This window comes from Trachurus trachurus (genome assembly GCF_905171665.1).
Source record: "Trachurus trachurus genome assembly, chromosome: 5".
Taxonomy (NCBI): domain Eukaryota; kingdom Metazoa; phylum Chordata; class Actinopteri; order Carangiformes; family Carangidae; genus Trachurus; species Trachurus trachurus.
The window spans coordinates 20,836,722-20,980,900 of NC_139896.1; the positions used below are offsets into that span (position 1 = coordinate 20,836,722).

Here is a 144,179-nt window from a genome sequence, read left to right on the forward strand (position 1 = left end):
AATCTGCAGAGAATTTCATCACCTCAGTACACAAGTTAGCTGAACATTGCAACTATGGCGTCCTACGTGAGGAGATGATCCGAGATAGGATTGTGGTGATGCGAAACTGTCTGAAAGACTACAGCTCAATCCAAATCTGGATTTAGCTACAGCCATACTTCAAGTGAGGCAGCATGAGGAGGTGAAAAAGCAACAAGCCGTCCTGCGGTCAGCCAGTACACCGGGGAACTTGGATGCAGTGTCCCACAACAATAAGAGACCAGCTTATAGGAAGAAGTCTACTCAACGTGTGAGTCATTTTCAGTCACAGTCTACATCAACCAAGTCAAAACAGTGTGGGAAGTGTGGCAAAACCCCAAAACATTCATGGACTGAATGCCCAGCAAAAGATGTTGAATGTAGAAAATGTCAAAAGAAGGGACACTTTGCGGCTGTATGCAGATCAGCTCAAAAATTAGAATCCATTGAAGAGGATGAGGCGGCAGCTTACCTGGGAGCTGTTCACCATCCACAGTCGTCTACATGGACTGAAATACTTACCATAAATGGTGGTCAGCTGCGTTTTAAAGTGGACACTGGTGCGTCAGTGACTGCTATTCCAGAATCAGTGTACACAATGGACAGTAGGCTTGGTCGGTATTGCGGTAATACCGTATACTGCAGGTATTTAAAAATAGCAACGGTATCAGTTTCAATACCGTCATGAAAAAATGCAATGCACTTATACAGGAGATAAGGATTAAATATTAAATAAAAGTAATTTAATGTCTAAAATTGATTATATGTCCAGTAGCACTTATGTGTGGTTGAATTTCCAGTTAGTTTTATATGTTTTAGCCTACTTTTACACCTCCCCCCCCCACCCCCCCGTCAGACACGTTCCGTCATAGTCACGCTCACTCACACACACATCACACAGCCAGATCGCTCTGCACACAGTTTATTAACTTGATTAGTTTCAACAAGTTGGTCGGGTTTTACCGTTATGCCCGTTTATCACCAATAAACACAATAGATGAGGGTGAGTGACTGAGCTGCGGCGGGTGGGGTGGGCTGGGGGGTCCGCGGTGTGGGGAGGTGAGGGACTGTGACTGCAGCGGGGACTGTCATGTCTCTGCTCTGTGACACTATGAGACAGACCGCCGGTGAGCCTGTGGGACGGGTCCCTCTAATCGTTGAAAACAGCAGTGATACTTCTCCAAAACAGAGACATCAGGAACAACATCGGGAAAAGTCGCTCTTGACAAGAAGAAAAAAAAAAAAAGGGACCGGAAATACATCCATGGACCGGACCTGCCGTGCCGTGTAAAAAAAAAAAAAAAAAACTGACAGCGAGTGCGTGTCATGACTTCCTGTATCTGGCCCTTCAAAATAAAAGCCCTATAGCCTTTCATATACAGTTCAGTCATATTGATTTTGACTTAATTTTGACAAGACAGGGCTACAAATGTTTGTTTTTTTTCTGCGACCAATCGACCAATGAGATTTTGGTCTGCTAATGTTTAGCCCTAGTATTCAGTTTCTGAATGGTGAAGACACAAGCGAATGCCACTTACGTCATCATTTTTAATTAGTCACGGTAATACCGTATACCGTGGTAAAATGTGGAGGAAGTTTGGCGGTATCAAAATTTGGATACCGCCCAAGCCTAATGGACAGGTATGGCAGTCACACAGCTGCACGCAGGCCGCTGCTGGGCCCGGCCAACCAACCGCTGGATGTTAAAGGGCAAGTGCATGCTGTCATTCAGAGAGGGGATAGAAAGATTGAGGAGGAGGTGTTCATCGTGAAGGACCTGACCACACCTTTATTGGGCCTCCCTGCCATTCGCAGACTGCATATGATCCCCCAGCTTCACAGCATAGACAACGCAGAGGCACTATTCCGTTCAACCTACCCAGATGTTTTTAAAGGGCTAGGTAAACTAAAAGGGGAATATAAAATGAAACTGAAAGAAGATGCAGCCCCCTACGCCCTCTCTGCCCCCAGACGAGTAGCTATTCCCCTTCGCACCAAAGTCAAAGAGCAATTAGACCGCATGGAGAAGATGGGGGTCATAGCCCGTGTCGAGGAACCAACAGAATGGTGCGCAGGCATGGTCCCTATTGTGAAACCGTCAGGGAAAATACGGATCTGCGTGGACTTGACCCATCTGAACGAGAGCGTCATCAGAGAGAGACACATCTTACCGGCGGTGGATGAAACACTAGCCAAGCTGGAAGGTGCCAGAGTTTTCACAAAGCTGGACGCTACATCAGGCTTCTGGCAGGTACCTCTCCATAAAGACTCAATGCTGTTGACCACGTTCATCACACCAGAGGGCAGATACTACTTCAAACGCTTACCCTTTGGTATATCATCAGCCCCCGAACATTTCCAAAAGAGGATTTCTCAGCTGATTGATGGCATTGATGGGGTCTTGTGTCATGCTGATGATGTCCTGGTCACAGGGAAGGACCGAGCAGAGCACGACGACAAGCTGCACAGAGTCCTGCAAAAATTCAGTGAGGCTGGGCTCACCCTGAACGAAAAATGCCAGTTTGCCCTGACAGAGGTCCGTTTTCTGGGCCATGTCATAAACTGCCAAGGCATTAGAGCAGACCCAGATAAAATAAAAGCGATCCTTGACATGCCTGAGCCGTAGGATGTGGCCGATGTTCGACGCTTCATGGGCATGGTGAACTTTGATGGGAAATTCTCGCCACGCCTGCCCGACTTAACAAAGCCCATCCGTGACCTGTTGAAGACAGAGAACAGCTGGATATGGGGAGCACCTCAACAGAAAGCGTTCCTGGAAACAAAAAAAGAACTGGCGTCAGAGACAGTGTTAGCCCAGTACAGTCCAGAACATGAAACTATGGTTTCCGCTGATGCCTCTTCATATGGGCTGGGAGGTGTGTTGACACAAAAACAACAGGATGGTGAGTGGAAACCTGTTGTTTTCATTTCCAGAAGCCTGACTAAAGCCGAATCAAGATATGCACAAATAGAGAAGGAGGCTTTGGCTGTGACCTGGGCCTGCGAGCGCCTGGGAGGATACCTAAGTGGCCTGGACTTTACCATAAGAACTGATCACAAGCCACTCATAACACTCCTGAAGTCCAGACCACTGGATGACCTCCCGCCGAGGATCATCAGATTCAGACTCCGGCTGCTCAGGTTCAGTTTCAATATTATCCATGTCCCAGGTAAAAACCTGATAACAGCTGATGCTCTGTCCAGAGCGCCGCTTCCATCTACAGCCACAGAGGCAGAGCAAGACCTGGAAAAGGAGTGCAAAGCTTACCTGGACAGCATTGTAGAAAGCCTGCCAGCCACACCAACGAAGCTTGAACAGATTAAGACAGCACAAACCTCAGACAATGTATGCAAATGTCTCAGTCGTTACATTGCAAAAGGCTGGCCTGAACACAGACGAGATGTGCATGAGCTGCTGCTACCTTACTTGCCTGAAAGGTCAGTCCTGCATGATGGGGGAGGACTGCTTATGAAAGGTGAGAGGCTCATAATCCCTGAAAGCATGAGACCTGACATCCTGCACAAACTACACCAAGGACATCAGGGTGCTAACAAATGTCTTGCCAGAGCAAGTGAGTCAGTCTGGTGGCCAGGCATCACATCTGCAGTGAAGCAAATGGTTGAAAGATGTGGAGTCTGCGCATGTGAAACCCAGGCACCGGTGGAACCTCTGCTCACAACAGATCTGCCAAGCTGGCCGTGGCAGAGGGTCGCAGCAGACCTTTTCCAGTGGCAGAATGGACACTACTTAGTCATAATAGACTATTTCTCACACTACATCGAAGTGTGCAGCCTACAGGGAAACACCTCAGCAAAACAGACTATTACAAGGTTTAAAGCTGTATTTGCTAGGTTTGGTTGCCCAGAGGTGCTTGTCACAGATAACGGCCCACAATTCTCCTGTCACGAATTTGCACAGTTTGCTCGAGAGTACGACTTCACACACGTGACAAGCAGCCCCCGTTACCCACGCAGCAACGGGGAGGCAGAACGGGCCGTCAGAACAGTCAAGTCTCTATTAATGAAAGAAGGAGACTTCCACAAAGCCCTGTTGGCACATGGGAGCTCCCCAGCTCAACTTCTGATGGGGAGGAGAATTAGAACACCAGTCCCAGTGTCTCCGGAGCAACTTCAACCACAGTGGCCGGATCTGGAGAGATTCAAGGAAAAAGACACAGCAATGAAAGTGGAGAGGGGAAGTTTTGAAAGTCAGTTATATTTCATATTTGACAGACTTTGTTTAAGAGATTAATCATTATTTCCAAGAAAAGGAGGGATGTCATGTATTGGTTTGTGTTGATCACGTGTGAGCAGTGACGCACACGCGCACAGGAAGTGTTACGGAAGTGTTAGGGAAGCCATGCTGTTGTTCATGTACGGTCGGAACAATAAAGCGAATAAAAGAGACACTTTGAGTAATGATCCGGTGTGAACGCACCTTTAGTGCTGTGTTTAGGTCCAGTAGAATTACCTAGAAATGACTATACCGTGTTAAGGCTGGTTCCAGGATGCCATTCCGAAAGTTTACTTTCATGTTTCTGAATGGCCACCATTCCGAATCTGAAAAAAGGTGTGCCATTTCGAAAATTTGGTTTAATATGCATGGGATCGAATCCAGGAAGGGGTGCACATTCATAGTTTTTTTCTTGTATATTAGCCCACTGTACATCATTAGCTGGCCGGGGACACACCAGCCGGCTAATAGTTAATGTGTCGTTCACACAGAGCAGACGCGCCGCCGGCTCGCGCCCTGCAGCGATCGTTTCATCTGGTGTATTTTCCGCGAGCGATCGCGTCAAGCCGGGCAGGAAGTCAAACAAAGACACACGAGAGAATCTGGTCCCCGACCCTTCAAAATAAAACACCGCGATTGACGCCTTCGGAATGGCGGCCCCTCGGAAATTCGGAATGATGGACCTTCGGAAATTTTCGGAATAGCTGACCGTCGGAATCGCAGTCTTTCGGAATGGCGGTCGCCCCCCATCAAAGAATGTGGAACAGTGTCAGTGTGCAACGTGTCTGAAAATATGCTGCACTATGGAGTTGTGTATTGCAGAAGTAAGCGATCCGGTCGTTTTGGCTAACTTCCTGTCAGCAGATGGAGTTAGCAGTCCCCGCCCTCGTCCCTACGTCACCACATGCACTTGCATCCCTTGGCTGCACACACAGAGAGGACCGCCCCTTTATGCCGTTCTCTCTCCTCATTGGATAAAGGTTGTAGGATACAGGGAAAGTTTTCTCCTCGGCTTACAGCAGAGCAGAGTGACTGACAGACCCGTGTTTCGGACCAAACACTCTATGTAAGTGATTGCTGTTGGAAGATATAACTATTTAAGACTTATATTAACACAAACATTCCGCTTACTTCTGCTTTAAAGATGCACTTTGAACTTCTCTGACTGTTTTCTTCTCTGACTCCAGTTTAAATTCTATGAGCCATTTTTCACCACTCTTCACACTGTGTAGTATCTGTGTTTAGGGGACACTGTATAATGAGCTTGCATCTCAGAATAAGTTTGACTTGAAGCTTCCTTTTTCGGCTCCGAGCTACTGGAGCCTCGCGGGTGAAAGCAGTGCAGCTGCGCTGCATCCACATGCAGAACTCGGTTTGCAAAAGCCGAGTTATGATAAAAACTTACAGATCGTGAGCTGTCATGAGTTTTTGATCGTCATCTATTTCAGTTATGCTCGTCGTAGAGTCCCCAAATTTACACATAAAGGTGTGTTAAAGTGTCTATTTTCATAATAAAAAAAGGGCAAAAAACTTAAAATTACATTTTTGGCACTCAACGCATGGGGATGAAAAACGAGAAATTACGTGGTTGGCACTCAGTGAGTTAAAGTACCATCAAGGAGGGGAATATTGAAGTACTAACAAAAGGAGGTCTTAAAGTACCATAAAAATGTAAAAATACCATCAAGGGGGATCTTAAAGTACCATCAAAAGGGAAATATATAATACCATCAAAAGAAAATCTTAAGTACTACAAAAAGGGGAAGATTAAAATATCAGTGGGAAAAAAAATCACAGGCAGAATCCATCTTGTATCTATATGAAAATCTCAAGTGAAGCAAAGGGGTGTACAGAGTGGCAGGTGACCATCAAAGTACCATCAAAAGTGCAGAGGGGGGTGGGCTGGGGGTTAGAGGTAGGGGGTAAAGTCAATGTCCTCATTAAGGCCTGGAGGGGAGGTGGCCCTGAGAGTACAAATCCAAAACGTTTCCCTTTGGAGCAAACGTTTCAGTCTGTCACCACCTCTGTGGTTTTTGGGGATGACCTCAAGCACCATGATTCTGAGGTTGTCGATGCTTGTGTGTCCAGCTGACCTATAGTGTTCGGTCATGGGATAGTTTGAATTCCTGGTGCGAATGGCGTACTTGTGTTCCGCAAGTCTATCCTTCATTCTCCGCTTGGAGCGGCCAGTGTAGAAGGCCCCACACTCACATTCCAATCCGTAGACAACATAGGTGGAATTACAGTTTGCAAAATGTCTGCATTGGAACGTTTTGCCAGTTGATACATCAGAGAAAGTATTGGTTTTGTGAACGTTGGTACAGTGATTGCAGGAGCCGCATCTGAATGTGCCTGTGGGCTTAGGAAACCAGGTGGTGGGCTTAGTAGGCGGAAGGTAGCTACTCACCAGGCTGTCCTGGAGGGTGGGTGCTCTTTGAAAGGCGAAGGATGGTGGTTCAGGAAAGGCAGTGGCGAGGGTGGGGTCACTCAGCAGTATGTCCCAGTTTTTCTTAATTATGTGTTTGATGTCCAAAGCCATAGTGCTGTATTGTGTAGTGAAGAAAATACGAGGTGAAGGCTGTTGGCGAGGGGTTTTTGTAAGGAGGGATTTTCTGTCAATGGACTTGGCTCTTCAAATCGTTTGCGCATGTCTTTGGCCTGATTTTCAAAGTCTGTGTCATCGGTGCAAATCCTCCTGAGTCTCTGAAACTGGCCATAAGGTATATTTGATATTAGACTTTTTGGGTGGAAACTGTCTGCTTTGAGTATTGTGTTTCTGTCAGTGCTTTTTTTAAAAAGGGATGAGTGATTGGTGAACACAAACGGTATTCGAGACTCAAAAAGTTCCTATGGCTCGTTTCTAGACCACCTACGGAGCAAATATATTTGCTGCCGCTAGGGTGCGTCTAGATTTCTAGGCTAGTCTTGTCTCGCATCTGTGTTTCTCAGGTTCTCAAGAAGGAATTACAGCTGACCTTCTTGCCACATGAATATGCAGGTGATCACATTTTAACATCGTAGCATTTGGTGATTGTATTACTAGCGCTTTTATTAATAAAGAGTTTGTCAATCAAAGAGCACAGCATGAAGCCCCTCAGTCATCTTTTTCAAAAGAACACCTATAAAGTAGGGATGCTCCGATCAGCGTTTTTGGGGGCTGATCTGATCACCGATCACAAGAATCTTAAATCTGCCGATACCGATCACCGATCACAGAATGGATGGGAGAATAATGATAATAATAATCCTCAATGTCCTGTATTTGTGCACCACTTAAAGTGGTAAAACCAAGGGGGCAGTTGTCGGTCTGAGAAGTGAAGCTCACTTCCGCGTTCAAAAAACTGCAATCCCCTCGGCTGTCGCTGGGGGCTGGCTCCAGAAGGGAGCAACTCCAATTGAGCCCCATGTTAAAATAGCCGACTTTACAGCTTAAAAAAACATATTTACAGCCTGGTACATTTCATTTTTTTGGTCTCAACCGATAGTTTCTACCCCCGCACACACTCTGAGGGGGGTGAATTTTTTAAAAACTCTACCGTTTTACTATTATTAGGTTAAAACAGACTCCCCCAAACCAATGGGTGACGTCACGGGTGCTACGTCCATTATGGGGTCCGCCCGCTATTCAGACATCCCGCTATTCCGACATGTCTCTATTTAGACATCCCGCTATTACGACATCCCTCTATCTAGACATGCCGGTAGTCCGACACTTTTTGATACCGCTATTCCGACACGTCGTCTTTTTTTTTTTTTTTTTTTTTTACAGCTGCGATACCCAGGCACGTCTCTCTCTCTCTTTTCTTTTCAGCATGCCTATCACTGGTTTAATGGGGGAGTGATGTTCTTAATCTCAACAACTCAACTATCAAGTCACAAACAAAACTGACACACATGATAAACAAACAGAACTATGTTGCAGTTTGTTTGTCAAGTTAACCTGTCACCTTCAGCACCACGGACAGCGCGGCGGATGAGCCGCAGAGCTGCAGCTGTGAGCGTCTCTGGGCTCTGGGCTTATGGCCTGGGGCCTCATTTATCAAAACTGTAAGTAGTAAGTAGTGCTTAGGCCTACGGCGAAAAGACACCCAAAATATTTACACCTTTTTCAGATCTATCACTATCTCTACTGTGTGTGCACAACTCTCCGCAATTTCTCTTTGATAAATCAAACTGGTTCCAAGAATGGTGCGCAGTTGCGCACGTGAACACACCTCCGCCCCCAGAATGCCTAGACACAACCATATATGGTCAGCACGTGCATATTAATTAGCCATGTGCGCTCTGGAGCGGCAACAAAGTGACAACAAAGTGACAAGAAGACAACGGGCGAAGGGTGGGGGAAAGAAAGCGAGATACACGGCATCGGGCAATAAATCAGTCAGAAAAATGATCTTGCATTTTAATAAGCTACAATAAAAACAAAAACCTCCCAAATCTCAGCTGCCAGTGTGTTTTTAAACTTCGAGGGTTTGTTTTTTCTTCTCTAATAGGCCTATGTATTTGTGTATGAGAAACAGTGTCTCAGATGAAAAAATAAAATAAAATCAGAAGGACACGTCTGACTATAAGGTAATCAATCAATGTCGGAAAAGCGGAATGTTTGAAAAATAGTAAAGTGCCGCTACTCCGACAATGAAAAAAAAAATGTCCGAATAGTGGGACGCTTGAAAAATAATGTTAATGCCGCTATTCCGACAATTAGAAGTCAATGTCGAAATAGCGGCATGTCGGAATAGCAGCATGTAACCGTCCATTATTTTTACAGTCTATAGGTAAAACCATTTGTACTAAAATAAATAATAAATACAATCAAGATCTTTATTTACCACAATCAACTTTTTATTTGTGTAACCATTACATGCCCTGTCAAGAGCAATAGATGAAATAAAATAAAAATAAATAAAATGTACTTAATTTACTTGCCTTACTCTCCAAGTGAGGCAAAAAAGGCTTCAAAATCATTTTAAACAAAAAGAGGCATGTAGTTTACTGCCACTAGGGCAGATCTGTCCCACTTGCTTTCTCCCCCACTCCCGCTCCGCTCGAGCAGCCACGTCGCGGTCTGTCAGTTCGGAGTGGGGGCTCCACATGCACAGAGCGAAATGATAGCATCTGTCAACCCAAAAAACAGTCTCGGGTAAAAAAAAGAAAATAATATGCGATCGGCTTTTCTGGCACTTCAGCCCACCGATCAACCCATTAAGGGTCAATTATAACGGTTGGCAGCCGATCGATCGGAGCATCCCTACTATAAAGTCAGACTACACTCCTGAGTTAAAATAGCTAATGGTGTTTTCACTGTTGTATCTAATAAACATTTGACATTTTTACATTTTTAACATTACAGGCAGACAAGGTGATAGCCTCCGTGCTGCTCCCCATGCTGCTCTGAACTGTACCTTACACAGTGGAGAAGTGTTTGTTACCCAGCAACCTGTGGATTTTAAAGACCCTCATTGATGTCCAGCCTGTGAGACACACCTGAGACAGACAGGTGAGAGTTGTGAGGTTTACCGAACACCTGAACCTATCTTTTGAATCTTGTTTTTGTATTTGGTGTTTTTTCTCAGATCAACACTAACATGGAGAATTTCACGAGAGCAACATAATGGTGATGGAGAAGAATCAGCCTGCCTTTGCCATTATCGACAGCCTTGAAGAAGTTAAAGCAGAAGTAAGCGGAATATTTGTGTTAATATAAGTCTTAAATAGTTATATCTTCCGACAGCAATCACTTACATAGAGTGTTTGGTCCGAAACACGGGTCTGTCAGTCACTCTGCTCTGCTGTAAGCCGAGGAGAAAACTTCTTGTATACTTCCTTGTATCCTACAACCTTTATCCAATGAGAGAGAACGGCATGAAGGGCTGTGTGCAGCCAAGGGATGCGTGTGAATGTGGTGACGTAGGGACGAGGACAGGGTATCCGCAGGGTCTTGAAAAGTATTAAAAGGTGATAAATCAATTCTGGGAAAATTAATACCCTTAAAAAGTATTAAAAAGTCTTTTCACAACTTTATAAAGTCTTAAATTTTGAAGGTATTTTTTCTGAATTCGCTGTCCAAGAGTTTGAGTCCTAAAAAACATTGTAAAAGTGTGTGAATTTATTCATTTTATTAAAAACAAAAAAATAATTGTTTTTTTTTTTGGATAAACTTTGCCTTTGATTTATTGTCCTAGCCTATTTTGAATTCTGTTTTATTAGTTAAAAGTGTCACTGATGTAAATGGTTACAGCTTGAAGTGGCGGCGAGGTATTGAAAAAGTCTTAAAAAGGTATTAGAATTAACTTCAAGATTCCTGTATATACCCTGGAGGACCAATAGATCCATGACGAGGGCGGGGACTGCTAACTCCATCGGCTGACAAGAAGATAGCCAAAACAACCGGATCGCTTACTTCTGCTTTAACTTGGTGTTTCTTGTTTTTCCAATAAAAGGAAGGTTGGAAGAATATGTGTTTTTGTTGTTTCGTCATTTAGTAATTTATTACGATTTAGATTTTATTAATTACAATTTAGATTTAATTAAATGTAATATTTTTAAGTATAAGTAGTAGTAGCAGTATAAGTAAGTATATTTTGACCCAGAATTTAGGTTGTATTTTTCAACCCAATTTTTGGTAGCTTTCACCCAACAACATAATTGAATCTACCCATTTTTGAGTAAAAGCTTTAAAGCAGAAGTAAGCGGAATATTTGTGTAAATATAAGTCTTAAATAGTTATACTTCCGACGACAATCACTTACATAGAGTGTTTGATCCGAAACACGGGTCTGTCAGTCACTCTGCTCTGCTGTATGCCGAGGAGAAAACTTTCCTTGTATCCTACAAGCTTTATCCAATGAAGAGAGAGAACGGCATAAAGGGGCGGTCCTCTCTGTGTGCAGTCAAGGGATGCGCCTGAATGTGGTGACGTAGGGACGAGGACCAATAGATCCATGACGAGGGCGGGACTGCTAACTCCATCGGCTGACAAAAAGTTAGCCAAAACGACCGCTTACTTCTGCTTTAACTCAGTATGCTGGGTCAAATTTTTAACCCAAAATTCTGGGAATAACTAACCCAGTGTTGGCTCGGTCTGGGTTAGCAAATTAACCCAACTTGGGTTACTTAACCCAGAGGTATCACGTATCACGAGAGTGGGCAAAACCTTACCTATACTAAATTGTTTTTAGGGTCAATATAAGTAAATTAAAATATGATAGCCTTTTCATAGGAGCAGCTTTTTATATATATTTTTTTCGCATTTTGTTATTTTCCCCATAGGCAGATTGTCATTAACAGGGGTGGAAAGAGTACCAAAAAAATCTACTCAAGTAAAAGTACAGTTACCTTGATGAAATAAAGTAAAAGTAAAAGTACTGGTGTAAAAATCTACTCAAGTAAAAGTAAAAAGTAGTTCATTTAAAATTTACTCAGAGTAAAAGTTACTTAGTTACTTTTTTATTTTTTTATTTTTTTTTTGGGGGGGGGGGGTATAATGGCCAGAGATTGGCCTAACATTCTCCGTGCATGTCTCTGTGTTCCAAATTTGCCCCTTCTCCATCGATACACTGGTCTCCATCATCTTTTAGCTCCTGTGGCACCAACTTGATTCTGACCTTCTGACACTGCAGTTGTCCAGAGCCAATCAGATGGACAGTTACTGTTACTGGCACTAAGGTTGTCACGATCATGATCATGATACTAACATTTTCAACTCAATATCGATATTAAGGAAAATATTCGATACTCAATACCATTTTCAATACGGATAAAATCTCTCTCTCCCTCTTTCACTCACACACACCTGTTTTTTTTACTGTCTTTCCTGTCTGCTCTCAAGGAGGAGGAGGAGGGGGAGGGGGGGGGGGGTTTACTGTAGGTTCTCTCTCTCTTGCCTCTTTACTGTAACTGCTCTGAAGCAGTGGGCTGCTTGTCTGTTCCTTTGAGCATGGCCATGGATCTGACTGGGCTCCTACATTTAACTCAACGGACTGCCGGTCCGGCCTTCAGCCCCGGTGTGTCTGGCACGGTCACCATAAACGTAGCCGAATAGATGGACATGCCTGATAACGTTGTCTTTAATCATTAACGTCAGCTTTTAACCGCTAGCTGTGGCTAATGGCTAATATTAAGACGAGCCCTGTTATGCACAAACTCACGTAGCGGTGAGGGGGAAAGAGGTGTGTACCTGCTGCTGCTGTGTGCGTCTGTGAAGGGAGAGAGAGAGAGAGAGAGAGAGAGAGGCGGCAGCAGCGTAGCTACTTTTGACAACCCACACAGAGTTATATATTTTTTACTTTGTAACTTAAGCTATTTAAAATGTAACTAAGTACATTTCTTCCAACAATATGTACTCAAGTAAAAGTAAAAGTACTGATTTTAAAAATTACTCAAAAAAGTACAAGTACACAAAAAAGCTACTTAATTACAGTAACTTGAGTAAATGTAACTCGTTACTTTCCACCCCTGGTCATTAATTCCAAAAAGAACACAGACAGCCAATAACACATTAAAAGTCATTTAACACTCTTTTTGGACATCACACATAGTTTTTTCAGGGTCCTTCGAGCCGGAGCAAACACCCATGCTGGAAAATGGACCCATGAGCCGTTCAGCAACATGATGGGAGAGAGCAAGGAGAAAGGCCACAGTGGGAAGGAATACCTTTTTATTTATTTTTATTTAACCTTTATTTACCCAGGCAAGCAAATTAAGAACAAAATTCTTATTTTCAAGAGCAGCCTGAAAAGAGCTAGAAGCTCTTTAAGGGGAAGGGGGAGGGGAGTGCTAAAAAGTGAAAATAAGGTTATATAAATTACACTTAGAAAAATACAAAGCAACCTCCAAGATATCTACAGACTTTACTTTATGGCAGGCCACCCCAACAACCACAGGCCAGAGCAGCACCTGTATCACAGCCTCCTGAATCTGTCCTACTGAGGCTGGAAGTGGCACAACTAAGGCTGTCTTTACACTGCATATAGTTCAAGTGGCCCAATTCCGATTTTTTCCTCTCAAGTGGCTCAGATCGGATCTGTAACATGAACGTGTAAACGGGACAAATACGCATGGAATCGGATATTGTCAGATCTGAGATCAGGATATCTGCCAATACGTCTGCAGTTTAAACAGACAGATCGGACCTTTCCTGGCAATGCGTGTGCTACGTCATCAATGATAATATTAATTCAAGTGCCCACACGTTTCCCTGAACCTCTGTAGCCTGTGATTGACACGTGGGGCTGACCGGGACTACCTTGGCCAGTTGTCACAGGAATGATAGTGTTTCATTTTCATGGTGTCTGCGCGTCTGTTTTTGTCCATTCTAGGCAGATCGATACGAGGGCAAGCAAGGGAGTGTGAAAAAAGAGAGCACGCGAGACAAACACCAGATTTTGTTTGAGAAAGGCCCAAACTTGTAAAAGTGAGACTCTCTAACAAGGACAAAACCTTTGATACCTATGCCATCTTAGATGATGGATTGGAGTGCACAATGTTGTTACCTGGTACAGCAGAATATCTGGGCTTGGAGGGAGAGCCTGAGCGACTTGAGCTTCGTACAGTGAGGCAACAGACTGAGAAACCTGAAGGAAGAACCTTAGATTATCCGCTGCCTCAAGCTCTGAGAAAAAAATACTTAATTGACAGGGCTTTCACATCCACCACCTTTTGTTCACATTTTGTTGATCTGCATTCATCATTGTTCAGTTACCAAAATAAAGGATATCTATCTATCTATCTATCTATCTATCTATCTATCTATCTATCTATCTATCTATCTATCTATCTATCTATCTATCTATCTATCTATCTATCTATCTATCTATCTATCTATCTATCTATCTATCTATCCAATTTGCCTCTACACCAATTGAATAAGGTATTGGGAATAAATATAATTTGTAAAAAAGTATCCTTCATTAGAAAATACATTGCAATGATTTAGAAATGACAATCAGCTAATTGAAGCTTATTTACACCTATATTAGATGAATTACTTGAAACACTACTTCAGGGTTTATTACAAGTCTCTGTGGCCGGCCATTAGTTCACACCCAAAGGAGAGGATATGATGAAAGAAAGATGATTTCCAGGGAAGGCCCTTTTTTTTTTTTTTTGAACAGCAACAGTCTATTACTTTAAGAGGTGATAAATACTATAAAGCTGCCAGTCAGCAAGGTCTATCATATCAAAACTTAATCTAGGGGTGTATAGGAATAAAAAAAATCACAACTAGAATTTGCCCTCCCAGGTGATACCGATATGTGAAATTTTGAGTCTTGGCCCAAGGACTATATGACATTGCAAACAGGAAACTGCTAGGAAGTTTTAGCTGTTGATTATTAGTATTAGATTCCATGAATGTTTACCTTAAACACTGATTTACACAGCAGATGTCTTTTCAGATACCTTCTGAAGGTGTTGTCCCGTACACCATAAATGATCGGACTAATAGATCGTGGCAGAATCTGTACTACAATGTAGTACGCAAAGCGGAGGTCTGTTGAACTCTTAGGAAACCGTTGCTGCACAGCCCTTAATAACTGGGGGGCTACATATGTTGACATACAAAGCAGCAGCTGAATCCCATGTAGGAGGATTGTGTTTCTGGCTTTTGTAGCATCTTTGCTAGCTGTTTTAGCAGTGAAGAGAATTCTGAAATAAGTGTAAAAAATGATGACCCAAACCAAAACAAGATAGATAATATAGGTGATGTCCCTTTTCTTGATAATGAGGGGATTTGGGAAGACAGTTTGTCTGAGGCAGAAGACCCGGGAATGGAAAAAGTCCAGTGGTACTGTGGCCAAAGTGATGAAGAGATCAGGAAGAACAGACAACATGCTGGTCACCCAGATTAAACCAATCAGCTTTAAAGTCCTCTTGACAGTGCAGATCTGAACGTGGCGAAGGGGGGCACAAATGGCAATGTAGCACTCCACGGCCATGCAGGCCAGGTTCAGGGGAGTGTTTTCAGTGGCGAGTAGAGTCAGAAGGATGAATATGCAACAGATGGAAACATTGAGTTTGTAGATGGTGTAGCTGATTATGAACAAGGTGATGGACAACGTCACTTGTGTCATGTCATTGACGACCAGGTTAATAAAAAGGATATACCGCGGGTTGGTGTAGAAGATCTGGAGGAGGGGAAACAAAGAGAGGCAGTGGGTTAGAGGGTTATATAGAGTCATGTATGGTATAACCTTTAAAGGGATAATTAAACATTTTGGCAAATTCACCTTTTGCCATAATCCCTATAGTCAAAGGGGTGGGTTCATTACCTTTAATTATCTTTGCATGTTGTTTTGAGATCCACAGGGCAGAGACATGAGCTGCTCAGCTAACACAATGGTGGATGGTATAGGTCTCCTGACCCTCAAAACTCATTCAAACTATTCTATTTTTTTTTTTAGTTAGTCTATTTGATCATTCGGAAATCATTGCCCATCCCTGGGACGGGTGTGGAGTGGACGTGGTTTACACATCTTATTTGCATTTCAAGGTGTAGACACAGAAATGGCTCGTTCTCAGGGGAGCTCTGGAGAGCCACTTTTAGATTGCTGAGATTTAGAGCCACAGATTGATTGGGGGGCAATAATATGCTACAAATATAATGTGGTTGGACAACTCAGACCTATGTGAAATGCTTGGAAAACAGCAAACATATGGGACCTTTAAGCTACACACTCCATGTAACTGCAACTGCATGCAACGTAAACTGTTCACAAGACTTTCAGCTAGCATTCAAACAGCTTTGATTTATCACAGTATAGAACTCATAATTCTAGGCTCTCTCTGGCCTAGTGGCAGAGGAAAGGAGAATCCATGAGGTCATGGGTTCGATTCCTGCCTCAGTCATGCTTTGCATGTCACATAATTTCTTGAATTTCAACTATTCACCTATCATCGTACAGTCTTTGATTCATGATAGTTTAAAGCTTATTGTATGTCAGGTGCTCTGTGGCTGAAAGGTAATTCCGTCAGGTTACTAATCATGAAGTTATGAGTTTGATTCCTGTCTCATGCATGTCATTGTTGTACTTGCTGTCTTTGCCCAGTTCTTCTGGCTTCAGCAATGGCTTTCAGCATTCACATGCATTTTCCTTATGGAAATGCTTTTTCTAGTTTTATTTCAATCAATCAATCAATCAATCAATCAATCAATCAATCAATCAATCAATCAATCAATCAATCAATCAATCAATCAATCAATCAATCAATCAATCAATCAATCTATCTATCTATCTATCTCAGTATCACTGCCAACATGTGATTAAAAGAACATCAGACCTGGTGTTTGCAGAAGGTGTGAATGAGGCCTGCATTGATGTAGTTGATGGAAATCCCAAGAGCCACAACAATCACATTCTTGGTCACAGCCTTAGAGAAGGAGTCAGCTTCTCGGACAGCCACCGTTACATTAGAGAATGACTCATTCATTTCTTGAAAGGCCTGTTAAAGCAGAAGAGAAAGCACAATATACTGTAATAATCTTCAATCTTATCATGTTGCACAGCCTGCCTTACTGTCGATCCTCATTTCACTGCTAAAAGCACATTGTAGTGGCAGTGTTACTTACACCAAAAACATGACATACAGTCACATGATTGTATGTTATTAAAAAAGAAAAACATGAAATGCTAAGAGTTTATGACAGAAATTGTTTTCTTATTGTGATTCATACTAGTGTGTGTGTTCAGTGTTGGCAGCCTGTTGATGTTAAGTCTTTTCTTTTTTCTTTTTTTAACCCCACCACCACCACCCCAAATGTGGACCTTTTTTTCTCCTTTCTTTCTTTCTCATTAATTTTCTTTTTTTCAATTTTAAGAAAAAAAAGACACAATAATCAGGTGGCAGTAACATAGAACCCATCAACATCACAAACATAGGGGAGGACAGAATACAAACAAACAAAAAACAACAACAACAAATAAGAACATACATTTAACAGCATAAAATAATCAAAACATATAATCAGTAAGTACATACTACATATTTTTTATACACACACACCATACATTCATATCGTAACTCAATAAATAAAAGATTAAATAATTCACTCTACAGCAACCAAAAAACAACAGCAAGCACAAGCACAAAAACAAAAACATAAAAAACAGTACATTATATTGAATCTTTTTTTTTTCCCCCAAATGAGCTCGCCCTCTCTAAACCATGACATCCACAGCAGAGGAACGAAAGGCTCCGGAGCCACAGGTTGCCGACCTCTGGTCTATACAGATATTTTCATTTAGCTATAACATCTGTTGTCTAATCTCCAAGGAATTGTTTGGTAAAGAAAACTGATACTGAAGCCATAAAGAAAGTGAATTTCTAAAAAAGGGAGAGAGGTCAGGAAAAAAAGCACTTAAACGTACCACAGAGGCAGGACACAATTGCAAAAAAGGGTACACTTTTCCAATTAAGGGACCACATTGAGCACAAAATAATTTGGATGAAAACCATTCTTGATTATTATAGAATCGTTGTATGCATGCAGCTTTTAAATTCAAATCTAATGTTGAAAGGCTTTTTAATCCCAAGCCTCCGTTCTCCCGTACATTATACAGATAACTACGTTTCATTTTATAATTTTTGATGTTTTATACTGAGGTTGTATCACATGTAAATACTTCATGGTCATAAATAATCAAAATCCAATCTGTACGGTGAAAAGATTCTCCAGCATGACCACCTATAGAGTTAGCATGTTCTCTGTTCTCTTCTTCCGGTCTTTTCAGCTTTTGAGCAGTATTAAAGGAAAAACTTACATCTCTAATTATGAGGTTATATCCAGTCCACCAGAGCTACTGATGTGTGGTGATGGTGAGAAGTCAGTATCTAACTGTGTATTGGCCTGTTTACAGACGGTCCACCTCTGCACAAAAAAGTATATTTTACTTCCTTTTTTCACATTTAAACTGAGGTACTGTAAGCAGCCATTAATTTTAAATGGATTGGCATTGGCCTTTAAAACAGTTTACATTTTACTTGTACAGTTTCTACCTATTTCATCTAACACTGATGGAAGTGAAAATAATAAAGTGGTTCAACAGGAAACATTTGATTGAAAGTAGACATCACATACAGACTTGTGTCTGTTCAACATTCAGCTGTAGCATTTTGTTTTTAACTGTAAACATCCTGAGTGAGACCTGGTAACTCTAACTGATACAACAGAGTCAGTTCATCAGGAGGCTGAAGGAGTTATCTGATTAAAATGTGACTTTTATGAAACTCCATTTGTCATTTTTCATTCATGTATCTGCAGTGTTCAGGAGCTGGTACTTACCTTAGTGAATGTACCAAGATTGAGACACCAATCTAATTCCTCCAGTAAATGTCTGACTTTATGTAAGTTGATCTCACATCCCAGGTTTCAGGGGTGTGTGTTTGCTAACCTATTGTCTACATACAGCGTGTGTGATAGATGCATGTGAGCCTGTGTGTTGTCACCGCCTACTATTTTATGTGTGTCACTTTTGAATCAATAGACAGCCTTTTCCATCTTGAACATCTGTTGCTTTTTTAAAAAACTTTTCTCTTCTTTTCCTCTAGCATTTGTTTATATTTTTGATGTTCAAATATGACTCGTAAAGGGATAGTTAAAGGTTCATGAGGCAAGATTTGTGAAGAAATGCACTTGCGTTTTAAGTTTTTTACTGCTAATGGGCGATGAAGCGTTCAAAACCAAAAAGAATGAGCCCACTCGCGTATCTCTCCGTTGCCTTGAACAGGCTGTGTGCTGCATAATGCGCTGCAATTCTGGGTCCTAATTTCCCGCGCTGTCCGCGGATGTGATGTCAAATGACGCTGCATGCGCGTCCTCGACAGCTTCGGCTTTCCACCGCTTGCGACCAGCGGTCGGTGGATGTCTTGCAGCCTGAACAGTTACGTGAGCGAGCAGCGAGTAGAGAAATAACGTCACTTTCTTAAATTTTAATATTTTTTCATGCGAGAAAGTGACAGTTTAGATTCCCAATCTGTTGTCAGTTTATCCAAATAACGTCTGTAAATAGATTTGCTCCGACATTTTTCGGAGGAGTGCAGAGCCACACACGAGCGGCAGCAGCAGCGGCTCGTCACAGAGGCTGCAGCCAGGGAGCTGAGCTCACCGGCCGGGCAACCTCTGTCCTGAGTGTCCTCCTCCCAGGGAAGAAAACGAGCCAAGTAACTTCCCCACAGGTTTTTAGAGGTTTTCTGCCGGCTGGTTGAATTGTTTTTAGGAGATAAATTCTGGTCTCATTGATGATATCTAACAGTGGCAGTCGCATTAGTTCATTTGAATGAAAAGTGAAGCTTCAGGTGTGTGTGAGCAGCGCAGCCTTGGGGCTCTGTACGTACAAAAATCACCATATTTAGGCTACTTCAATAAATAAATAAATAGTTTTACAATGAGCCGATTGATTCATCCGTGGTCAGTTTATCCAAACAACGCCTGTAAGGAAATTCTCCGACGTGTTCGGAGGAGTGCAGAGCAGCTCAGCGGCACCAGCGGCTCACAGAGGCGGCGGCGGCGGCCGGTGTGCTGACCTGATGCCTGGGCGTGGTGAATGTGCTGTTCTAAAAATAGCTTGCACCAACAATTAAAGGTAACCAACCTACTCCTAAGACTATAGGTATTATGGCAATGGGCCAATTTACCAAAATGTTGAACTATCCCTTTAATATAATGTTCAAAGTGAATAATACTGGGCGTCGATTGGCGCAGGAGGTTAAGCAGGCGCCACATGTATAGAGGCTACAGTCCTCGCTGCAGGCAGCCCCGGTTCGAATCGGGCAGCACTTTCCTGCATGTCATTCCCCCTATCTCTGCCTCTTCATTTCCTGTCTCTCTCAACTATGCCATCTAATGAAGGTGTGAAAAGCCCTAAAATATACTTAAAAAAAGTAACCAATAAAACGTTTTTCCCTTAGTTAATTTAAGTTTATTTATCAACACCAAAGTGACTTATAATGAAGTTAAATGTAGGCAGCGATGATACACATTTATGAGTTTGGATTTACACAAATGTAATATGACATTGAACAGAGGAAACTGGACGTTTTGATGTTGTTTTGATTATTGGTATTCATTAAAGCAGATATCAGTGGAATGTTTTTGTTAATATAAGTCCTAAATAGTCCTATTTTCCGTCAGCAATCACTTACATGAAGTATTTCAGCCTAAACACGAGTCTCTCCGTCACTCTGCTCTGCTGTAACCCGAGGAGAAAATTTTCCTTGTGGGATACAAGTGTTATCCAATGAGGAGAGAGAACGGCATGAAGGGCTGTGTGTGCAGCCAAGGGATGCGCGTGAATGTGGTGACGTAGCACGAGGACCAATTGATGCCTGACAAGGGCGGGGGCTGCTAACTCATGGTGCGTTCAAAGAAACTCGTACTTTGTGTTTTTCCTTCCTGTGAAGTCATACCAGTTCGATCTGGTACGAGTTCACGGGTCGGAAGTTACGAGTGGCCGTTATAGGGAACTTTCACAGACAACAGGATGGTAAAAACACGAGCTACGGGTTACCTGGAACGCTACCAAGTCGTAGTTGTGACTTGAAGCTGTAACTTACGGTTTCAAAAGCCTGCCTTGAACGCAGCATTAGCCGAAACGGCCGTGAAGCTGATATCTGCTTTAAATTACTTGAACATTTACCTTGAACACACTGATTTACACAGCAAATAGCTTTTCAGATACCTTCTAAAAGTTTTGTCCCGTACGCCATAAATGATTGGACTTATAGATCGTGGCAGCATCTGTATAATAATATAAGTAGCAAAGAGGGAGTCTGTGTAATTCTTGGGGAACAAAAGCCGCAGAGCCTCTTTCAACTGGGGGTCCACATATGTCACCATACAAAGGAGCAGCTGAAACCCATGGAGGAGGATTGTGTTTCTAGCTTTTGTAGCATCTTTGCTAGCTGTCTTTGCAGTGAAGAGAATTCTGAAGTAAGTGTAAAAAATTACAACCCAAACTATAACCAGATAGACAATATAGGTGATGTCCCTCTTCTTGATAATGAGGGGATTTGGGAAGACAATTTGTCTGAGGCAGAAGACACGGTAATGGAAGAAGTCCAGTGGTACTGTGGCCAAGGTGATGAAGAGATCAGGAAGAACAGACAACATGCTGGTCACCCAGATTGAACCAATCAGCTTCAAGGTCCTCTTGACAGTGCAGATCTGCATGTGGCGAAGGGGAGCACAGATGGCAATGTAGCACTCCACAGCCATGCAGGCCAGGTTCAGGGGAGTGTTTTCAGTGGTGAACAGGGCCAGGAGGGTGAAGGTGCAACAGAGAGAAACACTGAGTTTGTAGATGGTGTAGCTGAGGACGAACAGCATGACAGACAGCGTCAGCTGGATCATGTCGTTGACCACCAGGTGAATAAAAAGGATATACCGTGGATTTGTGTAGAAGATCTGGGGGGGGGGGGGGGGGGGGGGGGGGGGGAATGGATGTGAGAAGACAAGTTTTAAAAACACCCTGAACTCATTAAAATTGTGATTTTGATACAAGGAAGTGTTGCAATGGTTCTACTTCAGGCCAAATACATTTGGGACAGATTAGTTCTAGGTTAATATAGAGCACAACTCCTTTATACTTTCAATATTAGCCCTTGACGATATTTGAAATACAAATGAAGTAAATAACATTCCTGAAGTCAAAACGCTGAGTGAAGAGGAATCAGTCAGTATCACTCATTCATCCTCTGTTCTCGTCTCTCTTATTGCTGATGTAGATTCACTGGTGCTGCTGGGTGGGAGCTGTCATCCTACTGATTAGCTCAGTTAACTCATTGTTACATGTCAAAGTGGTGTCAGACCTGGTGTTTGCAGAAGGTGTGGATTAGTCCTGCATTGATGTAGTTGATGGAGATGCTGAGAACCACAACAATCACATTCTTGGTCACAGCCTTAGTGAAGGAGTCACGATACTGTAAAACCACAGTCACATTGGCAGATGACGTGTTCATCTCTTGAAGGCTGAAAAGAAGAGAAATATCCCTCACATATAAGTAAAAAATTACAATGATCATTGACATATTTAAGATGATAATGATCTGATTTTTAGACGACCCTTCTTCTGCACTGGTTTGTGGAATTTGAAGTTTCACAGTAACAAACTTGATTCAGGATCTGGTGTTGTTCAGACTTCTCTACATCTTATTAAACTTCTAAGTGTAGCAAATGTAAGCACAATTTTAGTATGATTTTATTTAAAGAAAAGTTACATTTATTCAGAATGTTCAATTTGTGTGAGAGGACAAATTCAATATGCATCATGATTAATGAATTCAAGAAAAATACCTGTTCTTAAATATTTAAAGCAGGCATCTCCAAACTATTCCACAAAGGGCCGGTGTGGCTGCAGGTTTTTGTTCCAACCAGTCGATAGCACAAAGCTTGACCAGTCAACTGTCTGAGAATTATGATCATTGATTAAATGAGTCAGGTTGTGTGTGCTGCTGCTTGGTTGGGAAGAAAACCTACCTGGAAAAGTTTGGAGATGCCAAAGGCTTCAACTTTATACTATATTATACATCAATTGCCATTTGATACGTAGTTCCTTAAGAAATATACACTACACATGGTAACCAGCTCCTGTTCATTTCTCAGTCAACCCTGGTGAAATAAACTGCTTGGATTATCCAGCATAAACAGCAGTGGTAACATATCGTTGTGTCTTGAACAGTGACAGACAGACTGGGCCACAGACAGGACTGCTGCTTCATCATATTTTCTTTTCCCAGATAAATTGACGGAACCAGACACTGGTGACATGGCAGAGTTGCTAATCCTACATTAAGAACTTCAGACACATTTAAAGCTGCAAAATTAAGTGTGATAATGCAAAGAACAAACAATGCAACATTTTTAAATAGTTCTCAGTGTATTTTAACACACTTCTAACCATGTTCCAAACCTTCATAAAGGTGTCACAATAAGGCTAAGTCAGAAATTACAACATAAACAATAAACAACTCTGAAAAGATCAGTCACTTCAGTTTAACCTGAGTATTTTTTTTTTAAACTGTTGAACAAACTGGTCAAAACAAAGGTCAGCAAAAGAAAAGAACCAGGAAAAGGCCTGCATGAGTGTAGTGGTGCTGAAACTACAGCAAGATGCAACAAACCTTTTTGTTAGGTCCTGATGAAATATCGGTGGATCAGAGATCAGCTCAGAGCTGCTGTGTAGTGACAGCAGGTGCAACTAACCTCAGAGCATTTACACCACTGTGCAAATACTGCGGCACAAGCGATATTCAGACTTTATACTTGGAGTGGTGGCAAATGTTTCAGGAGTACAGTATGGGTAGAAGGAAGTTGTGTGTGTGTGTGTGTGTGTGTGTGTGTGTGTGTGTGTGTGTGTGTGTGTGTGTGTGTGTGTGTGTGTGTGTGTGTGTGTGTGTGTGTGTGTGTGTGTGTGTGTGTGTGTGTGTGTGTGTGTGTGTGTGTGTGCGTGCGTGCGTGCGTGCTCCTTTTTCTTTTTGAGAACAGTTGGGTCATTTCTTATTTCATCAGTTTCAAAACAAGTTTTTGGGGGTTGGAAAATAAATTATAGAAGGTCAGCAGGAAATGTGATCAAAGTGAACTATCCACAACAAAACAAGAAGATTATGACTTAAACAGAATCTTTATCAACTCATCAATTAAACTTTTTCTTCATGGAACATCATAAACGAATTCAGCCTCTGTGACTGATGTTTGACGGAACATATATTTTCCATCTCAACAGAGGAAGAGACGAGTTATTCAGATGTGACCTCACTCTGAACTCAGCATACGTAGCGGTTTTGGTTCTCACCATTGCGTTGTGTAGTTTAACACACAAGGCAGACTTTCACTGTTGGCAATCTCGCCGTTTATTTTTCACATGGACTGACCTGGCAGAGGAATCAACATTACAGTCAGTCCAGTTCTTCTTCCCACACACACACAAGGGGAACTGCCCATTGGTCCGACCTCCCATTGGTTCGACCTCCCGTTACTCCGACAAAATCAACCACAAGTCGGACCAATAAGAGGTCGAACCACTGGGTGGTCCCGTTAGTTCGAACTGTCATCGCTACTTTCTGACGGGAGCGTGCCTATGTTCCCACAGCCCTATGTTCCCTCAGCCCTATGTTCCCTCTGGACTCTCTCTACCTATCTGGACTCTACCTATCTGGCCTGTCTAGCCTCTACCTGGTCTTTTTACTAGACTTAACCAACTCCTTTCTTCATTGCCTAAACCCAACCAATGGTGGGACCAAAGGGCTGAGGTGACATGGGCCTAATTTTCAGTGACAACAAAAGTTAGAAATGAGGGAACATAGGGCTCAGGGAACATAGGGCTGTGGGAACATAGGAATGACCCCTTTCTGACAAGCTCTTCCATTGACACGAGCATGCAACTTTCTCTCTCTCTCTCTCTGTGTGAGAGAACTCAGAGCAAAATAACGAGAATTACTGAAAGAGAGAGAGCTCTCAGAAACACACAGAAACGCACATCACACACACGCGGCCCAGAAAGGAGCCAGATCATGTCAGATAAATGCTGATCAAGATGTGTAAACTGATAATCAAAGCCCCCCCCTCCCAGAGTACAGAGTAAAAGAAATACACTTTTTTTTTTTCTCCCCCCCTCCGCTCGAGTGTGGCTGAACCTGGTCGGCTTGAGCTCACTTCACGGGCGCGAGCCTGCTGCAGCCGCCGCTCCTGCTGACAGCAGACTGAGAGAAAAAAAAAGTAAATTTCGCTTTGGTTAGGTTTAGGCAATGAAGAAAGGAGTTGGTTAAGTTTAGTAAAAACACCAGGTAGAGGCTAGACAGGCTGGAAGCATAATGAGCGTTATATGTTATTAATATGAAGTGCTTGTTTTGCAATTAATTATGCACATGATCCGTTTGATCCCAGAAAGGAAAAAAGGATCAATGCGCAGCCTCCGTTTCCTTCCTGATTGCGTCCGTCTGTCTGTTCGGAGTGGGAGAGAGAGAGAGAGAGAACCCAATCCACCTGTCTGTATACCTGTCTGTAATGTAAGTTTCAAGGTTTATGGACACTAATGAGCGCGCAGCAGTGCGTAAAAGTTGTGCGTAATGACAGCTCCTCGTTGGTGAAACACAATAAACTGCACCTCTTCTTCCACGTGTGTCTTATTGACAGGTGGAGCCTATATGAATAATTATATAAATGCATAGTGAACGGTAAGAATGGAGAGTTGGACTAATGCTAACTAGTCCAGTTCGAACTAATGAGGACCTCCCATTAGTTCGAACTCTCATTACTCCGATTGTCGGACCAATGGGAGTTCGAACCAATGGGAGTTCGAACCAATGGGAGTTCGAACCAATGGGAGGTCGAACTAATGGGAAGTCGGACTAATGGGAGGTCGGACCAGTGCCATGGACCCACACACACACACATACACGGCTGAAAAATGTAGAATGAAAAGAAAGTGCAGGTTAGCTAACACATGTAGCCCTAGCCATTTTGTAAACAAAAATAAGAGAAAAACACCGTCAACTTTTTATGAAAAAGGATGTGCTCGACCGTTCAGGAGCTATATGCTTAAAAAAATACAACTTAAACCACCCGTTTTGTATTAAAATTAAAGAAATTAATATAAAACAATGGCGGAGCTCGTAGCTTGTGCACCTACCAGGGAGACAGCGAGGTCCGACTGCTGTTACCCCCCGGGGTGCACAACCCTAATCCACAGGGGTGCTGCATTTAATTACCATAGGACATACAAGTTTTTGTGTTGTGTGGTGAGTTTTTATGGAATCAACTCTGTTACACAACAGATACCTTTTCAGATACCTTCTAAAAGTTTTGTCCCGTATGCCATAAATGATTGGACTTATAGATCGTGGCAGCATCTGTACAATAACATAACTAGCAAAGAGAGAGTCACTGTAATTCTTGGGGAACCAAAGCCGCAGAGCCTCTTTCAACTGGGGGCCCACATATGTTGCCATACAAAGCAGCACCTGAAACCCATGGAGGAGGATTGTGTTTCTAGCTTTTTTAGCATCTTTGCTAGCTGTTTTAGCAGTGAAGAGAATTCTGAAGTAAGTGTAAAAAATTACAACCCAAACTATAACCAGATAGACAATATAGGTGATGTCCCTCTTCTTGATAATGAGGGGATTTGGGAAGACAATTTGTCTGAGGCAGAAGACCCGGGAATGGAAGAAGTCCAGTGGTTCTGTGGACAAGGTGATGAAGAGATCAGGAAGAACAGACAACATGCTGGTCACCCAGATTGAACCAATCAGCTTCAAGGTCCTCTTGACAGTGCAGATCTGCATGTGGCGAAGGGGGGCACAGATGGCAATGTAGCACTCCACAGCCATGCAGGCCAGGTTCAGGGGAGTGTTTTCAGTGGTGAACAGGGCCAGGAGGATGAAGGTGCAACAGAGAGAAACATTGAGTTTGTAGATGGTGTAGCTGAGGACGAACAGCATGACAGACAGCGTCAGCTGGATCATGTCGTTGACCACCAGGTGAATAAAAAGGATATACCGTGGATTTGTGTAGAAGATCTGGAAGGGGGGGGGTGGATGTGAGAAGACAGACAAGGTTTAAAAACACCCTGAACTCATTAAAATTGTGATTTTGATACAAGGAAGTGTTGCAATGGTTCTACTTCAGGCCTAATACATTTGGGACAGATTAGTTCTAGGTTAATATAGAGCACAATTCCTTTATACTTTCAATATTAGCAAAATACAACTTCTGGAGCAGCTGCCTCAACATTCACAACTGCGAAATCACTGTAAATACATTAATGTCCCCTTGACGATATTTGAAATACAAATGAAGTAAATAACACTCCTGAAGTCAAAACGCTGAGTGAAGAGGAATCAGTCAGTATCACTCATTCATCCTCTGTTCTCATCTCTCTTATTGCTGATGTAGATTCACTGGTGCTGCTGGGTGGGGGCTGTCGTCCTACTGATTAGCTCAGTTAACTCATTGTTACATGTCAAAGTGGTGTCAGACCTGGTGTTTGCAGAAGGTGTGGATTAGTCCTGCATTGATGTAGTTGATGGAGATGCTGAGAACCACAACAATCACATTCTTGGTCACAGCCTTAGTGAAGGAGTCACGATACTGTAAAACCACAGTCACATTGGCATATGACATGTTCATCTCTTGAAGGCTGAAAAAAAGAGAAATATCCCTCACTTATAAGTAAAAATTTACAATGATTATTGACATCTTTAAGATGATAATGATCTGATTTTTAGACGACCCTTCTTCTGCACTGGTTTGTGGAATTTGAAGTTTCACAGTAACAAACTTGATTCAGGATCTGGTGTTGTTCAGACTTCTCTACATCTTATTAAACTTCTAAGTGTAGCAAATGTAAGCACAATTTTAGTATGATTTTATTTAAAGCCCCTGTACAGACTTTTCATTTAGTGTTGATTTTGGCGGCCCCTGTGGACGAAAGCGGCGGAATGAAGACTGCATTTTCCACTGTCATGAAGACGTTTGTCTGGCCGGTGCGTGTAGATTTGTTTTGGAAATGTCGGCAAGAAGACGGGACTTGCTTTTTTTTTTTTAGCAGCGTAATGTATCTATTCGTATCGTTTTGTCAGTGGTCCCACCCGACCATGCCTTCCAGAGGTATAGAATTAGACTACTTAGAAATAGCGTATCTTCACACTGATGGGCTCATTTGCTGTTGTAGGTAACAGAGACACATCAGCAGAAACCAGAGACTTTTGCGTATCCAGTAAAAAGCTCCGTACAGGGGCTTTAAAGAAAAGTGACATTTATTCAGAATGTTCAATTTGTGTGAGAGGACAAATCCAATATGCAGCATGATTAATGAATTCAAGAAAAATACCTGTTCTTAAATATTTAAAGCAGGCATCTTCAAACTATTCCACAAAGGGCCAGTGTGGCTGCAGGTTTTTGTTCCAACCAGTCGAGAGCACAAAGCTTGACCAGTCAGCTGTCTGAGAATTATGATCAGTTGATTAAATGAGTCAGGTCGTGTGTGCTGCTGCTTGGTTGGGAAGAAAACCTACCTGGAAAAGTTCAGAGATGCCAAAGGCTTCAACTTTATACTAAATTAAACTTCAATTGCCATTTGATACGTAGTTCCTTAAGAAATATACACTACACATGGTAACCAGCTCCTGTTCATTTCTCATTCAACCCTGGTGAAATAAACTTCTTATCCAGCATAAACAGCAGTGGTAACATATCGTTGTGTCTTGAACAGTGACAGACAGACTGGGCCACATGACTGCTGCTTCATCATATTTTCTTTTCCCAGATAAATTGACGGAACCAGACACTGGTGACATGGCAGAGTTGCTAATCCTACATAAAGAACTTCAGACACATTTAAAGCTGCAAAATTAAGTGTGATAATGCAAAGAACAAACAATGCAACATTTTTAAATAGTTCTCAGTGTATTTTAACACACTTCTAACCATGTTCCAAACCTTCATAAAGGTGTCACAATAAGGCTAAGTCAGAAATTACAACATGATAAACAACTCTGAAAAGATCATCAGTCACTTCAGTTTAACCTGAGTATTTTTTTTTAAACTGTTGAACAAACTGGTCAAAACAAAGGCCAGCAAAAGAAAAGAACCAGGAAAAGGCCTGCATGAGTGTAGTGGTGCTGAAACTACAGCAAGATGCAACAAACCTTTTTGTTAGGTCCTGATGAAATATCGGTGGATCAGAGGTCAGCTCAGAGCTGCTGTGTAGTGACAGCAGGTGCAACTAACCTCAGAGCATTTACACCACTGTGCAAATACTGCGGCACAAGCGATATTCAGACTTTATACTTGGAGTGGTGGCAAATGTTTCAGGAGTACAGTATGGGTAGAAGGAAGTTGTGTGCGCGTGCGTGCGTGTGTGTGTGTTCCTTTTTCTTTTTGAGAACAGTTGGGTCATTTCTTGTTTCATCAGTTTCAAAACAAGTTTTTGGGGGTTGGAAAAGAAATTATAGAAGGTCAGCTGGATATATGATCAAAGTGAAATAACCACAACAAAACAAGAAGATCATGACTTAAAACAGAATCTTTATCAAATCATCAATTAAACCTTTTCTTTGTGGAACATCATAAACAAATTCAGCCTCTGTGACTGATCTTTGACCGAACATACGTATATTTTCCATCTCAACAGAGGAAGAGTTATTCAGATGTGACCTCACTGTGAACTCAGCCTACATAACAGATACCTTTTCAGATACCTTCTAAAAGTTTTGTCCCGTACGCCATATATGATTGGACTTATAGATCGTGGCAGCATCTGTACAATAACATAACTAGCAAAGAGGGAGTCAGTGTAATTCTTGGGGAACCAAAGCCGCAGAGCCTCTTTCAACTGGGGGCCCACATATGTTGCCATACAAAGGAGCAGCTGAAACCCATGGAGGAGGATTGTGTTTCTAGCTTTTTTAGCATCTTTGCTAGCTGTTTTAGCAGTGAAGAGAATTCTGAAGTAAGTGTAAAAAATTACAACCCAAACTATAACCAGATAGACAATATAGGTGATGTCCCTCTTCTTGATAATGAGGGGATTTGGGAAGACAATTTGTCTGAGGCAGAAGACCCGGGAATGGAAGAAGTCCAGTGGTTCTGTGGCCAAAGTGATGAAGAGATCAGGAAGAACAGACAACATGCTGGTCACCCAGATTGAACCAATCAGCTTCAAGGTCCTCTTGACAGTGCAGATCTGCATGTGGCGAAGGGGGGCACAGATGGCAATGTAGCACTCCACAGCCATGCAGGCCAGGTTCAGGGGAGTGTTTTCAGTGGTGAACAGGGCCAGGAGGGTAAAGGTGCAACAGAGAGAAACATTGAGTTTGTAGATGGTGTAGCTGAGGACGAACAGCATGACGGTCAGAGTCAGCTGGATCATGTCGTTGACGACCAGGTGAATAAAAAGGATATACCGTGGATTTGTGTAGAAGATCTGGAAGGGGGGGGGGGGGGGGGGGGGGGGGGGGGGGGGGTGAGAAGACAAGTTTTAAAAACACCCTGAACTCATTAAAATTGTGATTTTGATACAAGGAAGTGTTGCAATGGTTTACTTCAGGCCAAATACATTTGGGACAGGTTAGTTCTAGGTTAATATAGAGCACAATTCCTTTATACTTTCAATATTAGCAAAATACAACTTCTGGAGCAGCTGCCTCAACATTCACAACTGCGAAATCACTGTAAATACATTAATGTCCCCTTGACGATATTTGAAATACAAATGAAGTAAATAACATTCCTGAAGTCAAAACGCTGAGTGAAGAGGAATCAGTCAGTATCACTCATTCATCCTCTGTTCTCTTCTCTCTTATTGCTGATGTAGATTCACTGGTGCTGCTGGGTGGGGGCTGTCGTCCTACTGATTAGCTCAGTTAAAGCAGATATCAGCTTCACGGCCGTTTCGGCTAATGCTGCGTTCAAGGCAGGCTTTTGAAACCGTAAGTTACAGCTTCAAGTCACAACTACGACTTGGTAGCGTTCCAGGTAACCCGTAGCTCGTGTTTTTACCATCCTGTTGTCTGTGAAAGTTCCCTATAACGGCCACTCGTAACTTCCGACCCGTGAACTCGTACCAGATCGAACTGGTATGACTTCACAGGAAGGAAAAACACAAGTACGAGTTTCTTTGAACGCACCATGAGTTAGCAGCCCCCGCCCTTGTCAGGCATCAATTGGTCCTCGTGCTACGTCACCACATTCACGCGCATCCCTTGGCTGCACACACAGCCCTTCATGCCGTTCTCTCTCCTCATTGGATAACACTTGTATCCCACAAGGAAAATTTTCTCCTCGGGTTACAGCAGAGCAGAGTGACGGAGAGACTCGTGTTTAGGCTGAAATACTTCATGTAAGTGATTGCTGACGGAAAATAGGACTATTTAGGACATATATTAACAAAAACATTCCACTGATATCTGCTTTAACTCATTGTTACATGTCAAAGTGGTGTCAGACCTGGTGTTTGCAGAAGGTGTGGATTAGGCCTGCATTGATGTAGTTGATGGAGATGCTGAGAACCACAACAATCACATTCTTGGTCACAGCCTTAGTGAAGGAGTCACGATACTGTAAAACCACAGTCACATTGGCAGATGACATGTTCATCTCTTGAAGGCTGAAAAAAAGAGAAATATCCCTCACTTATAAGTAAAAATTTACAATGATCATTGACATCTTTAAGATGATAATGATCTGATTTTTAGACGACCCTTCTTCTGCACTGGTTTGTGGAATTTGAAGTTTCACAGTAACAAACTTGATTCAGGATCTGGTGTTGTTCAGACTTCTCTACATCTTATTAAACTTCTAAGTGTAGCAAATGTAAGCACAATTTTAGCAGGATTTTATTTAAAGAAAAGTGACATTTATTCAGAATGTTCAATCAGTCGAGAGCACAAAGCTTGACCAGTCAACTGTTTGAGAATTATGATCATTGATTAAATGAGTCAGGTCGTGTGTGCTGCTGCTTGGTTGGGAAGAAAACCTACCTGGAAAAGTTCGGAGATGCCTGATTTAAAGGCTTCAACTTTATACTCAATTATACTTCAATTGCCATTTGATACATAGTTCTTTAAGAAATATACACTACACATGGTAACCAGCTCCTGTTCATTTCTCAGTCAACCCTGGTGAAATAAACTTCTTATCCAGCATAAACAGCAGTGGTAACATATCGTTGTGTCTTGAACAGTGACAGACAGACTGGGCCACATGACTGCTGCTTCATCATATTTTCTTTTCCCAGATATATTGACAGAACCAGACACTGGTGACATGGCAGAGTTGCTAATCCTACATTAAGAACTTCAGACACATTTAAAGATGCAAAATTAAAGTGTGATAATGCAAAGAACAAACAATGCAACATTTTTAAATAGTTCTCAGTGTATTTGAACACATTTCTAACCACGGTCCAAACCTTTACAAAGGTGTCACAATAAGGCTAAGTCAGAATTACAACATGATAAACAACTCTGAAAAGATCATCAGTCACTTCAGTTTAACCTGAGTATTTTTTTTAAACTGTTGAACAAACTGGTCAAAACAAAAGTCAGCAAAAGAAAAGAACCAGGAAAAGGCCTGCATGAGTGTAGTGGTACTGAAACTATAGCAAGATGCAACAAACCTTTTTGTTAGGTCCTGATGAAATATCGGTGGATCAGAGGTCAGCTCAGAGCTGCTGTGTAGCGACAGCAGGTGCAACTAACCTCAGAGCATTTACACCACTGTGCAAATACTGCGGCACAAGCGATATTCAGACTTTATACTTGGAGTGGTGGCAAATGTTTCAGGAGTATGGGTAGAAGGAAGGTGTGTGTGCGTGCATGCGTGCGTGCGTGTGTGTTCCTTTTTCTTTTTGAGAACAGGTCATTGAAAGTCTTTGGGGGTTGGAAAATAAATTATAGAAGGTCAGCAGGAAATATGATTAAAGTAAAATATCCAAAACAAAACAAGAAGATTATGACTTAAATCAGAATCTTTATCAATTCATCAATTAAACCTTTTCTTTGTGGAACATCATAAACAAATTCAGCCTCTGTGACTGATGTTTGACCGTATATCTCAACAGAGGAACAGTTATTCGGATGTGACCTCACCGTGAACTCAGCATACATAACAGATAGCTTTTCAGATACCTTCTAAAAGTTTTGTCCCTTACGCCATATATGATAGGACTTATAGATCGTGGTAGAATCTGTACAATAACATAAGTAGCAAAGAGGGAGTCAGTGTAATTCTTTGGGAACCACAGTTGCAGAGCATGTTTCAGCAATGGTTCTGCATATGTCGCCATACAAAGCAGCACCTGAAACCCATGGAGGAGGATTGTGTTTCTAGCTTTTTTAGCATCTTTGCTAGCTGTCGTAGCAGTGAACAAAATTTTGAAGTAAGTGTAAAAGATAATAAACCAAACTATGACAAGATAGATAATATAGGTGATGTCCCTCTTCTTAATGATATGGGGATTACGAAAGGCTGTTTCCCTGAGGCAGAAGACCCGGGAATGGAAGAAGTCCAGTGGTTCTGTGGCCAAGGTGATGAAGAGATCAGGAAGAACAGACAACATGCTGGTCGCCCAGATTAAACCAATCAGCATCAAGGTCCTCTTGACAGTGCAGATCTGTACATGTCGAAGGGGGATGCAGATGGCAATGTAGCACTCCACGGCCATGCAGGCCAGGTTCAGGGGAGTGTTTTCAGTGGTGAACAGGGCCAGGAGGATGAAGGTGCAACAGACAGAGACACTGAGTTTGTAGACGGTGTAGCTGAGGATGAACAGCATGACGGTCAGAGTCACCTGGATCATGTCGTTGACCACCAGGTGGAAAAACAGTATATACCGAGGATTCATGTAGAAGATCTGTAATTAATAAAATATTTTACTACAATACATTGAAGGACTTTGACTGAGGACAGTTTTATCAGGATATATCTAATTGAAATATTCTTTTTTAGCATGTGCATATAATGAACGGAGTACCTGGTGTTTGCGAAAGGTGCAAATGAGGCCTGCATTGATGTAGTTAATGGAGATACTGAGAACCACAACAATCACATTCTTGGTCACAGCTTTAGAGAAGGAGTCTCGGTACTCTATAACCACGGTCACATTGGCAGATGAGACGTTCATCTCGTCAAGGCTGAAGAAGAAAATCTGATGGTAAATAATGAGAGAAAACAATGGCTTTTGTGCCTGAGTGTTAAGATAATTCATTAAATTGGATGTCCTCTGAATTAAACAGGGAAGTGTTAAAAATGTTAATTTTTGAATTATGTTTTGAATTATTCCTACACAATTTGAGAAAAAGCCTCAATGGTGAGTCAGATATACATTGTTTCAATGGGATTAGCAGTATTTATTTAGTATTTATCTTTAGTGTCCATTATAAATCATGTTCACATGAAAAAACTGTCTCAATTTTAGAAACTGCTGGAGTGAATTAAAACCATGCATTATTATTCAGACAATCAGAGAAGAATTATTTGATCAGGTCAACTCAACATTAAACATTCAGTGTCCTTAAAGTGAAAGAAATTATTCCTTTCAGTCATTTCTTAAGTGTCTGTTCAGTCAAGATCGTTTGTGTCTGAAGTTTTGCTTCATCCAACAGTCTCAGAGCAGAACTATGAGAATCAGAGTAAGGGATAAGAATTTCAATAACAAACTTTGCAAATGAAAGTGAAATAAATAAATACATTATACATGAGTGAAACATCTATGAACGGATGAAAGAGGATCAATTGTGCTCGAATATGGAACATGAATGGTGAGAAAGTCAAGCCATTATTGTTTCAATACTTCATTCATTTCTAATGTGACATGTTTGAAGCCACATGACAGCACAGAGCTTACCTGTGCTTACCTGTCAAAGTATTTACATCGCCACACCAGCAAGCAGCTTCAGGGAAGTATCAGACTTTATGTGGTTCGGTTAGAAATTGTCAAAGGATTTGTGAGTGCGCGCCCGCATGCATGTGTGTGTGCACCTGCAATATGAAAGTACGTGTAAGACTGCACAATATACAAAAAAATCCATCATATTCTGATTAAATTGGCTTTTGCATGTTTACTTTTAGTTTTCACTTAAACTATGAAATTAATGATGTGACTTGTGTTGGTCCCCACCACCCAACCCCACAGGTGGTATCTATCTATCTATCTATCTATCTATCTATCTATCTATCTATCTATCTATCTATCTATCTATCTATCTATCTATCTATCTATCTATCTATCTATCTATCTATCTATCTATCTATCTATCTATCTATCTATCTATCTATCTATCTATCTATCTATCTATCTAAAAAACTGTCAAACATATAAACTCAGAATCAGCTGTAAACACTTTAACAATTGTCTACCTTTTCACCAAAAGTCCCCATCCCAACCTCTGTATAAAAAAATATATAGTTTTAACTGGCAAAGGCCAGAGGTCAAAACTGTCAGGATTCATGGATGGATGCCAGTAACTTGTAGAGTTCTCCAGTGTCAAATTCTCCAGAATCAAACCTCAGGGAATTTGTTCATTCAGATTTTACATGTTTATGAAACATTATCATGGGTGGTGTTGTGTAATACTGATTGTGAACAAGGATTTCCTCAGTTCGGGCACCCTGGTGTTCACCTGGAAGAAAACAAGCCACTTAGAGGGTTCAAGGCCAACTTCCCTTTCAGTCTTGAACTGTCCCTGTCAAATTACGTAATAACGAAACATAAAGAAAAAAGCATTCCATCAGTTACTGTAATGTTCAGATTACAGGTCGACTGATACAGAGGTCATATCCAAATCTGATATTAGTTTATTACAGATACTATCAACATACTTATTCTCATGGACACGATGTGTCAGTAATGTCAAATATTCAGGACTTAAGGACAAACCTATTAACCCTTCATAGGTCAAAGGTTAAGGTCTGTATGGTACTTCCCCATAACTTAAGATTTTAAAAATCACTTTTCAAACTTCACACTGGTTCATATTTTCTGCCTCTGGATATACAGAATGAAGGGTATGACCATGAGATGGTGATTCTAGTCTGCTTCTCGTTTCTGGTCTTAATTCTGTTCAAAACAGAGCTGCACTGTACCTGATCACATCCAAACAAACTCTCACTTGATTTTGATTGTTTAGAAAGTTAAACTAATGGGTGGAAGGATGTATTATAAAGGGGAGTGGAAGGGTGAAGAGCTGTGTTTGTTGTATTGGGAGGAGGTAAAAAAGAAGTGTGAAGTAATCTGCACTCTGATGAATATTTCGTTTTGATGTCTCTGTTTCCTGTAACTTTTTTCCAACCAAGAAGCAGAAATTCATAGTTTTTCTGTTTAATGACTCAGTTACACTCTCTTCACTCTCCAAAGTTTTTCACCTGCCTGTGTTAACTTACTCTTGTCAAGACTTCTGTTGCACTTTCCACAGGAAGGACCTCTGGGACCTGCTGACATTTTCACTAACCCTCGGTGTATTGAGGAAGTGAGTCACACTACAGGATACAGAACAAGAAACCATCTCATCTGCCCTCATTAGGCCCAATGTTAAAGGTCACACACACACTCTTGGGTAGCTTGTTATGAACGTGCAGTACACACACATACACACGCAGCATCAAAGGGATTTATTAGACATGTCTTCTGAGAGAGTTTCTCATCGTTCTCATTAAATAATCTTCAGTTACACTGACTGTTTTAGCTGTGACATTTAAGATGAGCATTAAATCAAAATGTCTTTTTTTAGTAAATTAAAAACAAGTTGCCTCATTGTTAGTAGAGAACAGCTGATTAAGCAACAAGGTTGTTTGTAGAGAGACATACAGTATTCACTGTGGACTGTTAGTCCAGCAGGGCCATAGTCTTCCTCACCTCACTCACTTGCTCTTTGATGAACTTCAACTTTAAAACAAACAGGAACTTTGGAGCAAATCAGATCTTGTTGTGATGACAAAAAGTTTTCCTTGAAGTTGTTACATCATGTACAGTAACATCATCATCTGTTTGTCATTTTCAGCAGCTTCAATTTTCTGCTTTTATAATGAATCCATCAAACTCACTTGAATTTTCCATATTGTGCAAACCAACAATTACAGGACATGAGTAGTCGATTGATAAGGGATTTAATTAAAAATTATTGTCCAACATTTTTGATCATCCAATAATATATTATATGTTCAAGCAAACGGGTTAAGATTGTTGGTCACAAAAAACAGGATACTGTATGTGATGAGGTAGATGTGAAGGGTCTTCTTATTTCCTGAATCAATTTATTTAAAATGTGAAATATGTGGGATTTGTTCACTTTATTCTGTAAATTATTAACAGTAATTCACTGCAGCCCAACTGCCATTTACCAAACTCACCAGTCTCAGTCAGACTTTTTTCTTCCTCTAAGTTTTGGTTGTTAAAGAGAAAGAAACTTCTGGAACAAACACGTCTTGCATCAGAGTCTGTTGAGAAAATGTGTTTAATGTCATCGTCAGTAACGACGCTTCTGTTTGCTCCCTGTGGAGCTGCTCTTAAATCCACCAGGAATTAGCTCTGATCCTTCAAGTGTTATGACTTCTTCAAAAAGAAAAAAAAAAAACTTAATAAACCTATTGAGAATAGACTTTTGTCCCCTGGATTCATATCACTGTTGAAAACTGAGTTGCAAAAAAAGTGTCTCATAATGAAAAGTTTAGTGGAATGGTTTGAGTTCTTTATAGTTCATCAACCACTATTTCCTGTTTTTACCCTGTTTTAAAATTGTTAGTGATCTCAGTTTTGGATTATGTGTTTTAATTTCATGTATTAGTTTTTCAGAAATGAACGTTTTTTTTTTAAATATTGTATATTATTATATTTTATTGTTATTTGTGGTTTAATAATCCCACACCAAAGGCTGCGGAGGTCACAGGTAAAAAAGTCACTGTTGACACTCTCACACAGCAGGAGAAAACAGGTATCCTTCGTTAAACTTTGTCTAACTTGTCCTAACACACACAGTCTTTACTCAACATCATGTGGCCTCCGTTGATCCATCACGGACCACCAGAGGTCATCTGATCTGCCCTCCGAGCTGCTGTTTTGACTAACTGGCACTTCACTAACATGAACACTGTAATATTGTGCTGTCTAAGGCTATTTAGAAATCCATCCATCCAATCCAGTCCATGGAGGAACAGCGTGGCTGGGCTGACGGCAAGAAACTTGACTCAATGTGCACAAAGTGATAAGTAAAGGAACACGGGCTGAGTTGAACGTGTTGAGTGTGTGAGCTGTCCTGCTTGACCACCCGAGCCTGTGTGTCCGCCCCCCGCACCGCAGCACTCGCCGAGGGGGAATCCAGTGAGTGCGCCACTGCAGGGCCGGAGCAGAGCAGCCGGCGGCCAGGTGTCCCTTCCCCCATCCTAAGGCCCTGGCCCTGAACTTGAGTAGCCAGCCTCCCCTTTTTATTCAAAGACTGGACTGTTTTAATGGCAACAGTTGTTTTACAGCAATTTTTTACACAGACATTTTAATTAAAAGTAAAACAACTTTCAACTCTGTGTAATTTCCCTGTGCCTTTCTTAACAAGTTGAAAATTGCTGGGATAACAGGACCTCACATTATTTTGTAACATTTCAAAATTTTCAATTTTCCTTTGATTTTTAATTATTTAAAACAAAACTGCAACTTTTTTTTTGCAACTTTCGCTGTCTCCCGCAATTTAATCGCAACAAAAGCCCTTAAAACATTGCAACATGCATTGCAATTTTTTCAAAATGTGGCCGCAAAATCAGGCATTTTAGGCCGCAACAATCACAAAAAAAGCCTGCGAAATCCTGGAGGGACTATAAAGTAAAATGATGAAGGGTCCTCTTCTCAGTGATGTTATGAAAAACACCTCTGGCCATTATTGAGTGTTTTGTCGTCCCTTTTCCTCCTGTTGTTTTGGTAAAAACAATAATATTGACTTGAACCTAGTGATGAGAACCAAGCCTGTTTTCTATAGGCCTTTTCTTGAAAATTGCATATTCATAATAAAGTATATCTCTGCAACCACAAGGTCTATTTGAATACTTTTGGTGTCATAGTAAAGGGAAAAAATTTAGAAATTGCCCCCCCCCCCACAAAAAAAAACAAAAAAATCATATTGTCCTTCAGAATGATGCTGCTAAAGCTCTGCAGTGGTTGATTCTGATAGAGTGAAGCAGTACAAAACTTGTACTGCTTCACTTTATTTCGGCACAACTTGGAACCACCTGCGACTATAAATTGTTTAATCTTCATTTTCACCCAATTTGCATAAACTAACTGAAAAGAATCAACCGGGACTAAATAACACCTACTTTCTAGGCCCTCTTATCTGTGTCCCTCTGCACTGACCTGCTTATTTGGGTGCAGTTACGCCGGGCCCTATCTTTGCCGCGGATTGGTTGATTCGAGTGATTGACAGCTCTTTCGAACCTGGACACATCGCTCTGGATTGACAGTACTGGCAGCCAATAAGAATCAGTAGAATCCTGAAATGTGTGACATGCGGGCTGTTGTGTGCGGCGCTCGTAAAGGTCCCCCCCGGGTCGGTCGCAGCTGGACCGATTTATATGTAACACCGGTCGAAGGTCAAACTGGAAATATTGTGGATTTACCCAAAAAACAAACATTTCACGGCAAAACAGCAAAGGTAAGAGGAAATTTACAACCATGTTTTGGTCAAGCAGTGTCTGTGTTTGCTCGACTTTGCTCAGATTTTATAATGGTTGATTTTTGATTTGGAAAAAAAAAAGTTTTCTCGAAGCCCGATGTAATCAACACCACATCGTATCCACCACAGCAGCTTGTTGTCTAGTTTTACAGACCTGATAGACAGCTTTACTGGAAATGTAAATGTTGGTTTGATACGTAGCAGCTGTGCTACACACACACACACACACACACACACACACACACACACACACACACAATAATAACCCAAGGCCCTAGAAACATGGAATTCCAAAGTGAAAAATTAAACCTGAAATATAAAACAACACATTAGTCAGAAGTGAAAAGTTCACTTTTATTGCCCTCTGTGCTGTATTACAGGGATTCATTGGAAAAATACAAAAAGGTAGAGCTATTAGAAAATATACAAAAACATACAGGCATTCAAATATATAGGGGTATAAATTTGAGGTGGTCTTCTTTTTTTATACAAAACTGTAAAAGTCAGAAAATGTAGCACAGTTGAGGTGGTCATATTAACCTACATACAGTGGCCGGTGGAGCTTCTCTGGACTGATGACACAGTACAACTGACACACACACAAATGTCACGAGAGTCATTATTGTAATGGGATGGTTTGGATCCCCACTAGTCAACACTGGCAGGCAATGCAATCTGCAGCTGGCTCCAACGCAAAGTGATTGACCTGAATCTAAAATAACTCACAGACAACGTGAAGGTCACAAGAATAAATGTAGAAAGTGCAGAGAGAAGAGCAAATGTTATTTACTAAAGAAAGGTCATTTTCAGTAGACTAAAATACAACTGTTTCTTATAATATGAACACCTCAATCAACAATAGACCACAGCCTTAATGAATAGTGATGCTTTATACTTCTAACGTCCCTTTTTCAAACTCTAACCAAGTTTCCTCTTCAGCAGCTATCCCGCCACAAAGCCCGTCTGACATTAATGACTATTTTGCTACAGGAAAACAAGTAATGATTTTATCTGAAAATGACCCAATGAACAGTTTAATATCTCAAGTGGTAACAACACTTCATTTTACTTACTCCTTATTATCTGCTATTCTACTGTTGGTACAAAAGAAAAAAAATCTGCTATAAATACATCATATTTAACAAACCATACAAAACAGATCAAGTATAAACAGGGCACTAAGAGAAACGGTGTGTGGCTGTAAGTGAACACTGATTTTTTTCACTTTGCATTGTATCAACAGTACATTGGTAACAACATGCCCACATTCCTTTTGTGTATCTGACTGCACAGATGAAGTGCAATGGCGTGTTATAAGCAGGTTCATAACACATTCTTAAATCTCTTGTTTTTTTTAAATCCCTAATTCTGTTTCTGTTGATGAACTGTAGGTTTCTCCAGAGGTGAACATGTGAAATGTCATAGGTGTCTGTTTTATGAAAACATTTGGTTTTTGTCTTGTAACAAACAAACAGAAAATGGATGTAGTGTTGTTGTAGTGTACAAATCAGGCCATTTACATCTATACCCGAGATATGAATCTATATCACAAGCTTTCAGATAAATGTTGTCCTCAGTAACATGGAGATCAAAAGATCTAGTGAAGGTACAAAGGCTTTGTGAGAAGACACTTTGGATTGTCTTTTGATTAGAAGAGTTTCTCATTTCCCCTGTAAATGATCTTTCTGGGATGTGCCCTCTTCCATCTCCTCCTCTTCCTCCTCACTCTCTTCCTCTTCCTCTGTGGCGTCCTGGTCGCTCACTCTCATCACCAGATCACTTCCTGGACAGAAGCTGGTTTTCCAGCTGCTCCAGACGAGCAGTCATCCCAGTCAGTGGACGACGGATTAAGGAATAATAAAGACATGAGGGAGGACGACCTCATCACAAAATGGTTTGGGCTCAAATACCTTCTACAATTTCCCCTCCACATCTGTAGAACAAAACTAGTTATTACTGAAAACATACACATTGCAGATTAAGCTGAGGGTGGTGTTAAAACAGGCTGCAGACATTTACGATAAAGGATATGTTTCTGTGTGAGCTGCTCCAGGCTGCTCATGGTGGCCTGCTGGAATTCCACCAGACTCTCACAGGCACATGGGTCCTTCACCTCGATCTCCCCCTGACTCTCCTCTGCTCACACAGAGACAACACAAGCAGATCAGTGTGATTATTAATTTTTTTTTAAACGTAATGAGAGATATGATAAGATGTATATCCAAGTGTATATATGTGGATATGGTGCACTACTGCTGAATTTGGGATATATAAAAAAAACTAATCTAAACTACTGCTTTTAGTTCATTGGCTCCAACCGTCATGTTGATGTTTCGTCAGTAGATGGAGCCAAAGAATAAAACATCACCACAGCACAGCACATACACACTCTGGAGACTGTGTCACCAGTGACTTCTGATTTTAACTTCATGTTAAACCACATCTTTTTTCTTTTTTTTTTAATATAATTGAACCTAAGTAAGGTATATATTTTTCATATAATGTCTAAGATAGTGAAATGATACGCATGAAAAAATATGTAAAATTAATTTTAAGTAGACAAAACTTAAAACAACAAAGATGAAAATAGATGTGTCTGAGTACGTCAGCTACTTAGTGAATCATATTTAAAGCAGAAGTAAGCGATCCGGTCGTTTTGGCTACTTCTTGTCAGCCGATGGAGTTAGCAGCCCCCGCCCTCGTCATGGATCTATTGGTCCTCGTCCCTACGTCACCACATTCACGCGCATCCCTTGGCTGCACACACAGCCCTTCATGCCGTTCTCTCTCCTCATTGGACAAAGCTTGTAGGATACAAGAAAAGTTTTCTCCTCGGCTCAGAGCAGAGCAGAGTGACTGACAGACCCGTGTTTCGGTCCAAACACTCTATGTAAGTGATTTCTGTCGGAAGATATAACTATTTAAGACTTATATTAACACAAAAATATCGCTTACTTCTGCTTTAATAAGCTGCATATTTATCTGCAAATAACAAACATTCAACTATCACTCAAAGTACATGTGTCTACACATAGAATACATAGTGGGTTAGGGGCTCTATGAGATGTGAAGTGGAGGGTTAAAGTTGAACTAAAGTAACACACTCAACAATTAACAGACAAATGTGTGAATAAGTAGTTTTGTGTATGTGGGTCCTGTGAGTTGTCAACATGCTGTTTCCTGTGCTGCGTTCGGGTGCAGGTGAGTGTCAGTCGTACCTGGGCAGACGTTGAGTTTGAGGTTCTCAGCGATGTTGCTGATAGCTGTGAAGTCGGTGGTGTAGTAGAAATGTTTTTCCACAGGCTCAGATGCGATTTCACGAAGCTCGTCTTCTACAGCTTTTCCCACACCCACAGCGTACATGGTGATACCTGAACACAAACACACACATCAGACATAAACCCTCAACTTCACCTTCAATCCGGATGGACCCTCACTCTGGCCGAGTCTTACCGGCTTCTTTGGCCTGCTTGGCGTACTCAGTGATGTCATCCTGGGAGCGTCCGTCTGTGAAGACCAGTCCAATTCGGGGGATGTTGCGGCTGGCAGGACGAGCGCCCTCTGCCTCTGCGAAACTGTTCTCCAGCATGTGTTTGAGGGCCAGACCTGTCATGGTGCCTTTCTCCATGTAGTCAACCTACACAGGGACAGGAACATTGATGAGGACACATAATGTGGTAAAGATGTTTGTTTCTTCTGGCTAAGTATCTTTTAATTAGGTTTTTGATTATGATTTATACGGTGTAGCCCCAGTGCACGTCCAATGAATACTGTTCTGCTTCAATTCCACATTTAAATAACTTTAAGATGACACATTGGTTTTATTTTGCGAACAACAACACGTCACATATCTGCACTTAAGATGATGTGTGAGTGGAAACAGACAACTTCACCTTCATGACTGCAGCTTTAATCTCATCAGCAGAATGGTACATGTTGAGGGGGAACTCCGTCCTGACACGGCTGGAGTATTGGATCAGACCGACTCTGGTCCCATGAGCAGAGACGTCCAGAGAGTCCACAACCTGAGGCACAGCAGCAGTTGAGGGTTGGTTATCTGACACAGCTGCACATGTGCATCTTATTATGACGTTTTTTTTGTAGAAATGTCCTAAAGAATTTATAATCCATCAATACATTCAGTGATGAAATATGAAAGTATTTTAGGTGTGTGTCCCACCTGGTTGACAAACTTTTTGACCAGCTCAAAGTTTTGAGGTCGGACGCTCTTGGAGCCGTCAATCAGAAGCACCAGGTCAATGTTGGCAGATTTGCAGGCTGATGGAAAGACAGATGATAAATAATATGGTACTAAACCAGTGTGTTGGTAATGTACAGTAGATAGATTTTCTCAGGTTGGTTAACTGACAAGCTAACCTCACACGTTTGCACTGCTACACTGTTGATCCGTGTCCACTGTCCTTTATTAATGAATAAGTGCTGTTTTCATTTGAGAAGATATTGCTAATATTTTCCCAGTATTTTGTATCTGTATTGGTTTAACTCAGACACAGTAACATCGGTCAGGTATTTTGCTTGCAGGTTGTTTTGGTTATTATTATAGTCGCCGTAGTAACAGTGGATGCGCTGCAGTTGATCATCTAATGGCAGCTGGAGCGGAGCAGCTACAGTATGAATGCTGGACGAGGCTGTGATCGCCACAGGACGGTGTTGTGTGAAGGTAACTGGCAGGAACTTGGGTCTCACTCCAACTCCGCAGGGATAAAAAAATCCAAGGACCATCATCATCACCACCATCGTCATCATCATCATCATCACTATCACTGTCTCGGTCTAGCCAAGTTCTCCCAGACATAACTGAGCTGCTTTTATCATCAGTATGGGAGTTGTTTTCATGTCTCATGCATCTTTATTTCATCCCCTGAGAAACGCACCCCCCCTCCTCTTCTACTCCAATCACAATCTGGACACTCAATGGTTTTTCCCCTTGGTTAGACTCATCTGATCACATCACACCATCACTGATCTGGGAGTAATTTAAAACAGGTTTATTGTGCTCAGCAGCACAGTTTATACAGAGCGAACGAGGGACTTGGACTATGTCAAATCTACTGTGCTGTGTTTTGTTATTGTGTCCTGTGCTTCACTTGATTTTAATTAGCTGACCAGTCTCAGGTCACTGATGATGATGATGATGATGATGTTGACTTCCTGTGTCTCTCAGACCTGCCCTATGGCTGTCACCTGCATCATCTCTGTGTGGTCCTGCAGGACCCACGGGATCTTAAATCCCCTGTAGCAGAGCAAACTAAAGTGTCTGACATGATTTTCATGGCAGGGATCGACAACACTACGGTGATGTGAGATTAACCTGTTGTTCTGAGTCAGTTACAGTTCAAGCAGATCACATGGTTGTATGTTTAACAGATAAACCAATATCAGGAGTGGACTCACTGCCGCAGCTCTTGCCGTCATCCTGCAGCAGCCGTCCCTCTGGGCAGATACAGTAGTAAGATCCTGGGGTGCTCACACACTGGTGCTCACAGCCATGCTCCACAGTGTTACACAGGTCCATGTCTACAAGCACCCAGTTCACAACACATCACATTAAAATTACACCTGAGCAGACATGCACAAAACACAATTTAAACCAGCTCTGAAAACTACAGGACGTTCCCATGAGTGTTGTGTAACATTTATACTAAAATCTGTTGTTTATTTAGAGCAAATCTCAGAACACATGGCAGCAGGATAAACAATGTTTTAGTCATTTTAAACCCTGCAGGTTGAGAGAGGCTGTAGTTAAGGTTGTAGTTTCACTCTTCTGTCCCATTTAAAAAAAAAACATGTTGAAGTGGAGACGAGAGTGAGACAACACAGTGCTGTGTGTTTGTGTGTGATGTTCACTGACTTGTGCAGGTCTTCTTGTCTTTGTTGAGTTTGAATCCTTTGTTGCAGTCGCAGGTGAAGACGCCCGGTGCACTGATACAGATCTGCTCACAGTCATGCTTGCCCTCGGCACACAGGTCAATGGCTAAATGACACACACACACACACACACACACAAAATATTACACAGTATTTCACATTTGTAATTAGTGGTGTGATGGAACATTATGTGTGATTGTGTGATTATAAGCATGTGATTGTGAGTGAAACTAATTTCATATTTCCTCTTGGATTCATGAGGTGCACGATCCTACTGACTGATCACCCGCTGTCGAGTCTGTTTGATCTTTTTAGATTACTGATCGATCATCAAAGGGGTCATTGAATCATGTGAATGTGAGGAAGGAATGGTCTGCTCTCCTGCTGTGGGGGCCTCGTGCTCTCACTGTATGTGTGTGTGTGTGTGTGTGTGTGTGTGAGACAGAGAGAGAGAGAGGGAGGGGGCCTGACTAACGTGCGCAGGTCTTCTTGTCCTCATTGAGTGTGTATCCTTCGTTGCAGTCGCAGGTGAAGACGCCCGGTGCGCTGACACAGATTTGCTCACAGTCATGTTTCCCCTCAGCGCACAGGTCAATGGCTAAATAACACACACACACACACATTGAGTTTAAGTGTGTGTGTCAGTGTGTGTATTGCTCTTGTGAAAATGAATCTTCCAGGAAGGTTTTTAATATTTTTGCATGGAACAATATGAAAAGGTTAATTTATATTTGATAATTATTATTTGTTAGATCCATGTTGCATTTTTACAAAAGAAAGACAAATTTGAAGATTTTTGTTTAGTAATATGAATATAAATTTTAGAAAGACGAGGCCAGGATTATAATTCACTCTGACTTCCACATCACCTTGTTTGTGACCTGTAAATGACCTTGTGTATTCAAGTGGAAGTTGAAAACCAGGTGTTTAACCAAGAACAGCTGAAGCAGCAGCGCTGTCACAATCTATTATTTGAAATCCCTCTCTGCACACAGTGTGTCTGTGGTATTTGGGTTAAATGGACGACACAATTACACAGTGTGCTAAATGTGCTTTGAAGATCTGTGTCTTCAAGGGGCAACGTCTGTGTTTGGTTGTAAATCGTATTCATTTCACAGTTTTCTGACAATAAGACACAAACTGCAGGTGTTGCTGTGTGTGTGCATACTGTATGAGTGTGTGTTTGTGTGTAACACATGCAACAGTGTAATCATGTTGGTTGCACCCATTCCCATGCAAACATCATTCATGTTTGTGAATACAGGTATTAGTCTGTGTGTAGCTCTTGTTGCTGCATGTACAATAGGACTTAGGTGATGTAAGTTTTAAACGTTGTGGGTCTGATCCAATAAAAACAGAGCAGAGAGCACTCAGAGAGACCAAACCCTGCAAGTGTTGGATAGACGGTCAAGGTGGGCGGGGCTTAATGACTGCTTTCTTGTGATATCACAAAGTCACAGAAGTCCTGACAGCTGGTTTTAAGGCTCACTTCCTGAATACAGGCTGTGCATATTTCTCTGTGGACTGAGGCTTTGATAATTATTCTGCTTTGAGTTTACAGTGCACAAAACTTAACTACAAGCAGGTGGATCCTCTGGCCGTGCAGAATCTAGCATGTACTGTACCTTATTCCACTGGCACATTTACATTCACCACATAAGATCATGCTTGTATGTTAGTGGAGGACAACACGAGTCCCTTCTCATGCTGGCACTCACCCTGGCAGGTCTTGCCGTCGTCCAGCAGCCTGTATCCCTCGTTACAGCGGCAGTGATAGCCATTGAGCACACTCACACACTCATGATCACAACTGTGGTTCCCAAACGAACAGTAGTCGATCACTGAGGGGAGGAAAGCAGCAAGGCCGTAAGCAGCAGAGTGAAAGGCGACCTAAAGTGTGGGCTTGTGTCAATGTTCTCTCACAAAACACCTGTAAGCTTTTATTCTGAAAAGTTGATTGCAGAGTTGTTACAACTCCAGTAATGTAGGTCTGAGTAGATAAGAAGTTAAAGCTACTTTTCTCTTTATAGCCAGGTATTTTGCTTGCAAAATACCTTTGTGAATAAAGTCTTTGTGAATAAAGAGTTGGTCCTAGCAGCAGAACTAAACAGGTGTAAAAGGATACAAACGTGGTGTTTTATATGCAGATGAGTTCACATCCACATCATCCTTTTACTGTAGCAGGAGGAACATAGAACAAACCCACACTCAACTTCATCAAGCAGCAGGAAACAGCAACTCAACGAGGTTCAGTCCATTTCAACATGAATGAACATGACATGAATCCAAGCCAATGCATGTCACTACGATGCCTATAGGCTTTTATCTGTGATATAAAGTGTTTGAGTTACAGCCTCTACGTGTTGTCTGTATGAATGTGTTGACATGTGAGACTGACTTGAGCAGGTCTTCTTGTCCTCGTTCAACTTGTAGCCTTTGTTACAGTCGCAGGTGAAGGAACCAGGAGAGCTGACGCAGATCTGTTCACAGTCGTGTTTACCCTCAGCACACAGGTCTATGGCTGAAACACATACATCAAGATATGAGGAGTCACTGTTTGAATGCAGGATGGTATTTTGAGGCCAGGTCCGGGATAAATTTCACTCTTCATCCTTGTGTGAAGTCAGTGACATAATAAACTGTAATAGCTGTAAAACCGGTAAGTCTATGAACATTATCAGCGCCAGTGTAAAACTAATCATAAACGTCCATTGTCTGTACTCTTATGTTTGAGTCATTCTGTTAATGGTCGTCACCTGCACATGTTTTCCCGTCGTCATTCAGGGTGTATCCAGGCAGACACAGGCAGTGGTAGGAGCCAGGGGAGCTCTCACAGATGTGCTCGCAGCCGTGATCCGACTCTAAACACAGATCCACACCTGCAACACAGGGAAGGTCAATGTCAGCCCCACAGCAAGATTCACCGTAAGCAACTGTGAACATCAGACCCCTAAACATCAGAGCCCCTCCCATTACCCACAGACATTGTTGGAAGATTCAGGTGTGTGATGGGAGGGACTAATGCGTGGAATTTCCCTTTGATTTTGAACATTTAACAAGAACATATTTTAATCATTAGATCACCCGAAGAACAGCTGTGTTGGAATACCTTTAGTTAATTATACAGTATATTAACTTTTTGAAAATACTTTTTCTCTGAATTGGAACCTGCTCTGAACCCGAGTACCTCAGAAACAAACATGAAGTACATTTTTCCTTAATTTATTCCTTCAAATAATTTCTCTGGTTTTGCTCTTTTTCTTTTCCGACTGAGGTCTGTGTCTAGAATAAAAGCAGTCTGAGGAAATATTTTGCTCTTAAGGGTTTTGAGGCCTCTGTTATGAAACACAAAAGTTCTGTGGGGTTAGATGGGCACAGTGGTTTTTATTATTGGAGCCAGACATTAATAGTGTTTTTGTTTTTAATCTCACAGAGAATCTGTTGCCCCAGGTGAAGCCAACACCCTGGGACTTCAGTCGCAGAGACTTGGCTGCAGGTTTTTTTGAGATGACGTCAAATAAAAAATTATCCCTCAGTGGCAAGGTCTTAATGGGGATTTTTAAATGTGACATTGAATCCATAAAGAATTACTTTTGTCACTGGGAAGGTATTTTATGAGCTTTATTTTTGCCTGTAAAAATGTTTGTGTTCTGTTCTCACATGAAACTCTGAACTGTGATACAGGAAATCATGTAATAAAACCTAAATTATAGAACTCACCCAAGTGTGAACCACCAGCCAAAAACTGCTTGATCTGTCTGAACAGTCACTTTTACAGACATCTAACCTCGTTATAAAGATCCACTCAGGCTGAAAAATGGTTTTGTCGAATGCCACGATTAAAATGTCAAAGGTACACTGTGGGTTTTTATAGACAGTGAGGTTATTTCCTTTCCCCCGCAGCCTTACCACAGAGCTTGTCCTGGAACTGCAGGCCAAACTGGTGAATGAGATCGAATGACTCCACCAGGAAGACGTGGTCTTCGAATGGTGGGGACGCCATGGCTCTCAGTGATGTCATGTCGGCCCTGGCAACTCCCACAGCATAGATCTCGATGCCTTTCTCTCTGGCCTCAGCCGCCACCTCGGCCACGCGGTCCTGAGGGCGTCCATCTGTCACAATCACAACCACATTGGGGACCTGAGGGGAGGAAACCTCTGGGTCAGAGTCAAGGTGAGACCAAGAACAAAATCCTGATCACAGGCCTACATAAGTTAAATGATGATATGACTTGTCTCTGCATAACGTCACAAAAATGTCAACTTGTGTGGCTGACGTCAGATCAGGATCTACTCTATGTCTGGATATGCTGAATCTTATCTCACCTTTGGCCTGTCTCCTTCCTCTGCTATGAAGGCATTATTCATCACGTATTTGATGGCCAGCCCGGTCATGGTGCCTTGTGCAAGGGGGATGATCTGATTGATGCCTTTCACCATGGCATCCAGCTTGCCGTACGTCTTCAGAGAGAACTCACTGCGGACCTGCACAGGTGAGACCAAGAGTCAGAGACAGTGTTGATGCAATTCCTGTCATTACATCGTAATTTCTTACAGCTCCATATTTAAACACTTTCTCTGAAATGTTGATCCATAAGAAGATATATTTGTCTGGTATTTCCGAAATTTCTCTTAGGTCTGGATGCTGAGCACCTACATTACCTGGCTAGAGTACTGAACCACTCCCACTCTGGTGGTGTTAAGTCCAATATCCAGGGTGGCCAGAATGTCGATCATGAACTTTCTCATGGTCTCAAACTCGTGTGGCCGGACGCTGCGTGAGCTGTCGATGAGGAAGACCAGATCCACCGGACCAGACTTACATTTCTGCTCAGGGCCTGGGAGAAGGAGTAAGAGGAGAAATGGTCAACAAATCCCATGAAAAAACACAAAAGTGAGTTCCTTCAGCGCCATGAAGACACTCGCTGTAGTTAATTTGATCTCTGCTGCCTCAAGGAGTCAAATAAACGATTCCTCTTAATCTAACGTTTGGAAAAACTACAGTGACTGACTGACACTTCAGCTGGAACCAGGGAGGCACATCACTGGTTATAAGAAAACATAGAATAACATCCGTCACATACTTCAGGTTGGAGTAATGAGGTGTTGCATCAAGGAAACACTGGTGTGAAGATGCTGAATGAATAATGTGACATGTGAACAGTGTCTCCTACTGAACATACAGTAACCTGCAAGGAGGGAAATTTTCCTTTTTGGATTTATGAACGTCTTCCTGTCATCGTAGGTGTGTGTATGTGCGTGTGTGTAATAGTAGCTGAGGTCTTGCTCACTCATTTGGCGTGACTTTCACATCATTTGCCACCTGAACTCAGGTTTCCAGGACCTGAGCTGCCACTCTGCACCTGGTTTTGTCTTTATTTGTCGGCGACGCTGTGAACGCGGTCTTGCGGTGTAACATCATCTCAGATCAAAAACACAGCAGTATGAGGTATGAGTTGAGCTGTGTTAGTGGTGTAGCTTTATGAGTTGGGAATGGATTATTTGATTGGTGCACATCCAGGATTTCTTTTACAAAGGCCAAACTGGGAGTTGAAACAGAAGAGGCTGTCTCAGTAAAAGCAGACTTGGGGTTGTTGTGGATCTTACGTTTCAAACAGATGTGAATTTTTAATGTCTTATAAATGTGTCTGCTTCATTGTCAGGTCAAATAAATCATGTCGACCTTCAGCTCCAGACATAATTAAACCACATCCAGATGTATATTGTAGGTCTGATACATCCCAAACGTACACACCTCAGACAGTTGTATAGGTGATATTTTAAACGTTAATACAGCAGCAACTGTTTTCTCTGTAGAGACATAGTTTGTCTGTTTCTCTTTTTTGTGTGGTATTTGTGAATTGCACGTGCATGTTAGTGCATGTGAGTACCTCCTGTTAAACCATTGGTTCGCCCCACCTTTATAAACACACAGGCTCACGCCCTCACATGAGATAGGAAAATGCAGTACGTTCAGTTGAAACTTAAAGTGACCTACCAGACTAGGTAGGTCAAACAAACAAGTCTCTGATCCTGGATGACAAAACATCCAAGTTTTTTCCGCCCCCCATTACTGCGGTTACCGGTCCATCTGTGTGCCCGTTGTTAGTGTTTCTGGTCCCAGCAGACTGAATTTCTTTCCTACCATGGAGGTGAAACTGGTCTGGACTGAGTGAGATAAACCCTAGCAAGCTGTTGAAGGCTCTGACTTCACTCAGCTCCATATCATAGTCACTTACTATTGAACTATGGACTCTCTTCATTACGTGCTGCTAGGGTTAGTTGGCTAATTGTCAGCATTGCTATATGACAGCTAATGTTTGTTTGTGGCTGGATTGTTTTTGTCGGATCTCACGTGTTTGTCTGAGATGTTGTTGCTCTGGTGGCGGTGACACAGATGTTCAGTCAGGACCACGGTTCACATGCTGGTGAACAGTCCTGTTCTGTATCCACCACCAGGGTGCTCAGACTTTCTGAAAGTTCACAGTTTGATGTCCAGTGATTTTCTAAATCTACTCTTTCTTATTCCGAAACACACAACTTTAAGCATTTGATATGTTGTTTGCTCAGTTACATGATTTCCATTTGAGAGGAAGACAAACACACACAAAAAATCACAAACTGTCTTTTGTCTTTGTATCAGGAGACTGACCTGCTTTTGGCCTGGCAGCAGCGAGTATTGCCAGGGTCAGCAGAATGAATCCACTCAGAGCTCTGAACTGTCTCATCTTCATCCTGATGATACTGATCTAGCAGACGGGTTGATCACAGCTGGACTCGGCTGGAGCTGGATTAAACTGTGAGGGGAAGGGGTGACGAGGGAGGGGGAGGGAGAGCAGAGAGAAATTCAGAAGAGGTTATATGTACAGTAGTAAAATGGAGAGTTGTGACCACATTGCACCTGATTGTTGGGAGTGAACTGAACCTCTGGTGTTTTTCAGGTACATCACTCAGACAGTTTGTTTACACATGACAGCGCCCTCAAGTGGCTGCAGGATTATGACTCCTGTCCAATAGAGCAAAATAAGAAATCTGATGACAGTCTGCAGGGGTGAATGGATGGTTCAACCAAATGTAGGACTAAGATGTGAAAGACCTGCACTTTACTTCCTGTTTTAAAACAAGTCAGACGATGATTTTAATTATGACTTAGTAACCAGGTAATTAATTTTGCCCAAACTGTCATTTTTCTCTTGTCTAAGCAAGTTTGTCACCTCAGAGCTGTCAGATAAGACACTACTCTCATTTTACTTTGAACAAACAACCAAAAAAACTGCTTATACTTTTTTAAGTTTTGAAGACACCAACAAAGAAGATGACAAAACTCTGTAAATGTGCTGTTCTGGAAAAATCACCAGTGATTCGTTTCTTTTTAATCTTTACTATTGTTTCAGTCACAGACTGGGGTCTGCACTCTAATCTAATCGCTGTAGAAACACCAGTAAATTCCAAGTGTGTGTGTGTGTGTGTGTTTGTGTTTGTTGAGTGATCATAATCACAATGGCGAGTGTGTACTGCTGCGTTGGGAAATTCCAGTCCTGCCCCGTCGTAAAACATTTGGCTACAAACACCTGGATAAGGTGCACAGCAGTTTGTTCTAATAGATGGCTGTGGATAAACACACACGCTCCCTAATCAGCCCGTGTGTCTGTCAGTTCCTCTGCCGGCTGTCAGCTCCAGCTCCAACAGCAGGGGGATAATGATAATGATAATGTCTGGGAAGTGTTTACGTTCAGGGCGTTTGGTCAGTTCAAACAGGCGGCATGAAAAGCCTCCTCTCTTCCCTCAGGTCCATAGAGACGGGTCCTTCAAGGGTTTATCTGTGTGAGTGGCAGCCAGAGCCTGTGGTTGTAATGAGTCACCAGATAACAAAGAGCACAAAGACTCTGTTCTCTGTTTGTCTCGTCTCTGTCGTCCTTCGTGGCTCTTGCCCTCTGTGTCTCTCATCTCTCGCCCACGATCCCCGTGGTGGAGGGAAGGTCAGCCAAACATTTGGAGCACATCATTCTTGCTATTACGTCCTCAAGAATGCTCCGCGGAAATGCCTTCCACATTTTGGCACTGACCTGCAGGGACTGTCCACGGTCTAACATTAGTCAAAGGTCCTGTGTAGGACAGGACTCAGCTGTGATCACTGACTCCTCAGCTTCTTACACGTTCTTTACATTTCACCTTGTTGATGATTTTCAGGTTGTGCTGTCTGCTCACCCTCAGGTCTCAGTCTTCTGTTCTGGTGTCCAAATAGTTCAATTTTAGACTCATCTGTCCAAAGAACATTTTTGCAGAAGTCCTGGTCTTTGTCTGCGTTCTCTCTGGAAAACTTCAGTCTGGCCTTCATGTTTCTCTTAGCGAGCAAAGTGTTCCTCCTTCCACACCTTCCATGCAAGTTAAACTTGTGCAGTCTCTTTTTGATTGTAGAGGCATGCACTTTCACATCAACAGTAGCAAGAGCCAAGGGGCCAAGGAGACTTCTTTTAGCATCTTGCAGTCTGCCGGGGGGAAGAAATGTCCTAACTTATTCCTCACCATAAATTGCATACAAAAGTATTTTCTTTAGTTTCAATTGTTTAGTTACAGTATATTACTTGAATCTACTTAAATAGGGTGTCCTAATTGGTGACACATGGAGACCAGGCCTTTGCCATTGATGTCCCCAGACTCTGAAACACCCGACCTGCAGACTTGGGTGTAGGTTCACATGTACAACGGAGTAGCACCGGTGTTCGTCACTGAGTTGTGAGTTAAAAGTGGTGTTCTTCTGAGAGGTGTTTCTATTTTTCTGTCCTCCCCGTTTTCAGACATTATGGTAAATGGTAAATTGACTTGCACTTACATAGCGCTTCTCTATAGTCACTCGGACCAGTCAAAGTGCTTTACACTGTTTTGTTTTTTGTCGCATTCACCCTTTCACACACACATTCATACATTCAGCTCTGTTTGCAGACAGGCTTCAGGAGCTAATCATTCACACACAAGGCAAGTGTGGGTTCAGTGTTGTGCCCAAGGACACATGCAGACTGGGGGAGCCGGGAATTAAACCACCGACCTTCCAGTTAGTGAACCACCCACTCTACCTCCTGATGAGCCACAGCCGCCCTAATTTATATTAATATTCTGACATTATGGATCAGAATATTAGGAACACCTCTGAATATAACACAGTCCAGTACAACTCCATCACTGACTGTGAGTTTACAGCTAAAAACATAGAAGTGCATGAACTCCTGTCAGAAAACTGAACATGATCAGCATCATAGAAGTGGCATCATGACACAAAGGCTGTGTTGGATGAGACTGTGCAGATATTTCTTAAAAAGGGAACACTGCATGTTTTATTGCATTGGTTACAATTGTGAATCAGAAAAGAAAGGATGATGGTTTGATACATTTAAACACCAAAGTTACAGTAATCTGAACACACAGAGGAGACTTTTCAATATAATATATAGGCCCCTTTTCAGACTTTGGTCTCATTCCAGATGTGCGTGTAGTGTGTGTATGGTGTGTGTGTGGTGTGTGTATGGTGTGTATAGGACAAAGACTTCTCAGTATAAGTTTCTGTAGCTTAACGACAGCAGCCAACTCCCCCACATCCAGCCCCAAAGCCCCTTCCTGTCTCCTCACATCCACTCACCAAACTACAATCTACTACAATCCTGCTGCTGCTCAGCACGTGCAACATACATACACACACACTCCTGTCCCCCCTCACCGGAGCCACAGACCAACATATGTTCTATAATTATCCACAAAGAGAATCATTCAGCTCAGATCTAATATTTTCTCATTCAGCATTTCATTGACTGGAAGGCGGCAACGCTGCTTCTCGTCTGTTCAGTGTCTCACTTAGACTTGGATTATGTTTCCTTCACTTTCCTTCACAACAAATTCAAACTGCATCTGCTGCTCTAACATCTTGCAACACACAGCTGATTTAGATTGCTACAAACTATAAAATTAGAGTAATGACTGATCTTTTTACTTGTGTCCAGTCTGAGAGAAAATTTGCATTGGATGTGAAATCGCAGCAGCTGAATGTCAGCAGCCGTTTGATGCCACATACTCGAGCGTAAACCAACCACACAGTTGAGTTTACAGAGCTGCTTGTTAAAAAGGAGTCAAAGAGCGGCAGCAGATGTTGACGTTGGCATGAGCATGAGATTAACACGACAAACGAAACAGTGGCTGTTTCTTAAAAGCTCCTTTCAAGTCCCAGCTGTAAAAAATAAACCACTGAATTTCCTCTGTCTGATTCTGGCTTCAGCAGAGATTCAGGAGGGTAAAAGGTCAAAGTCAAAATCAGCTTCATCGTCGCTTCCCGGCCACTGTACAGCCTTCAGTTTAGTGCTCAGGCAAATCAGTGTCTGACTGACTGTGGTGGAAAAACGACAGAACAACCATTAAGTTAAAAAAACAAAAAACTGAAATATTCTAATTGAATGTACTTACTAAAGTAATATAAATAAAAGTACATGCTGGGCAGAGAGCAGCTGTAGAGCTCATTGTAACTACTTCATCTGTAATCCTGCATCATATTTGTCAGATGAATAGTAAAAAGTATTACACTTTCATCTGTGATGAAGCAGAGCTTGTAGAAGTACCTCCGATCCCTACTTAGGCTCAGGGCTGCAGTAAAAGTACTTAGTTACTTTCCACTGCTGTGGTTGTCTGGAAGACATCGTTCAACTCTGGGTCCAGTTCCAGGACATTTCTGAAGACATCTGTCCTCCTCCCCCTCACCCTGAGAATTTGGGCTTCTGCTTTTAAAAGCGGCCTTCGTCCTGATAAATTACGTTAATCTGAACGATATAGTTCACAGAGGATCAATATTCACTTCATCACAGAGAGAGGGATGGGAGGGGAGGGAAAAGGCAGATGTTGGTTTTGGGCACCAGTGCAGTGATCACAGTTCTGTTTGTATTCAATCACAGTCAGTGACTTTCCCAGCAGCACATGTCAGGCCTGGAGTTCCTGTTAGTGCTGCCCCCTAGGGAGCAGGACACGTTAATGCATTTTCCAGATTTCCTCTGCACCAGCTCCGGATGTTCAAACCTCCGTCAGCGCCCAAAAGTAACTTTGACCTGTGGCTGCTGCTCAACAGATCAAACTGTTACAGGCAGTTTGAGCTGCTGACATCTAACAACTCATTCATCGTTTTGATAGTGATTATCAATTAAGCCTCCAGCTGTTTTCTCAAATTACAGTTTTGTCCGCAATGACATTTTGAAATTCTCAGTGAATATATTCAGTTTATTATAAAGCAGCAGACATCATCATCAGTAAAATATTTTAAGTTCTCTTCATTTTTGACTGTAAGAAACATCAGTGACCTCACCCTCAGACTGAGACTAATAACTAATACTATAATGTTGCCATGGTAGCAAATCATTTATGCTGACCTGAAGCTTCCATCAACAATGGGAAAACACGGCTCATAGTTTGTGGTTAGTTAACATGGTTGCTTAGAGAGCAGAGGGAAGTTTTTTGTCCCAGATTTTTATTTCTATGGTTTTCCTCTTCTGTTGGGGTAAATGGACCTGAGTAGTTGGGTGCAGTTCCTTGGTCGGTCAACACTGAGCCGACTTGGAGCCGGCAGATTTCTATCAAAACTCAAATTACTCCTCAGCTTTGTTTGGACCACAGCTAATTCCCATGGCTGCTCCACTGAGTTTGATTCATGTGACGTTAAATTGTTCCTGTGGCGTCTGATACCGGCTGAAACAATCCCGATCTCTTCCACAGAACATCTGAACAGGCTGTGATGTCCACGCTGCTCAAAGCTGGTAATAAACAAGAGGAGCTGCTGCACTATCAACTATGTGTTTTTGGAAAGGTCGCCATGGTTGGTATTTTGTCTCCCTGCTGACTGATAGAAAATACAGGCGTAGTATTGAATCCTGCTGTTAGTTTTCAGGTTGTCGCAGAGACGCTGCAGGGCACATCGACCTGCAAGGTCACGCTCATTGTTGGTCTGAGGGAACAAACGTCTCAGCCCACATCTGAAGTGAAGTAGTGGGTTTAGTCTCTCTTCTTCCTCAGCTTCTGTTTAACAATCCCACAGTGTGAAACTTGTTTATTATCTTCCCCTGAGAGTTAGGCAAGATAGACACTGCTCTCATATCTGTGCCTTCTATGTAAAGGCCCAGCCACTAACAGTTTAGTTTAGCATTAGGACTGGACACAGTGGGAAACAGCTAGCCTGCTGCTATGCAAAGGAACAAATATGCCTCAGCATCTATCTGGGCCTGTAGTTTTATATACAGTGAATATGTTTGTGTGTTTGTATACAGTACGATTAGTCACTTTAAAAAAGAAAAAGTTCTTTCTTTCTTTCTTTTTTTACTTTGCAAATGAAATGTTGACATCATGTTCACCGTTCGCAACAATAGTTCACTGCTATTGTTGTACTACTTTACCATGATCCTGTCTTTTCCACCTGTTGCCACATTCAGAGCTGTAAATTAATCCTGTGTGCAGTTGAATTATCAATTACAATGATTAATTAAAATTAATTACATAAACTCTATATTAACAATTATCTTAGACACATTACATATAACTGCAGTATTCAGATTTGAATGATTAAATCATTAATTGTTTCAGCAGTGTCTAACATTAAAAATAAAACTGTCAATCTGCAGGTATCATACAGTATCAAACTGCTCTTTTCCAGTGGCCACATGTCAGTAACCGACATTCTGAGGTTAGTGAAAGTATTTGTTCTTTACTCACCAGGCAATTCTCTGTTTATTTAAAGTGAAACCTGGATATAAATAAAGCATCATTAAAGCTGTTATGACTTTCCTGCAGCTTCTATTTTTGTAGGTTTAATGTCTAGAGTTTTCCGCACCAGGTAGACCAATCAGATAAGTTGATGGAAACAAAATGTTTCATACATGTTAAAATGCGGCCACCAGCACATATCTGCAGTGTTTGCTGAAGAGAAAGGTGTGTGTGAGAAACCTGCAGTCCAGCAACAGGTGATTATCTCCTTATCCACACACACACACATCAAGACCAGTGGTCAGATAACAGATCCGGGATGAAGTACAAACATGTACACTCGTGCAGCCAAACACATGCACACACTTGAACATGTTTTCCACAGCCTCTCTTACTGTAGATTGACTGTAAGCTGCAGAGGAAGCTTGGTGCTGAACTGACTGACAGAGATGTGACATGTTTTAACAGAAGTCACTGTTAGAGATGAACCAGGTGAGACTGTGTGGCGGTGTCTGTCATCTCTGCAGAATGTGGATCATCTGGATGTGTGGAAATTGAAGCTGCAGCAGAGAATGAGAAGAAGTGCAGGAGGATCTTAACCAAGAAGCTACGGGACAAACACAACGTGATTCATTTCAGGTCAGTGGCAACTTAACAACAGTAACCTGAACAATACTCACATGTTGATATTGATCAAACCAGACTGTTAACAAAGCTTGATTAATAATTTTTAAGTCCTGTTTCTGTTCTGGTTCTGGGTCTGTGAGACACTTACAGTAGGGCCTCATCCTTAGTTACACCCATGTATTTGTTAGTTGCACTGGGGATGTGTTACACAGGTAGTTGACTCAGCAGCAGCAGAACATCTGATTTCAACAGACCATCAAGCTGCAGCACAAAGCCAAGTAGATGCTAAGTCGACAGCTGCCTGAACTGAAAAATAAAGCTCTGAATACTGAATGCATTGTTTTATTCCCTGTAATAATATCTGCAGCTTGTGTTGATCTCATGATAAATTCTCTGTCTGAGTTCTCACTGAAATTATCTCAAAACCTGTTCAAAAAGCAAAGCCGCCATGGACCTGAGAACTGCCCCCTCTTAAACTCAGCAGAGGCTCCACCCATGGATGAGTCTGACTTTGTGGACGAAGGAGGGAAAGGTGAGCGAAAATCATCACACTTTAGGGTGGGTTTCTGTGGGAGAGGCTCATGATGCAATCAAATGGGGTATTTCTGTTATTAAAAATCATTAAAACCAGTTACAGTTTTAATGTTGTGACTTCTGTGTATAGTAAATTACATTTATGTTGTGGAACAGATGATCATTTATTTCTGTGAGAACAACTTAATTCATTACCATAGACTGTTTAGATTAAAGGGCAAGCATTAAACCCTCCAATGTTCTAATGTTATTTTACTTATTAATGATTTAGTTTATTTAATTTTGTTATAATTTATGAGTTTTCATGTTTTGAAAAACTTTTCATCGCAGAATAAAAAAATATCTAAAACAGGACAGTGAGAGTAAGTAAGTATTGAACTTTTAAAATAAAAAGTTCTCACTTATGTAAATTGACAATTTTTATTGTTCTTACTCACCTGCCCAGGGGAAAATAGCTAGTAAGATAAATCCAGTACAAAGCATCTTCTCTCATCTCGAGACTAATGTTATTTTGTACATTTTTTCACTACACAGTCACGGCACAGTGCGGCACGGTGCGGCACGGTGCGGCTCGGTTTAGGTGCTTTTCCAAGCTGAGTTCTTAGTTCCTCCACGGCGGGGCGGGGTTGTCTCTGTCTCTTTTTTCGATCCTCTTGTCAGCTCCAAACACACTCGTCTGCATCTTGATCACGGACCACAGCGTGGTTTTCCACACAGCAGACATTTAACTCACATGAAGAATAAAAACCGTCTCAGCACAGATCAGTGGGCACTGTTGTTTGTGTTTCTAAATTTAGCCGGTTTGATTCTCGTGTCGGAAGTTGCGCTCGCGACTTTTCCAGCAGTGACGACACTCTGGCCAATCAGTGGAAGGCAGTCAGCTGACATCATGTTTTAGTATCGCTTCGGCGATTGGAACCAGGGCTGAGGCATTACCAAAAAAGTACCAGGTACCAGGTACTAGTAGAAAAGCAAAAAAACGAGTAGAGCCATGCCGTGCCATGCCGTACCACGCTTGTGGAAAAGCGCCATTAGCCTCACTGTCCTGGCAGAGGATGAACAGTTATAAGAGGACAGTCTATAGGAGGTTCGGCCTCACCGTCAGCTGAAAAGCTAAAAACAGAATCCTCTGTTCAGCACTTCACGTCCAACAGTTACATCTTATTTACACTTCTCTGCACCGTCTTCTCAATCATCTGACCCGTGACCCCTGATAACCATCCCGCGACCTCCTGCCGGGGTCGTGACCCTGAGGTTAAGAAGCGGTGACAGATGATGGATATTTGACCCCGGCGGATGGAAAGTTTCTGCGTCTCAGTTTGTTGGAGGAGAGGTGACAGTGGAAGCATTCCTCTACCACCGATGACGATGAGCTTCATCAGTGTCTCCACACTGACTGACGGCCATGTCAGGCTTTCTTTTTTTTTCTTCATTGTTTATTTGGCTGTGGTTTGTGCAGACAAGCAGCGATGCTGTTGATGTTGTTGTATGTAGTCAGAGTCTCTGTGTTCTTCTCCTTTTAAACCTTTTAGTGTTTTCTGATGGTTGGATTAGAGGCTGTGAGTCCCACTGAGCTCTGTTATGTTCTGTTATGTGCTCTTCCTCCCGTGTTCAGCTTCATCAAACCACTGTCACCAAGTGTTGGTGCTGCAGATGTGGAGCACTGGTTTTCTCCAGGTGGTCGCGTCGAGGGGCCCCGGGTGTGTTGGATTAAACTGAGCTGTTGTAAGGACAGAAGAGGAGGAAACAGATGTTTGTGCTTCACAGATGTTTGTCTGATGTGGAGGAGGGTCTGTCCACAGGGATTGTTCAGACATTTGTGTCCTCAGAGAGAATCCTGCTGACTTTAGTCATCCCAACATTTCCTCTAGCGCCACCAACAGGAGGTCGACATTTTTCTCACCCAATATTTTATCTTATGGACAAATACCTGCAGAACCAATGACGCACCGCATAACATGCTAAAGAATGAGGATGAATGTTATTCCTGCTTAACGTCAGCATGTTAGCACTCTTGTTGTGCATGTTAGTATGACTAGCATGACTGTGATGAATTTACACATTAAACCTGTGATCACTGTGTGATATCCATCAGGAGAACATTTCAGTTCATCCAACACTTTGGTTTATGGTCAAATACCTGCCACACTAATGAGCATCAGCTGTGCTTTGTGCTTATTCTGAAACATTAGCACTCTGACACCTCAGTGCTTTAGACGTGTTCACATTAAACTGATTCATAACTGATGAAGAGTCACAGGTACTGTAGAAACACAGGAACTTCTTCAGTTCGAGTTCTCGCTTTGTGTTTCACTGTATGACCTTTGAGGGAGCTTAGACACTGAGGTTAAAGCAACAGGTAGAAAGAGGAGAAGCCAGGTGGGTGAGGAGGTGTGAGTTACATCGAGAGCACCGTGTCTCTGTGAGTTTGATTGACAGATTGGATTCACACTACAGTAAAATGAAAACATGAGCTCTGTGGATTCAGAGATTAGACGGAGATGGCGACAGGGATGGAGACCACATGTTCCCCCAGACTGTGGAGCAGAGATGGGGGGAGGGGAGGGGGGCTGCAGCGAGACGGGTAGAGGGCCTGCCTGTGGTCGGTACTGGAGGTGGTTCGGGTTTTGAGTGACAGCTGGAGCCCACACTGAGATGAACACACAGCACTTCTTGTTAGTAGCTTTAGATTGGAACCAGATGTTGACTGTGCTACTGTTAGCAGTTTCTCTGACTGCCTGACTGTTTTACTGACTGTCTACCTGCCCGCCTGTCTCACCGCCTCACTTCCTGTCTCACCGCCACACTTCCTGTGTGACTGACCACCTCTGACTGTTTGACTGCTTCAGTATCTGAGTAACTGACTGAGCTGGATCCATAGGGACATAACGGTTGTCCAAATTAATCCATTACATAAACCTGTGTGGCACAAAACTATAAAGATGGCAAATAAAAGCTCACACTAACTAAAAACAAAGACACAAGCCCGAACAAATGCAGTCTTTTGTCTCTTGGAAGAACTGAACAGCCGCTTACTGTGAAATCAAACTCAGTAGAGTTGAACAACTCAAAGAGACAGAGAGCAGATCTCAGAGTCTCCACTGTGCGTCAGAATAATTTCTCTGGTTCAACAGTATCGACCCTCTGTGTTTTCACTGCTCTGTGTTTTGAACTGGTCTCTCACCCACTGATCATTCACTCATTGAAACCACACGTTATGAGCCATGTCTCCTCACTCAGCAGGTGTCATCGTTCCCGACTGTTAGGTGGAGTCCACCTTTATTTCAGTGACACTGAGATTCACAAATATGTAGAGATGAGTCACCCTGACCACCAGTCTGACTGTATTCCTCCCAGTATCTATACAGTATCTACCTGTATATCTGACTGTCTCACCCTGACCCTCTGCTTCACTGTGTAACCGTCTCACTACTCACTGCTCTGTCTGCACAGAGCGTCACCTCCAGGCAACCAGTGTGAACCCACAGCATTACTCTCTCTCTCTCTCTCTCTCTCTCTCTCTCTCTCTCTCTCTCTCTCTCTCTCTCTCTCTCTCTCTCACACACACACACACACACACACACACACACACACACACACACACACACACACACACACACACACACACACTGCTTACTACTATCAGAGATCAGCTCTCTTCATTTCAAACATCCTCTTCGCTGAGTCAATAAAAAAAAATACAAATATATAGGAACAATACAAGATTATAAATACATCTCATGAACATATATTTAATGCTACAGAGCCCTATCAAGAAAAGTCAGATAAATAAATGTATTTTCCAGTTCATCCACAGCAGTATCTCGGGCCTCTCTCTCTCTCATTTATTAATTAATTGTCGTGACAACAATGAAAATGCTGATTGGTGTCTTGGAGCCAACATTAATCAATGCAAATGTTTTAAAAAGAAAAAAAGATGGATAAATTGCGAAAACAATCGCATTTAGAAACTAAAGCAGCTTCAAAATCACACATATGAATGAATTATCGATCAATGAAAAAACACCTAGGCTACTGCATGTTAAATCTACAGGTCATTAAAGTTTTCTGTTATAAATTGTATTACTGTATCAGACAGAGGTTAAAAATCAGCGCCTCTGGTTTCCTTATCTCATCCTAATCAGAGGCATCGATGCACCAGCCTGGACTCCCCCAGGCGGACCCTGCGCTGCTCTACCCTCCTGCCCTGTCCCCGGACCCGGGCAGCCCGCTCACTCACCTGGGGACGCTGCTGGCCGGACACGACGCGCCGATGACCGGGAACGGATGGGACGGGTAAGATGCGCAGACCACCCGGGAACAACCAGAAAAGTACCGTAACACGCACACACACGCACACGCACGGAATGTCCCGAGTCAGGAAAGGTGAGACCGGGGTTCAGAGCTGATGATGAACTGCAGCCGCTCAGGGAAAAACCTTCACCGGGCCGTGAGGAATGAGCGCGGGGACGTGAAAATGCGTTAAGGGCGTCGGACCTGCGGCTCTGTCGCTTCGTGACCGTCCTTTGGTTTTACTCGCTGGTGGAATGAGGTGGTGGAGGGATGGTTTGTAGGTATTAACATCCCAGGAGGAAAGTATTTGGGAAGGCAGAGAGACCCCACCCCCTGCCTCTGAAATCCAAACAACGGGAGTGAGAAACCAAACTGGGGAACCAGCCTGGAAAGGTCTGGAGAGACGGTGTCAGTGGGCATCACTGTCAGTATTTACATCAGTGTAATTATTGTGTTAAATGTCCCTTTACAGTAATAGTGCAATAGGTTTATTTATCTTAAATTCACCCACATGGATCCAAATCAGTGTAATGGATGATGTCCAGTGACATGTCTGTGAAGTGCATTCACACTTATCAATCACTGTTTTAATTGGCTGACACCTGCAGCTGTGGTGGACTGTGGCTCACCACTGTTATCATGCAGTAGGTCAGTAGTTCAGGCTTGTTTTAATATCCTAGTTCAGTCGATGGAGCTGTGAGGGTGACGCCTCAGCTTCTATGCAACTCATCAATCATGAGAACATAATTTCATTTTGTACATCATCACAGGTGTATTTCCAGATGTGGCTGAACTGTAGTGATTCTCTAAGATTCAAGAGTTGCTCTGCAGCATCCTCTCTTCTGATTGGCTGATACGGACCTGGAGCTCTAGAGGGAAGCCTAAAAGGGAGGGAATGTTAAACTACGCTGAGATGGTTTTTATATCCTCTAATGGATCAATACTCGAGACAAAATATGGAGCTTTAAAGGCGAACTATGCAAGTCTGGTCACCGTTTTGCTAACCATCCTCTTGGTCATGTGCATTTGTTTTCAACGAAGCCAGCCAGAAAGCAATTCATGGAGCGGTGGATATCCTTATATACCATATATGTTTTTAGATGTGTATATCTGTCATAAACAAGAGTTTTTCGGAGTATCTTCAATTCAATTTATTTTTAAAATGGGACAATGCGAGTTCATGGACGAAAACAATCGTAAACACGCCGGATTGTAGCCACAGGCTAATTTACATCCGCTGTCCCATACATCTTAGTGATGTCCAGACGAAATCTGGGATATTGGGTTGGAGGCGCTCATCTTGCAAGGCTGGTATTCGGGCAGGAGATGCTAGGAGGAAGGCAGAGAGCCTCCATTCTCCCCTCCAGTTCATACTTACTCTTTATCATGGTGCTTACAGACTAAATGATTCAGGACAATATCCTTTGTGCAGATGTGACTTCTGATTGAACCTATAACAAACACATCTGAAAAAAAAACACGTCATCATTCTAACGGGCGAAGAAAGAGCAACGTTACAGAAACAGTGCTGCTGCTTTTATTCTGGCGCGGACTTTGTTGTGTCACTGTGAAGGCGAAACTGAGACGACGCCTCCTCTGAGACACCTGTGGAGTTGGGCTCCCGGACAAACCCAATGATGATGACTGTAGTCGTTAAGTCATTGTTGTCACGGCAACAACTAGACCAAACTGGACCAGTAGAGGAACTTTCACTGGAGGTGAAAGTGAATTCCTCTCCTCCCCTCCCCCGTCCTGCGCTCAGTCCGTTCTGTGTTCCCACTGTGAAATACCAGAGGGTCTGAGTTTCTGACACAGTGACCTCTGACCTTTGAGGAGGGAAGGTCTAATTTAGACCAGTGGTGGCACCCTGGTGACTGACCACACACACATACACACACACATGCACACACACATGCACACACAGTCAGTCAAGTGTGAACCCTGAACTGTGAACCGTGGGGAGAGGTGTACAGGGTCAGTGGGATCCTCCTCATGTATGAAGAAAACAGACTCTCCTCTGAAGACACAAGCCTCTGTCCTGTGGCATTAAAGCAGAAGTGAGTGATATATTTGTGTTAATATAAGTCTTAAATAGTTATATCTTCCGACAGCAATCACTTACATAGAGTGTTTGGACTGAAACACGGGTCTCTCAGTCCCTCTGCTCTGCTCTGAGCCGAAGAGAAAACATTTATCGTATCCTACAGTTTTTATCCAATGAGGAGAGAGAACGGCATGCAGGGCTGTGTGTGCAGCCAAGTGACGCCGTAAATGTGGTGACGTAGCGACGAGGACTGTTATGGTGCGTTCAAGGAAACTCATATTTTTCCGACCGTGAAGTGGTACCAGTTCGATCTGGTACGAGTTCACCAGTCGGAAGTTACGAGTGGCCGTTATAGTGACTTTCACCGGTAAAACAGGTCGGAAAAACACGAGTGGGTTGCCTGGAAAGCTACAAAGTCGTAAGTTGTGACTTGAAGCTGTAATTTACGATTTCAAAAGCCTGCCTGGAACGCAGCATTAGCGAAAACGACCGGATCACTCACTTCTGCTTTAAGTAACAACTGTGCAGAAAGAGTGCAGATTATAGTAATGACAAGCCAAGAATTCATAAATCAAATTTAGTTTCACATTTAAAATTTGCCTTGGAAAGACAATGAATTAAATACAATTAGGAAAAGATCTTCGGTAAAAGTTTATTTAAAGAGGAGATTTAACATGATCAGTTCTTTGGGCTGCATCTAAGCAGTAACTGGCTGTGTGAAGGAGGAGTATAGTTTACATGGAGAGGACATCTGTGAGTAGGCACTCAGAGCTGGTTTGCAGCTGAGTGCACTGTCCTCAGCTCCATAGCTCTCAGTAGCCTCAGTCAACATGTCAGGCTCTGAGTTTTAATAATCCCCCTTTAATAACCTGCCAGTCACTGGCTTCATGATAAAATATTCCTCCAGCTCCTGAAAACAAGAATCAGCAGCTTGAAAGCACAAAGTCACAAAGATCCTTAGATTGTCTTAACTTTTCTCTTGAAAGTGCCAAAATATTCCTATAAACTTTTACACAAAACAATCTGCAGCCTGGTTTGACTGTCACAGGTTCAGCTCAGCCTGAATACTGTCAACCACAGCCACCGAGAGACGAGTCTCAGTCGTGTTCAGAGACACGTTGATGAATCAGTGTGAACAACCTCAAAATACGTTTTTGGTTTTCATGAGCAGAGAAGAGGAACATGAGCGCTGTCATTCAGCTCTGACCCACTTAGCCTCTGTGTGTGTGTGTTACTGGTCGCCCTTGTTAAAGCTGGGACCCTGCTGCTTCACACAGTCGCCCTGCTCTTCACTCCCTGACATTCAGACTCATGAAACAAACTCACTGGCTGTGATGGGAACCGCCCACTCATGCACTGCACTACTCTACTGCCTACTGCAACTAAAGGAACAAAGTAGTTACCAAAAGCCTTTTTTTTTTTTTTTTACCTTTGAAATCATTTTCTAAGTTGATTAGATCAGTGACTCACTTGAAAGTCTTTAAAATGTTGGTGGCCATATGGTGGCCCTGTAACAATATGAAGGCCGAATAATGCTGACACTGTGCATTCTCAGAACACTTTTTTAAAATGTGAATAATATTCAGACCTAAACTGAAAACCAGTGATACTCAATTGTCTAAGGATGTTTTCACAGAAACTAGTGCACGCCAAGGGTAGGCTACACATCAGATGGGTGTGCACCTGCCGCACCTGGCAGAGTGTCATGTTTCCATGGCAACTGACCGGAAAAAAGATGTGTGGTATGTCATGTTTACAAGACTCCCGACTACAAAAATCAAACTCTGAGAAGTTATGCTAAACTTTCACAATGGAGACACCAAGCAGTCGGAGTGGACTGGGGTGCAGCTACGTTCACATAACAAATGGACGGCACCAGAGTTCGACTGAAGCCGCACCAAAACGACGGTCTTGGTGCAGCTTTAGTGGAACTCTACCTGAGTGCTACTGTTAAATGGTAAATGGACTTGCACTTATATAGCGCTTTTCTAGTCACTTGGACCACTCAAAGCGCTTTACACTGTAATGGTCGCATTCACCCTTTCACACACATTCATACAGCACTGCTCGCAGACAGGCTTTGGAAGATAATCATTCACACACATTCACACAGGGCAGGTGTGGGTTCAGTGTCTTGCCCAAGGACACTTCGACATGCAGACAGGGGGAGCCGGGAAACGAACCGCTGACCTTCCGGTTAGTGAACGACCCGCTCTACCGCCTGAGCCACAGCCGCTGTTGTGTTCACACTGACCCAAACACACACTCAGGCCCAAAGTTCAACTGGGTCGACCTACGTAAACAACAAAGCACCCTAAGACATTGAACCTATTTTGTAGCTCAGTGCTTAATTGCTAGATAACCAACCATCCCTCCTCCCTTTGTTGAGCTACAGCAATTGAATTTCATCTGTTTTTAAGTTCAGTCGCAGTTCATCAGGACGAGGTGTTAACATGTGTGACCTATGTCTCCACTGGGCAGAAGATGAGTGTTTCAGTCTTTTTAGACTTTGCTTTAGATGATTATTTTTACAGTACAGGGAGATGTTATTGTAGTGTAAAACACCCTGATGATACATTGACTCCTGTCGACTGTCGTTGTCCTCGGTGGCAGCGCTCAGCTCTACCTGCTCGCTCCCCTCCCCTCATGTCAACAGGCTTTATTATGAGCAGCATTCCAGACCCCGGGCCCCGGGGCTGTAACACTGCGTCTGGCTCCTCATGATGTCGTTACTGCGGAGACAAAACACAACTAATGTGACAGCTGCCATTGTTAGCGGAGCAACACGGGGCCGCCACCATTTATCTGCCTGTCTGAAGCCAATCAGACAGACGAGTTTGTCGATTATGTCTCTGCTTGATTCAAATCAGAAACGTGAAAAAAATATACAATGAACAATTTCAAATGAATTACTCATACTGAAGGATTAATGAGCAGATTTCCCCACATTGGAACCAGTGGGGGCACACACATGGGAAGAACATGTAACAATATTATGTCAGTTTAAAGGCCGTATTTACTCCTTATTTCAGTCAAGTGAATTATATCAAGTCTAACAATTGGGGGAAATAATTTAACTGTTTGTGTGTAAATATTTGAACAATGATAAACTCATTTTTAGACTGAATATTTAAAGGAATAATTTAAAGGAAAAGAAAAATTAGGGTGACATCCGTTATAGAAGCATATCTGTCTGATTGTGATTAGAGAAGAAGATGATTATGAGTGATGATGTGAACGATGGTCACCCACCAGAGCTGCTGGAGTCTTTTGTTCCACTCATTCAGGCTTTGTACAGTGGGTGGTTCACCTGCTGTTCACTTTTCTACTGTCCAAGTTTTAATGACAGGGAATAAGGGCCTTTTATTGTACATCTAACTACAATAAAGCAAATGAATGGTGAAAACAATAACTGGCTGAACGTGAACAAATGAAATGACCAAGAAACTCTTAATCTGTAAAAATGAGACATACTCAGAGAACTCTAATCCTTCAACTGTTGGATGGTGAGTCCCAGTGGGCGGGGCTTCTTCGTGACTGCTGGTTTTGAGGCTCAGTTTCTGAATACAGGCTGTGTGCATTTCTCTGTGGACTGAGGCTTTGATACTTTCTCAGTATTCATTTAGAACCTAGAGCGGTTTTCTAATCACACTACTCGTGCAGATCAACCATTAGTCTGTATGGAGGCGGAGCTTTAAAGAACTAAAATGACAGTGTTGCAGCAGGTCTACATATAACAGAACTGTGAGGATTTAAAAATAGCTCTTCCATTGATTAATGTGACAGTAATGCAGCGTTACCATATCCTTCCATATACCTGCGTCTCCTGTCACATCGGAAACTGTCTGTGATGCGTCTCTATTTATGTCTCGCTGCTGTTAAGTGCATCATCACGGCGTCTGGAGAAGAGACTCTCTGAGACTTGTGCAATTGTCAATGTCAGACTTTTTCAGCACTTTAACCACTCTACCTCCATCAACACACGCTCACATACAATATATTCACTGGTTGTTTCTGACTTTGCTTTCTCGTCCAATTAGGCGACTGGACCCAGAATTTCAGTTACTAGGAACGACAAGGGAACCAGTAAGAGAAGCTCATGCAGACCAGAGCATCATCATCCTGCACGCCAAGGTCGCTCAGAAGTCCTATGGCAATGAGAAGAGGTGTGGTAAACTATGGCCCTTATTTGTGTTGTCTAATATTGATGGGATAGTCAGAAGAGATCAATGTACTTTGAAGGAAATTCTGAGCTGTTCAGCAAAAGATTTCATGGGCTATAAACATTTCAACAAACACAGTTCAGGTTCATCGATTCAGTTGTTTAAATTCATGTTACATAACCTGCAGGTTCTTCTGTCCTCCGCCTTGTGTTTACATCAGTGGCCGTGGGTGGAGGGTCATGCAGGACCATCTGAAAGGTGGGGATTCAAAGAAATTGTGATTTTAGGAAAATATTGTAAATATAGCTGTTTGACTAAAAAAAGCTCTGTTTCTCATTTTCTTTCTTCTCTTCCTGTCATCCTCCTTCAGCCACTGGTTATGGTGATGCTGTGTACCGAGTGTGTGGTTACATGTGTCTGGACAGTTCCACTCAGTCTCAGGCAGACACGTTCAAACTGATGTTCGACGAGCAGCCAAACTCCAGGGTGAGCGACCTGTGTGTGTGTGTGTGTGTGTGTGTGTGTGTGTGTGTGTGTGTGTGTGTGTGTGTACATACCTCCCTTCAGTGAAGTTTAAATTGGCCTTTGTCCAGTTAATTATCCTCTCAGTTCCTCTCAGGCAGCAAGAGACCAGTGACAGTAGCCTGCACATCTTTCTTCACTCTATGGCCCAAAGATCAATATTTACATTATCATAGAGCTGTCCACACAGTCACAGAGTGCAGTGTCATCACCACCTCACTGTTTGACAGTTTTACTGTAAATAAAGATGGACATCAACTCTGTGACTCCCCCCACAGGACTCCACTATCGCCATCTTGGCAGAGTCTGACCCCTCAACTCCCAGCTTTTCCAGATATGGTCAAAGCGGAGTGTGTGGAGCTAAGGCTCAAAGAAGCCCCACACTCAGCCAGCCATCTTTAGTGGTTAATAAAATGTAAAAAAAAAAAATTGTACCAGTCCGTAAACATGTTTAATTCTCCTGTAAAATTGGACATTTTAACATGGGAGTCAATGGGGACTGACTCACTGTTGGAGACACGCTCTAGTGGTCAGTAGAGGAACTGCAGTCAGAGGTTGCCATTTGCGGCAAACACAACAACACCAACATTAAACAGAAGCCTTCTTTACATCCAGATGTTCAAATCATTTTCTTTTGAATTTGAACCCAATGATTAAAGTTTACGGTTTAAACTTTTCTGCTGAGTCAACTCTGCCGTGGAGTTTGTTGTGATAGATCTGTAGGAACAGCTGTAGCTGACTGAGTGATGGGATCCTGCTGCTAAATCTGACCTGAGGCATGTTGTGTGTGAGCGACTGTCGTCTTTGCGTGTTTACCCAGACGAGACAATCGCCCGCTTTATTACAGATGACTGTTGACTCCACAAACAGTTGGACACAAATGCTACGCTGCTGTCAATATATTGTGTGTGTGTTCGCCAGCCTCTTGCTTATTTAGCCACTGAGTGAGAAAAGACAGATGACAGACATCCTGTATCTGCATCAGGGACTACATGTGGAAATTAGCAAATGCTGCTATAACCTGGCTCAAGACATTTTATTGTCCTAAGAGATTAATGTTTATTGGTGCATTGTCCCTGTTTTAAATAAATAAATTCCAATCCCATCCTATCACTGAGCTGGTGAGGGGAGTCAAACTCATATAGGTCACTCGTAAAACAGTTTGTCTTTAACAAACCTTCAGTTACCAACCATAGAAACATATCCTTTTATGCATATTGTCCTCCATCATAAAGGAGTTCAGTCTTGTTCACTCATCCTCCTCTATCTCTGTTTCTGTTGCAGATGTTTGCCTGCGCCAAGTCCCTGTTCATTTCCGACCAGGACAAGAGGAAGCATTTCCGCCTGCTGCTGCGGCTCTTCTTAGGAAACAGACAGGAGGTGGGTTCGTTCCAGAGCCGAATGATCAAAGTCATCTCCAAACCCTCGCAGAAGAGACAGTCCATGAAGAATGCTGACCGTGAGTCCTGTTATTGCTGCAACATTTTCCTCTTCATTCCATCCAAACACGCAAATACACATGAAAAAAAAATACTATGTAATATTGTTAGCAATCAGAGCAGTGCCATACACTGATATACACATCTAGTCCTTATAGATGTTCATGTCTGTAAACCAAAACTGCACTGAGTGACAGGTTATGTGACTGCACTGTCAGGTTACCAGAGGTCACTGGGTCAGATTCAGTCATCCATAACTTACACAGACAGACAGACACACACACACACACACACACACACACACACACACACACACACACACACACACACACACACACACACACACACACACACACACACACACACACACACACACACACACACACACACACACACACACACACACATACACACACTAAAAGGAGACATCATCCTGACAGCTGAGATGCAGCTCAGGTGACATCAGACCACTAAACCCTGACCATGTGTGTGTGTCTCATGATGCCAATGAAAACAGGTAAAAACAGGTGACAGGTAAAACGGGGCTCAAGTCTGAGTTACTGTTGTGTGCTATATACTGTATGTGTGTGTGTGTGTGTGTCATGTCAGTCACAGTGTGTCTCTGTGTGTGTTTTCAGTGTGTATCTCCTCGTGCTCCAGAGTAGCTTTGTTCAACCGTCTCCGCTCTCAGACAGTCAGCACCCGGTACCTCTCTGTGGACAGAGGAGCGTTTGTGGCCAGCGCCCGACAGTGGACGGCCTTCACCATCACCCTGGGTAAATGCGTGTGTGTGTGATTGTGTGTTCACAGCTTCATAGTTACACACTGATTCATGCTGTCTACTGCAAAGGTCACAGTGTGGCCAAATTAAAAAATACATGATTTACCATCCAGATCTCATAAGAAATTCCACTGAACACTGACTCATTTACAGACTCTTGTTACAGTGCGTTCACAGGGGGGCGACCCCCATTCCGAAGGACCGCCAGTCCGACGGTCTGCCAGTCCGAAAATTCCTTCCGAGGGGCCGCTGTTCCGAATGTGTTTTATTTTGAAAATTGACCGGATTCTCTCGTGGTTTGACTTCCTGCACGGCTTGACACGATCGCGCCTCCTGCTGAAAAATAAATGTCCTTGCTCTGTGCTTTGGTTGGGTTTAGGCAATGTAGAAAGGAGTTGGTTAAGTTTAGTAAAAAGATCAGGTAGAGGCCAAGAAAGTCTCTGCTAATATGCAGCTTGACGTGTGTACCCAGTGCCTTAAACCTTTTAATGGCGGACTTTTTTCAGGTTCGGAATGGCACCCCTTTTCCATAAATAATTAAGGGCCGGCATTCCGACACATTAAAGTAAACGTTCGGAATGGCGGCCCTTCGGAATGGCACCCTGGAACCGCGTTCACACCGGGCGCGGGTAAAATATTTGCCTCGCTCTACTCGCTCGAGTTTGCCCGCTGTAATATTTGTTTTTACCGTGCTTTCACACCGGGCGCGAGGCAAATTTTTCACGTAATAAGATTACATACAAAGTCAATGTACAGACGCAAATGGACGTGAATTTGTGCCGGCAACGCGAATGGCACGACGCGAATGAAGCGAACACGCAAAATTCGCCTGTTCACGCAAGTTCAAAATATTGAACTCAAGCGAAATATTTGCGCAAATGCCGTCAGTAAAAACAAATATTATATTATTATATGCACTATTATATTATTAACTAATATTTCGCTTGAGTTCAATAATTTGAACTTGCGCGAACAGGCGAATTTCGCGTCATTCGCACCGCAGGCATAAATTCGCGTCCATTCGCGTCTGTACATTGACTTGGTATGTAATCTTATCGCGCAAAAAATTTGCCTTGCGCGGTTAGTGTGTTGAAACAACACAAGCACACACACACTCACATACTGTGATAAAGTGCTGTCCCTGCACTCACTTGTGAATCTTAGCCAGATTACTGGAAATATAAACGTAAAACTGTCATCTACGGCTTTTAGACATTTTATCACAATCACACTTTCACACCCCCCGAAACAGTCAAGTCTCCACACTACAATATATACTGTATACTGTATATATGTAAACCTGGCTGCGTCACCCATTGCTGAAACATGTAATACAACACTCCTTCAATAATATTGTGACATTTGGTCTCTGTATTGAGATCATCCAAGCTGTGTGGTCATCACTGGCATCAAACTGTCCAGTCACCATAACTGTAACTGCTGCTCCCACACAGCCGCCTGCATTAATTCAGTCAGTGTAAGTTATTCACCGGTGTTTCCCTCACACACCACTGGAAAGGCCTGTGCAGACATCAGTGAGGTTATTTATCTTCCACAGTGCTCGGTGTGCACAGACCTCCCACCACCTTAACCTAAACCTCAGTCGGCCATTCATCTGTCTGCGCTCTGCTCTCTCTCTCTCTCTCTCTCTCTCTCTCTCTCTCTCTCTCTCTCTCTCTACACACACACACATACACTTTATTTTTGTCTGTATTATCCTACTATTACCCCATAGTCCCTGAGTCAGGGCAGATTTGTCCATTAAGAGATATGAATATTTATATGTAGTTTGTGTGTGTGTGTGTGTGTGTGTGTGTGTGTGTGTGTGTGTGTGTGTGTGTGTGTATCTCTAGTGGAGGACCAGCGTGCTGACCAAGGAGACTTTGTGCTGAGCGAAGGCTTCATCTGTTACGGCTGTGTGGTCCAGTTAGTGTGTACTGAGTCTGGCCTGGCTCTACCACCCATGGTAACACACACACACACACACACACACACACACACACACACACACACACACACACACACACACACACACACACACACACACACACACACACACACACACACACACACACACACACACACACACACACACACACACACATACTGTATATATACACACACATATCTAAGCCTCTAATAATTTGGTATTTATGGCACACTCCTCTGCCTTCTGTTTCATAATGTCCCTTCGCTCTCACCCTCAGGTGTTTCCTCCTCCTATCTCCTGTTACCTGCTGTAGTCGATGTGTCTCTGATCATTTCCCTCGTCATTACTATGACTGAAACAAAGTCTCATAAACTTAAAAATGTGATCGAGATAAAAGAGCGTGACCCTGATGAACTCGGTCTCTTCTAACAGCTATTAAATTCCCCTCATAGCACAGCTCAGGAAATGAAAGCAAGAACACTGAGGTATTCAGAGACTCGGGCTAATTCACCATGTTCAAACCCCCATGACTGTAAATACTCCCTCTGCTGACGTGCCCCCGAGCAAGACACTGAATTCTCATCATCACATATGCTGCTGTTATTTAGGCTGAAGCTGTTAACCTCTCCCTCTTTGATACAGGGAGAGTAATAACAAAGTGATAACAAGTTGCTTGTGGTTGTTTAGAGGAGAGAGAAGGTTTTCAGTCAGAGGAGGGATCTCTGTTCTCTCCCTGTGTGTCTTACAGATGTGTCTGTGCAGCTGTTACATAACCTGCTAATCCCAGGGAGGCTGTGATTGTTTCCTCTAATCGTCCACTTTAAGTTACACTGAGACGACTCCATCAGCAGAATCCCTCGCATTTCGCTGAGCGGACTTTCTCCTAAACTGCTGTCATAACAACCTCAGCCACTGGCCGGGGGTGGATGGCGGACGTATAGCTGCACCCTACACCTCTATGTGTTTTTATAGTCGAGGCCTGTTGCTGCTGGGTTTGTTTAAAGGTGGAGGATTTTTCCTTTGCGTGACAAGCAGCTCAGCTCGGTGCTGTGGTTGTGGTCGACGCTCAAGGTCTGAGGAGGTGAGGGAAGATGTACAGAGCAGAACGTTCAGCTGCATCAGCAACGTGAGAACAAGGAGTTTGATATGGTGCGTGTGGTGCAGGTCGGGGCGTGTTCGATTCTGTCTGTCTCAGGTTTGAAGCTCAAGGTCTCGAGACACCAGAGGTCGTTCACAGCGAAACCTCCGGCCACATATGGACCACCAGGCGGACGGACTGCAGAAAGCTGAACTCCCAGCTGTCTACTGTACATTTTAGCTTTGTTGTTTTTGGGAGCCCTTTGTGATCTAATCCAACCAACTGCTGTGACCTTTGACTTGACTTTTGGTCTAAAAGCAACATATTTTCCTCATGTTCTGTGTTTTATCTCTTTTGAAGATATAAAATCCATCGTTTTACACTTCGTCCCTCCGGCGTCTCTGTGGAGCTCTACTGATGCTGGCAAACATGATGATGAACATTACACCTGCCTAACATCAGCTTGTTAGCTTTATCATATATTTTTATTAAGTGTATAAATATATATAAGTAGTAAATAAATGATTATTGGTTTTGCTTTTCTATTATTTTGTTAAATGGCACCAGGTGATCCGTAAGGTCAACAAGCAGTATGCCATCTTAGACGTTGATGAGCCGGTCTCTCAGCTCCATAAATGCGCCTTCCAGTTCAGAGACAATCCCCACGCATACCTGTGTCTCTCCAACGACACCATCATCCAGTACCAGGTGAGGCTGCCTCCCTCTCACGCCGTCCTCCTCCCACTTCCTGCCTATTCTCCATCTGTTCCACCTGCCACCACTGACCACAAAATCTCTCTCTTCAAACGTCTCCTCCACCCTGCAGGCCTCCTCCAGTGTCAGAGACCCCAGCAGGGTGATACTGAACGATGGATCCTGTTGGACCATCATCGGGGTGGAGACGGTGGAATTCACCTTTAATCAGGGAGTGGCCTGCATCCAGACTCCAGTTACTCCGTTTCCTGTTATCACAGGGCTTGAGGTGAGTTGGATCACACAGGTACTTAGGTACACACACACACACACATGCTCTCCCTCCATTTCTTTCTCTCTCTCTCTTTTTGAAATGAAAGCCTCTGCAGCGAGATACTCTTGCCACACCCTGACCGCAACTTCCTGTTCTGCATTTTAACTTCCTGCATTTTAACTTCCTGTTCTGCATTTTACATAACTTCCTGTTCTGCATAATGCATATTGCACTCACCGCAACAAAACCTGTCCAAAATGTGTTTTTTGTAACGTTTTAGTACCCCTATGATACCTGTGGAATTGTTGCCAGGAATGCCAGTCAAACTGTCTTTCAAAGACTGTAGCACACTCAAATTTTGAGCGAGGCCAAAGATAGAGATATCAATTTATTCGGGACAACCTCAGGTTTCCAGTGTGACCAAGTTTGTCATGCTACCTTGTCAGGAAATGACATTAAAGTCAGGTGAAAATTATGTGAGGGAAAAACAGCCATCTACATGTTTTCAAATGGTCCCTTGACCTGTCACCTAAATGTATGTGAATGGAAATGGGTTATATTGGTACCTACAGGCCTTCCCTATCCAGACATACCTAATTTGTGTGAATCTAATGCAGTTTTTGGGGGAGAACCAACATTTTCATCTGACTTTAAATCATTACGTTTTTAGCTCCCTTCCTGACAAGGTAGCATGACAAACTTGGTCACACTGGAAACCTGAGGTTGTCCCAAATAAATTGATATCTCTATCTTTGGGCTCGCTCAAAATTTGAGCGTGCTACAGTCTTTGAAAGACAGTCTGACTGGCATTCCTGGCAACAATTCCACAGGTATCATAGGGGTACTAAAACATTGCAAAAAACACATTTTGGACAGGTTTTGTTCCGGGGATCATCCAAATCTCTATTTTAGAGGTTCCAAGGATGCAAAAAATCCAGACTAGAAAAAAAAATAAGGGGGGTGCACGTGGACCCCTCCTGGGGCTCCTACTATTTGGTTTGGAGGGAAAGTCCTTGCAGACATGAGTGTGGGAGTATACTAACTGTACTGTATAACTTCCTGGTTCTGGTTAATAGGATGACAGGTGTCTTCAGGTAAGGTCGGATATTAAACTTGTGATTGGACGAAATTTCAAAACAGGGGTGGGGCCAGAAATCATAAACAGTTTTTCATCAAATGCTAAAAGAGCTCTATTGATTGATTTTCCAGTGCAGTCAGACTGGACTTGCATTCATATAATAAACTTTGTCCTGTGTGTGTGTGTTACGATAGGTGAACGGCGGAGGACACGTTGCCATGCTGGAAATCCATGGAGAAAACTTCAGTCCTCATCTCAAAGTCTGGTTTGGCAACAGTGAAGCTGAGACCATGTTCAAGTAAGTTAGAAAAATTGATTGAAATATTTGTGGGGGGGGGGGGTCATGTCTCTGTTTGATGTGAACACGTCTGAAGAGAGAGATGACGAGACAAAGAGATTCTGGCAGATCCTGTTTTGACTGAGTCTTAAACACAGAGCTACAACTGTACAACATCACATACAGACACTTTACCAACAGTTGTTATTAGACTTTTATTGGCTGCTCTGTTAAACCTGCTGTCGTTCAGATGTTGTTACATATCTGGCGGACAGAGGCCAAAACTTATGTCTGTAAAATATTTGTTTTTCTTCTGATGAACAAAAATGTATATTTGTGAAAACTGGTCAAACATTTTATTCAGTGAGTTGAGTTCTAAGTGTCATACAAGTTTCTTACAGGAGAATAACTCGATGTCAGTTTCTCAACATTTAGAGATCCAGTTTCTCAGTTCTCAGTTGATCTCTTGAATGACTTATGTTTTGTTGTTCTTTAACAATCAGTCTGAGACGCACTATTTTCCAATTTATGGCTGTTTCATGTGTTTTATTATGGTGCTGTTTCACCACAGAGGCACCAGGTGTGCAGCTGAGCAGAACGAGGGGCAAATTAAAGCTCAAGTCTTGTTTTAGTGACTCAGTTCATAAAACTTGACCTGAACATTTTTATGACATTTTTCACGTTGAAATATTGAGCGGCACTTCCAGACCAGGTATTATGTAACCGGGCAGTTTAACCCAAATTATATTTCATGTGACCCAGATCTCAAAAGCAGCTATTTTGCTGTTTGTTGAGGAATTTCAATAAAACACAACAGACTTGAGTTATTCTGCTGAGAATTATGGGATGTTTCTGAAAGAAAGTCAGTCAGCCAATCAAGGGAGAGGCTCAGAGTGAGGACAAGTGTAAAATATGGCGTCTTTAAGTAAAATGCAAACAACAAACATTCTTGCTGAGACTTAGAGGATAGATAAGCTAACGTCATTTAAGCAGTGTAGCTCAGCTTGGTACAAAGACTGGATTCGGGGGGAAAACAGTTAGCCTGGCTCTATATTCTATAACATAGAAGGTTTAATCAAACACATGTGTTTTACTTGACTAATTTTCTTAAAGAATTTTTGATTTAAAAAGATATAATAACAACATTTGATTCCTGTTTGAGACCCGAGGAGCATGAAGGAGCTTCTGTTGTTCTCAGCCGACTCAATGCTTTCCAATTGTCAGACATTACAGCTCAGCTCTGCAGAAACTTGACATACAGGCGTCTCCTCACATGACGCATTCAAAGCCAAAACCCATCTCTGACGTCAAAATCTACCTCAGATCCCACACCTGAGGCGCTGAGGTCTCGTCTGCCAGCGTCTCTGGCTGCAAGCAGCTCACCACGAGGTTCTGCAAACACCCCCCCGCTCTCTGCAGCGACGCTGCAGTGCAGAGGAAAGAGGTGTTTGTGTAACAGTCATCCACAATGTGCTGTTTGTACGAGAAGCTGCAGCCAATTAGGAACTTGACCCCTCAGTGCCACGAGAGCCGGAGGAGTGAGCTGGTCTGAACGGAGCAGCTCATAGAGAGGGCCATTCAAGATGTCTGCTGCATGATGCCAGCCACATGCCTCCATTTACACTGTCACATAATCCTCTCATCATCCACTTATTTACCATTTACATTTCACTCCTCTGTTGTTTCGTCTCCTGTAATGAGGATGTAACTCTACACAAGACTTTTAGAGTTAAGCTGTTTTTTCCCCTTAATTCCAACCTCATTTTTTATTTCTCCACCTTAGAAACAGTCAGAGCAGCCATGTTGGTTTGTTGTCCGTCCGTCTCATAGTCATGGACACGATGTCTCAGTAATGACTGAACAGAACCTCTTCGAATATGGCACAGACATTCACAACAAACAGTCACAACAACCCAAAGATGAACCGACTGGACTTTAGTGGACAAAGGTTGAAGTTCACGTTACAATCACTTCATGTCACACTGTGACCTCACAGATTCACATTCAAATGTGAACGAGAATAAAATGAAGTAATGACAGTTTTACATCCAGACGATCAGAGTAATTTTCACTGTGACATCAATCTCTCTCCCCTCTAAGAAACACTCAGGAAATCACACCTAGGTCGTGAGTTTCATTTCCTCTGGTTTTTGGGCCACAGGATCAACTTAACTCTAAGAAGAAGAACAGGAACAAAAGAAACACGTGTCCACAGCATTAAATATTTGAATCATTTGCATTAGACACCTGCTTCCAAAGCTAGAAGCTATCAGGACCAGATAAATGGTACCTTAAGTTTGCAGGAGGGACAGCTGCTCCCTGACTGAGCCTGTCTGCTGGAGAGGCCTTTTACAGCTGTTTAATCTGAAAACATCTGCAGCTGCATCTGGAGTCAGTTCATAAATGTTCATGTAATTTACAGCTGAAGTTGATGCTGCTCTGAATGGATTTTACCCCAGAGAGGAAGCAGGACTTGAGGAGTGAACTGTCATTTTTATATTAGTGGTAGTTTTTCAGTGTCTTGATCTTCTTACCCCTGTTGATATTTTATCCCTGTGTGTCGTTAAATCCAAGACTTTATTTATTAGGTAGGTGGAGGTCTTATGATAAAGACTACATTCTTTCACTGTTTGCAGATTCTAATTATTATAAACACATAATTAGGCTTTTTGTAAGATTTAAGTGAAGACTTGTGGATTTTGCACAGTTGGGCTCCTATCTTTTTTTGTATTATTAAGAAACTATTAAAAAATAAACTAACACAATTTCTGAATCTTGGCATATGAATTTTATTTGAAATCTAGGTGATGATTTATCGGTGTGTAGTTTAAGGTGTTGTGTTACCCATTGTTCCCTCTGTGTGTTGCACTCAGTTGTGTTTTGTTTCCTGTAGCTCTTATTTGTTAAAAACCTCAATAAATGAAAAACAACAGTTTTCATCTTGAAAACCCACCTGATGATATGATAGAGGTGCAGCAGGGACTCTGTGTGAGCAGCATGTTTCAGCTCATCTTCTTCTGTCTGTCTTTGCTTAGGTCTCCCAAGTCTCTGCTCTGCGTTGTTCCTGATGTCTCCGTCTTCAACGGTGGATGGCGCAGTCTGCGTCGCGTCATCACCGTGCCCCTGTCTCTCATCCGACTGGACGGCCTGATTTACCGTACGACTTTCAGCTTCACCTACACCCCCGAGCTCCAGCCGTCAGCATTGGTCCGAGGAGGAGTAGTAGTAGGAGGAGGAGGAGGAGGAGGAGGGAGAAGAGAGGGAGGAACGGGCGGAGGCCAGCAGGACGACGTCCTGTTGGAGACCATTCATCAGGAGTTCACCAGAGCCAACTTCCACCTGTTCATGTGACATCAGTTGAAGTCTGGTCATCGAGTGGAGCTCATGGCAGAGAGCCGACGGTGTGTTGACGGTTCAACACTGATCCTGTATCAGTGAACATGCAGAGGTGAAGCAACAGTTTCCCTGGTCTGCGATTTGTTGGATCAGAACATTAGGTGCAAAAAGTGGCATTTTCTTCTACCCTATGAGGACATACCATAAAAATGATTATAACTTATCTATTGTGGGATCAAATTCATCATGATCATTTTTTGGCCAAATCTGCATTTCTTTTACAGTTACAGTAAGGTAAAATATACAAACTGAAAAAATGGAAAACCTATAATCAAGAAAGAAAAGGACATATATAATGTAAAAGACTTGCATTTCATATTATGTGTAAACAGCTGATGTGTTTTTTGGTGCAGATTTGAGAGATTCAAAGTGATGTTCAAAGATTGATTTAAAAAAATGTTTCTTTGAAAAATCGGGATGTTTAGAATAATATTTCTAACTCATTTGTGCTCATAGAGACAAAGTTGTGGAAGTGCAATAATAATATGAAAACTGTGACGTTTCATCAACAGCAATAATGAGAGTGAACAAACCCTCTAGTCCTGAAGTTCAACTTCACAAGTCTCTGATCTCTACGGCTGCCGATGCGTTCAGTGCCACTGAGCTGAGCAGGAGAGGAAATGAATTGTAAATGAGTGACAGACGGAGTCAAGTGAGCCAGAGGAAGTTTTTTCTGGAGGACGACACGCGAGCCGAGGCCTTGCTGTTGTGAGAGAAAGCAGCGCTGAGACACACACACACACTCACTCAAACCATCTGATCCTCAAAGAAGCAGCACTTTAACTCGATACTCTGTGAACTGGTGGCGGCTGCAGCGAGCTCTCACTGGGTCTCGGCCCCGGCTGCAGCCGTGGTGTGAATGGCACTTTGTTCCTCCACTGTAACTGTAAGAATTCACGTGGGTTCATCAGTGAAAAGGCAGCACAGTTGACTCCCAAAGGAGCTTGGTGTGTCAAATGACTTTACCATCAGTCAGTTTCTCTGAAAAACTGATGAAGCGGACGTTCATCAGGTTTTAACCTGCAGCTGGATCGTCACAGCAGAGGACGCTCCTCCTCACCACCAACAGGCCAGGTGATGAAACCCAGTTAAACAGGGCATACAATAATTTCAAATGTCAATGACATAAAACATTTCTTGAAAACTTCGCATCCAGGACAGTCGTCTATGAGTAAAATCTTCATCTGGTTTAAATTTAGAGCTGGAAATCACTGAGGTGTAAAATTGTGCACCTTGAAAGCTTCTAAGAGATCTAAGAGCAAAACCTTCAGAGAACTTATGACACATCGAGACACAGATCACTTCACTTCCTGAATGAATTTTGTATACACAGTCTTTATACAGTTTTCTATGAGTGAAACCTGGCGACACACGCAGGAAGAGGAAGCTGTGTGTAGGAATTCAGTGTCACTGAAACCATCAAATCCCCCACTCACCTTCACTTTCATCTTGAGACATATTATGAGAAAATGTGTGAAACACAGATGTGCATCAGTAATTAAATCTTCTTCTCAAAAATTCTCTTAAACTCTCACTACAGTTCACTGTATTTTGTTGGAGCTGCTTGTAAGTTCCCACTGACCACACATCTGATAAATGAGCCCCCAGAGCAGTGATGAGGAGGAAAAAATCACTGGATGTACATTCACTTTTTGTCCCTTCAACTCTTGTCCCGATCGTGTTAATCCGGGGAATCACTGTGTGTGGGACCAGCAGCACTCAACAAACCATCAGAGCTGACTGTTCCTTCTGTACGTTTGATCTTTACTAGTTCAGTCAGGATTAATTAAGTGTGCGGTCGAAACCAAAAGCTCTTTTGTTCTGACCAAGCGAAGCAGCAGATAATAACACGAGCGTGACGGGACCTCCCACACGTTGCTCTATACTGAACCAAAACTTCATTCCCTTTTCATCCCTACATTCTTCTCGTTCTTAACACTGCCACTTCTTCTCAGTTCAGACGTTTCACCAGGTCGTCTGCCTTCATTCAGATCAGTTCTCACAGGAGAAGTGGTCTCGTGTTTGTCTACAGCTTCATGGGAAAAACAGATTGGATTCAAATTACAGTAAAGTGAAGGCAACAGCTTCCACCACCTGCCGCATCCAGGCACTGGACCAGTGTGATCATCTCATGTCCCTGTGTCCTCCACACACATCAGCTGTGCTGTGGTTTCACGTGTCGAGCAGCGTCTGAGTTCTGGGAGATATTTACATACGTATTCATACTGTTTGAATGATTAATACACCTCATCTCCATCTAAAATGTCAGGCTTTCTACCTCAGCTCTAAACACTTACACACTGTGGTCAGATGACATGTTGCACAGTCACCTGCAGGTGGATTATGTCCTGCCCTTTAAGGCTGGATGTAGGCTACTAGATATCCCACTGTGGTTACAGGTGTAGGTGTAGGATTCAGGTGTGGTGCTTGAAGTGAGGGTTCAGGTTGTTTGACCTGAGGTTGTGTGAGGTACTGATCAACAGTCAGGGTTTTACCTGCAGTAGGTTCAGATCAGGAGCAGCAGGTACAGGAGCTGAGCGATAAGCTGCTGTGGGCGGAGACGGCAGGAATTATGTGTTAAATATAAGTTAAAGTCTGCTCTATTTTAAAATTGTTCACCGCTTTATCAACTCTGAAGCAGCTCTTTACTTTGAAACTACATTTTTATTCATCATTGATTTACAAATTCACTTGATGCACATTATGTTTTAGTCTACAAATCGAGTCAATGAGCTGAGGAGCAGAGGGAGGAACTAGTGTGGTGTTCCTAACAAAGTGCTCACTTGACTAAATGAGAGTATGTAGATGTGCTCTTTAATTGTTGTGGGTTTGCAAAGAAACTTTAAAAACGAAATTAGTTAAATGAAACCAGTGTTGTCTCTGGGATCAAACCTGCAGCATCAGTGTTCAGCTGTTACATAACCTGAGTCTCCAGTGTCTGGTCGTCCGTCCTGCGGAGCCTCCACCCTGCAGTTAGACCTTCACCTCCCCTCAGGCCTCACGTGTCTCATATTCTGACAGGAACAGAACGGCATGCGTCTCTCTTCTTCCTCTCTCCCTCTCTCCCTCTCTCCCGTCCTCTCCTCCTCGTCTTCCTCATCATTAACAAGACAAACATGTGTGGGAGGAGGAAGGAGACGGGCAGAAACACAAGACCCTGCGTCTCTCGGCTCCTAATCTCTATCATGTGGGAGAAACTTCAAACTGAGAGATTCACGTGCCCAAAACATTGACGCCGCCACATTTTCCCCCCATCCTGATGAATGAAAAGACCCTTTCTTAGGTTCCATCTATAGGAACACACCTTCAGTCTCCATCCAGACCCTTCACCTCCTCCACTCTGTGCCATAAGGTCGTTTGTGCTGCTGTTGAATGCAGCCTTTCTTTAAAACCTCAACAGTCTCTCGTTTAATGATTGTTATAAATCAACGGTATGAATGCCAGTTGTTCTTTTATATTTAAAATTCAGAGTTGATCTTTTATCAAAATCTGAAATATGAATTTTCTTATATTTTCCTATACACTTTGTTATTTCTTTACTTTGCTTGGTCAACTCTTCTCTGTGTGACCAGATCATGACTATCGGGAACTGGATGTTAGATCCTGAGGCGGCTTGTGTTCTTGACAACACTGCAACCGATCAATACAGCCCAAAGATTTCTACATCCAAGTCAGAAGAGAGCTTTTTGACCAGCGTTTGTACACCTTTCCAGCTTGACAATCTCCAGGTTTGTGGAGGTGTGAGAGTCGGCAGGGTCTAAATTCTCCTTTGTCATTCTCACCACAACAAACTGTAGTGCTTTTCATGTGAGTGATGACAGCTTTTCACCTGCTTCCACGCTGCAGCCCTCATGTCATAGACTGAATAAAAATGTACATACTCTCTGATTCTTCTGAAGCTCAGAGTGAGTTGCTCTCCTGTTGCCATCTTCTTAGTACCTGACTTCACCCCAACTCCTAGCTAATCCAAGAATGGGCCAAAAGGAGACGACTGTGTGGAGCTCAGACTTACGTAGGTGCGTGATGCCCCTTTGTTACAAACTCACCCACATGCCGCTAAAAGAGGCTTTAACGTCAAATCAGTCGTCTTAAAGGAGGAAATTAGCTGTAGAGACCAAAACAGTTTTTGTACCATCCTGTAAACATGTTTAGTTCTCCTGTAAAGTTGGACATTTTATCATGGGAGTCTATGGAGACAGACTCACAGTTGGAGACACACTCTAGTAGTCGGTCGAGGAACTGTAGCCTCTACTTCTTCCTGTTTCAGGCTTATAGTTCGATACTTATTCATTTGAATGGGCCATCTTAGTTTAGTATGTGAGCCTGCTCACATGATGATAATGAATGTTAAAGATGTTTTGTCTTAAATACTGGACCAATAAGAGTTGACTTGTTGTGAAAGGAGAAGTGAGAGGATCAGTGAGGATGTAAAGATTCACCCTCTGGAGACTAAGCATGTCAAACTGTAGATGTAATCCTGTGTTGGACAGCCAGACATCGTGCTGGGAAACGACCCATCACTTTTTCTGAGAAGAATGACTGATCAAACTACACAGGAGGAAATTATTCCTTTAACTAAGACTTTTGTGTTGGGTGAAAGGTGAAGAATGTGATCAACTCAGCTTGTTAGTTTTCAGAGTGAGGTCAGGTGAAGGTTGGTGTGTGTTTACTGGGTCACTCACAGGTCAAGGGTCAGGGAAACTGGATTGGAATAAAGTTCTGGATCATCACAGGGCAGATACACGTGTGGGTCTGTGTGTACAGAAGCTGTATTATTCAGGAGCCTCCACCTCCTCCCTGCAGTTGGAGCTCTCATATCCTTCACAGTGTGGTCGAGGGGCCCCGTCGTTTTGGGTTCGCTTTGTGTGTTACGGTGGGATAAAGGAGCCCACTGTCTAACTCTTCTCTGCTTTACCGCAATCCTCTTCCTGTATATCATCACCTCGGCATCACTGTGATGGACAGATGGCGGGTGAGGAAAGAAAACAGGAGAAAATGCAGGGAGGCTTAAAAGGAAAGGAGAGAAGAGCAGAGCTGAGATGGAGAGAATCAGCAGGAGGAGAAGAGGAGAGAAGATTTGGTTCAAACAAATTGGAGGTGAAGAGAAGGAAAAATAAAACCCCCATCATTAAGATTTACATTGATAAAGGTTTAATGCAAAAATGTTTTGTGTGCTGTCATGAGGGTGGAGAAAGAATGGAGGTTGTAAAGAGGCAGATAAAAGACAAACTGAAACAAGAGAAGATGCACTTTGTCCAGCCATAGATCGGACAGACAATAAGACTCTATCAACTTGTTCTCAAAAGCGGAGCTCCACAGTGGACATTTGGACCGAGGCTCCCAGCTGTTCAGCTGCCGGTGGTGACAGCAGCTGTCGGCGAGGAATCCTCCTGTCAGAGCAATCAGAGAAATATGAGCAGAATGCTAATTGTCTAGCAAACGGAGCATGGGAAATATGGGAGGAATGCTAATGATGGTTAATAGAGATTATACCCAGGTGGTAGCAGGAGTCGTACCCTGGAACACAGCAGGGTTTGGGGAAGATGAGCACAAAGAAGACAAACTGTTCAAACAGCTGCTTTTTCCTTCTTCTATCAAGCGTCTGATCCGAGTGAGAGCTCACACACCTGCACACACCTGGTCTACAGCTGCATTACTGTAAGTGACATCATTCATCTGAAATCATTTCCCAGTCAGATCTAACTCCACTAGTGTCTTGCTTGTGGCTCTGTGTTTGGTTTCCACCAACTCATGAGGAGAACATCTGGATGCTGAATGCTTCTCTATACGTTCCTCAGCTGCTCTCTGACTTACACGGTGGGTTTTGGAGCAACCAAACTAAACCAGCGCAGCCACATGAAACTGAAGCTAAATCTGTAAAACTGAGGAGCTGGGCCATAAAAACACTGACTAAAGGGTTTTAGTGAAAAACCATCAGACTGTCACAAGACGCTGGTGATTGGTGACATATAAATGTGTTTCCATGGATTTGGTGGGTGAACATACACAATAGGCTGTAGGCTATGTCTGTGTTGGCCCGTCATTGAACATCTGTGATGGGGCATCACCTGTGATTGGGCCTCACTGGAACAACTCTGCTTCATTAGCAGCTGTTATTGTGTTGAACCTGGAGCTGGTTGACTGATTGTTCAGCCTGATGACTCACTAATTACTGAGGTTTCTCATTTTGTCCCGGTCTCCTCCTTTTTGTCATCAGCAGGCAGAAAACGTCCGACTGGATCAACTTCCACCTCAGTAGGCCGTGCCTGGCACATATACACAAAGACACCTTTAAAATGTATTTGTCTGCCCCCAAATCGAGGGAATGGATGTAGCCACAATTTTATTGTAGCTGATGGATATCAGTCATTTTGCTCAGAATTGACGGAGAGTTATTAATCGATTTCAGCTTTAGGGAGGTGATTGGGGAAGTGTGGAAACTATTTTTGGATGAAGTGCCTTACTTGAAGGAACTAGACTATGGGAAAAAAATATATTTGAGTGACAGATCTGCAAAAAAAAAAAAAGGAAAGATTCCTTCCTTATTTAAATCGCATGTTCTCAGGCCATTATTTGACCTTGTGTAGAAAGTGCAGACCCAAAAGAAGTGACTAAAATTCACAAAAGCTAGTCCTCCTTAAGATACAGATTGAGATGTGTTGAAAAAATGCAAACAAAAAAAAAAAAGTTATTACAACCTGTTTGTTGTTTATGATTTGTTCAACGGACACATATAGCCAGAATGAATATATTGTAATTCATCATTAACTTGTTGTTATTAGAATAATAAATGAGAGAGAGAGGACCTAAAGATTACATCACTAGGAAACTTTAAAATGAATAATATGGATGTAGCAGCTGCAGGTGTTGGTGGGAACACATGAACACTGTGTGTTCCAGGTATGGATGTATTGTCCTCTCTCTTCTCTCTTCTCTTTCTCCCTGGTTGGTTAAGTCAGTCAAGTTCATATCCCATCATTGAACTGATGTCAAAAGTCACCACTTGGTTCAGTTCCTCTTCTGCGTCCCTCAGACCGCTCCTCTTCTGCAAAACAGGAAGTTGTGGTCAGAGCAGGGCGGCTCAAGCACCTTCCGAACCATCATAGGGGTAGGGGTGCAACCGCTCCTTGTTTACGTGCTCACTCTTGTGCATTAAAGCAGAAGTAAGCGGAATGTTTGTGTTAACAACTCAAAACTCATCTGTTCAGAAAAGCATTTGACCAATGTCTATTTACCCTTGCATCTTGTTGTTCTTGAAATGTCTATTTTATTGTGTGATTGTGCTTTTGTATAAAGTGTATGTATTATATTCTCTCTTTATTCATGTGTCCATTTTCTGGATACACAACTGTCTTTCTGACTCTCTGTAAAGCACTTTGTGACACTTGTCTGCGAAAAGTGCTATACAAATAATAAAACTAAACTAAACTAACTAAACTAAACTGTTAATATAAGTCTTAAATAGTTATATCTTCCCACAGCAATCACATAGTGTTTGGTCTGAAACACAGGTCTGTCAGTCACTCTGCTCTGCTGTAAGGAGAAAACTTTCCTTGTATCCTACAACCTTTATCCAATGAGGAGAGAGAACGGCATAAAGGGGCGGTCCTCTCTGTGTGTGCAGCCAAGGGATGCGCGTGAATGTGGTGATGTAGGGACGAGGGCGCCGAATGCTAGCTCCATCGGCTGACAAGAAGTTAGCCAAAACGACCGGATCGCTTACTTCTGCTTTAATGTCAGCCTGCATGCCTTTTAGTGCACATTCAGGAAAATAAAGGATTTCCATTTTTCTAGTTGAACCAGAAAACCTAAATACAAGGAATCAGATATTGCATCAAAGATGAGCATCAAATTAAAAGAAATGGTTACTAGTTTCATTTTCATTTGTGTATGTGCTTGTGTCAGAGGATGTTACCCCAGATACCGCTGGGGTCATGTGTGGAGCAAGACGGTCGACTTTCCAAGGCTCTGCAGACATGAAACACCTCGTATTGAGGTGTGAAAAGTGTTTTACGAGCTCACGTTGAATATCGTCCATCATCATCATCATCAAATAGTCAAACAAGTCAGAAATAGCCCACATTCTGAACATCACCTGGATGTGGAAATACCACAGAGGTGTTTTACCCAAGATACAACTTATTTGACAGGTTACTGCTCCATCGTTGTGTAATGTTTTTATTTTTTAGGTCAGATGTTAATGTTCAGTTAGAGGACCTGCAGTTTTGGTCTGATCTCTATCTGTCATGTTTGAAAACAGTTAAAGCTCCATGAAGTATAAAGATGGCGGTTTTAATTTAACTCCATACATTAGGTAGATGTTTATATTAAAGGTCCACACAACATAAATGTAGATGTCCATGTGTAGTGTGATTACAAAGCGGGTCTAGGTTCTATATTAATACTGTGAAAGTATCAAAGCCTCAGTCCACAGAGAAATGCATAGTCTGTATTCAGAAACTGAGCCTTAAAACCAGCTGTCAGGGCCACTGTGACTTTGTGATGTAACAAAGTAGTCACTGAGCCTCTCTGTTTTCGGGTCAATTAGAAAAAAGTCAGCCAATCCGTAAAGAGGCTCAGAGCCTCCTCTCCTCTTCTTCTCTGATTCGACCAAACTGCCGTTAGACTCCAGAGAGAAGATGAGAGAGGAGATGTAAAACTTTACTTTGGGTTAGTATTTCAGATAAAATACGAAGAAGAAACATGAATGTTTTTAAACCAAATCTGGTCATAATAGTTTTGAACAGGATCAGTAAAGTTTTAGAAGAAAAACATTTTGTTGACAGAGTGAACTTGAGCTGCACAGTCTGATGTTTTTATGGCTCAGACTCCTGCTAAAGTTCCAGTTTAGTTTTTCTCCTGGTAACAGAAGCTGTAACACGTCATCTGGCAAACAGATGTTTCAACACAACAGCTTTTTCTGACATTAACATGAACCTGAGTGTGAGTTGACATGGTGTGTGTTGGATAGGAGGGTGTAAGTCTGGTTTCTGGAAAGGACATTAAATATTGTTTGGTGATTTAGTAAAGGTTTATAAAAAATAAAGTCACATGTGCGCATAAGAACATTTTTCAGCTGATCAGACACTGACAGAAACTATGGAACAAGATTTAATTACAACTCGAAACCAGATTTTGACATAAAATATCTAATCTATCAACCTGTGTGTGTGTGAGTCAACTGCATGCCAGAGAAAGAGACACATACACACACAGACATGCACGTGCACATCCTCTTAAAAGACAAAAAACACAACAGAGTCTTTAGATACAAACACGGGCAGAAACAGCTTTCAATCACAAACTAATTCAGTTACTCCAGTTGTGTATCTGGTTGACTAGTCAGTGTGATGTCAGACAGAGCAGACCGAGGAAAAGCTGAAGTAACCAAACTAACCTTAATGATCAGGTGTCGTTTTATTAGGAGCACTCCACTAAGGTTTGAGGACATAATGAAGATTTCAGATGTGAGACTGGGGGTCAATGACATGTGTTAACGATGAATGAATTCAGTGCAACAGAGAAATCGTGACAGGACAGGACCTCGGAGATGAAACTGTCTGTGTCGTATCAAGATAAGAAGCTGCTGTGAGGTGAGACATATTATTGTTATAATCAGGGTCAGGTCAACAGTAGGGTCATATAGTTGAAAGGAGGTGTGTCAGTAGAGTGTGTGTGTGTGTGTGTGCAGCTGTGTTGACTCTGAAGGTGAAACTACTTCCTGACAGGACGTATTTACCCACAGGAGCACTGTTACTGACAGTTAACGATGCACAGTCTCACTCACACACAGTCACATGAAGACAAATGTGTTTCCTATGTCCCTTCATAACTGTTTGTGTCCAGTCATGTCTGTCGTTCATGGTTGAAACCCTTTGGATGCTATCTCCTGATTTAGTATGTGATCAACTTCCTTTGTGTACGTGTTTGTAGATTACTTTGTGTCCTCGTCCTCGGCCCACTGACTGTGTTTCACCAAGCTGTATTCAGTCACCTCTGCCTCCCTGTGTGTATTCAGTCTGTTGTAACGGTAATCCTTCATTTGGGATACACACACTAAGCAGCACTGTTTTTAAACAAAAAAAAGATATTTAGAGGCATTTTATGCCATTATTTCTATAGGACAGTGTAGAGAGAAAGCAGGTAGAGAGACTGGTGAACGACATGTGGTAAAGATCGTCTTGGTCAGGAGTTGAATCAGTGATTGCACTGCACTGTTATTATTTTAACTTTACTCCATTCACAACATGATGTTTATGGGGGAGTATGGGGGGGAAAACTATGCTTAGTCATAAATATTGTAAAGTTAAATGATTCTGTTAATGAGCTGAGAGCAGCTGCTTCATTGTTGCTGTTACATATTAAGAAGTTGGAGGTTCATTAACATTCAAAACCACAAACCTCTCGGTCGGAGTATAAACTCTGCTTGATACCACTGACTCAGATTGACAGAATGACACTGAATTAGTGTTTAAATGTTTCTGCACTGATTCAACACACAGACCTGAGTGAGTATCTGATCTCTGACCTCATAAGACAAACAGGCTGACGTCTCTGAATCATGAACAGTTCAGGTGTAACAGAACTTGACTATATTTATTCTCCTCCATCACTTCCTAATCAGTTGTGATGTTTTTATCTGACTCATGTTTAAACGATACTCAAACAGGAAGTAAAGTCATCCATAGCTGTGCAGGACAGGTAGAAGGAGACTGCGTGTGTGTGTGTGTGTGTGTGTGTGTGTGTGTGTGTGTGTGTGTGTGTGTGTGTGTGTGTGTGTGTGTGTGTGAGGTGGTGACTCAACTGTGTTGGAGGGGAGGAGTTAAACTCAGGGTGGGCTGAGCGGGGAGGAGGGAGGGGTAGTGGGCAGTGAGAGGTGGGGGCTGGGGGAGAGGACTGCCAGGAGGTGCCTGTGTGGAGGGTACGACCTGAAGCAGTGCTCATCACTGCTCTACGCTTCACGCTGTCACTGCTGCTGTGGAAACGGAAACATGTTAAATATATAAATGCAAAACATTCAGTGACATGTTTCCTCGTCTTTGCTTATTTCTCTCAAAGCTGCAGCTTCAAATTAACATGGGAAGATGAAGGAATGAAAATGTAAAGAGATTAAACCATCCAACCAAAACTTTACCGATCCGTCCTTTGGTTTTTGTTGTTGTTGTTTTTGTTGTTGCTGTTGTTTAGACAGTGAGTCAGCTTCAGAAAAGAGTTGAAGCCTCAGACTCTTTCACCAATTTTAACTTATGAGATCCTAATGAAACACTCACAGACACAGTGCTTCATGTAAATCCTAAACAATAAAAAATAAATTCACTGCAATAAATACCCACATACATTCTTTTTTGGGGGGGCATTTTTGCCTTTTATATTTGATAGCACACAGTATAGATAGACAGGAAAGGGGGAGGCAGAGAGAGGACGCGGGATTTGAACTGGGGACGCCTGCGTTGAGGACTGTAGCCTCTACATGGGGCGGCCGCCTTAACCACTGCGCCCCGCCCCGCCCCGCCCCGCCCCGCCCCGCCCCGCCCCGCACCGCACCGCACCGCACCGCACCGCCCCACACCGCCCCGCACAGGCATACATTCTTAAATATGTCCAACTGGTAGAAAGTAAATGACAAAGAGTTATGAGAGAAACCAACAGGAACAAGGGAGTTGTTATTATTGGTTTATCATCCAGTCAGTTTGTTCCTGCGACCTGATGGAAACTCTTGGTCATGTTTGTTTTGATTAGGAAAAGATTAATTTAGGGTTTAAATAGGCTATGTGTTTCCTTAATGTTGCAATGGTTACTGTAATTTAACTGTAGGCCAGGCTTTTATCACAATCGATCATTAACGATTGCTTGGCAGTTTACCTTGACATGGGAAATGACATCACACCCCAGTTGGCTGTGCTCAGTTACAAGTTGGTAACAAATGACATTGTTAGCTGAATATACTACATGTCGGTTTGCACGTGAAAGCAACATAACAACATTTGTCTACAGGTGGAAGCTGCACAATAGGCCTACTGCCAGTGGCAGTGCAACTGAGCTAATGACATAAAAAAGGCTAAGTGGCTGACAAACAGTGTTAAGTTTATGAGACTCAGCGATGAAAAGTCTGAGGCTGCTGAAGTCCTGGATAAATAAACCTGAGTGCTCCTTGTTAATTAAGCCTCAGTATTAGAGAGAGCTTCTTTATGTTTGGTTCCTGACTGTGGAGGAGGAGGAGAAATCAGTGTGGTGGAGGCTGCCAGGCACAACCAGGGTGTATTTGTCCTTGTGTCTTCAAATATTTAATCCAGCTGAGACTGGGCTGATTAGACGACATCAGGCTCTTTAAAGTAGAGAAAATCGACCAGTATAAAACAGCTGTTGACGTTAGACATTTAATTTTAATTACAACAGCAAATATAAAAGTGTCCAACTGATCTAAACTAAATCTCAGCGACGTTCTGCTGGAAAACAGGACTGACAAAGTTTTATTTCCCTAAAGCACTGGTTTGAATTTTGCTTTTGAATGTAGAATAACATTAGTGTATAAATCAGATTAGCAGCAATAGTTCAATGTGCCTTTGTTCTCCATCTGCATCATCAGCTCTGAGGTTCAAACTGACTGTTCTCTGACCTGCAGAAAAAAATAACAATTATTATATAAATTATTATAACTTATAAGTTCCCTGTTGTTTCCACAGTGAAGGAGGAGGCGTCAGTGATCTCACAGCTCGTTGTTAACAGAACAGCTGTGAACTGAGAGTTTAATGATGAACGATGACCCCAGTCTCCTTATTCCAGGTGAGGTGACACTGCTGTACATGGCCTCCTCACTCAGGGTTTGTGAATCTGTCTTTGTCAGGCCCCTCCCCGTTTACAGTAATATATGTTTATTGTAGATGAGTTCATTAACCCAGAGCTGAACATTTAAAACTGTTTTTATAAATTACTGCTTTAACGAGGCATGTGATCTTGACCTTTGACCTGAGAATACCAAATGAGTGGAGTCTGATAATCAACCTTAATTTTATCCTATGTGAATCTCACTTCATCTCTGTTTAATTTTCCATGGTGATCAGTGGTTACTATGGTAACATCACAGCGACATCAGATGATGAACAGGTGAGCAGCTAACGAGTCGTCCACACACAGACAGAGACCTGATTGGAGTTGATGTGTGATGCTGTGTGACGAACCAACACTAACTCTGTCCTTTCCCATGGCTCACGCACACGCACGCACGCACGCACGCACACACACACACACCACACACACACCCTGCGTCTCAGCAGGACACTCGCCTCACATGAGCTCCCTGGTTCTGCTCTCCCTGACCGAGCTAAAGGGCCAACAGATCGGCCGTCTGTGTGCACGTGAGTGTGCATGTGTCTGTCTCCTCCACAGATTCACCTCTGACAGCTCCTCTGAGCAGCTTGCTGTGTTTCTTTGTTCTGACTCTGATGGTTTCAACACTGATGTTTGTAAACCAACTTTTTTTTTTTTTTTTGCAACATCAAGTTCCTCACTCATTTCAAAACTTCTCTCACAGCCACACGGCACCTGATCTGATTCTGTTCCTGATAATCAGCATCATAATTAGCTGGTTCTTCACTATGTGTTGGTTTATATGTGGTTTTCCTCTCAGATCTCTGTGGGTGTGGTTGTGTTGCCATGAGGTGCAGCAGGATGAGCTCTGGTTTAATGCTTGACAAGTTGGCACTTAGGAAGTGTGACTAAATATTTTCATTGCTTTACTACAGACACTTGAACTGTTTCACCACTTTCATTGTTCATGACATTGTTTGTTTCATGACACACGCAAAAAAAAACACACACAAAACTACTATGAATGTATAACTTATAGGCTATATTGATCAAACATAACTGATCGTGTTTGGATCACTGTGCTGTTGTGCTTTTCTCAGCTTAAAAATAAATAAAATAAAAGGATGTTGATCTGTGCGAGGTGTCAGTGATACTGATGAAGACTCTCCCACCAACAAACCGACAGTTTATTCTTCAGCATGAACTCCTGACCTGAACATGAACCATCTCCTTCTTCAACAGTCAACACCTGACCAGACTCAGCAGGTGAGATCAGGTCAATGCGCAACAGTGAACACGAGGTGGCAACAGAGAGTTAAATACAAGTTAGAGTATAGACCTCACTGTGTTTAGTAAACTGTTGTGAACAGAAATAAAATGAACGATTAGTCTGGAGATGAGTGGATATTTGAGTCAGGCCTCCTCCTCCTCCTGTGTTTCATGTTCAATTTATTTTCCGCTGTACGATGAACTGCAGCGATGAAGCAGGATGTGAGGGTGGGTGGCGGAAGCTGAGAAACCGAAAGTGTTGCTATAAAGGATGCGGAGATGCTGCGGGATGCTCAGAGCTGAGATGTCGTCGACCATGGAGCTTGTTCCTCTGCTGTGTCTCTTTGTCCTGAGCTGCTCCGGATCATCGTCCGCTGCTGTAGAGGGTGAGAAACTCCACAGTGACACCGACCCTCCTCTGTCTCACACCTGATCTCTGTCTCTGCAGGTTTATGGGTTTATTATGGAGGCTGGGGTATGACGTAATGTGAATGTTAATAGTGATCGGAGATCAATATCATAGATTAATATTGGATCATTAGCCTCCACGACACAGGGGAGGTGTTTAACTGTTTAACTGGTGTTTTTCTGATCGATAACTGACGATGATGATCAACACTTTGAGCATGTAGCTATTGACAACGGACGCGCAGGTCGTGTCTACTTCCTGCACAGGAACAGAAACTGTTATTTCTGAGAAACTCCTTCAAGTCAAACCTGATTAGTTTTATCTTAAAGATGACTCAACTGTTTCTGCTGAAGCTGCGAGCCCCACACTCACTGACCGGGGTATTGATCATTTATTGATTAGTCACCACAAGAATTTAAGGACGGTGGTTTATTTCCTTAACGATTTTCACCGGGAGCCTGTGTGTGAGTGTGTGTGTGTGTGTGTGTGTGTGTGTGTGTGTGTGTGTGTGTGTGTGTGTGTGTGTGTGTGTCATGGGGTTGATGAACCATTATGAACCATTTGTGTGACATTTTATTGCATGATCTCGACCTTTGACCTTTGATTAATTTATTATGTTAGATAAGATATACTTTATTGATCATAGGCAGGGTCTATAACAATCAATGCAAATAGTAGAATAAGAGAAAGAATAAAAAAGAAACAATAAAACCAATTTTGAATAAAAATGTATCAATAATCAGTGCTTTATCTGTTAGAAGACATCCAGACATCCTTATTAAACAAATTCTTATAAACACAATTACCCTGTGTAACTATCCATATTGTGTAAAATAAATGATCTCCTGTGAGTTCACATTAAATTATGTGTAATTTAAGCGATCCATGTCTCACAAAACATTTTTTTCTTCAAACGTACATGACACAAACAAGACTATCTAGAATAAGCTCCATTATGAACCATTTGTGTGACATTTTGTTGCATTACCTTGATCGTTGGCCTTTGATTAGTTTATTATGTTACTTCATGATATGTAAGATAAGATATACTTTATTGACTTTATTGAAATTATTGTGTTGCAGCAGGAGGCCTATAACACTCAATGCTAATAGAAAAATAAGAGAAAGAAAAAAAATAGAAACAATTTTGAGTAAAAATGAATACTATAGATGATGTGAAGATGTGTATACTATGTGATTGGTATTAACATACACATGTATGATGTATACACATCAAGTTTTGATGTGGATCTTCACTTTAAAAACAAAGTTAATGGATTTATCTCTTAGGAAACACCCGAACATCATTACTGAACAAATAATCATGATCAGAAGAATCCAGAGTGTATTCAATTATTTGATGGATCAGACAGCAGCGATCCAGGTCTCACTGAGTAAAACATGTTTTTCTTCAAACGTTCATGACACAAACAAGACAAACTAGAATCAGCTCCAGGTTGTTTCCTCCTCAAACCAGTGTCAGGTTAGAGCCTGTCCAACCAGCCCACACTACATGTGTGAAGTCACTCTGCATGTTGTAAAGTCTACATGACCTTTATCTTTGACCTCTGACTGAATTCTAATCAGTTCGTTCCTCTCTCCAAATGAATGTCTAAACAAATCCTGTCAACATGTTACTGTTGTGTCTAAGAGAGAGGGACAGACACACAGACACATCCTGAAAACAACATGGCTGCTGCTCTGAAGAGGAATAAGAACAGATAAAAAAGGGGGTTGGGGTTAGATCTAGGGCAGCATCGCCCCTAAAACAACCCAGGACAGAGTGAGCAGAGTGAACGTCATCAGCACAGCTGCAACAACTCAGATGAGATTAGAAAGTTAAACTAAAGTAAACTAATCAACAACTTGACTTTAAACAAAGTCAGGTTGGTTAAAACCAGTGAAAGTGTCTGAGAGAGAGAGAGACGTGTGGTGTTCAGCACCGATGTCACTAAAGTCCTTCAAGTCCACTGTCCTACGCCTGTGAGGCTGGGAAACTAAGATCACCATGGCAACCTCTAAATGCTATCGGGCACAAACAGCTGATTCAGATCAGATAATGATGACACTGTCCCTCTAACACACACACACACACACACACACACACACACACACACACACACACACACACACACACACACACACACACACACACACACACACACACACACACACACACACACACACACACACACACACACACAAAATGTGTCAGTGTCAGGAGATAGAAACAATGTAAAAGTTAAAGGTTTGTTTCAGTTGAAAACTTTCTTGCTACATCACCAGTTTAAGTTTAGTTGTAACAACAGTCGTGTCACTCTGCGCATAAACAAACTGATTAATGTGTTTTTATCTTCCAGATCCAAAGAGGATTGCTGTGAAGAAGGGGAATGATGTGTCTTTACCCTGTTCAACCACAGGGGACATTGAAGTAAAAAGCTTTAAATGGAAGAAAGATGGTCAGAAAGGGGTGTTTATGTACGATGCTGGCCCTGTGTCAGGTCAAGATGATCAATTCATAGGTCGTGTATCTTATTTTCCTGGAGAACTGAAGAAAGGCAACGCTTCCATAACCATCAAAAACACAGTGATGACTGACACTGGAGAGTACATCTGTGAATTTCAACCAGAAGTCCCCATTTATCTTCTAGTAGGTGAGTGATTTGATTAACGCCTGATTATTTCCTGGTAGACATATGTGGAATAAATTCCTGTTTTTGTTACTGTCTCTCAAATTGATAATATCAAACATTTGTTTTCTTTTGTCTTTTTAGCTGGTGACTCAATAACCAGTTAAAGTCCATTTTAATGATGATTATGACTCCCTCTTCAGCGTCTCCCATTTTAAACTCTGTATAATACTGAGACAACAAGGAGCTGATTTGTTTCCACCGAATCACTGTAAAGAAAATCCTCAGAGGTTTCATCAGCTGTGTTGTTTTGACTTACAGCTCTGACACAGTTCAAGTGATAAAGGATTTAAATGAATAAAGCAGAAGCTCTCTTCTTCTTCTACTTCAATGCCATGTTTAAAGTACAATAAATCAGTCATGATCAGAGCTATCAGGCTGAAATTTACAGGATCTCTTCATCAAAGTGTCTCCAACATCTGTACTTAATGCCATGATGATAGACAGACGTGACTCTGAGATATTTCAGAAAGTGCAATACAGAGCATATCTATGAGGTGACTACTGAGCTTTATAAAACTTCTCTCGAGTCACCAAATAATGAAGATCAATGTATTTTATTATTGTAACATATTTCTAAACTTTTAGGTCGACAATGAGAAGCTGTTGTTAACTTTTAAACATAGATTTACATATTTAGTGTCACTGAATCTTATGTCTTTTGACTGATAACATTTTTTTTCTGTTAAATTGCTGTCCCTCCTCCAAAGTTTATTTTATTTATTTATTTTAATGTTTATTTAACAGGGACGATGCATACAACATTGCCACAAAGAATGAAAAATGCGATGCATACAAGACGTCTAGCTTCAGCTAATTTGCAGTCTTTGTCCCTGGTCATGCTAAAGAAGGATAAAAGATACTGAATACCGTTACAATAAGTGCAATAATACAAATACAGTGAATAATATAGTGAATAGATATCATGAATAAATACAAAATTATAAAATTTAGATTAAGAAATTGCACAGATTAAATACTTTAAACATTAGTAAAATGCTGTATTGACAGTGACTTGAGAGAATTTAATGTTCACATTTCTGCTGCTGCTTAAGCCAGTGTTTAGCTTTAGCACTAAACATCTTTAATTCTGTTTGGGATTTGATTTCTGGTGGTAAGGAATTCCATAGGTGTGTACCCAGCACTGAAAGGGATGATTTCACATTACATTCATTTCAATATAAAGTCAGGCAGGTGATTTTACCGGCAACAAACTCTGTGTTTTCACGGTGCTGACATCCTACTGGACTACAGTACCTGACAATCAAAGTCTATAGGCGGTTGCATTTGGATATGCTCCTCTGATTGTCTGAGGGATTTAAAAGACTTTTTGCTTCGTTTGCTTCGGTTTGTTTTGTTGCTGGGTGTTTCTTAGGTTCAGATATGCTCAAAATCTTTAGTCAAATATATTTCAATGCTTTAAAATTGACCTAATGACGTTAATTGAAAAGTTTAAATTGTCGAGCCGATGTTAAACAAGAGAAATAACCCACATTATCTTGTTAAGTGTTTACGTGCGCTTGAATTCAAATGAGCTGGATGTAGTCGGCGGTGTTTTGCTCTTTAAAACGAGTCCAGTTTGTCTTTAGATATCTGTTTTAGGACCTAACGGGATTTAATTGCGGTGACGCTGGTTAGCAAACTAATTTCCAACATGTTACTGTCGTAAAGTGTTAGCTAATATTTGAGCGTCGTAAATAATTTCATACAATTCTAAAATAGCTCGGAAGAACACATAACCTGAGCTTTCAGATGAAGGTGTAACATGTATATTGACGTTTACCATAAACACGAAACAATAGGCTATATGATATGTAAGTTTTACGTGTAAATACCGGGTCGCATGCAACCTCCGCGTCATATAAGGTTAAGAGACAGACGCGGGGAAAACATCAGGGGTAAGTCCTGATCCTGATGATGTGACTGTGAATGTTTTTTCTTTCTATTCACTTGTATGTGCCTATGCCTACATTATTCGGTGGGTGGAGACATTTAAATCCTTCCATAATTTAGTTCTGTTTGTCACTGAGTTCATAGTTACAGATGATGTTGTACTGGACAGAAAACTGAACATGATCATCATCATAAAAGTGACTTAATGACACAGCAGCTGTGTTGGATTAGACTATACAGGTGTTCTTAATGGAATGAACACTGACACATTTAAACTCTGCTCACACAGTGGGTGTTTGTACATTTGACCCAGTGTCTCATATTTTATAAGTCTAGACTTTGTGTTATTGGTGTCTGATGATATGAATCAGAATTAGTGTTTGCTCTTGTGCCAATTGTTTGGTTCAACTCAGAACTAATGTAAATGTTAAATATATTTCATAATTTAAAACACCAATCCACATACACAAGCTGTCAGAGAAGGGATGAATTTAAACATCTTAGTATGTCTGATCCTGTAAATGTTCTTCATAAGTTATTGTTCATGTTCACAGGTACAGCTTCCATCAGGTCCATCAGTCCTTCTGAAGTAAAACCAAACTCGGTACGGCTGCGGTGTGAGGTTCATGGTGAGCTTATCAAACCTGATGTCCAGTGGAAGGACAGTAAAGGAGAGAACATCTCTGATAAAGATAAAGAACCAGAGGTCTCTGAAGATGGAGGCAAATATACTGTTTTCCTTGAAACTACTGTGACCAAGTCTGGCAACTACAGCTGTGTAGCCACACAGAAGGAAATCAGTCATGAGGTTGCTGGTTACACCCCCGTTTCTCTTGGTGAGTTTCGTCTTGGACCCTCTTGTTTTGCTGCATGTTTTTCTTCTTCTTCAGATGAAATCCTAGGAAAAAAGAAGAAACAAAAGTTTCAAGTTTTGAGCTTGAAATGATCCTGGATCAAGAATCTGTGAAAGACGAAAAATGTTTCAGACCTTGAGTTTTGTTCTGACGCTCCACTTGTTGAATCTACAGAGAAGGAGGAAGACAGGGGGATGAGGAGAGAAATAACAGATAGAACAGGAGTTTATCAGAGACACAATCACTCTGCATAAACAAGAGTTAATCAAATGTCCCAGTATCAGATGTAGAAACAGCTGTTTCCTCGGGGGTATTCCATCAAAGTCGCTAAGAACATCCAGACTATGGTGTAATCTTGAAACTTGAATTAGCGCAAACTCCAAACCAAGCCCCGACCCGTTCCATCAAGCGAGATCAGCTAGCTCCCCACAACAGAGTAAACGCTCCTCATGGAGATTTATGTAATAAGGAGTGTACAACAAGAACAGGAAACACAGCTGCTGTTAGCAAGGTAACAGGGGAGGTCTAGTACAATATGACTAACAGGATCAATGCGTAAGTGACAAAAAGTTTGACGTTATTTCCAGATATATACCAGATCCAGGTACGCCTTATATCTCACTGGGTAGAGCAGATGTTGTGGAGGAGAGTCCGAGCTTTTCTGCATCTCATTCCCACTCACTCCCCGTTTCCTTTCCACTCGTCCTCTTGAAATAAAGGCGTAAAAGTCCGTAAAATCTTCATCAATGGGACAAAATGAAATGTAGATAGTGACGCCTATTAACATTTCATTTAATAGACATGAAGAAATTCACAAAATGTATTAGTTTATTTTAACAAGTGATACTTATCACGTTTATCCATCAATTCAAGGAGATTAGGACTGCAGATAGTGAATCAACCAATCTCGAGTTTTAACCTCCTGAGACCCTGCGTCCTCATACGAGGACATTACATTTTTGCCTCTTAGCACCATGATACTCCATTTTTAAAAACTTTGACCTATTAGCCACATTTAGGGACACTGCCTGCACCAACTTGTGGTGATATCACAAATTACACCATTTTCTTTGGGGGGAAAAAATGGCAGGAATTTCAACCGGAGCCTTCTATGGCAGTTCCCGGAAGATAAAAGACCAAGGTAAGAATGAAATCAAAATTTTATGAATGAAACCAGTGTATTTATGTACAACAATGTCTCTGTCTTCATATGGCATTAAAATTTGACACATTTTAGTAATAGTAGCAGACAAGGACATCAACAAATGTCACGTCCTCATTTGAGGACATTGGGACTATGTTATGTTATTAAAGTACCATGTTGTTGTCTTTTTTTTGTGATATCACCACAAGATGGCGCAGGCAGTGTCCCTAAATGTGGCTAATAGGTCAAAGTTTTTAAAAATGGAGTATCATGGTGCAAAGAGGCAAAAATAATGTCCTCGTATGAGGACGCAGGGTCTCAGGAGGATTCACATTTCTTAAAAACTACTCGTTATTACTTGACCGTTCCACTTCAGACTGATAGTACTTGACCTCAGGATGACACTCAGAAAAAACCAGGCCAATCTGATGTGGCCTTTCAGAATAAAACCCCTTTGATCTTCCATATGTCACTGTATTCTATATACAGTAGGAGTCATTGTTTTTCGACCCAATGTCCTCGTATGAGGACACTGATTTTTGAGAGAACTACTTATTGTAGAAAGCTGAAATTTTGAATTTACACAAATTGGGCCCTTCTGGTCCCAAACAGCAAATACAGTTTTTTTATGTTGAGATAATCCCAGTGTCCTCATATGAGGACATCATTTTTTGCAAAAACTACTTCCTGTACAAAGACAAACTTTAGGTATTGTACTTATTAGGTCCTACTTATCCCAGATAGCAAGGAGAAATAAAAAATGCACACCAGAAAAAAGCTCGGGTCTGCCTCAAGTTTTATTTTCTTATTTTCTAATTAGTTCAATAGGCTATCATATTTGCTATTGGTGTTCATGAATTAGCCTAATTTATTTATTTTTAATACTTTATGTTGGCTATTATTTTATGTCACTTAACAATGAGCTTCTTTAAATAGTCAACAGTGTATTGACAGGAAACACGGGGCAAAGCTCCTCCTTCAACTGGCTCCTCCCATGCAGAGGAGCAGCAGCATGACGTCATTTGAAGTGGACACAGCTCTAAGTGTTGAACCTGCAGATGTGGAGGCTGACAGAGGTTATCAACAGATGAGACTGAAATTGCAGCTCGTGGATTCAAATTAGTTTAGATAGATAGATAGATAGATAGATAGATAGATAGATAGATAGATAGATAGATAGATAGATAGATAGATAGATAGATAGATAGATAGATAGATAGATAGATAGATAGATAGATAGATAGATAGATAGATAGATAGATATACTTTATTGATCCCAATCTGGGAAATTACAGTGCAGCAGCAGCATTACACAGACACACATTGACGATAACAACATATAGTATAAGTATATAAAGAATAAAAATATAAACTATACATAATAAAATAGTAAAATATAAAGAACAAACTATACATAATAAAATAGCAATAGCAAATAAAATAAAATGTGATGTACAAAATTATATACAAAAACAAATTGGCAGCGTTGATTTTAGTGCAAGAAGAAAATGTGCAATGTGTGTAACTGTGTGTAGAAAAATAAGGTGCGTAGAGACTAGACTACTACTACATAGTTTTTCAGCTGTTTTTATACAGTGTGATGGCATGTGGCAGGAAAGATTTCCTGTATCTGTCCCTTCGACAGCGGAGCTGAAGCAGCCTGTGTGAGAAGGTGCTCCGCTGTCTGACCACTGTGTGATGGAGAGGGTGCTGGTCATTGTCCATGATGGAGAACAGTTTATTCAGTGTCCTCCTCTCCACCACGGTCTCAAAGGACTCCAGCCTGAGACCCAGTACAGAGCCAGCCTTCTTGACGATCTTCTCAAGTCTGTTAGTGTCGCTGGCTCTGATGCTGCTGCCCCAACACACAGCAGCAAAGAAGATTATTTACAAATAAACTGAACACACAGAAACAACACTTGTATTTATCCCCTCATCATCCATGAGAGGTTTATTCTGTTCTTTCTAAAATCCAGGGTGGAGACTCCCAGGCTTCCTGTGGTCGACTCTCACCAGTTTTCACCCTTTTCTATTTATTGTAGCTTCTGGCCTCACACGTCCTCACACAGTCACAGTACATTCAGCATCATGTAAACACAACCAATACACATTCAGTTTAGTTTATGTTATTTATTTCGGTCTCATAAAAACAAATACAATAGACAAATATAAAGGTATAAATACAAAACAAAACAAATCAGAACAAAAAACACAACAGGCAAATCAATTTACTTTGACCGAAAAGGTGTAGGCTGAAGCATCAGCTTATTTTGCCTACCCTTCTTAAATTAACATTTTCCGTTCACTCAATTTAAAACAATTTTTACAGCGCAACAACAAAAAGAAAAAGAAACCCCCCCCTGCATATTCTACATACAGCAGTTTATAAGCACACTGGTATTTATAAATCAGTTTTATATTTATTAATAATATTATTTTTAAATAACTTTTTGAATCTATTAAGTGTGTTGCTGTTGATACTGATGACAGTTTCATACTCATCAGACCATCAGTGACCCCTGGTGGTCAGTGGAGGGAAACACTGTCCTCATGTTTCTCTGCTCGTTTCTCACGTCTTTAATTCATCAACATCTGTGTCTGATCCTGTGAATGTTCCTCCTTCAGTTATGTTCACAGCATTACCATCTTTATTGAAAACAAAAGAAGAAAATAATTTCAGAAAGAGTGCAGCTTTATCTATATATCATTATGCTGAACGATGTATGATATTTCTGGGGAGTTAAACCAAATACTTTGTGAATGGTTCCACCCCTGATGAACACATGTTGGTAGAGATGTAGCTTCCTCACTCTTGGTTCACTCTTGGTTCATGTGTTTATATTGATGTGACTGTGTGCAGCTCAGTAGAGCAGGTGGGCTGATTGAACCAGTGTATGATCTGAGCTTCAGGCTGTAGAGGACACATGTGCTGTCACAGTGTGATATACAGCTGTGGTCTCCAGCCAGATGTGTGACTGTGCTGCAGCTTCCTGACAGCACAAGTTGTCAGTGTGAACAGGCTGAACTCAGATTCTTGTCCAGTGGATGAAGCAGCAGCTTCTCTTTGTTTGTGTGTGTTCATGTGAGCACAGTGAACTCACTGAGAGCTTCATCACTGAAGCTACAAGACCACGTTCAGACGTCTCTCAGCTTTTAGCTTCACTTATTCTGAGTGAAGCGTCGACCCGAGCTCAGAGGCCCATGTGTTGAACAGAGCTCAGCAGCAGCAGCTCCAACAACAACCATCATGAGGTGAAGATGAGCTGAGCAGAGGAGATCCAGAGTCCATCAGAGCCTGGGCTCAGGGTGTAGAAACCTGGGCTGGAGGCAGATCACAGTCACACACACTTTGAGATCTCACACACAGCAGGAGTGAAGCAGGAGTCAGATGGAAACAGCCTAAAGTGGAGGTGGCAGCACAGTGACTCAAACATCTTCCTCCTGATGAACAACACGTGTCAGACAGAGGAGGAAGCTGCAGCATCATCATCCTCCTCACTACTGTAGCAGAAGCAGAACCGAGCTCTGAGCTGAGCAGCCAATCAGGAGGAGAGAGGCCATGAGACGGATGCTGACATCACTGAGCCTGGTCACATTCATCCCAGTGGAGTCTTCATCTGCTCATCACTGTAGATCAGAGGAGCAGCAACACACTCATTGTTCTCTGTGTGAAGCTGTGACGTCCAGTCTGATGTTCATCATGTCAAGTTACTCTGAGTCTCACATCAGCTTTCTCTTTCAGGTCCAGAGACTCAGACTGGGCACTCTACTGGAGTTGTTGTTGCTGTTGCTGTTGCTGTTGGTGTTGGTGGTCTTGTTTTGGGTGCTTGTGGCCTTCTAGCAGTGCAGAAATGCAAACGCTAAATCAAGTCACAGTCTAACTCAGGCAAGTCTAAATACCGTGTTGTATTCACATTTTCATGATCATCAGACGACAGAACAACAAAGTGTTTCCATCTGTGTGATGCTCAGAGTCTGACAGTTGTGTAATATCACTTTATTCCTCTCCTGCAGGTTAATCAAAGACAAGCGTCCCAGAGGACAATCTCCAATTAAAAATAGGCATCGGACCAACTTAAAAGGGCCCTGATTGTAAAGTTTTGTGAATTAAAGTTCTATATGAACGAATCCATCAACCAAATATTATCAACCTGCTTGTAGCTGTTCACTGAGTCAACGTGGACCTTGACACAAACATAAAAATCAGTGAAGTCAAACCTGCTGCTCTGCTTTAGATGAATGTGAACATGAAGTAACTGCACTGAAACATCATGTGACTTTTATTTTGAAATCTGTGTTGCTGACGTTGGGACAATCACGTTGCTTCTTTTCATTTCTTAAGGTGCTGATCCAGAGTCTGTCAGGTAGACTTACAGTCTGAACTCGTCACTGTTGTTGACTGTGATATTTGAATCTTGCTCTGTCTCACACTGAGTTTGTGTTTATGATTTCAGCTGTTGATGCATTTACAGGCTGTCATGTAATAGGCAGAGTTTAATTATTTCTAATTGATAAAAGATGAAAGACATTATACTTTGTGTTGTGACTGTTCTGTTTGTTTGTTTTTTATTTCTTTTTTCCCCCCAACCACCATCCCCCGTGGAGGGGGACCTTTTCGTCTCATTAATTTTTTACTTTAAGAAAGAAATTCCACAAATAATCAGGTGGCAGTAACATACAAACCCTCAACATCACAAACTAACATTTTCTGTTTGTTTCTTTTCAAACTATCACTGAGATTATATTTATTTTTAATAGATACCAATCCCAGTGTTACTGAAGTTCCCCTGAGTTTAAATTCTGACTTCAGGTGGCATTTATGAAAATGGATCCAAATGGGAATTTGGAAAATCCGACTTCCAAGCTCTTGTAGCACACACACCTTTTCTCTTTGTTACATCACTATCTTCGCTCCTGTTACCACGAGATGTCACCAAGCAACAGAAGCTGACTTCAGGTCATCGTAACGACCTGTGGGATCGTTAGTTACTGCTGTTTGCAGCCAGTTTCACTGCCTCAAGTTCAGTATCATATTATGTTATTATTATATTATTTGTTTATTCTTTCAAGGAAGCTGGTAGGTGTCACATCCATAGGTTGTGACACCTCACTATTAAAATGTTTAGCTATATTTTAACCAACCCCCTCCCACATTAAGATTACATTAAATAGTTAACATTAGCTATGTGTCAGTGGTGTGCTAACAGAAGAGTTGACATTGTTGAAGTCCTGGGTAAGAGTCCTGAGTGCTCCTTGTGGTGCTCTCTCAGTATCTAGAGAGACAGAGCTTCTTTATGTTTGGTCCTGGCTGTGGAGGTTTGTGTGGTGGATGTTGCCAGGCACAACCAGGCTATATTTGTGTATGTGTGTGTGTTCAAATATTTAATTCAGCTTTGACTGATCTGGTTTAGTAGTAGCCTAAGAAACAAACACTTTTTTTCATTTTGATTACAACAGCAAATATAAAAGTGTCCAACTGATCTAAACTAAATCTCAGTGATATTCTGCTGGAAAACAGGACTGGCAAAGTTTTATTTCTCTAAAGCACTGGTTTGAATTTTCCTCCTGAATGTAAACTAGCATGAGTGTATAAATCAGATGAGCAGCAATAGTTCAATGTGCCTTTGTTCTCCATCTGCATCATCAGCTCTGAGGTTCAAACTGATTGTTTTCAGACCTGCAGAAAAATGATGACGATGATCAATGATTACAAATTCTTATAACTTCCAGTGACACAGTGAGAGAGAGTTGAAGAAGTTCCCTGATGTCTCCACAGTGAAGGAAGAGGCATCAGTGATCACACAGCTCACTGTTAACAGAACAGCTGTGAACTGGTGTGATGAGAGTTTAATGATGAATGGTCATCTACACATAATAAATATTAACAGATATACATATGGATATTGAATGCAGTGATTAGGAGCCTTCAGCATGTTGCCACTGAAGCTTCTTCACTGACTCAGTGACCTCTGACAGGGTCATGGAAGAGACTTCCCACGAGTTTTCATACTCTGCCTTCAAGAATGACATGTTAACCTGGTTCAGTACGTAAAGTTTTCTTTCCACCTGACCGACTGCATGCCATCCTGGGCAACTCCATAAAAAGAGAAAGTCCAGCCCCTCTCCAGGAGTGTGTTTCTAGAGTCCTTACTGTGCGGTGGGCCCAACTCTATCTAGATGGTGTCTCTCCAACTCTCTGCAGGACACTCGCCTCACATGAGCTCCCTGGTGCTGCTCTCCCTGACCGAGCTAAAGGGTCAACAGATCGGCCGTCTTTGTGCACGTGAGCGTGCATGTGTTTGTCTCCTCGGTCTTCTCCACAGATTCATCTCTGACAGCTCCTCTGAGCAGCTTGCTGTGTTTCCTGGTTTCTGACTGATGATTTCAACACTGATGTTTGTAAACCAACTTTTTTTGTTTTTGTTTTTCTACAACAAGGTTCCTCACTCATTTCAAAACTTCACTAACAGCCACACGGCACCTGATCTGATTCTGGTCCTGATTATCAGCTTCATAATGAGCTGGTTCTTCACTATGTGTTGGTTTATATGTGGTTTTCCTCTCAGATCTCTGTGGGTGTGGTTGTGTTGCCATGAGGTGCAGCAGGATGAGCTCTGGTTTAATGCTGTGTTACTTTTCTTGACAAGTTGGCACTTAAGAAGAGTGACTGAATATTTTAATATTGCTTTACTACAGACACTTGAATTGTTTCACCACTGTCACACACACACAAAAAAAACACAATCACATGAACTACTATGAATTTATAGGTAACTATTACTGTAATATACTGATCAAACTTAACTGATCATGTTTGGATGTGCTTTTCTCAGCTTTAATTAAAAATAAATAAAATATCTGTGCTGATCTGTGCGATGTGTCAGTGACACTGATGAAGTCTCTCCCACCAACAAACCGACAGTTTATTCTTCAGCATGAACTCCTGACCTGAAATGAACCATCTCCTTCTTCAACAGTCAACACCTGACCAGACTCAGCAGGTGAGATCAGGTCAATGCGCAACAGTGAACACGAGGTGGCAACAGAGAGTTAAATACAAGTTAAATATATAGACCTCACTGTGTTTAGTAAACTGTCGTGAACAGAAATAAAATGAACGATTAGTCTGGTGATGAGTGGATATTTGAGTCAGGCCTCCTCCTCTTGTGTTTCATGTTCACTTTGTTTTCCGCTGTACGATGAACTGCAGCGATGAGGCAGGATGTGAGGGTGGGTGGCGGAAGCTGAGAAACCGAAAGTGTTGCTATAAAGGATGCGGAGATGCTGCGGGATGCTCAGACCTGAGATGTCGTCGACCATGGAGCTTGTTCCTCTGCTGTGTCTCTTTGTCCTGAGCTGCTCCGGATCATCGTCCGCTGCTGTAGAGGGTGAGAAACTCCACAGTGACACCGACCCTCCTCTGTCTCACACCTGATCTCTGTCTCTGCAGGTTTATGGGTTTATTATGGAGGCTGGGGTATGACGTAATGTGAATGTTACAGTAGGCTAATAGTGACCGGAGATCATCAATATCATAGATTAATATTGGATCATTAGCCTCCACGACACAGGGGAGGTGTTTAACTGGTGTTTTTCTGATCGATAACTGACGATGATGATCAGCACTTCGAGCATGTAGCTATTGGCAACGGACGCGCAGGTCGCGTCTACTTCCTGCACAGGAACAGAAACTGTTATTTCTGAGAAACTCCTTCAAGTCAAACCTGATGATTTTTATCTTAAAGATGACTAGACTGTTTCTGCTGAAACTGCGAGCCCCACACTTACAGACCCGGTTATTCACTTATTAATTAGTCACCACAAGAATTTAAGGACGGTGGTTCGATTTTCACCGGGAGCGTGTGTGTGTATAAACACAATTATCCTGTGTAACTATCCATATTGTGTAAAATAAATGATCTCTTGTGGGTTCACATTAAATTATGTGTAATTTAAGCGATCCATGTCTCACGGAACATTTTTTTTACTTTAAACGCACATGACACAAACAAGACGATCTAGAACAAGCTCCATTATGAACCATTTGTGTGACATTTTGTTGCATTACCTCGACCATTGGCCTTTGATTAGTTTATTATGTTACTTCATGATACGTATGTAAGATAAGATATACTTTATTGACTTTATTGAAATTATTATGCTGCAGCAGGAGGCCAATGACACTCAATGGTAAAAGAAAAAAAATGGAAACAATTCTGAATAAAAATGAATGATCTAGGAATAGATATATGATGTGAACATGTGTATACTATGTGATTGGTATTAAATGAACTTATATACCATATAACTGGACACAGGTCCAGTCAAGTAGCTATAATCTGAGTTTTTATGTGGATCTTAACTTTAAAAACAAAGTTAATGGATTTATCTCTTAGAAAACACCCGGACATCATTACTGAACAAATAATCATGATCAGAAGAATCCAGAGTGTATTCAATTATTTGATGGATCAGACAGCAGCGATCCAGGTCTCACTGAGTAAAACATATTTTTCTTCAAACGTTCATGACACAAACAAGACAAACTAGAATCAGCTCCTCCAGGTTGTTTCCTCCTCAGACCAGTGTCAGGTTAGAGCCTGTCCAACCAGCCCACACTACATGTGTGAAGTCACTCTGCATGTTGTAAAGTCTACACAACCTTTATCTTTGACCTCTGACTGAATTCTAATCAGTTCGTTCCTCTGTCCAAATGAATGTCTGAAGAAATCCTGTGAACATGTTACTGTGACATTGTGTCTGAGAGAGATGGACAGACACACAGACACATCCTGAAACAACATGGCTGCTGCTCTGGCTGTAACAGAGGAATAAGAACAGATAAAAAAAATGGGGTGGGGGTTAGATCTGGGGCAGCATCGTCCCTGAAACAGCCCAGGACAGAGTGAGCAGAGTGAATGTTATCAGCAGCTGTAAACAGCTGCAACAACTCAGACGAGATTAGAAAGTTAAACTCAGTGAGAAAGTCAAGTTGGTTAAAACCAGTGAAAGTGTCTGAACAGAAGCTTCTAGAGAGACGTGTGGTGTTCAGCACCGATCTCATTAAAGTCCTTCAAGTCCACTGTCCTACGCCTGTGAGGCTGGGAAACTAAGTCATTAAGATCACCATAGCAACCTCTAAATGCTGTGGGGCACAGCTGATTCAGATCAGATGATGATGACAGTGTCTCTCTCACACTCTCTCTCTTAATACTCACATCACTTGTTGTCTTTCAATCTGTTGTTTTTCTCATTCTTCTCGTTCACACCTTTGTCATTAAAATGTGTCAGTGTCAGGAGATAGAAACAATGTAAAAGTTAAAGGTTTGTTTCAGCTGAAAACTTTCTTGTTACATCATCAGTTTAAGTTTTGTTGTAACTACAGTCGTGTCACATAAACATACTGATTAATATGTGTTTTTATCCTCCAGAACCAAGGATCAATAGGAAGGAGGGGACTGATGTGACTTTATCATGTACCATCCCAGTGGACCCTAAGAAACCTACCTATAAACGCTTTGTGTGGAAGAAAGATGGTCAGAGGGAGGTGTATGTGTACGATGGTGGTTTTGTGTCAGGTAAAGATGACCAGTTCAAAGATCGTGTCTCTTTTCCTGGGGAACCGGAGGAAGGCAGCGCCTCTATAACTATCAAAAACACAAAGGTGGCTGACACTGGAAACTACACCTGTGAATCTGGACCTGATCATAAGCAAGAAGTCCAAATTTATCTTCGTGTGGGTGAGTGCTCTCATTAAACACTTGATTCTTCCCTGGTGAGGCTGCTTTAAGACGACCACATGGACTTCTTCCAGCAGTCAGACTACACATCTGGCAGGACGCTGTCCCCACAGCGCTACTGTCACATCTGGACAGACTTTGACCGTCAAACGTTTGTTATTTGTGACATGTTGCAGATTATATATTGCAGATTATGTCATTCTTCACATTGAACTTCCAGCTGTCTGTAGTGTGGACAGTGTGGACAAACAGACCAAGTCTGTCAGCTAATATTTCAACAATCTGTGATTGAGGATGAGGAAGTAGGCTAAATTAAGGATCCTCAAACCACCTCAGCACGACACAATAAAACCTTTATCAGGCGTTACCAGTGTTTGAACAATGATCACATCTCAGGTTTTATTCCCTGCAGACGACACAATTGACCCTTTGTTGGCCTTCTGATTGGTCTGCTGTTCCACCAATCAGAGCGCTTCTCCCCATGTCACGTGTTGCGCAACATTCTAAGGTTGGACAACCCTGAAATGAAACCCTATGAAACAAGATAGGTAGATAGCAACTTTTGGGCAAAAACTACTTTATAATTTTTCAATATGGTTAAAATGTGTGCCTGGGGTTCCTGCAATAGCGACTCACAATATCTGGAACGTATTGGAGTCATTTTTATCCCATTCCCTAAACACAAGACATCAATAAACATACTTAGCCTATGTACTGTATATAATATTACTTTAACTTTCTGTTATGTATTTAGTTGAGCTTAATAATAGGGTTTGGGGGTGGTCCACTAGAGGGAGCTCTAGGCATAGGTCAGGGGTTAACTGCAAAGTTTTGTTTGTTGTTGTTGTTATAGTCCTCATGAGAAGTGATCCTGTTTTTCCCTGGCTGTACTGAAGTGCTAAGCTCATTCATTCTCCAGTCCACTCTCTGGTCGTGTTGACAAACAGAGAAGATCTAATACCTTCAAAGTTGTCTAGCAAACGTAACATTACCGCTACTAATGTCTTTTGAACTTTGTGAAGTTTTACGAGGAGAAACGGGAGATCGGCGGAGATTAGCTTGTAGCTAACGTTAGCTAGCGCCGTTAGCTACTAGCTAGTGAGTGACCAAAACAATGATTTTTCCCCATTTTTCGGAAAAGTCAGGTAATGCCCGTTCAATCGCTATTGAGCCACGTCTGTCCTCTATCCTGGACACTATTTTTCTGATGTATAAGTTCATTCAAATTTTCCTTACAAGCAATTTAAATCTGCCTAATTTTCAATGGTTTCCAATGGGAGTTGACCCTTCCGTGACCATTGTTTGTCCAACCTAGCAACAGTAACCGTGGGGGGCGGGGCCTTGACAAAGGGTCAATTATAGTAGCCTACCAACTAGTTTCTTTTAAACACCTCAGCCTGAACCAAGTTGTGTCTGTGAACGTGTGAGCAGCTTAAACTAGGACGTTTATCAAATCAGTTTTAGAAAGATGTGGAATAAATTCCTGTTTTTGTTCGATGTCTGTCAAGTTGATAATATCACAGTCTAACATTTGTTTTCTTTTGTCTTTTCAGAGGGCCCCTTAACCTGTTAGAGCCCATTTTAATGACATGTATGTCTCTCTCTTCAGAGCCTCCCATGTTAAACTCTGTATAATACTGAGACCATGAGGAGCAGATTCGTTTCCATTGAATCACTGTAAAGTAAATCTTTAGATGTTTCATCAGCTGTGTTGATCAGACTTACAACTCTGACACAGTTCAACTGATCAAGGATTAAACTCAATAAAGTAGAAGCTCTATTCTTCTTCTCTGTCAACATCATGTGTGAAGTTCAATAAATCCATCACATTAAGAGCTATAAGGCTGAAATGAACAGGATCTCTTCATCACTTTGCCTCCAGGATTTGTACAAAATGTCATGTTGATAGACAGAAGTGGCTCTGAGATATTTCAGAAGGTGCAGAACAGAGCATGTCCGTCAAATGACAACAGAGCTTTATGAAACTTCTCCTAAGTCATCAAATAATGAAGATAAATGTCTTTTAAGACTTACTAACATATTCCTAAACATTAAGGGCGACAATAAGATGCAGTTGTTATTTTTTAATCACAGATTTACATATTTAGTGTTATTAAATCTTGTCTCTTTTATCTTATAAAAAGTGTCTGTTATATCTCTGTCCCTCCTTCAAAGATTCACGCTGCAGTAACTTCCATATATGGTCAGGCAGGCGATTTTACCCTCAACAAACTCACAGTGTTTTCGCGGTGCTGACCATGGATGTATTATAATAGATCCATGGTGCTGACATCCTACTGGACTAAAGTATCTGTGAATCATAGTCGGTAGGCGGTTTCATGAACATGTGCTCCTCTGATTGGCTGAGGCAGTTAAAAGACTGTTTGGTTCGTTAATTTGGGTCGTAGAAAGACACAGATTTGTGAGTTTTGTCCCTGGGTGTTTCCTACGTTCATAGATTGAAATAATTGGTCAAAATGTTTTGTCAACGCTTTAAAATTGACCGAAATGCTGTTAATTGAAAAGTTTAGATTGTGGAGTCGATGTGGTTAAACAAGGGAAATAAGACGCTTTTATCTTGTGTAGTGTTGACAAACGCTTGAATTTAAATGAGCTGAATTAAGTCGGCGGTGTTTTCCACTTTACAACGAGCCCAATATTCATTTATTTTTTTTAATGTGTGTAGCCTACCAGGTGTCTGCAGCGTCGCCGATTAGCGAGCTATTGCTAAGTGGTTACTGTCGTTAAGTGTGACGTTAACGTTTGATCGTCATAAATAATTTCATGAAGCTCTTAAATACCATGAAGAACGAATAGGCTTACCTGAGCTTTCAGATGAGGATGTAGCATATTGACATTTACTATAAACACGAAACTATAGGTAATATGTATTTATTCAGTTTTATGTGTAAATACCGGGTCGCATGCAACCTCCGCGTCATATAAGGTTAAAAGACAGAAGCAGAGAAAACATCACTGGTGAGTCCGGATCCTGATGACGTTACTGTTCATGATTTCTTTTAATGGTTTTTACATGTGAGTAATCGTATGTTATTTACTGGGTAGAGACATCCTGTCCATCAGCTTGATTTGTTTCACAGTAGTTAAAACAGAAGTAGCCTAAGCGGAATATTTGTGTTAATATAAGTCTTAAATAGTTATATCTTCCGACAGCAATCACTTATATAGAGTGTTTGGTCCGAAACACGGGTCTGTCAGTCACTCTGCTCTGCTGTAAGCCAAGGAGAAAACTTTCCTTGTATCCTACAACCTTTATCCAATGAGGAGAGAGAATGGCATAAAGGGGCGGTCCTCTCTGTGTGTGCAGCCAAGGGATGCGCGCGAATGTGGTGACGTAGGGACGAGGGCGGGGACTGCTAACTCCATCGGATGACAAGAAGTTAGCCAAAACGACCGGATCGCTTACTTCTGCTTTAAACGTTGTTATGAGGAGCATGGATCATTGATAAAAGAGTGGGCAGAGGGAAAGGTTAATCTGGTGAAACTACTGCCCCAATGAAAAACAGGTTTTCAAGATAAAATGTTACAGTGTACACTTTTCTTCTCCTGCAGCACCAGACAGTGACCACTTTATTAGATACACCTGTAGTCTACTGTAGTTACATCAGTGCAACAGCTCTGCCATACCATAATAACATGCCATAATTATACTGCAAATGTGTAGCCTAATTTTTTGCACTGTGTTTGTCACTGAGTTCAGAGTTACAGATGGTGTTACTAATAGACAGAAAACTGAACGCGATCATCATCATAGTGACATCATGACACAGCAGCTGTGTTGGATTAGACTGTATAGGTGTTCCTTATAAAATGAACTCTGACTGTTTCACTGACACATACCCAGTGTCTCATATTTTATAAGTTAGGCTTTGTATTATTGGAACAGAAAACAAAATGTTGTTAAACAACAGATTACATGTTAGCTGTTCCTGTTCAAGACTCGTCCAAACCTCTTCACTGCGTGTGTGTCTGTCATGAGATGAATCTGACACATTTTGAAAAGTGTTTTTTGTGTGTGTGTGTGTGTGTGTGTGTGTGTGTGTGTGTGTGTGTGTGTGTGTGTGTGTGTGCTCTTTAAAGACACTGTTTTCTATCAGTTTAGCCCTGTGCTTCACATTTAGTGACATAACACGTTGATATGTATATAGACTAGTGGAATAAAAATAGGCTACTCTTTGTGTCTGTGAGATGAATCAGATTACATGTTTGCTCTTGTGCCAATTGTTTGGTCCTACTAAGAACTATTTTACATATTAAATACATTTAATATATTATTTGACATATTACGCTCTTTCAAACCATGTGAGGACATGTTTTCTGTTTCCCTGTGTAATGTGTTTAGCTCTTAAAACACTAATCCACATGCACAAGCAGAGAAGGGATGAATTTAAACATCTAAATACCTGATCCTGTAAATGTTCTTCATAAGTGATTGTTCATGTTCACAGGTACAGCTTCAAAACCATCCATCAGTACACTTGGCGTAGCAACAAACTGGGCACTGCTACGGTGTGAAGTTCATGGTGAGCTTATTGAACCTGTTGTCCAGTGGAAGGACAGTAAAGGAGAGAACATCTCTAATAAAGCTCCAGATGTCTCTGAAGATGGAGGCAAATATACTGTTGTCCTTGAAACTGAGGTGACCAAGTCTGGCAACTACAGCTGTGTAGCCACACAGGAGGAAATCAGTCATCAAATTGCTCATTCCACCTATGTTTCTGTTCCTGGTGAGTTTTCTCTTGTTTCTCTTTATTGTCAAATCATTGAAAATGTTTATTTGATCTCTGTTTTCAAAAATTGTAAGTTTGTGTTCAGACTGAGCTTGAACTGATCCTGAAACAAGAATTTTTCAGAGTGAGTCAGTTTTGTTCTTAAGCTCCACTTGGTGAATCTACAGAGGGGAGAGGAATTCTAATGAGTTTTTGTTTTGTTTTGTTTGTTTTTTTACAAAGAAACTGAACACACAGAAACAACACTTGTATTTATCCCTTCATCATCTATGGTTTATTCTGTGCTTTCTAAAATCCAGGGTGGGGACTCCCAGGCTTCCTGTGGTCGACTCTCACCAGTTTTCACCCTTTTCTATTTATTGTAGCTTCTGGCCTCACACATCCTCACACAGTCACAGTACATTCAGCATCATGTAAACACAACCAATTCAGTTTACTGTATAGACAGATATTTCAAAGGAGGTTAAATCGAAAGCAACTGGACTTAGTTATTTGTTTCCTTCATTTAATTTCCTTCATTGTTTAATTCCTAGACAAATAACTAAGTCCAGTTGCTTTCGATTTAACCTCCTTTGAAATACTATGACCTGGGCAAATGAGAATATGCACCGGCGTATAGACAGATACTGATGACAGTTTCATACTCATCAGACAATCAGTGACCCCTGGTGGTCAGTGGAGGGAAACACTGTCCTCATGATTCTCTGCTCGTTTCTCATATATTTAATTTATCAAGCTCTGTGTCTGATACCCTGAATGTTCCTCACAAGTTTTCAGTTATGTTCACAGCATGACCATCTTTATTGAAAAAAGAAGAAAATACATTCAGAAAGATTGAAGCTTTATCTATACGCTGAACGATGTATGGTATTTCTGAGGAGTTAAACAAAATACTGTACTTTGTGAATGTGACTGTGTGCAGCTCAGTAGAGCAGGTGGGCTGATTGAACCAGTCACAGGTGCTGTATGATCTGAGCTTCAGGCTGTAGAGGACACATGTGCTGTCACAGTGTGATATACAGCTGTGGTCTCCAGCCAGATGTGTGACTGTGCTGCAGCTTCCTGACAGCACAAGTTGTCAGTGTGAACAGGCTGAACTCAGGTTCTTGTCCAGTGAATGAAGCAGCAGCTGCTCTTTGTTTGTGTGTTCATGTGAGCACAGTGAACTCACTGAGAGCTTCATCACTGAAGCTACAAGACCACGTTTAGACGTCTCTCAGCTTTTAGCTTCACTTATTCTGAGTGAAGCGTCGACCCGAGCTCAGAGGCCCATGTGTTGAACAGAGCTCATCAGCAGCAGCTCCAACAACAACCATTATGAGGTGAAGATGAGCAGAGGAGATCCAGAGTCCATCAGAGCCTGGGCTCAGGGTGTAGAAACCTGGGCTGGAGACAGATCACAGTCACACACACTTTGAGGTCTCACACACAGCAGGAGTGAAGCAGGAGTCAGATGGAAACAGCCTCAAGTGGAGGTGGCAGCACAGTGACTCAAACATCTTCCTCCTGATGAACAACACGTGTCAGACAGAGGAGGAAGCTGCAGCATCATCATCCTCCTCACTACTGTAGCAGAACCAGAACCGAGCTCTGAGCTGAGCAGCAGCAGGAGGAGAGAGGCCATGAGACGGATGCTGACATCACTGAGCCTGGTCACATTCATCCCAGTGGAGTCTTCATCTGCTCATCACTGTAGATCAGAGGAGCAGCAACACACTCATTGTTCTCTGTGTGAAGCTGTGACGTCCAGTCTGGTGTTCATCATGTCAAGTTATTCTGAGACTCACATCAGCTTTCTCTTTCAGGTCCAGAGACTCCGACTCCGACTCAGAATCAGCCTTGGTGGATATGGATGATCATTGCCATGCTCGTGTTAATTATTCTTCTTCTTGCTTTTCTTCTTCGACGCAAAAACCGCAACCGCAATTTTTAATTTGGGTAAGTTCGAATAATGTGTTGTATCAACAGTATCAACCATTGTTACCATGTGTGTGATGCTCAGAGTTTGCCTTCATCTCCTTAGATAAGCAGCTTCTGTCTCAGGGTGAGAGCAGCTCTGTTGGATTTTCCTCAATATCATTTTGAGAGTCCCCACGAATGACCTCTAACCACTGGACAGCACTGGACCTGCACTGAAGTTTAATAGAGAACTGATTGTAAAGCTCTTTGAATTAATTAAAGCTGTATATGAATACATTGACCAAATATTATCAACCTGCTTGTCACTGAGTCAACGTGGATGTTGACACAAACATCAGAATCAGTGAAGTTAAACCTGCTGTTCTGCTTTAAATGAATGTGAACATTTAGAGAAGCATCATGTAACTTTTATTTTGAAATCTGTGTTGCTGACATCATTTGGGATGATCATGTTGCTTCTTTTTATTTCTTCTTGCTTATCCTGAGTCTGTCGGGTACAGTTACAGTCTTCACTGTTGTTGACTGTGACATCTGAATTGTGCTCTGTCTCACACTGAGTTTGTGTTTATATTGCAGCTGATGATGAATTTACAGGCAGTCATGTAAATTCAAGCAGCGCTTAGTGATTTTTAATTAATAAAAGATTTTGAAAAACCAGTAAAGTGTATGTTGTGAGTCTGTTTAAACTAAAGTGAATCTATTGTGTGTTGGACAGAGTTTCAAATTATCTTGATTCTGCAGCTGTTATGACTGAAACTAAATTAGCCTACATGTGGCATAATGTCATAATGTTAATGGTTTATTTAGCACAGGGTTTCTTCCCAGTGATGATCAGCAGGATCCACCTCGTCTATTAGACCACAAATAAATCTGATAATGGGCTCTATGCACAGCTCCACCACTTCCTGAATTTAAGGCAGGTCCTTCATTTCCTGTCTTACATTATTGGACACACTGATTAATCCAGGTGTGTCTGAGTAGTCACAATGGTCAGACACACCTGGATTAATCAGTTTGTCCAATAATGTAAGACAGGAAATGGAGGACCTGCCTTAAATTCAGGAAGTGGTGAAGCTGCTCTTAGAGCCCAAGGGGGTGGATCTGACTACACCAGAGACGTTCTAATATGAAGCCTAGAAGGACTTTGACTACACGCAGGCGTAGCTCACAGTCGGCCATATGAGGACAGGCAACTGTCTCTGACTCTGGCTGCAGTTACAGTGCAGTAGATAGGTGATCCACTCATCTTCACTAAAAAAACTATTCATAACTCATAACTAAAATAAATCAGTATGTAGCTATTACTTTAACTATTTGCATAATGTCACTATAATGTTACTTTTACAAAAAAAATACATTATTAAAATTATCCGTGATTCTAAATATGGTGCATCATAACTGCATAAACGTTCATAAAAATCAAACCGTTTTGAAATCAGACAAAAACTGAGCAAGTTCTGGTCATTATAGCAGAACATGCACCATAGGCTTAAAGCAGAAGTAAGCGATATTTTTGTGTTAACTCATTGAGTGCCAGACCTTTTATAAAATGGTCAGTGCCAGGTGCCAGCGTTTTGGGGCATTTTGAGTAATATGTCAAGACCCAGAGAGTATTTTGTACTATGACTCTGAAAACACCAAACAGCTCAAAGGAAAGAGGAGACTCTCTATTTAACTAGGGAAAAAACCATTTGTTTGTACCTTGTTCCATTCTTGATATATCTTAAGTTGAATAGAGCCTGGTTGCACCAAAAAGACCACTTTTTTTCTAGAAAGCTGAGAAAAATGCATTTTTGTGAAAGAGAGTCTCTCAAGAAAAACAGTGATTTATCCGTTTTAATTTTGGCTTCAAAAATATGTAAGACATCTGAAAATTTAATTTCACATGTTTTTTCACCCCCCCCCCAAAAAAAAAAGACTAAACAAAAAACAACAACAACAACAACAACAACTAAAATACAACAAGTACGAGCAGTTGCTGCCTCTCCTACGCCCCCCTCCCCCTCCCCTCTCCTCTCCCTCCCCTCTCCTCTCCTACTTCTCCTCCTGCTGCTTCCCCTCGTCTCTGAAGGAGGGAGGGAGACGTCATGGCGTCTTCAGCCTCTGTGCTGGCCGCGGCCGCGACGCGCCGCGCTGATCTCTCGGTTCGTCGTCACGTCGGTTTACAGCAACTGGTGAAACTGACTCCGCGATCCGCTTTCGCTTCGGCATTTCGGTGCTGATCATCTATGAGTTTACCTTTCCTGCCTCCTCTGATCACTTCATGCTGGAGCTATGCTAATAGCATCCGTGGCTAAGCTTTCCTCCAGCTCCACGTTACACTTGTTCCAGGCTCTGCCCGTCGTTTTTCTCTAGAAATAGAAACTTTTTCCGACTTTTTTATCTCTGTACCGATCGCGCTCGTCTTCTCCTTCTTCTTCACTTCTTGCTCTGATCTGCAGTCTTCTTCGTTCTACACATCCCAGAAGCCCCAAAATTACTCACAGTGTGCGCGAGAGCGTCCCCATTTACCAGCCGCAGAAAAGTGCATTTGACGTCTATGGACGTCAATGGCACTCAAGCGTTGGATTTTGATTGACGTCCATAGACGTCAATGGCACTCAATGAGTTAATATAAGTCTTAAAGCAGATATCAGTGGAATGTTTTTGTTAATATAAGTCCTAAATAGTCCTATTTTCCGTCAGCAATCACTTACATGAAGTATTTCAGCCTAAACACGAGTCTCTCCGTCACTCTGCTCTGCTGTAACCCGAGGAGAAAATTTTCCTTGTGGGATACAAGTGTTATCCAATGAGGAGAGAGAACGGCATGAAGGGCTGTGTGTGCAGCCAAGGGATGCGCGTGAATGTGGTGACGTAGCACGAGGACCAATTGATGCCTGACAAGGGCGGGGGCTGCTAACTCATGGTGCGTTCAAAGAAACTCGTACTTTGTGTTTTTCCTTCCTGTGAAGTCATACCAGTTCGATCTGGTACGAGTTCACGGGTCGGAAGTTACGAGTGGCCGTTATAGGGAACTTTCACAGACAACAGGATGGTAAAAACACGAGCTACGGGTTACCTGGAACGCTACCAAGTCGTAGTTGTGACTTGAAGCTGTAACTTACGGTTTCAAAAGCCTGCCTTGAACGCAGCATTAGCCGAAACGGCCGTGAAGCTGATATCTGCTTTAAATAGTTATATCCTCCGACAGCAATCACTTACATAGAGTGTTTGGACCGAAACATGGGTCTGTCAGTCACTCTGCTCTGCTCTGAGCCGAGGAGAAAACTTTTCTCGTATCCTACAAGTTTTATCCAATGAGGAGAGAGAACGGCATGCAGGGCTGTGTGTGCAGCCAAGGGATGCGTCTGAATGTGGTGACGTAGGGACGAGGACTGTTATGGTGCGTTCAAGGCAACTCGTAACTCTTGTTTTTCCGACCTGTGAAGTCGTACCAGTTCGATCTGGTACGAGTTCACGGGTCGGAAGTTACGAGTGGCCGTTATGGTGCACTTTCACCGGTAAAACAGGTCGGAAAAACACGAGTGGGTTGCCTGGAACGCTACAAAGTCGTAAGTTGTGACTTGAAGCTGTAATTTACGGTTTCAAAAGCCTGCCTGGAACGCAGCATTACCCAAAACGACCGGATCGCTTACTTCTGCTTTAATGCTCTGAGGGAGAGAGTTGCCCGTCCCAAGATGGCCGCCGTACTGGCTACGCCGTGTCATTGGGAAACAGCTGCGGGTGAGTCATCTAGTCTTCTTGTATATATCACCACTATATCAGCACCACTGCTTCCCCAAGTGGTGGGGGGTTTAACAAAATAATCTGTTAGGCTAATAATCAAACCTAGAAATCACTCTGCTGATTGATTTATCCAGTTATCAATCAGTATTTTTAAATTATGAACAGGAAGGAAACGAGAATCATCAGGATTCATGAGTCACTGTTGACGCGTGAGGAGGAGGAGCTTTTATTGTGAAGGGTGTGTGCTCTGTTGCTGCAGCTCGCGGACGCCGACAAAGTGAAGTGATGAGCGGCTGAAGCTTCATCATCCAGATGTTCCCCTGATGTTGTGATGGCTCCTGTTCAGATGACGTCGACAGCTACGGAGCTCGTTGCTCTCGTGAGTCTCTGTGTCCTGACTCGGTGTGGATCAACGTTTGCTGCTGAACACGATGAGAAAACTGAGGCTCAGACTGAGAACCAGCCTCAGCTCTGTTTATCATCACTGACTGTGTTGAATGTATGAAGAAGATGCAGCGGTCTGGAAACACAGTCCTCGAGGAGGAGGAGGAAGCTGGATGACGTCATCACCTGCACCTGTCCGTCTGAACATCACGATAAGTTGTCAGATCACAAGAAAATCACACTGAATTTAGGGAGCTCACAGAATACAACTAAATTAAGAGGATACTGGAAATTTAATAACGCCCTTCTTAAAGACAAGTGCTTTAATGACAGTATAAAAAATCTAGCTAATGACATTTTTAATGAAATTGTGGTCAATGAACATACTCAAAAATGGGAGTAGGTACTTCAAATTTATGACAAGAAGTAGGCTATTGCCATAAAGAGAGGTAAAGAGTTAAAAGCCCTTAAAAATAAAACAGAAGCTGAATTGCTGAACAAAATTGGCCTCCGCTTATCTAAATCCAACTTAACTTCTGAGGAGGAGTTAAAAGTAAAGGAGATACAGTTAAAAATAGATCAGATTAATATTGAGTTAGCCAAGGGTGCATTTGTGAGATCTAGAGCCAAGTGGCTGCATTTTTTGCTTTGGAAGTATCAGTGGCGTGCACAGGGGGGGGGGGGGGGGGGGGGGGGCAGGGGGAGCGGTCGCCCCCCCTCGTGGCCCAATTGTTGAAAAACGCGTGCTAAAGTGCCCCCTGGGAGCCAAAACGCGCGTTAAAGTGCCCTCTTGGAAGCCAAAACACGTGCTAAAGTGTCCTCATGGGGGCCAAAACGTGTGTTAAAGTGCCCTCTAGGAGCTAAAACGTGTGCTCAAGTGCCCTCATGGGGGCCAAAACGTGTGCTAAAGTGCCCCCTAGGAGCCAAAACGTGTGCTAAAGTGTCCTCTAGGAGCCAAAACGTGTGCTAAAGTGCCCTCTAGGAGCCAAAACGTGTGCTAAAGAGCCCTCTAGGAGCCACAATGTGTGCTAAAGTGCCCTCTAGGAGCCAAAACGCGTGCTTAAGTGCCCTCTAGGAGCCAAAACGTGCACTGTTAAGAATTTTCCTGTAAAATAACAGTAAAGAACTGGCAGCTGGGTTACCATTATGATACTGTAAAATTTACAGTTTTTTACTGTCATGGAAATTTACAGCTTTTTACTGTTAATGAAGAAAACAGTATGGGACTGTTTTTTTATTATAAAAACAGTAAACAACTGGCAGCTGGGTTACCATTATGCTACTGTAAAATTACATATTTGTTACTGTTACTAAAAACTACAGTTTTGTACTGTATTTGAAAATTACACTGTGTAGCCTACTGTTTTTTAAGATTACTTTAACAATACTTTACAGTTAACTGATTTGTTTAAAAATACATTATCAGTCTTCACAAAATCTACAAACTACAACAAAATAGAAACAGAGCAGCATGTAATTGCAATATGAAAAAAGCACAGCTTCTTAATACACTTTGACTTTTATTTCAACATGAATTTAGAATCTCCACATTCAGACCACATTCAGACACCTTCTTTAAAAAAAGACGTTACAGACAATTGAGCAATAGATAAGTCATAAATTTACAAAGCTCTCAGATGTGTCTGCCCTTTGTATCCTCTTGTAATCTGCTATTGTAATGTGGTCTATGAACATAAAAATCAAAGAAAAGCCACAAGTCCAGAAAAGAATATCCAAAGTCCTGACCTCAGACAGTCAAAAATATGCCAGAATGAAACATTCAAACAGTTGTATGTTCAGAAACAGACACAAATAACTTGGCAAGAATAACAGCAAGGGACTTTCAACTCTGTAAAGGAGAGAGAAAGAGGGTGAGATTGAGAGGGAGAAAGAATTAAAGCAATGAGACAAGATGGTCTGTGTGTGTTATGGGATTGAATAATCTCACCTAAATGAAGTCCTGCTGAAATTCCATGAGTCTTTCAGCATGTGGATACAGTACATGTGGTTTGACTGCTGTCATCCTTTTGCTTGTGGTGCTGGTGCCCCATCCAGCCTTTGGTGCCTCTCAGGGTTTATGAAGCACCTGCAATTAATAGTGTCTCATCAGACAGTGGGAAAATCATTGCACATATTCATTAACAACACAATAAAAAGCAGCAAATGTTAATTTAGAATAGCATGCTATTGAAAAGATGAAAAAAACACATGTTATAGTGAAAATACCTGACGTTTGGGTGAATTCAAGGGCACAGGAGGCATCTTCCTGGTTGAAGATAGAAGGTGGAAAATAAGGTGGGTTGGATTCCCTCACATACGACATGGCCCTCGATGCTGACCATCCAGCGCTGAAGTTTCCTGTTGTTTACCTGAAACTTGACCAAGAATTGCCCTGGTAAATTAAGATGTGCTCACTGCTTTCACCTGCACATTTTTGCAATTTGCAATCAGGCAGACAACACTACAGGTCTAATATTGCTGTGACTTTTCATGTACCCCACATAGGCAACTGAGGTGCATATACCTGACAAAGAAAATATTATTGCAAACTTGACCATGATTCAACAAACAGGAAGCACCGTGCAATATGAACAACAACTCACAAATACTTACTGTGATCAGTAGCGCAGCAGCAAATAGTCTTCAGTAGGCCTATGTGTAATGTCAAAGAAATATGTCAAAAACTGTACCGTAAATGACGCTCAAAGAACTCAGCAAACATCTTATGGATCATGAGCCCCCATAGATTCATTAATTAATGGCAAACATGGTAACAACAACAGCAACAACAGTGGTCTTATACTGACTAGAAAAAGTACTAAAGCACAAAATTTCTGAGCTAAAATTTAAAATCTGGAATACCTCAGAATGAACAGACCTCTTATGTTGTGGTGTGTTACACCATTAAGGCATTATATGAATGCTTCATGAATTCACTTGATCTATCATCTGTGAAAATGTAGCTAGCTACCGAATCATTCTGTCATGACATGCACATTTGCAATAGGCTGATGAAAACAAACTGAAAACACTGCCAATTTACTTTGTACCAATTTACAAATGAAATAAAACTGCTACTCACCAAATAATTTGCTAGATGGGGGTGGATGAAGGGTCGACAAAGAGAGGAATCCGGCTACACATGTGTAGTTTCGGTTAAATTTCCCACAATGCAAAAAATACAACATGATACCGTGACTTAGATGGTTTAGATGAAAGATTAGCGGTTAAGTGCTGTATATTAGGAAAACAGTATAGTTCCGTTAAAAGAACAGTAAATTACCTAAATTTAACAGTTTTTGTTTATTTTAACAGTAGAATGATGTATTTAAAAATAACAGGTTAATACTGTTGGAATTCTGCTGTAAATTCACAGCTTTTTCTGTGCTAAAGTGTCCTCATGGTAGCCAAAACGTGTGCTAAAGTGCCCTCTAGGAGCCAAAACACATGTTAAAGTGCCCTCTTGGAAGCCAAACACATGTTAAAGTGCCCTTGGAAGCCAAAACGTGTGCTAAAGTGCCCTCTTGGGAGCCAAAACACGTGTTAAAACAGACCACATCGACGTTTTTTAGTCTTAAGGTATTGATATTAGAAAACAGGCCAAATCAACGTTAAAAAAGGCCAAATTTCTTTCGTCGCCGACCTGCCCTGAAAGTGCCCTCTAGGAGCCACATCTAGGAACCAAAACATGTGCTAAAGTGCCCTCTTGGGAGCCAAAACACATGTTAAAGTGCCCCCTTGGAAGCCAAAATGCGTACTAAAGCGCTCTCTAGGAGTCAAAACATGTGCTAAAGTGCCCTCTTGGGGCAGGCCAAATCAACGTTTTTTTAGTCTTAAGGTATCGATATTAAAACAGGCCAAATCGATGTTAAAAAAGGCCAAAAAATTTTCCAAACGCACCATGTTGCTACAGTCTCACTCTTGTCATTTTCTTTTGGGAGCTAAAACACGTGTTAAAGTGCCCTCAGGGAAGCCAAAACGCATGCTAAAGTGCCCTCTTCAGTGGCGAGGACGCGCTATTAGGTGCCCTTTTTTTTCCTTTTCGCCCCTGCCCTTCAAAAAGTCTGTGCACGCCACTGCTAAGTATGCTTAATATTTGCTCTCGTGAGTCTCTGTGTCCTGACTCGGTGTGGATCAGCGTTTGCTGCTGAACACGGTGAGAAAACTGAGGCTCAGACTGAGAACCACCCTCAGCTCTGTTTATTATCACTGACTGTTTAATGACATGAAGAAGGTGCAGCGGTCTGGAGACACAGTCCTCGAGGAGGAGGCTGGGTGACGTCATCACCTGCACCTGTCCGTCTGAACATGTTACAATTGGACATGTTCTAGGACGTTATGGACTCTGTTTTTATACTTGAATGACGTGATGTACGTTTTGAGATATCATGTATTCTATTTTAGTACTTGAACGCACATAACCTGATGTGTGTGAACATGAAGCCAGATAGTGTGACTCTAGCCTGATAAACAAGGACATACTGTATAATAATATAATAATGTAACTGCAGAGTTCTCTTAGTCTGTCAGTTAGGTTTGTTGCATTAGATACACGTTGCTTATCACATTCTGAGAACATGCGTGGAAAGTGGCCTGTCCACATCACCGGTAACTGGCCAATTATATTCTGTCGTGTGAGACCCAACCTCTGTACAGGGCAGGCCCAGCCCAAGAAGATAAATATGAACCATTTCCTGAAATCAGGGCTCGCTCCTGATGGAGATCTCGTGAGAGCTCTGTCAGACTCACTCCTGGCCGAGATCCTGCGAGAGCTCTGTCACTACGAGTCCAGCGCTGATGTACTTTATCTGTGACCTGAGTAAACTCTACTACTTTTGTACGAAAGACTTCTCTGGTTTGTTCTTGGGCTTCCAATACAAAGAATCTGGACTAACAAACATCACAATCAGTTTCACACAGTGTTGCCATGTTGTTCCTCATAATTAGGGCTGATCGATATTGAAATGTCAGGTGATGTTATCTAATGACGTCATCACTCAGGTTAATATCAGTCATGCCCACTTCTAACTTTACGTATGACGTCAGCAAAACTGGATGTGTGCGTGGGTGGGGGCTGAGGGGTTAGGGCTTGGTCTCAGTGTGATCATGAACATAAACTCAGTGTTTAATCTGATCAATGTCCAGATGTTTTTCTATAAATTGTTAATATAAATGAATCAGTTTAGTTCAGTAGTTGATTAACTCAGTCACACACCTGGTGCTCAGGTGTCACAGCTGCTGCAGGTGGAGGTGTGTCCTGTCAACTTGGGTCATTGCAGTTAAGAGATTATTGATTAGTAATGTGGAGATCAATAGCTGAGATGTGCTCTGGATATTTGGATATAATTTTCCTCCTCCTCAACAACAACAACAACAACAACAACAACAAAAATATATCAATCATCATTGAATTTTAATTACCTCTTCCTCCCAAATAACTCCAGTAATTAGCCTACTTTGGGGGTTTGAAAATGTGTGTATCTGTTTTTTATGAATTCGACCATGTGATGAAATGTGATCAGATGTGATATCTGATGAGCAGAAGAACCAGAGAGTGTAGTTTTCCAGTTGTAACATGTTGTTTGTGTCTCTGGTTGTTTTGGTTCTGCTGAGGAGACTCTGTGTTTTATAAATGATGAGAGCTGTCACATCTACAGGAGCCTGGACAGATTCCTGTGTGTGGATCAGAGCAGTGGAGTTAAAGCAGAGTTAGTTCATGAAGCACTCAGTGCTCAGTTTATTAGGAACACCAAGCTCAAACTAATTCAGTCTGATCCAACAATCCTGCAGTGAGTCCTCCTCCATGAAGCTTTAATGTTCAGTGTGTGAGACATGTTTCTGTTGTTTACTCTGCCTCATTGGTTTAAATCAGAAGTGTCAGACTTTCTTCCTCCTCCTCACAATGTTTATTTTGTGAGTGATGCTCTGGCCACATTGGGTTGTTTGCATAGGTAGATTGGTTTAGGACCAGCATGCACCTGTGGTTATTCACCAGAGCAGGAGAGGCAGCAGGAAACATGATTCATTCCTCAGTTTGCTGCTTGTTTTTATGAACAAATGTTTCATCAGAGACATTTTGATTTCTATTGAGCTGAAGTTTGTTTAAGGACAAACCGTCTCTATAAATGGGATGAACTATATTTCATGTTGTGACCTGACACCTGGAGTCAGATCAAATCAATTTAAAGTCTGAATCCTCCTCCTGTTTTCACTGACACACCTACTTCCTGCCCGACCTGCTGCTCAGTGTCCTCACCTTCTCTACAACACTGAAACACTGGGGACAATGAACCGTTTATTGTGTTGTTGCTTCAATGCACTGTATGTGTTGTGTTGTTTTGTGTAGTGTAGTGCAGTGCAGTGCAGTGTTGTTCTGCCTCTGTGTCTTTGTTGATCCTCTGACTCAGTGAACGTCCTTCTCTGGTTCATGGAGTCAACATGTTCTTCATGTTCTGTTTGTGAACATGTTGTAGATCTAATTAGATCTAACTAGATTAGAACCTGTGAACCTTGAAGATCCAGTTTTTATTATTGTGCACCTGCAACATGAAACAATTTGCTAAAATTTAGGGAACTTTAAATTTAATTACACCAGATGTTGTCTCTACACCATTATTTTTGATATTTGAATCATTGATAATGTTTTAATTTTTTTTCTTTTTCAGTTTTATTGTGTTTCCTGACACTTTTATGGAAGCTCAACATTGTTGTTTCTTGAGTCTTTAGGATCTTTAAGTTTGTCCTTTGCTTGCTAACATTATAATGCGTCAGTGTTTTCCCCAGTTAAAATAAAGGATCATTGAATTAGTAAAAGTGCAGAACCCAAGATCTGATTTAATCTGAACAGAATTAATCCATACACAACTTCCCATATCGTGTCTTTATACAGAGAGTTGTTAGGAAGCAGCATAAACAGCCTCTTGTCTAATTGTATCCAGTCTTGGTGTTGGTTTAATCCTTTAAACAATCTACAAACCTCTTCCTGTAACTGCGTTTGTCCCAGAAAAGAAGGTCAAACTATCATTTCAACATTCCTCTGCAGATGTTTGTCACAAATGTAGAACAACAGATAGTAAGACTGAGTGAAATACACCAGTGAAGTACATGGGTACAAATTTTATATTTTCATGACAAAGTGACAAAACATCATATCAGAGGAGCATGAAAGGCTTGGTTGTGACAGCTGTAAAATGTAAATAAGAATACACTTTTCAAATCTATAAAAGGCAAAATCAAAGCACAATGATCAAAACTTTATAACCTGGTTTGTTCTCATCCATTTAAATATAATGGAACGTGGTCAGAAATAGGTTTTGAGGAAGAGAAATCAGAGTATTAAACTGGTGTTTCAGAGCAACTGTGGCGACATGTGTTCACGTGTTATCTGAACTTCTCTTTAACCTGACGACTCTGCATGTGATCACAGTGATTGATTCATGTTTTGTCCTCCAGGTCCAGATGTCACCAATCTGGTGGTGAAGGAGGGGAACGACGCCCTGTTCCCTCAGCACCACGAGCATCAAGCAGGAGCTGTTTGACTGGAAGAAGGACGGTCAGAGGGAGGTGTTCATGTACGACAGGGGCAGCGTTTATGACGAGAAACGTTCAGGTCAAGACGAACACTTCAGAGGACGGGTCTTTCATTTTCCACAACATCTGGAGTCTGGTAACGCCTCCATAGTCATCAGAGATACGAAGGTGGCCGACAGTGGAAGCTACACCTGTGATTTTCCATTTCATCAGCCAATCAGACGATCCCACATTGTGCTTGTTGTTGGTGAGTGATTCAATGAAACAGCTGGAAACATGGCCGCTCAGAACAGACGTGATTGGTTCCAGTGTCCTCGATGAGCTCAGGTCAAAGAGTCAGAGTGACACATCTGGATCAGACGAGGCTGCAAATGTTCACAGATACAGAAATGAAGCTTATGGTCCAACATCTTCATCTGGGTCCTCGGCCTGAGTCTGGTCTATATACCTGCACATCTGGGCATATTCCAGATGTTATCCCCTGGTAGTGAGTGACAACTGGAAGACTGCAAGTGTGTGCTAGAATTGGTCCATATGTGAAGTAATCTCTTGCAGTTGTGCTATATGTGAACCAAATATGGCCTAAGAAACGTGTGTGCAATGAACCAGGGCCAAATTTATTCTGCTCTCAGCGTTATCTTCAGGTAGAAGCCACATAGTTACTACTGTGTTCATGACATCTTAATCATAAGAAGCAGAGTTGGAATAAACATTGACATCAGCACTCTTATTTTTACGTATTGTGTGGGCCGAATGCAAATTCACTGTTTACTGAAGTAAATCCTTCAAAATAAAATATGAACCATTGTCAGACAGCCAAGAGACCAACTAGTTACTAACAGTCAAACTATTCATTCAACACAGAGACGTGAGAGTGATATCAGTCCTCTCATCTGACTCTCCATTAGAAAGTCAATTAACACATTTCACATTGTAACAGTTTGATTAAACTGTTGCGCAGCATGTGAGTCATTGTAAAGCCTGTTTTCCACTGTGAGCACGTTCCTCTGGTTTGGACAGTTGTGTGTCAATGAGGAAAGTTGACGATCAGATCTGTGAGACAGTGTCAGTTAAAACCACACAATTCAAAGCTAACCTGTCTCAACTGTCTTCATGAGACAGTACATCACAGGAAATATTAGCCCATGTTTTTATCTCAGAATTACCTGTCTGCCAAGGTGAAGGTACGACTTGTTCCAAGTTGATGATACAATCAGTCTCACGTTGTTGTTTTCTTTTGTCTTCTAGATCTTAACCTGTAAGAGTCAATTTTAGTGATGTATATGTCTCTCTCTTCAGACCTTCCCATGTTAAACTGTGTATAAGACCACGAGGAGCTGATTTGTTTCCACTGAATCACTGTAAAGTAAATCAACAGAGGTTTCACCAGCTGTGTTGATCAGACTTACAGCTCTGAAACAGTTCAACTGATGAACGATGAACTGTACAGACTTTTCATTTAGTCTTGATTTTGGCGGCCCCTGTGGACGAAAGCGGTGGTCTTTTGAATGAAGACTGCATTTCCCACTGTCATGAAGACGTTTGTCTGGCCACCGCGTGTAAATTTGTTTTGGAAACGTCGGAAAGACGACGGGACTTGCTTTGAAAACTTTTTTTTTAGCAGCTATCTGCAGCGTGCATATGGATGAGGAAATGTATCTATTCGTATCGTTATGTCAGTGGTCCGACCCGACCACGCCTTCCAGAGGTATAGAATTAGACTACTTAGAAATAGCGTATCTTCAAGTTCAGACTGATGGTCTCATTTGCTGTTGTAGGTAACAGAGACACATGAGCAGAAACCAGAGACTTTCGCGTATCCAGTTAAAAGCTCCGTACAGGGGCTTTAAATAAGATAGAAGCTCCCTTCTTCTTTTCCTTCAACCTCTTGTTTGAAATACAATAAATCAGTCACATTAAGAGCTATCAGGCTGAGATTAACAGGGTCTTTCCACCAATGTGTCTCCAACATATGTACCAAATGTCATGTTGATAGACAGAAGTGGCTCTGAGATATTTCAGAAAAAGCAGTACAAAGCATCTCCATAAGGTGACCACATCATTTTATAAAACCTCTCCTGAATCACCAAATAATGAAGGTAAATCTCTTTTATGACTCTGTAAAATGTCTTTAAATGATAAAGTTGAAGAATAGAAGCTGTTGTAAATGTTTAGACACATATTTACATATTTAGTGTCATTGAATCTTTTTTCTTTTTACTGATAAAAAGTTTATCTGTTATGTCGTTGCTCCTCCACCACAGAGAGTCACACTATATTAACTTCCATGTGGTCAGACAGGTGTTTTTATCGGGTACAACATCTGCATGTTTCCTGATCTTAGTTATACTGCGCAGGTGAAAGAAGACGGTCCTAGTCACATGTTTTATGTGGGAGCTGAAGTGTCCCTGAGATATTTAGGTCCAAACACAATGACTTTAGTGGTTGGAAGTTAGAGGACATCCAGGACTAATGTCTTTCAAACTGTCTTGTACATTGATAAGGTGGTTTCTATAATCTGATACACCTACAATACAGTGACATTTTTATTTATCTTTTACTGTAACTGTGCCAATAATAAATTGCCATCAGCTTAACTTGCACAATACTTTCATCAGAAAGTGTCAAACAAATCCCATATACATGTCAGTCTTGCTCTGGTGCAGCAGCTAGTTCTCACACTTGCACTTGCACAGACATGCACATATGAAACTACCCTAACTAGTTGTTCCACAGAGCTCTGCTGTTAGAAACATTTACTGGTGACAAAAGTAGTTTGTTCCAGATGATAGAGGAAATCTCTGAGCCCACTCCAGTATGAACTGTTACAGTATAGTGAGCACCTTCGTCATCATCATCATCATCATCATCATCATCATCATCATCATCATCATCATGGTCATCATGACCAGTGCACTGTTGATTTAAATTGTTCACTTGTCATATTTTCAAAAATATTTCATTCCTTCATTCAGACTGATGAGTTAAACATAAGTTCTTATATACAAGACATAGAAAGAAAAGGTTTATACCTTTCAACAGTATTCTTCCATCGTATTCAGAAGTGAGAAGACTGATGAGTGAGCGATCAAAGTTTTGCAATAGTAGAGCCACAGAATAAATGAGATAAAGACATTCCGGAACTGAAGAGATTTGGTCTTTAACCAGAAACTGAACTGAAAGTAAAAACATGTGTAGACAGATACAATTACCTTCACCCACTCTGCTTCACCGAGGGGCATCTATGACCAACATGGAGTTTCCTGATACTTGGTTCATGACCTGCTGCAGGTTGTTGGTTTGTTTTTAGAGTAAACGGATGTTCATGACTTCACGCATTCATTTATGTCCATCAGAGCCTGGGCTCAGGATGTAGAAACTTGGGGCTGTAGACAGATCACAGTCACACAGAGTTTGAGATCTCACACACTAATGACCAAACTATTTTACAGAACAATGTCACTGTGCCACTGTGACATCAGCCTCGTCAGAGTCGTGTGACCAGTGAACTGATGCTCCATTTGATCCCTGGAAAATATTTGATCAACAGCTGTGTTGGATTAGACTGTACAGATGTTCCTAATAAAGTGAACACTGAGTGAATCACTGACACAGCTGATAACAAGAGGAACACACACCTTTGACCATGTGGTTCATATTTTATAACATTATGTTTATATGATTTAAGGGTCAGAAAATCACATCCCAAACAAGAAATTTCTCATGAATTAGTTTCAGGATTAATTTTGTCAAACAGAAACTGATCAGAAATTCACAGGAAACACGGGGCAAAGCTCCTCCTTCAACTGGCTCCTCCCATGCAGAGGAACAGCTCTACAGTGGTTGCTCTAGTAAGTGGTCCCACTGTGTCCAGCTAGCTAAGCTGCCAGGACACTATTGTCTTTCTTTCTTTCTTTCTTTCTTTTTTCTTTCTTTCTTTCTTTCTTTCTTTCTTTCTTTCTTTCTTTCTTTCTTCCGAGGAAGTCATACTTCCGAAGGGCGAAAACTCACCAAACTTTACAGAAATGTCCAACCCCATGCCACATTTACTCAACTCCAAGGACATGTCAGCAGCTCGGTGTGTATCCTGGTTTCCGACTCTGAAGTTTGTAAACCAACTTTTTTTTTTTTCAACATCAGGTTCCTCACTCATTTCAAAACTTCACTAACAGCCACACGGCACCTGATCTGATTCTGTTCCCGATTATCAGCATTACAATCAGCTGGTTCTTCACTATGTGTTGGTTTATCAGATCTCTGTGGGTGTGGTTGTGTTGCCATGAGGTGCAGGAGGATGAGCTCTGGTTTAATGCTGTGCTACTTTTCTTGACAAGTTGGCACGAAGAGTGACTAAATATTTTCATATTGCTTTACTACAGACACTTGAACTGTTTCATCAGTTTCATTGTTCAAGACATTGTTCGTTTCATGACACACACACACACACACACAAAAACACAATCACGTGAACTAGCTACTATGATCAAACATAACTGCTCATGTTTGGATCACTGTGCTGCTTTAATTTTGAAAGGATGTTGATCTGTGCTAGGTGTCAGTGATACTGATGAAGACTATCCCACCAACAAACCGACAGTTTATTCTTCAGCATGAACTCCTGACCTGAACATGAACCATCTCCTTCTTCAACAGTCAACACCTGACCAGACTCAGCAGGTGAGATCAGGTCAATGCGCAACAGTGAACACGAGGTGGCAACAGAGAGTTAAATACAAGTTAAATATATAGACCTCACTGTGTTTAGTAAACTGTAGCGAACAGAAATAAAATGAACGATTAGTCTGGTGATGAGTGGATATTTGAGTCAGGCCTCCTCCTCTTGTGTTTCATGTTCACTTTGTTTTCCGCTGTACGATGAACTGCAGCGATGAGGCAGGATGTGAGGGTGGGTGGCGGAAGCTGAGAAACCGAAAGTGTTGCTATAAAGGATGCGGAGATGCTGCGGGATGCTCAGACCTGAGATGTCGTCGACCATGGAGCTTGTTCCTCTGCTGTGTCTCTTTGTCCTGAGCTGCTCCGGATCATCGTCCGCTGCTGTAGAGGGTGAGAAACTCCACAGTGACACCGACCCTCCTCTGTCTCACACCTGATCTCTGTCTCTGCAGGTTTATGGGTTTATTATGGAGGCTGGGGTATGACGTAATGTGAATGTTACAGTAGGCTAATAGTGACCGGAGATCATCAATATCATAGATTAATATTGGATCATTAGCCTCCACGACACAGGGGAGGTGTTTAACTGGTGTTTTTCTGATCGATAACTGACGATGATGATCAGCACTTCGAGCATGTAGCTATTGGCAACGGACGCGCAGGTCGCGTCTACTTCCTGCACAGGAACAGAAACTGTTATTTCTGAGAAACTCCTTCAAGTCAAACCTGATTAGTTTTATCTTAAAGATGACTAGACTGTTTCTACTGGAGCTGCGAGCCTCACACTCACTGACCCGGTTATTCACTTATTGATTAGTTACCACAAGAATTTAAGGACGGTGGAGTGTCTGTGTGTGTGTGTGTGTGTGTGTGTGTGTGTGTGTGTGTGTGTGTGTGTGTGTGTGTGTGTCATGGCGTTGATGAACCATTATGAACCATTTGTGTGACATTTTATTGCATGATCTCGACCTTTGACCTTTGATTAATTTATTATGTTACTTCATGATATTTAAGATAAGATATACTTTATTGAGCATAGGCAGGGAAAGTATTGTGTTGCAGCAGCAGGCCTATAACAGCCAATGCAAATAGAAAAATAAGAGAAAGAATAAAATAGAAACAATAAAACCAATTTTGAATAGAAATGCTTTATATACACATAATGTAATTGGTGATTGGTATTAAATGTTATAAAATTATATAGGCTACCAATGAACACAGGTTGCTTGCTTTAGATCACACCAAGTGTAATATGAGTTTTACGTAAAAAAAAAAAAAAAAAAAAAAAAAAAACTGAATCAATGCTTTATCTGTTGGAAGACATCCTTATTAAACAAAAAATTATAAAGACAATTGTCACAAGAATCCCGTGTAACTATGCATATTGTGTAAAAAAATTATCTCCTGTGAGTTCGATCCATGTCTCCGTGTCTCACGAAACATTTTTTTACTTTAAACGCACATGACACAAACAAGATGATCTAGAATAAGCTCCATTATGAACCATTTGTGTAACATTTTGTTGCATTACCTGGACCATTGGCCTTTGATTAGTTTATTATGTTACTTTGTGATATGTAAGATAAGATATACTTTATTGACTTTATTGAAATTATTGTGTTGCAGCAGGAGGCGAATGACACTCACTGTTAATAGAAAATAAGAGAAAGAAAAAAATAGAAACAATTTTGAATAAAAAATGAATACTCTAGGATATATGATGTGACGATGTGTATACTATGTGATTGGTAATAAATGTAATGAAATTATTTACCATATAGCTGGACATAGGTTCAGCAGTCTACTGCTTGTTTTATATCACATCAAGTGTAATCTGAGTTTTTATGTGGATCTTAACTTTAAAAACAAAGTTAATAAATGTATATCTTAGGAAACACCCCAGCATCATTACTGAACAAATAATCATAATCACAAGAATCCAGAGTGTAGCCTATTCAATTATTTGATGGATCAGACAGCAGCGATCCAGGTCTCACTGAGTAAAACATGTTTTTCTTCAAACGTTCATGACACAAACAAGACAAACTAGAATCAGCTCCAGGTTGTTTCCTCCTCAAACCAGTGTCAGGTTACAGTCTGTCCAACCAGCCCACACTACATGTGTGAAGTCACTCTGCATGTTGTAAAGTCTACATGACCTTTATCTTTGACGTTGGACTGAATTCTAATCAGTTCGTTCCTTTGTCCAAATGAATGTCTGAACAAATCCTGTGAACATGTTACTGTGACATTGTGTCAGAGAGAGAGGGACAGATGTCAATGTCAGAAGACACAGGAACAATGTAAAACTTAAAGCAGAAGTGAGTGATATATTTGTGTTAATATAAGTCTTAAATAGTTATATCTTCCGACAGCAATCACTTACATAGAGTGTTTGGACTGAAACACGGGTCTCTCAGTCCCTCTGCTCTGCTCTGAGCCGAAGAGAAAACATTTATCGTATCCTACAGTTTTTATCCAATGAGGAGAGAGAACGGCATGCAGGGCTGTGTGTGCAGCCAAGGAACGCCGTGAATGTGGTGACGTAGCGACGAGGACTGTTATGGTGCGTTCAAGGAAACTCGTATTTTTCCGACCGTGAAGTGGTACCAGTTCGATCTGGTACGAGTTCACCGGTCGGAAGTTACGAGTGGCCGTTATAGTGACTTTCACCGGTAAAACAGGTCGGAAAAACACGAGTGGGTTGCCTGGAACGCTACAAAGTCGTAAGTTGTGACTTGAAGCTGTAATTTACGATTTCAAAAGCCTGCCTGGAACGCAGCATTAGCGAAAACGACCGGATCACTCACTTCTGCTTTAAAGATTTGTTTTATTATCTTTCTTTCAAAAAGTAAAAAAGGGTAAGAAAGAAAGAAAGAAAGAAAGAAAGAAAGAAAGAAAGAAAGAAAGAAAGAAAGAAAGGTATATGCAGTCAGTGCATGTGTTTTGCTGCAGTCTTACATCAGTTGATGTTTTGTTGTAACAGTCGTGTCACTCTGCACATAAACAAACTGATTAATATGTGTTTTTATCTTCCAGGACCAAAGACGATCACTGTGATGGAGGGGAGGAATGTGACTTTACCTTGTTCCACCACAAAGGACATTTCATCGAAACGCTTTGTGTGGAAGAAAGATGGTCAGAAGGAGGTGTTTGTGTATGATGGTGGCCTTGTGTCAGGTCAAGATGACGAGTTCAGAGGTCGTGTATCTTATTTTCCTGGAGAACTGGAGAAAGGTAAAGCCTCCATATCCATCAGAAACACAAAGATGGCTGACAATGGAGAGTACATCTGTGAATTTCCACGTCTAAATCAAACAGTGATCAATCTTCTAGTGGGTGAGTGCTCGCATTAAACATCTGATTATTTCCTGTTCAGGCTGCTTTATGATGACCACATGGACTTCTTCCAAATAGTCAGATTATACATCTGGCAGGACGCTGTCCCCACAGCCCTGCAGGCACATCTGGACAGGCTCTCTTTGTGTCAAACGTTCGAAATTTGTGGCACTTTGCAGAGGATGCCGTCACTCATATTGAACTTCCAGCTGTCTGTAGTGTGGACAGTGTGGACACTCAGACCAAGTCTGTAAACAAATTCAGTAATCCATGATTGGCCAGGTGTGCAGAGATAAGTACCTATAATTCACATCTCTGCAAATACCCCTGAGCACAGCACAATAAAACCTTTATCAGGTGTTACCAGTGTTGACTTATTTCAACTTGAACCAAGTTGTGTCTATGAATGTGTGAGCAGCTTAAACTAGGACATTTATCAAATCAGTTTTAGACAGTGGAATAAATTCTTGTTTTGTTACTGTACATGTCTAACATTTGTTTTCTTTTGGCTTTTAGATGGTCCCTTAAAAAACAGACGCGATGAAAACATCCCAGGTGAGTCCTATACAGTATGTGGTAGAGCGTTGGTCTTTCTTGACTCTACAGTTTCAAATTAATTACGAATCTATAAACTTCAACACTAATGCTTTAATGTCGTAAATCGTTTCTTCGAAGTCATAAAAAAAACCATCTGACCTTTTAAATTTGGTGTAATGTGTGTGTAGCTATAACACACATGGTTAAAATGAAAGCGAATGGTGTATTGTACTAGGCCTATATTCAGTTAATACCTCCGTGTTATATGAGGTTAAAAAAACAGGTGCTTAGCTCACTTAGCCCCATGTTGAGGCTACAGTCCTCACTGCAGGAAGTAGTGGAGCTGTGCATAAAGCCCATTGTACGTAGCTGTTATCATCTTCATATTGCTGAAATTAATCTAAATGGATTTTTGTTGAAAGGATGAATGAAAATGATAAAACAAGCACAAACTTGTAACACAACATGGCCAACATTATAATCAATAGATGAGACTGATACCTGTCAACGCCATGCACTTCTTGTATTCTAATACATTGTTGTTAATGTTTGCAGGGGCAGCTCAAGAGCCATCCATCATAATAGTCGGTGAAACACCGGAAGGAGTGGAGCTGCAGTGTGTTGTTAGAGATGCTTCACCTAAACCTGATGTCCAGTGGTTCAACAGAGCTGGAGAGAACTTCACTACTGAACAACCACAGGTCACAGACAGAGGAGACCGCTGTGACGTTGTCCTCCAAACTACTGTGACCAAGACTGACTACTATCGCTGTGTAGCCACACAGGATAAATTCAAACATCAGATCTTTACTGAGACCTTCATCCCTGTTCCTGGTGAGTTTCCACTTTCATTTCCAGATTGTCCTCCTGTGTGTGAAGCTGAAACCAGGAGTGAACAGATGTTGACCACTTGACTCATTCACCAACATGTGGCTGTGTTTGTATTGATGTGACTGTGTGCAGCTCAGTAGAGCAGGTGGGCTGATTGAACCAGTCACAGGTGCTGTATGATCTGAGCTTCAGGCTGTAGAGGACACATGTGCTGTCACAGTGTGATATACAGCTGTGGTCTCCAGCCAGATGTGTGACTGTGCTGCAGCTTCCTGACAGCACAAGTTGTCAGTGTGAACAGGCTGAACTCAGATTCTTGTCCAGTGAATGAAGCAGCAGCTGCTCTTTGTTTGTGTGTGTTCATGTGAGCACAGTGAACTCACTGAGAGCTTCATCACTGAAGCTACAAGACCACGTTTAGACGTCTCTCAGCTTTTAGCTTCACTTATTCAAGTTGGTTAAAACCAGTGAAAGTGTCTGAACAGAAGCTTCCATAGAGATGTGTGGTGTAAAGCATCGATCTCATTAGAGTCCTTCAAGTCCACTGTCCTACGCCTGTGAGGCTCAGAAACTATGTCATTAAGATCAACAACAACATGGCAACATCTGAATGCTGTCGGACACAAACAGCTGATTCAGGTCACATAAACAATGTAAAAGTTAAAGCTTTGTTTCATGTGCAAACACAGACAGATATGTCTTTCTTTCAAGAGGGTCATTCAGGAAGTAGAAAAGATTAAAAGTAAATATGAGAAAGAAAGGAAAAATGTAAACATGCAGTGCAGAGGTTTTGCTGAATGATATCTGGCAAATGAGGCAGAAAAACACGAAATCTTTCTTGTTATTTCATTAGTTGATGTTTTGTTGTAACAACAGTCTTGTCACTTTGCACATAAACATACTGATTGATATGTGTTTTTATCTTCCAGAACCAAAGACGATCATTGTGAAGGAGGGGGATGATGTGACTTTACCCTGTTCCACCTCAGGGGACATTACATCTAAACACTTTGAGTGGAAGAAAGATGGTCAGGAGGTGTATGTGTATGATGGTGGCCTTGTGTCAGTTCAACATGAGCAGTTCAAAGGTCCTGTCTCTGTTCCTGGACAACTGGAGGAAGGCAACGCCTCTATAATCATCAGAAAGACAAAGATGGATGACGCTGGAGAGTACACCTGTGAATTTCCACGTCTAAATAAAAAAATCCTCATCATTCTTCATGTGGATGACGGTGAGTGCTCTCATTTAACACATGATTATGTCCTGTTCAGGCTGCTTTATGACGACCACATGGACTTTTTTCAAATAGTCAGATTGCACATCTGGCAGGACGCTGTCCTCACAGCGCTACAGTCACATCTGGACCAACTCTCTTTGTGACAAGTTCATGTCTTCATTCACATTGAACTTCCAGCTTTCTGTAGTGTGGACAGTGTGGACACTCAGACCAAGTCTGTAATTTCCCAAATCCAACAATCTATGATTGGCCAGAATTAGACAGAATTAAAGCTAGGGTCGACATTGGGAAAAGACGATGAGAAAGATTTGAAAAAAGCATTTCCCCCTACACACACATCCCTCCCCTCCGAGCCTCCTAAATGTCGCATCTCCTCTTCGTCTCTGCCTTTTCAGTGGCGGACCTGCGTTTTCTTTCGACCTTTGCCAGTGGGGCAAGCAGAAGCCATTGAATTCATGTATTCAGTATACTGTATGTCTATGGCTGAATGGCTTGGGGACTTACAAACTGCTTGTAATTTCAAATGCGGGGTTGAGACAAGGCGGAATGAGGAGCAGGGGAGTGTCAAATTGAGCAAAATGCTGTTTGAGGCTCAGACTGTGATTTTCTATTGTTGTTAAACACACTTTACTCCACATGTTGAAGCAGAGGAGGGTTGAGTGAAAAGATCTGGTTCTGACACAGACAGGAGACACATTAAAGGAGAAACAACATGAAGAGTCTCAGTCAGGTGTTGGTCACCACATCAGCCAGATCATCTTCACTGCTCCTTGTCAGTGATTCTCCAAGTGTGTGAAGTCGACTGCAGGATGAACACACTCTCCATGAACATGTTCCCTCATCTGGTGTTTTGATGATGATGGTGGTGGAGAGCGCTGTCTGACACGTGGCTCTGAAATCTACCATCAGTGTTCACCTGAGACCTGGAGACTGAAGGCCACAGTGTAGAGAGGCGTCTGTCTGCAGGAGAGGAGGGGACTGGGAGGGGACGCCACCTTCAGTCAGGGGCTTAAACAGAAGTTTTGCAAATGGACAGAGGAAGATAGAAGTAGTGATTTGATGAATTAGTGTCACCTTTGTACATGAAATATTGTGGGATGTATCAGTTCAACGTGATAATTGGACAGGCTTCCTGTGGTCGACTCTCACCAGTTTTCACCCTTTTCTATTTATTGTAGCTTCTGGCCTCACACGTCCTCACACAGTCACAGTACATTCAGCATCATGTAAACACAACCAATACACATTCAGTTTACTGTATAGACAGATACTGATGGCGGTTTCATACTCATCAGACCATCAGTGAACCCTTGTTTTCAAAAATGTTTCAGACTGAACTCAAAGTAAATTTGGATGAAGAATCTGCAGTGCAGTGAGCGTCCTCTATGATCACATGTTGGTAGAGATGTAGCTTCCTCACTCTTGGTTCATGACCTGCTGCAGGTTGTTGTTTGGTTGTTTACAAGCAGAAGAGAAACAACAGTCAAAGTGTTTCTACATCTGGTCACTAATCGTCCTCCTGTGTGTGAAGCTGAAACCAGGAGTGAACAGATGTTGACCACTTGACTCATTCACCAACATGTGGCTGTGTTTGTATTGATGTGACTGTGTGCAGCTCAGTAGAGCAGGTGGGCTGATTGAACCAGTCACAGGTGCTGTATGATCTGAGCTTCAGGCTGTAGAGGACACATGTGCTGTCACAGTGTGATACAGCTGTGGTCTCCAGCCAGATGTGTGACTGTGCTGCAGCTTCCTGACAGCACAAGTTGTCAGTGTGAACAGGCTGAACTCAGATTCTTGTCCAGTAGGGGTGTCACGATTTCGATTTTTTTATCGAAATCGATCGAAATTACGTCACGATCTTGAGCATCGAAGTCAAAGAGAGGATCGACGACCCCCCCCCCCCAAGCTCAGGGTTCCTACGCAAGTATGGAAAGTATGGAAAGTATGGAATTTGATTTTATACATTTCCAGGTCTTTCAAAGTATGGAAAATGGAAACTATTGTATGGAAATATATTTATTTTATTTATCTTATCTTGGTTTGGTCTTATCTTAAGTTATTTTGGTTAATTATTTTGTATGCGCTATTGTATCTAGCTACGATCTCCTGGAAATTATTTGGTTGCATAATGGCATACCCATTCAGAATAATGAAAACAAATGATAAATTGCATGCTTTTTTTATATTATGCACTTAAATATCACAAATTATTAGATTTTTTTTTGCCAAGAAGTCTGGAAATTAGGGTCTGGAAAAAGTATGGAATTTGGAAATTTCAAATGTGTAGGAACCCTGCAAGCTACAACTGCCCGTTGTCCCCATTGCGCACCAAGCGTCTTGTCAGTCACTGGTCCGAGTTTTCCTTTACTTTTTATTTCGAGACAACACTCACTCATTATCTCTCTCTCTCTCTCTCTCCCTCAGTCTCTCTTTTTTTTCTTTTTCTTTTTTTACCGGCGGTGTCAGCTGATGTGCACGTCTGCAGCAACCCAAACAAATGCACATGTTGACTGGCTCTATTCCAGCCACATGATTGGTTCGGCGCAGCGTAACTCTCAATATCATTGGCTATTTGCCAAAACATGGATGAATGAAAACTATCGACCACGTCTCAAATTTCTATCGAAGAAAAGTTATTTCACAATTTATAGCGTTTTATTACCCAGCCCTGGTGGGCTACTGCCCCCCTCCTACCTGGGAAACAGGAGGGAGACACAGCTCTAACTACACAACACCGACAACAAGTAGGCTACTGAGTTGTTGTACATGTTGCAGAGACGTTATAAGATTAAAAAAAACAAAACACCTCAAATAATGAGCCGACGAAAAGGTGCAACTTGCCACTTTTTGTCGATGTATTATTTGCGGGGGCTTTCGGGGGATCTGGTGACGGTAGAGGATCCGGGACTGATTGACTGTGGGGCGGGCCACCGCCAGTCTGATCAGGACCTGATCATCAGGTCCATCGCAGCGCTGCATTACATTAAGCCGACATCAGGAGAATAATGAGACACGACGTTAAATTAAAGCAGAAGTAAGCGATCCGGTCGTTTTCGCTAATGCTGCGTTCCAGGCAGGCTTTTGAAATCGTAAATTACAGCTTCAAGTCACAACTTACGACTTTGTAGCGTTCCAGGCAACCCACTCATGTTTCTCCGACCTGTTTTACCTGTGAAAGTCACTATAACGGCCACTCGTAACTTCCGACCTGTGAACTCATACCAGATCGAACTGGTACGACTTCACAGGTCGGAAAAACACGAGTTACGGGCTGCCTTGAACACACCATAACAGTCCTCGTC

The 144,179-nt window shown here is 41.9% G+C and overlaps 6 protein-coding genes and 1 long non-coding RNA gene across 7 annotated transcripts; 2 read left to right on the forward strand and 5 right to left on the reverse strand.

Annotated features, from left to right (window-relative positions):
- Positions 1–9,655: 9,655 nt before the first annotated feature.
- On the reverse strand, positions 9,656–22,204 carry LOC310986277 (odorant receptor 131-2-like; the record flags this gene model as incomplete). Its single annotated transcript, XM_083972122.1, has 3 exons — positions 9,656–9,736; positions 14,611–15,375; positions 22,055–22,204. The coding sequence occupies 3 exons, from the start codon at positions 22,202–22,204 to the stop codon at positions 9,656–9,658; spliced, it is 996 nt and encodes a 331-aa protein (XP_083828248.1).
- A 3,664-nt stretch (positions 22,205–25,868) lies between these two features.
- Positions 25,869–27,368, reverse strand: LOC310986278 (odorant receptor 131-2-like; the record flags this gene model as incomplete). The annotated part of the gene is made up of 3 exons (XM_083972123.1): positions 25,869–25,921; positions 26,011–26,758; positions 27,219–27,368. 3 exons carry the CDS (start codon positions 27,366–27,368, stop codon positions 25,869–25,871), a joined length of 951 nt encoding a protein of 316 aa, XP_083828249.1.
- A 2,029-nt stretch (positions 27,369–29,397) lies between these two features.
- LOC310986279 (odorant receptor 131-2-like) lies at positions 29,398–31,337 on the reverse strand (the record flags this gene model as incomplete). The annotated part of the gene is made up of 2 exons (XM_083972124.1): positions 29,398–30,165; positions 31,188–31,337. The coding sequence occupies 2 exons, from the start codon at positions 31,335–31,337 to the stop codon at positions 29,398–29,400; spliced, it is 918 nt and encodes a 305-aa protein (XP_083828250.1).
- A 1,489-nt stretch (positions 31,338–32,826) lies between these two features.
- Positions 32,827–33,864, reverse strand: LOC310986280 (odorant receptor 131-2-like; the record flags this gene model as incomplete). The annotated part of the gene is made up of 2 exons (XM_083972125.1): positions 32,827–33,594; positions 33,715–33,864. The coding sequence occupies 2 exons, from the start codon at positions 33,862–33,864 to the stop codon at positions 32,827–32,829; spliced, it is 918 nt and encodes a 305-aa protein (XP_083828251.1).
- Positions 33,865–41,170: 7,306 nt separating this feature from the next.
- Positions 41,171–52,017, reverse strand: matn4 (matrilin 4; the record flags this gene model as incomplete). Its single annotated transcript, XM_083971699.1, has 16 exons — positions 41,171–41,229; positions 41,414–41,530; positions 42,613–42,765; positions 42,848–43,031; positions 43,288–43,419; positions 43,575–43,672; positions 44,810–44,932; positions 45,267–45,389; positions 45,759–45,881; positions 47,002–47,124; positions 47,682–47,804; positions 48,040–48,162; positions 49,193–49,424; positions 49,610–49,768; positions 49,946–50,121; positions 51,936–52,017. The coding sequence occupies 16 exons, from the start codon at positions 52,015–52,017 to the stop codon at positions 41,171–41,173; spliced, it is 2,130 nt and encodes a 709-aa protein (XP_083827825.1).
- An 11,303-nt stretch (positions 52,018–63,320) lies between these two features.
- rbpjl (recombination signal binding protein for immunoglobulin kappa J region-like) lies at positions 63,321–81,090 on the forward strand (the record flags this gene model as incomplete). Its single annotated transcript, XM_083972126.1, has 11 exons — positions 63,321–63,463; positions 69,545–69,670; positions 69,855–69,925; positions 70,038–70,153; positions 71,474–71,648; positions 72,267–72,404; positions 74,263–74,375; positions 75,985–76,125; positions 76,244–76,399; positions 77,657–77,760; positions 80,775–81,090. 11 exons carry the CDS (start codon positions 63,321–63,323, stop codon positions 81,088–81,090), a joined length of 1,599 nt encoding a protein of 532 aa, XP_083828252.1.
- A 24,867-nt stretch (positions 81,091–105,957) lies between these two features.
- Positions 105,958–106,729, forward strand: LOC310986495. The gene is made up of 2 exons (XR_014595414.1): positions 105,958–106,087; positions 106,216–106,729. It is a non-coding gene; the product is annotated as an uncharacterized lncRNA (long non-coding RNA).
- Positions 106,730–144,179: the final 37,450 nt, after the last annotated feature.